Source organism: Neoarius graeffei, chromosome 27, assembly GCF_027579695.1.
Source record: "Neoarius graeffei isolate fNeoGra1 chromosome 27, fNeoGra1.pri, whole genome shotgun sequence".
Taxonomy (NCBI): domain Eukaryota; kingdom Metazoa; phylum Chordata; class Actinopteri; order Siluriformes; family Ariidae; genus Neoarius; species Neoarius graeffei.
The window spans coordinates 44,642,986-44,787,164 of record NC_083595.1 but is presented as its reverse complement, the minus strand read 5'-3'; the positions used below and the strand labels follow the sequence as shown (position 1 = coordinate 44,787,164).

Genomic DNA, 144,179 nt, shown 5'->3' with positions numbered 1-144,179 from the left:
CTGCGTAGAAGAAGGGTCCGGGTACTGAACTGGCCAGCCTGCAGTCCAGATCTTTCACCCACAGAAAACATTTGGCGCATCATAAAATGGAAGATACGACAAAAAAGACCTAAGACAGTTGAGCAACTAGAATCCTACATTAGACAAGAATGGGTTAACATTCCTATCCCTAAACTTGAGCAACTTGTCTCCTCAGTCCCCAGACGTTTACAGACTGTTGTAAAGAGAAAAGGGGATATCTCACAGTAGTAAACATGGCCTTGTCCCAACTTTTTTGAGATGTGTTGTTGTCATGAAATTTAAAATCACCTCATTTTTCTCTTTAAATGATAAATTTTCTCAGTTTAAACATTTGATATGCCATCTATATTCTATTCTGAATAAAATACGGAATTTTGAAACTTCCACATCATTGCATTCCATTTTTATTTACAGTTTGTACTTTGTCCCAACTTTTTTGGAATCGGGGTTGTATATTAACGTGTCATTAGGTTTTCCACTAAGCTGAGCCAAACATGATGGTCACATTTACACTCAATTTCTCAGATAAGAACACTTTTATTTGGAAATTATTCTGCAAATGGGTTATGAGGAATGAACATGGACTTGGGGAGCCATTTGAATATGTTTCTAACAATTCTTCTCAAGCAGGCTGCATTATAAGCACAGAGCTCAATTTCTGTTAAACACACTGTCAGAAATAGGGGTACAGTAGGAGTCCATTTCTGTATCCCAAGGTCCAATCTTTATGAATATACCCCTTTGGGCTCATTATTGGAGCTCAGGTTAACTATGTGTACCTTTTTAGGGCCAAAAAGGTACATATATGTTCCTAAGTGATATATAAAGGGTACAAATAAATACCTTAGAGCAGTGTTTCTCAGCCACTGGGCTGTGGCCCATTAGTGGGCTGCGACACGCCATCTAGTGGGTCACAATTTTTTTTTCAAGTTTGAAGCCAAATACTAAATAGTTCAGGATGTCGTAGTGTCCCGAATCCAGCAGCTGGCTTGACATACACCTTTCAAGTGGAATAAATACATTTGTGGTTAAATTAAGAAGAACAAGTCTTTATTATTGTCACGTTCTTCCTTTGCATTTAGCGTGCACACACACACACACACACACACACACACACACACACTGACAGAGAGCATGCACGTAGAATAAATAAATCCATTTGTGGGTAAATTATATGGATCTGTGATGCCTGCTGGAACAGAAGAGTGGGGGGATTAAGAATTGAGCGGCTGTGGTTTGTTTACACCCGGTATTAAAACTTGTAACATCCTAGCAACCTTCTCAAAGACACATACAAAAGCCCAGAAACTCCTATTTACCTGGGCAAAAATGATGCAGGATTTATCTTGTAGTGTCCTGATCCTCAGATCTTTAACCCAGCCACATATTAAAAGTTGTACTCCTCCATGCGCTTCCAACTTTTCATCTGTTTGTCCGTGTAGAATGATGTCTGCAGCATCAGGTACAGTAGTTTGAGATGTCGGGGAACTCAACGGATGGATAATTTTTACGCTGGGGTCATAACAATAATTTTCCAGTTCATAATGAATGAATGAATGAATGAATGACTTTATTTTAAGACGATAAGTTGATCAGCAGAGCTGGTGGGGTCGTGCATGTACAGATACAAATAATTACAAATACTAAAGACTAAAAATAAACACAATCTTAAAAAAACTTAAAATCTGTTGATTATCTGTTAATTATCTTCACATTAAGTTAATTAATAGTATGCATAACTATTGTCTTTGTATTTGGTTACAGTTACAATATGATCAAAATTTATTCTATTAATGTTAAATTTAGCAAGTAAATGTTCATTTCATAGAAAAAATCATTTTTTGTGAGCATGTAAGGATCTAATCCCATTGAGTGGTTTCTGCATCCACTTCTTTTGAGTGTACTTCTTGGTTTTAATAACTTGCTTGTTTGCTGGACACAAACATGGCAATAAGTTCTTGTGTTAATCAATCAGACTCCACTTTTGGATCATTAATCCCTTTTGACTGAGAATGCCCTGTATGCATGGTTTTATGTTGGCTTCTGGCACATCCATAAAGTTTTAAATACAACACCTACAATTAAAAACAGTTTGATCTTATTGAACTTATTTAATTATTGGACTCCCATCTGTAACAGGGAGTGATGTTGCATCCCGTGAATACACTTTACAATAGATTATTAGATTCTAATAGAATAGATGAGCCAGAATAATTGGTGATCATTTTTAATGGGCCCCAACTCGTTACGAGTATGAATAGGTGGGCCTCGAAACAGAAAAGGTTGATAACCCCTGCCTTAGAGAGTACTGCCCCAGCGACAAGCCATTGTACCCCTAAAGGTACAATAATATACTTTATTTTCTGAGAGTGCAGTAAGTCTATTTTTTTTTAATTCTACGTTTTGGAATATAATATAGTTGTAATATTCCAGCAAACAGAGGGGGAAAACGTCCTGGTGGTTTATTAATATGTAGTTGGATTTATTTGACTTTTGGTTTCTATTTCTTTTACCATTTTCCTATATGCGTTGTTCTATTTATTCAGGTGCATACAGAATGAATGGGGTGTCTCTGGCCTACTTTAGTGCTTCACTTTCTTTTTTCTGTCATGGGCCATTTCATTAAAAGCTGTAGGAACTCTGGACTCTGAATAACTCTCAAGAGGCCATTTTGTATGATGTAACATTATTACTCAAGAGTCAAGAAGAGCTTACTGTAAGTCATCCTATCCCATTATATACACTAAGTAACTTTAAAACCGCACATTGATAAAACTTGCTGAATTCGTGCTGAGTTTATCTCAAGAAGAAAAGAAATATATCACAATGGAAAAATAACTTCGTTCCGCCCGAATAAGTTCCAAATCTGTGCTCAAATCAGAATTTAAGGGAGTTGTACTCAATAACGTACAATATGACTCGGGTAGTCAATGACATGGACAGGCTTTAATTTTCAAACAAATTTTGCATACACTGTACACACACAATCTTGCCTATAAATACCCAGGGGAAATGATGGGAAAATTGTCATTATTGAAGATGCCACGCCTAAGCCAAAATCAACGTGAACAGGCCATTGGGATGTTGCGTGCTGGAAGTACACAGACAGAGGTCGCCCGGCACTTCGGTGTTCATCATTCGGCCATTTCCCGTTTGAGTCAGCGTTACAGACAGACAGGGAGCACCAGGGATCATCCACGCCCTGGTCAGCCTCGAGTCACGACGCCAGTTCAGGATCAGCACATCAGGCTAGCTCACCTCCGTGACAGATTCCTGACACCCTCAGTCACTGCTGCTGAGACCCCTGGACGACACAGACCCAGAATCTCCAGCATGACGGTCTGAACATGGACCAACTGTCACTTTGAATTTTTTTATTGTGAATTAATTCTTGAGTTTGACAATAAATGTCCTTTATCGATGTTTCAAGATGTGTGTGCATTACATACAATATCATAAATTTCAAATATATGCATGGATCTAAAGTGATATCGTGTTGAATTCCATTGTGCGTTTTTAAAGTTACTTAGTATATAACTAAGCAAAACAAGTGGGTGAACACAGGACTAAATATAATACAGGGAAATATTATACTTGTTTATACATAGTTATCATACATGGTTGGACTACTATGGTACAATAAAACATAATACAGAAAATATCCAAGACAGTATGAGAAGAAATATAAAAAGTATCAGTGTGTGGCTAACTCCACAGCACACAAATCAACTCGCAACCTAGCCAGCTAAAATTAGCTAAATAGCTAAAACACAGAAACAAGAACAAAAACAGACACCAAAAAATGAGCAGGATCTGCGATTATACTGTAATCAAAAGCTAGTAGCAGGCTAACACTGTGCAATTTTGTTGATTTTGTTATGCTTTTGCTTTGTTTTGTTGATTTTGTTGTGATTTGCTGTAAAGTGTGAGCACCTGCATCCTGATGTGTGACGTCATTTTTACTATCATGTCAAGACATCAAGCCATGCAGTATGACCAGTTGCCAGATGTCAAGATTTCTCTGATTGTATAATGTAAACCCAGCTTAAAATGAGCCAGACATCCTAGTTACCCCAACAAAAGGGAGTTAAATCTGAGGATATACACTCACCAGCCACTTTATTCAGAACGCCCATCCAAAGCACCTGCTGTTTTATGCAGTTCTCTAATCAGCTGATCCCTTGACAGCAGCACAATGCATAAAATTATGCAGATCCAAATCAAGAGCTTCGGTTAATGTTCACAATGTTCAAACATCAGAACGGGAAAAATTGTCATCTCAAAGTGTGACTTTCTTTCACTGTGGCATGGGTGTTGGTTTGAGCCAGATGGACTGGTTTGAGTATTTCAGAAATTACTGATCTCCTGGGGTTTTCACACACAAACAACAGTCTCTAGAGTTTACACAGAATGGTGCGAGAAAAAAAAACCATTGGCGTGAGCAACAGTTCTGTGGGTGGAAAGAAATGCCTTGTTGATAAGAGAAGTCAGAGGAAAATGGCCAGATTGGTTTGAGCTGCCAGGAAGGATATAATAACTCATAGCAACTCTTTACAACCGTAGTGAGCAGAAAAGCATCTCAGCATGCAACAGCAGAAGACCACACTGGGTTCCACTCCTGCAGCCAAGAACAGGAATCTGAGAACCAAGAACAAGGTTCTATTAAAGTGGCCGGTGAGTGTAATTACAGACATGACCAAACTCTGTAGTCTAGACAGATACACTGTTGACATCTAGAGAAATACTGTTAGCAAACTAGAAGAAGAAGAAGAAACCTTTATTTGTCACATATACATTACAGCACAGTGAAATTCTTTTTTCATATATATAACAGTTCTCTGTGATGAGACAATGAGGAATTAGGAGGCAGGCTTCAGAGTAGGTGTGTTATTCTCGACTTTCACTTTTCAGTGATCTAGCACGTACACTACACACAGACACACACGTGGGGTGACACAGCTCTCTCTCTCTTTCTCTCTCGTTACTGACTATCCCTAAAAACAAATAGAGACACACATTAATAGCAGCCAGTAATTAGACACAGGTGCACCTCATCACATGTTACCTGCTGGTTCAACCTGACTCCTCGCCGTTCACAGTCGACGCTCAACCACACCTTTGTTGCTACAATGTACCTTAGCTACAAATAACACATCATGTGGTGATTATCTCACCAGACATGACCAAGTTCAGGACTCTGAAGCCATCCACACAAGTGCTGTTAGCAAGCTAGCCAGACAATGTTCACTAGCTGGCTAAAAATAACATATGATAAATAAAAGACACAGCACTTAACAGATACAGTGCCTTGAAAAAATATTCATACCCCTTGAACTTTTTCACATTTTTCCACCTTACAACCATGAACTTAAAAGTTTTTTATTGAGATTTTATGTGATAGACCAACACAGAGTAGCACATAATTGTGAAGTGAAACGAATATGATAAATGGTCTTCAAAATTTTAAACAAATAAAAATCTGAAAAATGTGGTGTGCATTAGTATTCAGCCCCCTGTCCTCTGATACCTCTAAATACAATCCAGTGCAATCGATTGCCTTCAGAAGTCATCTAATTAGTTAATAGAGTCCTACTGTGTGTAATTTACTCTCAGCATAAATACACTTGTTCTGTGAAGGCCTCGGTGGTTTGTTAGAGAACACTGAAGAACAAACAGCATCATGAAGACCAAAGAACTCACCAGACAGGTCAGGGATAAAGTTCTGGAGAAGTTTAAAGCAGGGTTAGGTTATAAAAAAAATCCCAAGCTCTGAACATCTCAAGAAGCACTGTTCAATCCATCATTCAAAAATGGAAAAAGTATGGCACAACTGCAAACCTACCAAGACATGGCCGTCCACCTAAACTGACAGAGCGAGCAAGGAGAGCACTGGTCAGAGAAGCAGCCAAGAGGCCCATGATCACTCTGGAGGAGCTGCAGAAATCCACAGCTCAGGTGGGAGAATCTGTGCACAGGACAACTATAAGTCATACACTCCACAAATCTGGCCTTTTTGGAAGAGTGGCAAGAAGAAAGCCATTGTTGAAAGACAGGCATAAGAAGTCCCGTTTGCAGTTTGCCAGAAGCCATGTAGGGGACAGAGCAAACATGTGGAAGAAGGTGCTTTGGTCAGATGAGACCAAAGTTGAACTTTTTGGCCTCAATGTAAAGCGCTATGTGTGGCAGAAAACTAACACTGCTCATCACCCTGCACACACCATCCCCACTGTGAAACATGGTGGTGGCAGCATCATGCTATGGGGATGCTTTTCTTCAGCAGGGACAGGGAAGCTGGTCAGAGTTGATGGGAAGATGGATGGAGCTAAATACAGGGCAATCCTTGAAGAAAACCTGTTGGAGGCTGCAAAAGACATGAGACTGAGAAGGAGATTCACCTTCCAGCAAGACAATGACCCTAAACATACAGCCAGAGCTACAATGGAATGGTTTAGATCAAAGAATATTCATGTGTTAGAATGGCCCAGTCAAAGTCCAGGCCTAAATCCCATTGAGCATCTGTGGCAAGACTTGAAAATTGCTGTTCACAGACGCTCTCCATCCGATCTGGCTGAGCTTGAGCTATTTTGCAAAGAAGAATGGGCAAAAACTTCAGTGTCTAGATGTGCAAAGCTGGTAGAGACATACCACAAAAGACTTGCAGCTGTAATTGCAGCAAAAGGTGGCTCTACAAAGTATTGATGCAGGGGGACTGAATACTAATGTACACCACATGTTTCAGATTTTTATTTGTTTAAAATTTTAAAGACCATTTATCATTTTCATTTCACTTCACAATTATGTGCTACTCTGTGTTGGTCTATCACATAAAATCTCAATAAAAAACTTTTAAGTTCGTGGTTGTAAGGTGGAAAAATGTGAAAAAGTTCAAGGGGTATGAATACTTTTTCAAGGCACTGTATGACCAAGCTTAGGGGTCTAATCCTATTCATACAAGCATGTTTAGCAAAACAGCTGGCTAATTTTAGCTCGCTATTTAACTAAAAAAGAAAGTAAAAAAAAAAAGAAACCAAGCAGAGAACAAAATATACATGCTAAAAGTGGCATGTAATCAATGCATAGCCAGCACACATGACCTAGTTTTAGAAGTCTAAGTACACATTCAGACATCCAATGTTAGCAACCTGGACAGCATGTTAGCTCACTCATGCCTGGCGGACACAACTGAGCTCCTAAAACCACAGCTATCTTTTATATTGGTTCATGACTTTGTCATGCTTTTGTTTTTGCCCTCTTTAAGCACAGGGTGGGTCAAAATTTCCTGTTTCCTCCTACAATTTGGACATACACAGGAAGTCGACTTAAAAATAGAATATCTGTTAATTTCACACAGAAACACTGGAAACCTTGAAACATCAGAAAAATACCTGTCAAAGATGACAAGCAACACTTTTTAACTTAGAAACTCATAGTTACATCAGTGTCTTTCCTGTATTTTTTTCCATTGCTCACATTCCTTGAAATATTTGTGAATTTTGTCAACAAAACGAGGGTTATGTATATAATCGCGGTTCTATGAGTTTCGGATGACCGCCAGAGGCGGTGCTTTCAGCACATGGATATCCATCACACGAACGTGCAGGTCGAGTAATAGTAACAACAAAGTCACGTGTGACCTGGGTGACGTCACCCCGTGACCCCGGCACAAAAGACCGGTGAACCCAGGAAGTGACCTCTTGGCAAATCTTCTCGTGTACACTCCGAGTGACTGCCAAGCTCTGGCGGTCATCCGAAACTCATAGAACCGCGGTTATATACATAACCCTCGTTCTATTTCATTTCTTCTGACCGCCAGAGGCGGTGCTTTCAGCACATGGATGACTAATACCAACCAGGTCATGAGGAGTGCCTACCCGTACTCAGTGCTGCTGCGACGGGCCTGGAATGATGGCCGTCGCCACAGGATTATGTGGGACGACATTAAGACGGTAAAACCTGGTGAAGGTGCAGCTGGACGCCCAGGAGGCTGCGCTGCATATGTCTGAAAGGGGTATGCCCTTCAGTGATGCCCATGAGGCTGCCACGCCCCATGCAGAGTGCGCCCTGACAGCCGGAGGAATCGGGGAGCCACTGTGCCTGTAGGCATGTAATATGGCCTCGACTATCCACTTGGATAGCCTCTGTTTAGAGAGCGCCAGACCCCTCCTCGGCCCTGTGTGGCACAGAAACAGGGCATCACTCCTACGGAAGCCCTCCGTACAGGACACGTACACCCTGAGGGCGCGAACTGGGCACAAAAGTTCCGATCTCTCACCATGGCCCGCCTCAAATGCCGCAAGGCTAAGGGGCTGGTTGACGAAGGTAGCAGAGAGGGTCTTCGGGAGGAAAGAGGGGTTAGGCCACAGAGTGGCCCCACTGTCGCCGGAGTGCCACTGCAGGCACTCCCCACTGACTGACAGCGCGTGTATTTCCCTGACGCGCCTCGTCGATGTAATGGCCAGAAGAAAAGCAGTCTTCAGGGAGAGCCATGAAATGTCTGCCGTGAGCAGGGGCTCAAACGGTGCGTCGCAGAGAGCCTGCAGCACCAAGTGAAGATTCCATGTGGGTACCTGGCTCCATCGGGGGGGTCTCAACCAGAGAGCACCCTTCAAGAAACGTGCCACCAAGGGGTGGGACCCCACGGTCCTTCCCCCAACTCTGGCATGCTGAGCAGAGATGGCAGCTGCATAGACCTTGATGGTGGAAGGAGTAAGACCCTTGTCAAACAGAGACTGGAGGAACAGTAGAATGGTCGGCAGGGGGCAGCATGTAGGCTCCTCCCCCCGAGTCAAGCACCAGTTGGAGAAAAGCCTCCATCTGTTGGCATAGAGGGCATTGGTGGAGGGTGCCCGAGAGCTTGCAATGGTGTTGACCACTGCCGGCTCACAAAGACCTAGCAGGGGGTCCGGCCCTTCAGCGGCCACACCCAGAGCTGCAGACAGGCTGGATCCAGGTGCCAGATCTGCCCTCCCAGCTGTGATAGCAGGTCCGTCCTCACTGGCAGGCACCAGGGGTCGCCGTTCAGAAGTTGCAGCAACTTGGGAAACCACACTCGGCCCGGCCACCGAGGGGCGACAAGCAGCAGCCCGTGGTGGTCCATCGCAACCCTGTGTAGGGTTGGCATGATCAGCAGCAGAGGGGGGAAGGCATACAGCAGTTGCCTCGGCCAAGCATGCGCCAGCGCGTCCTGGCCCAGGGAGCTGGGACCGTGGAGGCTGAACCACAGAGGGCAGTGTGTCGACTCCTGGCAGGCAAAGAGGTCCACCTCTGCCCTGCCAAAACGTTCCCAGATGGCGAGAACCACCGCTGGGTTGAGTCTCCATTCCCCGGGATCGGGGTCCTGGCGGGACAGCAGATCCGCTGCCCTGTTGGCAGTGCCTGGCAAGTACATGGCACGCAGGCTCAAGAGATGTCGATGGGCCCACCGCAGAAGTTGGCCGGCCACTTCCAAGCACTGGAGGGACTTGGTGCCTCCCTGGTGGTTGATGTAGTACACTACCGTAGCGTTGTCCATCCGCACCAGAACGTGTCTGCTGGCCAGGCCTGGGAGGAAGTGCTGTAGGCCGAGGAACACAGCCCATAGCTCCAGCACGTTGATGTGCTGCTGTCGCTGCCCTGGACTCCAGCAGCCTCTGACGGTCTGGCATTGCCAGACTGCACCCCAACCTCCCAGGGAAGCATCCGTGGTGATGACCTCCCTCCGGGAGGGGATAGCCGCCAGCGGAACACCCTGCAGAAGGTAAGCCCTCCTCCTCCATGGACGGAGGACCCTGCAAAAAGTATCCGTCACCTTCACAAGCCTGTGCCCGTGCAGCGCCGGGTGGAGGTGGAGACCGTTGAGCCACCTCTGAAGCGGACGTAAGTCCAGGAGCCCCAGCGGGACCAGAGAGGAGGCTGCCGTAAGCATGCCCAGCAGGCGCTGAAAGGTCTTCAGGGTGAGTGACCTGCCCCGTCCGAAGCGGCCAAGCAGCAGGCGGATGTTGTGGATCCTGGTCTGGGAGGGGGTTGCCATCAACGACCTCGAATCCAGGTGCATGCCCAAGAAAATCGTCTCCTGGCTGGGCACCAGCGAGCTCTTCTTGTAATTCACCCTGAGCCCCAGCTCTGCGGCATGTGAGAGCACAGTCGCGATGTCGGTGTGGGCCTGAGCTGCTGACCGTGAACAGACGAGCCAGTCGTCCAGGTAAGGCAGGACTCGCAAACCCCGTGCCTGAAGTGGTGCCAATGCCGCTGCCACACACCTGGTGAACACACGGGGTGCCAGCGATATCCCAAAGGGCAGAACATTGAACTCGAAAGCCTGGCCCTCGAAGGCAAACCGCAGGAACTGCCTGTGGTGTGGCGCAATGGGAACATGGAAGTAGGCATCTTTCAGGTCAACGGTGGCAAACCAGTCGCCCGCCTGAATGTGGTGTAAGACATCCACTGTACGCAGCATGCGGAATCTCATGGTCTTCAAGTGGGAGTTGAGGGACCTCAGGTCGAGGATCGGGCGGATACCGCCGTCCTTCTTCGGAACCAGAAAATACCTGGAGTAGAACCCACCTTGCTGTCTCTGCCTGTCAACGGGAGAGATTGCTCCTTTCTCCAGGAGGGTGGCAATTTCCTGCCGGAGGATGAGGGACTTCCCCGGATGGCTCACGGTGGTGTGTTTGACCCCATGAAAACACGGCGGTCGGCGGCAGAACTGGATGTGGTAACCCTCGATGAGGGTCACCAGCACCCAGGGGTCTGGGGTCAACGCTCTCCAGCATTGGAGCTGTTCGCTGGAAAAGCGGCCGACCGCCGGCGCGCTGATGTCAGCGCCACCCAGACCGCCCCCGTCGGTCACCAGGGGGGCGACGAGGAGCGGACTGGGTGTAGGGGGCGGCGCCGCGGGTCCGGGAGGTGGTGGGGCGATGAAAGTCATCAACCCGTCTGGTCTCCTGGTGGGTGCGTGGCCGAGACGGAGTTGGTGTGGGCCCCCTGAAGGACTGGGCAGCGTTGCCGTGGTGGTAGACCTGGCGGAGGCCAGTGAACTGCTGTCGCGCCTGGACGACCTGGGCACTCCGGTCCAGGGCTTGTTGAGCGGCCTCGCCAAACAGCTCCCCGGGGACAACAGGGAGAGAGCGCAGCACACGCCGGTCGGGCTCGGCCAGAGGGGACTGTGCCAGCCATATCTGCCAGCGGGCGAGGGTGAGATACGACATCAGCCGGCCCAGTTCCCGCGACGAGTAGGCAAAGGCCTGGAGAGCCGCGTCGCACAGCTCCCGTGATGCCGCGCTCGTCCCCTCCAGTGTCTGGGCGAGGGCCAGCAGCAGGTGAGACATGGAATTGTCGATACGACCCATTCGTGCCGCCATGTCATATCCCCGCACGATGAGGTCGTCGGTCACACGGCATTGAGTGCGGGGGCATCGGGCGTCAGGCCGCAGAGCCTCGTTGGGCGAAAGGACGAGGGCAGCCACAGAGGGCTCAATGTTGGGCATCTGCTGGAGGCCGTAGGTGGGGGCGTCCTGCATTGCTGCCAGGGCCCTGCAGTCACTAGGGAGGTGGGAAAGGCGTCTGGGGTCCACCCAACACCTCTGTAACTCCTCGATGTATGGGGCCGAGGGCGGAACAGACGACGAGGAAGGCTGTGTGGAGCCTCTGAAAAAAGCGCTCTGATGCTGGGCCACCGGGAGCGTGTCCAAACCCAGACGGGCCAATGCAGCCCGCAGCGTTGGCTGGATGGATGAGCGTCCGCCTTCCGATGCTGCCACGGTGCCATGGCTGGTGGCCTGGGAACCGGCCGGAGAGGTGGAGTCATGACCGTCAGACCCACCGCAGTCAAAGCTCTCCGACACCTGGATCGACAGCTCATCCAGCCCGCGTGCATCAACGGCCGGTGGCAGAAGCGGTGGTGATGGCGAACAGTCGGGCTGCCAGGCAGATGGGGTGGCTGCGGGAACACTGCTGCCCTGTGGCGGAGGCTGGAGATTCGCCAGCAGGGCCTTCATCTCCTCCAGCTCGGCGGACATCACCTCCACCTTCCGAGCCAAATCGCCCGAGCGCTTCTTTTTTGCCTTGGAAGCGGAGACACGTGGGGGAGCCCCACGGCGCTTGCTGGGCCCCGCTGCTGCAGCCGGCACCATGTCCTGTCCCCCCGAGGCCCGGGGTATGTCAGACAGAGGATCCATCCAAGCCAGCCTGGTGGTCCGCGCAGCCACGCTCAGGCACATGCAGTCTGCGCAGGCCATGTCCGTCAGCCCCTGCCGCAGGTGATCAATACCCAGGCACAAGGGGGACTCGCGGTGGCCGTCCTCCGGCTCGAGGGGGGCCCGGCAGTTGGCGCAGCAAGAGAATAGGTCCATGACACCTGGCTGGCAGAAGGGAACTTAAAAAATAGGGCGAGAAAACCCCAATAATTAGTAAGTAACACAAAATAAACAATCAGGCGGCAACGAAAAACGACCAGGCAAACACACCCGTGGTCGGAAAAAAATGGTGCAAGGGCCTAAGCGGGAGCACCCGGACCTCGCGAACCGCGAGCCTACTGCCGCGGGTTTAAAAGACAGCCGCGACTAAACAGTCACTCACTAGCATGAGAAGACATCATACACCGCTAAAACACACAAGACAGCCAGCCCATGAACAGGCCGGAGGCAAGGCTACACAAAATAAGGCGGTCGATAATACTAGCAAAAATAGGCGCCGTGCGCCACAGAGCTGATAATAAAACAGTGGCGAGAAACACCGCTTTAATTCAAATGAAATGAAAACCACTTACCTGAACGAAAACAAGCCAGCCTCCAGCGGCGAGGACACCGCCTCGGAGGGCTAGTCAGCTAACTCCACCGAGCGAGAGCACTCAGCTAACGGAGTAACAAAACAATAAGAATACAACGACAAGAGAAAAAAGAATTGATGGACTTAACGCAGTTTCTTGGGGGATGCGTAAGCACAGCCCCAACACCACGGGTAACGAAACTAACACGGCGCTTTGTCCAAAATCCAAATTCCAATCCAACTCGCAACCTGCAAAACGCGAGAAGATGCAAGAGGTCACTTCCTGGGTTCACCGGTCTTTTGTGCCGGGGTCACGGGGTGACGTCACCCAGGTCACACGTGACTTTGTTGTTACTATTACTCGACCTGCACGTTCGTGTGATGGATATCCATGTGCTGAAAGCACCGCCTCTGGTGGTCAGGAGAAACGAAATAGAACCTTTGAGATCTCAGATTACATGGGACCGAGCCCAGACACTGTCAACATCCAGACTCTAATCTGTATGGAAATGCTTTGTTGTGGATGTTAAACAGGTGCAGAGAAAAATCTTGCAAAGCAGTAGTTTTGCTGATTCACTGAAGAAGTATTGCATAATAATCAAATATACCACACTGAAAAAAATTAAACATTGGCTCAAATTAAAAAAATTGAGGTAATCGATCACACCTAATATTGTAGTGTTATACAATATAAATAATTCATTTGATTTGACCTGAAATATTTAACTTCATGTAAACCAATTTCTGATGGTTGAACCAAAGCAATTATTTCAGATTTTCCTAAATTAAAATAAATAATTTTGTTAGGCTTTTTTCACCTTTATTTGATAGGACAGTAAATGAGCTGCAGAGAGACAAGAGGGATCGGGAAATGACCTCAGGTCGGAATCAAACCTGGGTCCCCAGATTTATGGCATGGCACCTTAGTTGACTGAGCCACAGCACCGCCAAATACATTGGTTTTATTACTTAATGTACACTGAAAAAAGTGAAACAAAGCTGTTGTTCATTTAATGTATTTGTTTTCATTCCAGTGAATAAAAAAAAAAATAGTTTGCTCCCATATTCAAAAGTTGTTTAAATGAATTTAAAATATTCAGGTTTAACAAAGATAATTTATAAATAATCTTTGTTAAACCTGAATATTTTAAATTCATTTAAACAACTTTTGAATATGGGAGCAAACTATTTTTTTTTTTTTATTCACTGGAATGAAAACAAATACATTAAATGAACAACAGCTTTGTTTCACTTTTTTCAGTGCATGCACTGAAAGGCTCCGGTTGAAATTATGGATTCTCTGAGGTGACTAACATAGAAAATAGTACTATGTCAGTCACCGAAGAGAATCCATAATTACCGGTGCCTCTCAGTGCACGGTATATTTGATTTATATCCCTCATCAAAAAATTCCAAACTAAAAGTGCTAAGATTGAATCACAGCATAAACTCACTGGAGGCAGCCATGTTTGTTGTTTACGTCGGAGCAGCCTTCAACCTGCACATGTGTAATGTACCATTCTATCACCTGCCTCGCTAGGCATGATCATGATATGTAGATCTACACACACACAAATGCTCACGGAGCCACAGCCATGACTTGAGTCGGCTGTATAGCTTTAAACTGTGACCTCAGTTTATGGTGTATCCAGGACATACCATAACTAACTTACACCATATCCTTTATTTTTTTTTTTTTAATTTTTGACATCCCGAGGTACATTGTTTAATCAATGGTGGAACTATTTTATGTCATGTAAGCCATCCTTGGCCAATCCCTGCAAAGGAATTTTTAATGAGGGTTATAATGTCACATATGCAGTCAATAGCACCTAGCTGAGTCCATGACCAGGACTAGCTGAGATTGAATCAAGACCAAGTCTTAAGAGAGTCAAGACCAAGGCAAGACTGAGTCCAAATTAAAGCAAAACTGAGTCAAGGCCGAGACTGAAAATCAGCAGACTTAAGGTTTTGAGGACCCCTGGGCTTCAATCATTATTGGCACCCTACACACACACACACACACACACCATGACAAGAACTTATAACTGCTCCAACCAGAAGAATCAAGGCTGTTGTAACAGAAAACAGTAGCTAATGGCTACTGCTACATAAAAACAGCAAGGATTCCTTAAAAGAGAAAGGCACAGAGAGGCAAAATCAACCCTGATCAAAGAACCTGAAATACATTAAAAACAGAGAGCGTGAACGTGATACTGAAATCAGGTGGTTGGTAATATCAAACTTTACACACTCTTCTTGTTTGCTGTAATTTAGTGCCGTTCCCAAAGGATTCAGCATCACAGATACTAACAAAGAGAAAATGTTGAACTCTGGATCGAGGGGGAAGGGGGGGTGAGGGTAATTCCATGAAGTGAACAAAGTTGATAAAGCAGGGTTATTTCAACAAGCCCAGTGAATGTCTATCAATTTCAGTTCCACAAACAAAGCTAATCATAAGCCCCACTTGGTTACTATGGCAACATATGCTTTTGGACAAATTTATCCACATGTAGCTGTAGGATATCGGACATATATGATATCTGAAGAGAAATACAGTATTGTAGCTTACATTTTTCCCCAGAATGGCTGGAAACTATGTTTAATGCCATGTTTGATAATCTGGCAGCACAGTGGTGCCATGGTTATCACTGTTGCCTCACAGCAAGAAGGCTCTAGGTTTGAACCTCGTGGCCGACTGGAGCCTTTCTGTGTGGAGTTTGCATGTTTTCCCCACACCTGTGTGGGTTTCCTCCAGGTGCTCTGGTTTCCACAGTCCAAAGACATGTAGATTAGGTCAACTGTCGACTCTAAATTTCCCAAAGGTATGAATGTGATTCTGAATGGTTGTTGATCTTGGTGTTAGCCCTGCAATAGATTGGTGAGCTGCCCAGGGTGTACCCCCCTCTCACTCTAAATCAGCTGGGATTGGCTTCAGTTTCCCCATGACCCTGATGGATAAGAGTTTAGATAATGGATGGATGGATGTTTGGTAATCTGGGATAACAAATTTCATTGGCTTAGGCTTTTGGTTTTATCCTTACTGGCAAGTTCAAAACATGTTTAGTAGCATTCTTATTCATTGCATTAATAAGCCACATTTCTATAACAGATTTTTTTTTAAATGTTCTCCAGATCAATACATCATCAGCATAAGATTGTACTGTATGTAGACACAGTAGACTCAGTAAAATACACTATATATTAAAATGCTGGCCTGAGTAACATTCTATAATTCATTTCTTATGACAATATAAACAATAATGGGGTTTACGAAAATCTTCAATATTTTCCAAAATTAGAACCAATATTTTCTAAAAGTAATTTAACAACAGTTTAACAATGTTCTGCCATGCTGCATCTTGAGCTTTGATAATTGTAGACATGTTGCTTTTTCATTTGCTTCACATCTTCACTCAACTACGGTACTTCCACTGCGTCTTGTGTGCTAGCATGTGAGCCTCCATTGGGAAATCCTGGCTTGAATTAGAGGAAATAAGTTGCACCTGAATTTCGTTGATGAAAGGCACTGAGTCTGGATTGATGTGTTACACTAAATCAAGCAAAGCTATCCCAAATAAGCTCTTCTTTCTTTAGCTTGGTTTGTGGGAACCCCCTCAGGTGTTTCCTGACATAAAGTTGTTATTAAACAGTTGTAGTTGGTTCTCTTTTCGATATCACATTCAAATCATGGAGTCTTACAATAGTTTGGTGTGCCATTCATGTGCTACTGACCAGAAATATATAAATGTCTGAAACTAACTTTAAAAGAGACATAATGCCACGAGCTTAGCATCAAATCTCTACATAGCCATACCACACTCTACTGTCTAACAGAAGGGTTACCATAACTTTAAGACGTTAGAACAGAGGTGACTGCTCGAAGACTACAAGGGAAGCTCATCTTGCTGTAAAATGTCACAAAAAAGTTTGTCTGTTAAATATGTATTTACACTACTTAACTCTCTTATTTCAAATCGATATTTTGTGCGGTGGCATGGTGGTGTAGTGGTTAGCGCTGTCACCTCACAGCAAGAAGGTCCGGGTTCGAGCCCCGTGGCCGGCGAGGGGCTTTCTGTGTGGAGTTTGCATGTTCTCCGGGTGCTCCGGTTTCCCCCACAGTCCAAAGACATGCAGGTTAGGTTAACTGGTGACTCTAAATTGACTGTAGGTGTGAATGTGAGTGTGAATGGTTGTCTGTGTCTATGTGTCAGCCCTGTGATGACCTGGCGACTTGTCCAGGGTGTACCCCGCCTTTCGCCCGTAGTCAGCTGGGATAGGCTCCAGCTTGCCTGCGACCCTGTAGAACAGGATAAAGCGGCTACAGATAATGAGATGAGATGAGATATTTTGTGCTAGAAATGTACTGAGCTTTACGGCTAGTTCATTCAGCAGTTATTTCTTGCTGGTTGTCATAATCTGATAACATGATTTTTCCCCATAGAAGCCTGTGGAAGCATGACCTAATGAAAACCCACTGATGCTCAGCGTCTCTGTAGTGTAATGCCACTATGGGATATGCTTTGATCTTAGTGCAGCAAAGCTAGACATTTATTGGACAATATGCTCTTAAAGCGTAACTTCCGTACAGCCAGCTTCACTGAGGGTCTATGGATAGTTAACAAATAATTGAAAAATTTTATTATGTAGCCCTAAAACTGAGCTTCCCCTATTTCAAACACCACCACCTCCTACTGAGTTACAATATAGAGCAAAATGTGACCATCACAATCAGATGATCCCTTCCACAAACCATGGGCTTTAATATGGAATATTTGGAGAAGTCCAAGCACAAATGCCAGTAATTCCAAAACAAGTCCAAGTCAAAAGAGAACACATCCCTTAATGCATTCAAGCCCTAGTAATCAATCTCTGGCACAAAATCTGACATGTAACCTTGCTTTGTAGTCAGATCACCATCGTAAGTGTAGAATGATGAGATCCACACTTGCAGACCACATCCAAAACCACACACACACACACACACACCTAATACATTTGAAGAATTCAAATAAAATAAATAAACTAAAATATGTGAACATTTTCATTGAAATATATACCACTGAAAATATGGGGCAAAAAAAAATCTGAAAAAAAAAAAAGCTATGAATGGTTCTAAGAAGTTAGAAATATTTTTTAATAGGGCATTTTATTCATTTATTTAAAACATCTGCATTTTTGTTAGTATGAATGTAGAAGTGATAAAGCAGAAAAGTAACATTTGTTAAGTAGCCCAGTATTTTATGTTACCAATCACATTTTTGATTGCTGCATTTTGTCATCAACATCATTAAGGTTAAATTGATTGATGTTCCTTGCTCATAATTAACAATTATTCCATGAAATCGAGTCGTACATGAGCTGATAGCCGACGAGGCGCATAGCACCGAGTTGACTATAAACCATGTACGACGAGATTGACTGTAATAACTGTTTTATTCTATCCACATTCACTGGATTTTGAGAAACAAAACGTTTTTTTTTTTGCAAATTCAATAAATAAAAACTTTACACAAAACTTCTGACAAAATAATTTCCACTTAGGCAGACTTCTTAAAAAAACTATCGATGGCTGCACAAATTTACTTTAGTGTTGTTTTTTTGTAGAAAGTGATGTCTTGCTGTTGTGCCGAGGTATAGAATAGCTTTAGACATTTATTTAATTCTTCCTTGGATATTTCAGTTGTGTAATTTTCATATATCTTTGAGCTTTTGACCCAGTCTAAAAAAATTCAACAAATTTTAATGCTTAAAGATGAAGAATGTAAACAAACTGGTGAAATGACAGCAGCAATTTGTGAAAAATGCTAAAATAATAATTCTTGAAAATAAAAAAGGTACGTTATTACCATCAAATACTTTCATTCCATAATTGGTTGTTTGTTTTTTATTTTTATTTTTTATTTTTTGGGTTTTGTTTTTGAGGAGTTTTTATTTCATCCTCAGTTGGCTCAGCAACACGAGCCGCCATTTTGTTTTTCTCTACTCATGGTATATGAGCTGATAGCCTAGTAGTAGAGTAGCCAATCGGAGCACGTGATTGCTCATATCCAGTGAATGTGAATAGAATGATTAAAAATATCTGTATACATCCAGACTTGCTTGAAACAAAACTTATGCCACTTTTCCACTACAAACGCGGCTGAGCCGTGCCGTGCTGAGTTGGGCTGAAGGCCTCTGCATGCTCTTGCGACAAGGCTTTCGCAGACAGCTTTTCGCAGACAGTTGTAATTTATTGTTGAGCGGGGATAATAGGCGTGCGCGATGTTATTCACCGGCACAATGCAAGGGGGCGCGAAGTCGCTAGGAGTAGTTGGTGGGTGTGGTTAGTGGAGTGTTTATCCTCCGGTTACTTATAATGACTAGAACTTTTTTTTATAATGACTAGAACTGGGGTCGTATAGATGTACGTACTTCCTCACTTCCTCAATCAACCACTTTTCATGCTGCTCCATCTTCGCTCGTGTTTTTAAAAATGCCGGTCGTGAAAACAAAACAAACCGGGAAAGTAGGGAAGCGGAAGTGCGTGTACAGCGGGTAGAGTGGACCAATCAGAGCCCTCTTGTCTGCGGCGCTGTCTGCGAGGCTTCTGCGGTGGTCACAATTTTTGGGAGGTGCGCGCAGAGCGTCTGCGAAGGTGGGGGGGCTACGCAGACACTGTCTGCGACACCGTCTGCGAGGACTGGGTTGTCAGCATAAATTGGCCTTCAGTCGAGCTGAGCGGGGCTGTTGGAGTTGCATTTCGACTATAACCGCGCTAGCTGGAAGTGGGTGGACACATTGGGTGGAGTTAGTGAAAGTGGGTGGACGTCAGGTGATGTCGTTAAGCAGCGCAAACAGTGACATCAGTGAGCTTTTAAGCGGTAGTCTCACAACCCGAATAGTAAACAATAAACATGGAGGACATGGAGTCGTTAGTGTTGCTGGTCTTGGTTCTGTGGCTTGTTGTCACCGACAACGCGAACAGATACTGGCAAGATCGTATAGATGAGGCGAGGCGCATAAGGCTTCAGAAATTCAGAAATTCAGAAATTCGTAATTATTCTTCTTCCGGGTTTGCGGTGTTTACAGATCCCAGCGTGCTCGCGGGGCGTGTGTGGGCATGTGAGGACACTCCTCCTCACCAATCAGTGCACAGGGGAGTGTCTGCTCACGCCCCCAGCCTCACTCGGCTCGGTTTGGCTCGCTTCAGCCCCACTCCAAAACGGTGCGAGTTTTAGGGGCTAAGCAGGGCTGAAGCGAGCTGAGTCGTGCTGTTTTTTGGTAGTCGAAACGCGAGCCGTGTTGGGCTGAAGTGAGCTGAAGCGAGCTGAAGTGAGCTGAAAAAGGGTAGTGGAAAAGGGCCATTAGAGTATTATGCATATGGCATAAGCCATTCATTTTATGAGATGTTAATGACAAACAAAAAAATGTGAGTTATGCATATTATGAGTTTAATAAATTCAGAAACTAAGCCCACAATGATGCTTGTTATAATGTTAGTTGCTGTTCCCACAGTTAGCTACTTCCCCACTGTGCAGTGTTTTCGCTCATTACACAACCGATGGTGAGGGCTTTAAAAATAAAATAAAACAAAGTCAGCTCTATGCTGTACATGTCAACAGTTTTGCTTGTTTTTTGTCCATAGCTTGTAGATGCAAAGATCTCCTTTTGGCTGCTCCTGTTAGGCGTCGCCACAGCGGATCATCATGATCCATATATTTGATTTGGTATAGGTTTTTATACCGGCTATCCTTCCTGATGCAACCCTCCCCAATCTATCCAGGCTTTGGACTGGCACTAAGCATGTACTATGCACTGGCTTGTGCAACCCCAGTGGCTGGGTATTTTTACCTAATCTGCATGTCTTTGAACTGTTGGAGGAAACCCACGCAGACACGGGGAGAACATGCAAACTCTACATAGAAAGGACAAATTGGCTGTTTGATTTGAACCCAGAACCTACTTGCTGTGAGGTGACAGTGCTAATCACTGCACCACCGTGCTGCCGTGTAGATGTAAAGGTGATACGGTGTAATCAAATGCTGAGAAACTGATCTGCACAGAAAAATTCCATGGTGTACTCTGTTCACATCCCATCCAGGGTGAATTCTCCCATCTCACATCCAGTGTTCCAGGGATTCATCACAAACTTGACAAGGATAAAGCAATTAATTAAGAATTAATAATAAATGAATGAATTATATTGTGAGCTTTAAATGCTGAAAGCTATAAGCCCCCCATCATTACATCTGCTACTCCTGAGATACCACTGACCTCTTCTGCTCCTTGGACCTGCCTGATCCATCCTGCTGCCCTACTTCTGGTTGGAGTTCTCATCACCTCACTTCTTCGGAGGATGGCCTCATATGGACAGTCTAAAGATGCACTTAGAAACATGAATTTTGGTCTGCAATTGATCCAAACAGTTTTGCTATGATGACTTAGGATTGCAGTTGCCATTATAACTTTAGGACTGCAATTGCCACAAACAGTCTTAAATTCAAGTCCTCCATCACTGAACAGTTAATAACGTCATCAGAATAGACTTCATGTGAAAACTGTAATTAATTTCCTGGTTACATGATTGCACTTTTTGACCATATAGGACACAGTTATAGAAATTAGTTATTTATAATCACACAAGATGACAATGGGTTCCCTTTTGAGTCTGGTTCCTCTCAAGGTTTCTTTCTCATGTCGTCTCAGGGAGTTTTTCCTTTCCGCAGTTGCCACTGGCTTGCTCGTTAGGGATAAATTTGCAAATTCATATTTATATCCAGAATTTATAGCGGAGTTCCTGCGGAGCCCCATACGCATAGAGTGTGGATACATAAAGAAACCCATCGAGCTGTTTTCTGATGGTTTCGGTCCAGTGCATGTCTGCCACCATACAAGTGTTAGTAATTACCAGACATATACAGCACCTAGTGGGCAGTGTTAGTAATTGCCAGTCATACACACCGCCAAGGTGGCACGGTGGTGTAGTGGTTAGCGCTGTCGCCTCACAGCAAGAAGGTCCGGGTTCAAGCCCCGTGGCCGGCGAGGGCCTTTCTGTGCGGAGTTTGCATGTTCTCCCCGTGTCCACATGGGTTTCCTCTGGGTGCTCCGGTTTCCCCCACAGTCCAAAGACATGCAGGTTAGGTTAACTGGTGACTCTAAATTGACTGTAGGTGTGAATGTGAGTGTGAATGGTTGTCTGTGTCTATGTGTCAGCCCTGTGATGACCTGGTGACTTGTCCAGGGTGTACCCCACCTTTCGCCCGTAGTCAGCTGGGATAGGCTCCAGCTTGCCTGCAACCCTGTAGAACAGGATAAAGCGGCTGGAGATAATGAGATGAGATGAGATGACACACCGCCTAGTGGCCAGTGTTAGGCCCTGTCCACACGGCAACGGATTCAGGTGAATCCGATACAATTGTTTATCGTTTCGGCCTGGCGTCCACATGGCACCGGCATTTTGGGTGCCCCAAAACACAATCTTTTGAGAACGGGTTCCAGAGTGGAAAGATCTGGCAACGTTGCCGTTGCGAAGTCGTCTGGATGAGTAGAACAGATTTGTTTACGATGACGTCACAACCACATGACAGTGAGTGCTTCACGCCGGGTAGAAGTGTAACGAACTCGATGCGAGTTGTCAACAAATCCTATAACTTGGTTCATGAAACGCGCTTACAAAATATTTTCACTGTGAATATTTATTGTGTAATGGTGCAGAGAGAGAGAGAGAGAGAGAATAGCCCTTATGGCAGAGTCAGTCCTGCCAGCAAAAATAGGGAAAAAAAGGAGCGATCTCACCTCTTCAGATGTTGGTTTAAGTCCTACAATACATTCCTCAAAAAGGGCGTAGAAGAACAAATTAATCCATCAACGTGTAGCATTCAATTTATTCCGGACCATTAAAGACGCCGCCTTCCACATAGAATCATACGTCATCCTCGCCGCCATATTGGATGGGTCAAAGCGGAGAAAAAAGATGCCTCATTCATGTGCTGCGTTTAACTGTACCAACAGGTTTACCGTCCAAACGAGATCACATGGGATTACCTTTCACAGGTGAGACTGGAAAAATACTTTTCATTGTATTTGGTCATTATAATGTAATTTTACGAACAGATTTTTCTGACTTTGTGGCTAATATGAAGTCTCGCGCATAATAGTTTATGCGCAAGCGTCCTTACTTCTTCTATTGTTCTGGTGTCTCCGAAGGGACCGTCTTACAGCGCCCCTAGAGGTGTGGCATGTGTATTGCATCATTTTCAGCAAGCGTTGCGTTGCCATATGGACCTGATATTTTACTGATCGTTGCCCATTTGGACGCGATATTTTTTTAAATAACATCTCGTTGCCGTTGTCGTGTGGATGTAGCCTTAGTAATTGCCAGTCATACACACCGCCTAGTGGCCAGTGTTAGCCGGTAAAGAAATAAAACAAAAGAGGCTGTCTTTGACATAAGAAAATTCTAGAACTCAGAAACAGATGGGAGCTCTGATTTTAGGCAGTGCCTCAAGCTATATATTATATTTTTGCAAAGCTGCTTTGTGAGAGTGTCTATTATTAAAAGCGCAATAAAAATAAAATTGAATTGAATTGAGGTGAATTGAAAATATACTTGTCTAAAACAACAGAAACAAACTTCTAATAGTAAGAACTGATGATGTAAAAGGTGCTGGATTTGCTAAATGAAGATGGAAGAAAGAGATTGCGTTTTGATAGAAAGTTCAGTGTCAGAGGTGCACGCACCCACCCATGGCTTGAGTAAGACCTGGAAAACAGTGTGTACATATTTTTTTCTGCCGGGTCTTGGTTATTCCGGCCTTGTGCCTGTTTCCTGTGCAGATGTTTTGTGTGTACACTTTTATGTCTTGTTTTGTCTGCTCTGAGGGTGTGTTGATATATCTCAGGGTTCACAGAGAAGCCAGTGCAATTGTGGCATTTATATGAATCTGAAAGTATCAAAACAGCTTCCAAGGATACCTCTGGCTGAGGTTTAAACAGAGGTAGACCAAAGGTGGCCATTTAGGTTGGATCAGGGTTTTAAATATAGTGTCAGGGGGAAAAAAAAAATAAACAGTTACAGTGACCAATATATATTTTTTCCACTGATGGCTATCAACTTTTACCCCCAGAGCTGATGTGTGCTATCTCATAAAAGAAAATATGTTGGAGTTTTAGACAATAAGAAGGTTTGGGGTAATGAATGTTGGAATATCTTTTTATTTATTTCTCTTTGTGCTCTCCAACATCAACAAATTCTATCCCATCACTGATGATGGAACACAGAACGTTCCCAAGTTTCCTGTGGCATTCTCTTGATGTTCTTCAGATTTCATGAGATGTGTGACATACACAATAGCACTTACTAACCCCACAGAGGCACTATTTGAATAAAGGAGAAGCAAAAGGGTCAGTTACCACTTTAAACATGTTAATGATACCATACTCATACAGTGGTGCTTGAAAGTTTGTGAACCCTTTAGAATTTTCTATATTTCTGCATAAATATGATCTAAAAGATCATCAGATTTTCACACAAGTCCTAAAAGTAGATAAAGAGAACCCAGTAAAACAAATGAGACAAAAACATTATACTTGGTCATTTATTTATTGAGGAAAATGATCCAATATTACATATCTGTGAGTGGCAAAAGTATGTGAACCTTTGCTTTCAGTATCTGGTGTGACCCCCTTGTGCAGCAATAACTGCAACTAAACGTTTGCGGTAACTGTTGATCAGTCCTGCACACCGGCTTGGAAGAATTTTAGCCCATTCCTCCGTACAGAACAGCTTCAACTCTGGGATGTTGGTGGGTTTCCTCACATGAAGTGCTCGATCCAGGTCCTTCCACAACATTTCGATTGGATTAAGGTCAGGACTTTGACTTGGCCATTCCAAAACATTAACTTTATTCTTCTTTAACCATTCTTTGGTAGAATGACTTGTGTGCTTAGGGTCGTTGTCTTGCTGCATGACCCACCCTCTCTTGAGATTCAGTTCATGGACAGATGTCCTGACATTTTCCTTTAGAATTCGCTGGTATAATTCAGAATTCATTGTTCCATCAATGATGGCAAGCCGTCCTGGCCCAGATGCAGCAAAACAGGCCCAAACCATGATATTACCACCACCATGTTTCACAGATGGGATGAGGTTCTTATGCTAGAATGCAGTGTTTTCCTTTCTCCAAACATAACGCTTCTCATTTAAACCAAAAAGTTCTATTTTGGTCTCATCTGTCCACAAAACATTTTTCCAATAGCCTTTTGATTTGTCCATGTGACCTTTAGCAAACTGCAGATGAGCAGCAATGTTCTTTTTGGAGAGCCTTTTTGCCTTTTCCTTGCAACCCTCCCATGCACACCATTGTTGTTCAGTGTTCTCCTGATGGTGGACTCATGAACATTAACATTAGCCAATGAGAGGCCTTCAGTTGCTTAGAAGTTACCCTGGGGTCCTTTGTGACCTCACCGACCATTACACGCCTTGCTCTTGGAGTGATCTTTGTTGGTCGACCACTCCTGGGGAGGGTAACAATGGTCTTGAATTTCCTCCATTTGTACACAATCTGTCTGACTGTGGATTGGAGGAGTCCAAACTCTTTAGAGATGGTTTTGTAACCTTTTCCAGCCTGATGAGCATCAACAAGGCTTTTTCTGAGGTCCTCAGAAACCTCCTATGTTCATGCCATGATACACTTCCACAAACATGTGTTGTGAAGATCAGACTTTGATAGATCCTCGTTCTTTAAATAAAACAGGGTGCTCACTCACACCTGATTGTCATTCCATTGATTGAAAACACCTGACTCTATTTTCACCTTCAAATTAACTGCTAATCCTAGAGGTTCACATATGGCCCTTTTCCACTACCCTTTTTCAGCTCACTTCAGCTTGCTTCAGCTCACTTCAGCCCGACACAGCTCGCGTTTCAACTACCTCAGAGCGGCGCGACTCAGCTCGCTTCAGCCCTGCTTAGCACCCAAAACTCGCACGGTTTTGGAGTAGGGCTGAAGCGAACCAAACCGAGCCGAGTGGGGCTAGGGGCGTGAGCAGACACTCCCCTGTGCACTGATTGGTGAGGAGGAGTGTCCTCACACGCCCCGCGAGCACGCTGTGATCTGTAAACACCGTAAACCCGGAAGAAGAATAATTACGAATTACGAGAATTACGAAGCCTTATGCGCCTCGCCTCATCTATATGCTCTTGCCAGTATCTGTTGGCGTTGTCGGTGACAACAAGCCACAGCACCAAGACCAGCAACACTAACGACTCCATGTCCTCCATGTTTATTGTTTACTATCCGGGTCGTGAGACTACCGCTTAAAAGATCACTGATGTCACTGTTTGCGCCGCCTAACGACATCACGTGGCGTCCACCCACTTTCGCTAACTCCACCCAATGTGTCCACCCACTTCCAGCCAGCACGGTTCAGTGTAGTTGTAGTCGAAATGCAACTCCAACAGCCCCACTCAGCTCGACTCAGCCCGACTCAGCACGGCACGGCTCAGCCCAACTCAGCCGTGTTGGTAGTGGAAAAGCGGCAATACTTTTGCCACTCACAGATATGCAATATTGGATCATTTTCTTCAATAAATAAATGACCAAGTATATTTTGTCTCATTTATTTTCCTGGGTTCTCTTTATCTACTTTTAGGACTTGTGTGAAAATCTGATGATGTTTTAGGTCATATTTATGCAGAAATATAGAAAATTCTAAAGGGTTCACAAACTTTCAAGCACCACTGTATCATATAAAGTCTGGAAGAGACCTAGATGCCAAGTTATTTATTTTGTTATTTCAAACAGAGATGTTGGACATTAGCCATTTAAACACACTTAACAGCCCCCCCAAAAAGTGTCTAGGATTCAAAGGATCACCACACATATGGAACACTTAGGGTGTTTGGTGTAGCTACAAATATCCCATATATATCTAAGCACAGACACTCAATTTGTCATCCATCATATGGCTGTTATGAGCTCAAACCAAAGGCCAACCTAGACAACTCTGTCCCCAGCGACTGATGCCAGCTTCTCCTGGGGGATCCTCAAGCCAGCTGTGAGATATAATCTCATCTCATCTCATCTCATTATCTCTAGCCGCTTTATCCTTCTACAGGGTCGCAGGCAAGCTGGAGCCTATCCCAGCTGACTACGGGCGAAAGGCGGGGTACACCCTGGACAAGTCGCCAGGTCATCACAGGGCTGACACATAGACACAGACAACCATTCACACTCACATTCACACCTACGGTCAATTTAGAGTCACCAGTTAACCTAACCTGCATGTCTTTGGACTGTGGGGGAAACCGGAGCACCCGGAGGAAACCCACGCGGACACGGGGAGAACATGCAAACTCCACACAGAAAGGCCCTCGCCGGCCCCGGGGCTCAAACCCAGGACCTTCTTGCTGTGAGGCGACAGCGCTAACCACTACACCACCGTGCCGCCTGAGATATAATCTCAGTGGGATAATCCCACATCTGCAGTGGGGTGTGCCTGATGAAGCTCTAGTGCACATCAACCAAGAGGCATATCTGTCAGGTGCCCAAACTACTTCAACTGGTTTCTCTCAATTTGGAGGAGCAGCAGCTATGCTTTGAGGTTCTCCTGAACTGTCAAGCTCCTCACCCTGTCGCGTTAGGCAGAAAGATTCCAGTAGGTGGTTCTTCCGGTTAACCTCCAGCAACTTTATTTACCGTAGCTCTCATAAAACAACATAACTCTCAATATAATAATAATGCAGGGACTGAGACTGTAAAACAAATTATATCTCAAGCAAATATAATGAACTCAGTACTTGTTATGCACTTTATGAAATGAACATAATGCACTCTCTAGAACAGTATTTTCACCATTTCTCTTTAACTTCCCAGCCTCTTTATTTTTCCATAAGTCCAGTCTCTGAGGTTTTATCACAAGTCTGCCAGATCTAGTTTTGGTAGGGACAGGTGTAAATGTCTTTCGAGTCAGTTTTGGGGCATCTGGGTGATTTGGTGTGGTTGGAACAGACACAAGTGGCTGAGTTGGTGTACAGGGTGTCTGACTCTGGGGAACAGTCTCTGGCATGGGAACAAGATGGTACCTGTTGTGCCTAAGGATGCCTGTGGGCAGGGCCGTTGACAGCTTTGGCTGGGCCCGGGACAAAATAATCTGAGTGGGCCCCCCCCCCCCCCACACACACACACATACGCGCGCATGCACATCGCCACACAGCAACCACCCACACCCAACCCCTCTTTTCACAGTCTCCATTCACTCCAACCCTTAAATAACAGGTATTCCAAGCCCATTATAACAGTCAACCATTTTATTTCAACGTTTCAACATATTTACAGTTTGAACATTTCCTTAGTCTGCAACTATTCAGGTGCGAAATGCAATGCGCCGGACTTTTGCTGTGGCAAAGTCGTCAATAAGGTAATTGAAGTCCAGCTTCTTTGCAAGTTCGCGCTCTATAGAGAGCATAGCCAGCCCATTGAGCCTCTCCTGTGACATGTTTGAGCGCAGGTAGTTGATAAACCAAAATGATTGTTTACGGGATGGAACTGGGCCTCAATGAGAACGGAGTTATGGCTTTCCCAAAATCTGAACATAGAAGCATCACCACTAGTGATGTGTACAGTGAGTTTTTCAGTGTATTTTTTTGTCTTGTTTTTCATAAACGTCCTTTCCGTACTCGATTTAGAATGTTACAAAAAAATTGACACCCTCCCAACCACGTAACATTAGCCTATCTGACCTGGGGGCTGACACGTTTATTACGGATAAACCAAAAGGATTACAATGTTCCCTGGATATAGAACTGGACCGAGAAGATTTCAAAATCTTAACGTGTAAGCAACAACAATAAAACAGAGGTTGTTTTATTCATTTAGGGCTTATTAGGCTACTTTCATTAATTGCGCTTTTCATACAGGCCTATCATTTTTCACTTGAGCAAGGGAATTGTTTGAAGAGTATCCAGTCTAAGCGAAAGTTTAATGTTTTGCAACAGACTAACCTCAAAACACCCCATTTATAGCCCATTCGTTACATTAAACTCTATCTAGCTAGCAATTTCACATGCCGTCGTATCTACACGGGATGATTTCCAACAAAATAAGGTTTAATTAACAAGAGGCAGCGTTCCACGGGCTTTCAGCTAACCGGAGTCCAGCTCAGCGCAGCTCAGCAAGCGTGCCTAAAACATTTGGATATGATTGCGGGCCAATGTGCTATTCTTTGCTTCATTGAGATATATGCAACACAGTGTTATTAAACCGATATGTTTATGAAATAATTCAATGCCCTGTGCATTTCAGTGTTCACTCAGTGTACCCTGCTATCCCCTACTTTATAATTATGAATGGCGCGTCGCGCGTGCTGGGGTTACATTACGGGGCTGGAAAAAAGTTATCTGTGTCTTACCTGGCGCAGCTGCCCCACTGCCTTCACCACCTGCTGCATCATCTGAATCTTTTCTAAACTATCTATGCAGTGAGCCCCTGAGGCTCTTGGCTTCTTCATCTCTTTTTCTCTTTTCTTTGCTCCTGACTTGTGCATGTTGGCAAACGGGCTCACACGCTTATTGTCGAAGCGTTATGATGGAATAGTGCCGTGTTATTTGGCGCCTTAATCAAAGACCAAACCATTTCTGCATTAGGGGTGGTAGGTGGGTTCTTGAATCTATTTTCGAAGACAATAAAGGCAAAAGAACCAGAAATCATTCATTGAATGCAAATATAGCACATTTTTCTCCCCCAAATCAACACATTTTGAAATGAAACAGAATGATTAATGGCATCTTCATGAGGGACCAGTTCTGGGCCCCCCCTCATGCCTGGGCCCGGGACAAAATACCCGGTTGTCCCCCCCTGTCGATGGCCCTGCCTGTGGGACTGTCCACCACATAGGACCAGGGTGTGGAGTGGGCTGAAACCACAGTGCCTTGAGTCTTGGTATCCGTAATCCACATTGGCTCTCTAGGTGTGAGCCGATATAGGTTCCTCACACGGTGTCTCTTGTTGAATGCTGAAGTGTCTCTTATCTTCCTCTCTCTTTCTTTCAGTGCAACAGTATCTCTATCAGGAAGCTCTGGGCTGAGTAGAGAGGGGTGCTGGGGCACTGGTGACGAAGCCTTTGGCCCATAAGCAGTTGAGCCGGACTGTAGCCATTAGACAATAGAGTAGATCTATAGGCTAAAAGAGCAAGATATGGATCTTGTGCAGTCTTTTCACTGTCTATACATGTCGTTCAGCTTCAGCATTGCTTTGAGCAAATCTTGGGCTGCTAGTGACATGTTTGAATCCATAGGCAGATGAAAAGTCTGTGAACTGTTGACTGGAAAACTGTGGGCCATTGTCACTGAAAAACTGGTCTGGGATGCCATGTCTGGCAAAAATAGATTTCAGGTGTACAATCACGTCCTCTGAGCGTCTTGGCGTTAGTTTAGCAATCTCCACAAATCTTGAGTAATAATCTACAACAAGCAGGTAATTGCTATTGTTTAGGGAGAATAACTCTGCTCCCACTTTTTGCCAAGGCCTCTCTGGGAGCTCAGTCAGCAACAGCGGCTCCACAGGATTGGTACATTCTTTGATGCATGTGGTACAGTTGGTTATCAGTTCATTTAGTTGACTGCTCAGGCCAGGCCACTACCCCATTTCTTTAGCCCACTCTCTGCATCTTGTCATCCCTTGGTGTCTCTCGTGTAGAGCCTTTAGGACAGAACTGCGCATTGCTGTGGGAATGACAAACCTGGAGCCTTTAAGTAACAGTTCATCATGCACCATAAGTACCGCTCTTTCTGACCAGTAGATTTTCATTGGACCTGTGAGTCTACTGTACTCTGGCCAACCTTTCTGGCAAAATGACATAACTTGCAAGCAAATACCTTCTTATTTCAGTTGTTCCCTCAGCTAAGCCATGTATGTTGAGCTGGCTGGCATGTTGTGGATTAGCTCGTCAACATAGATGTTTGTGTCTTCCATTAAATCTTTGTCTGTCAATTTTAAACTTGAGCTCATGGTGACCGGTGCCCATGAGAGAGTGTCTGCTGTATGTAGAGCTTTGCCAGGTGTGTGTGTGTGATAGAGTAACTGTATCTCATGAGCCTCAGTCTAAATCGCTGGATTCTGGGAGGGAGTTCTGTTAGTGTCTGGTGACCTAAAAGGCTAACAAGTGGCTTATGGTGAGTCTCTAGGGAAAAATATCTCCCAATAATAAAGTCCCTGAACCTTTCACATCCCCATGTTAATCCTAGTGCCTCCTTCTCCACCTGTGCATACCTCTGTTCAGTCTCTGTCATTGACAGTGATGCGTATGCAACCGGCCTCCACTGTTCTCCCTCTTTCTGTAGAAGGACTGCACCCAGTCTGTATGAAGATGCATCCGCTGACAGCTTCAGGTCTTTGTTGGGATCATAGAGTGTTAGCATTGGAGGTGAGGTGATATCGTTTTTCAGCTGATCAAATGCATTTTGGCGTGAACTGCTCCATATCCACTGATTTTTCTTGGAGAGAAGGTCTCTCAGTGGCTTGTCTTTCTCTGCCAGTCCTAGAATGAATTTATCTGGTTGGTTAACCATCCCCAGGAAGCTGTGGACTTCACCTATGTTAGATGGCTCTTTCATGTCTTTTACAGCTTTTGTCTTGTCTGGGCCTGGCTGCACACCCTCAGCAGACAGGATGTGGCCAAGGAACTTGACTTCATGCCTGCTCAGCTCACACTTCTCCATGTTTAGTGTGATGCCAGTTTCCTGGAGCTCGTGCAGCACCACATGTAGCCTGGTGTCATGCTCGGCTTGATCTTTACCCCACACCAGTACATCATCCATGTGACAGACTACTCCCTGCAGCCTGTTGAGGACTATGGACATCCTCCACTGAAAATGTTCTGGGGCTGAAGCTATGCCAAAGGGCAATCTGTTAAAATAGAACCGACCAAAGGGAATTATGAATGTTGTGTACTGTGCTGACTCGGGGGATAATGGAATTTGCCCAAACCCTCTATTAGCCTCTAATTTGCTGAAGACTTGTGCTCCTGAGAGAGATCCAAGTGTCTGCTCTACTGAGGGTAGGATGTATTTCTCCCTGCAGAGTGCTTCATTTAGGCAGGTGAGGTCAACACAGATGCACACCGAGCCATTTTTTGATGGCACAGGAACCATCCCAGAGCACCAATCTGTTAGCTCTTCAACCCTTGAGATGACTCCAATACTCTCCATTCTCTCCAGCTCCTCTTTCACCTTACTAAGTAGAGGAATAGGGACACGTCTTGGTGTTGTAAAGGAAAAGGGAATGGCATCTGGCTTGAGTTTGATTGTGTATGGCTGCTGCAACATTCCTAAACCCTGACAAAGTTTTGGATAGGACTCTACCATCATTCTCTTATCTATAATATCCAGCCTGGAAACAAGGATAAGCTTCACACTAGCTGGCCTGCTTTGTAAAGCTATATGTAGGTCTTTTATTACATACACATCCTCCTGAATCACCTGCTCACCCTTACATAGCAACTCTGTGTATTTGCCTATGACAGAGAGTGGAGTATCACCTGGACCAAATAGTGGTCTGTCTGTTTCAATTAAATGGGAGTCTCTATCAGTAATGGTGTAGTATGTCTGGGCTGGAATGGCTGAGCCATCAGCTCCTGTGTCTATCTTAAACCTCACTTTGTGGCTTCTGATAGTCAACTCTGTGTACCAGGGCTCTGTACCTGCATCTACTGAGCCTAGAAACAAAGGTGTATCACTACAACCTGTACTAGATTCCACTACATGTACTGCTTTGACAGACTTACACACTTTCCTGTAGTGTCCTTTTTTTCCACATGTGTGGCATGTCATATCTTTGGCAGGGCACTGCCATTTTCCATGTGCAGGGGCTTTTCCACATCTGTAGCATTGCTGGCGATCAGTTGGTGCTTTTGTTTTTGTTGCCAGGTTTTTATGTTGAAAAGATATCTTTGGTGTGGGCTGCTTTTGTTTCTTGTGTTTAGCCAACACAGCATCTATCTCACCTTTAGCTTCTCCTATGAGATCTGTTTGCTGTCTTTTGATCACTTCAGACTGCTGTGCCATGTTCACTGCCTTTTCCAAGGTCAAATCTCTGTCCAGCTGCATCCTCTCTGCTAGACTTGTGTCTCTGAGTCCCACTACAAGGCAATCTCTTATCAGCTCGTTGTGAAGTGCACCATAGCTACAGTTTTCAGCCAAGGTATACAAAGCAGTGATGAAGGAGTCCACTGTCTCATTAGCCTGCTGTACTCTTTGATTGAATCTCACCCTTTCATATATTAAATTTTTCCTGGGCAGAAAGTATGCTTCAAAGGCGTCTTTTACAGCTCCGTACTGTTGTCTCTGTGCGTCGGATAAAGCTTGGCCCCGCAGTATATCATCTGCTTCATCCCCCATGCAGTATATCAATGTGTTTACCTGGTTAGCTTGAGCGCTAAGATGCAGGTTGCTAGCCTGCCTAAATCTTTCAAACCTCCTAATCCTTCTTTCCCAGTCCTGGGGTTTTGAAAAGTCAAATGCTTCTGGAGGTTGAATCGTGAACGTTGCATTTGGAGGTGCATTAGCAGGGTTAGCTGCAAGCTGGGGAGCCTGTGCAACATCCATATTCACGCCGTCACCATCATTCTCCATATTCCCGATCACAAGCGATGAAAAAAAAAGAACTTTTACTCTCCTGCTGCCTTTCCTCTGCTTCTTACTGCTATCCCACTTCTGACACCATGTCACGTTAGGCGGAAAGATTCCAGCAGACGGTTCTTCCGGTTAACCTCCAGCAACTTTATTTAGCTCTCATAACACAACATAACTCTCTGCTAACTATTCACATCCCACTACTGTTCAAGATCCCCCAACTTCCTGTTTACTCCCGCTAAGTCTCTTCAACATAAAATCACACATAGCTTAGTTTCTACCACAACCCTACCACAAGCAGTAAACTCATCAACCATGCAGAAGAACATCATTTCTACTGCCTGGAGTTGCAACTGTCTTCTTTCAGTCACTACCCACAGCTCATGACCATCGGTGAGGATAGGAATGCAAATTGACCAAAGTAGAAAGATACAGCAACTGTAACAATGCTGCTGTTCATGCAGTCTATTTGTTAATCTCATGCTTGGTTTAAGATGAAAACAACAAGACCCAAAGCCTTCAAGGTTAAAGCCTGTAATGGAGCCACTCAGACCTAAACCAAGACCAGACCCAGACCCAGAAGATCCAGACTACTCCCAAACCCAAGATCCAAACCAGAACAAGACCAGACCCACCAATATTGAGAATCAGAGTCAGACGGATCTTACAAGACTCAGATTAAACCACTCTAGCCCATATTTATTTAAGTCCCAGGTGCAGGCCTTGAGCAAACTCTTCAGGTTCAGACTCAGTCCCAAGTGCAGACTCTAAGACTCCAAGATAGATGCAGACCAGATTCTGCTAAAACCCAGACCCTGACCCAGCTTTTGACATTTTCAAAGGTAAATTGATCCTCAAGACACAAACTGCATCTCCTGCATTTCCAGATAGCTTGCAAACTCAAACAGACCCTCATTTTACAACTTAGTACCACTGTTTGAAAGAATTGGAGGAGTTAATTTAGTCTCAACTCTTTACCACACACAGAATGAGAGAATTACAATTAATCAAGATGTATGTTTACATTTGAGAATATTTCCTAAGATAATTTATTTGAACATGGACGCACTGTTATCAGATGTTCTGGTCATGATTGTATTTCATGACGTACTTGTAAAGCAAATATGGTGGTGGCTCCAGTGAGTGTATTTTTCCATTTCCTATGTGTAAAAAGGACATCAACAGCCGGGACTATATGGTCAACATTAAATGGAAATAAACAGAGGAACAGAGGTAGGCTGGGATTTAGAAGCCCAAGTTGGTGATGACAAACTCAGAGATAATGTGTCTGACTGTGTGTGTGCGTGCATGCATGTGGGTGTGGGTGGTGGTTTTTGGTCGTGTGTTACATGCCTGAAGTTCTTTCTATCTACACATGCATTTAGGATACTCATCTCTTGTCTCTGTTTGGTCCACATGAAGCAGAAATACAGCTCCATCAACAAAAATATAGTGAATTTGAATCTATCTACAACAGCATCAGGGAAATGTAATCAATATGATGATCACATTAATTATTGGGATGTCGCATTTTTTCAAAGGAAAATATGTGCAACAGCGTTTTTGCTTGTTACAATTCATGACAATTTTCTTGGATTCCATATGACTGAAGTCAAAAGAAAATGCAATAAACACCATCCTCACTTTCATCCATAGCATGAATCATTATTCTACCCATGTTCACTGGATATGAGCAATTGCACGCTCTGATTGGCTACTCAACTACAAGGATATCAGCTCATATACCATGAGTAGAAAAAACAAAATGGTGGCGTGTGTTACTGAACCAACCGAGGACGAAATAAAAACTCTACTTGAAAACAAAACCCCCAGAATTGTTATCAAGTATTTAAAAGAAACAGAAATAGCTAAAAGAATATAGGTTTTTTTTGTTTGCTTGTTTTTTTCCCCCAATATCTCCTGTTCCACACTCCAGCCCAGTCGGTGGTGGTAATGCACCTTTAAGGTAGTTTGCCAACCACCAAAAAACCCTAATCCTAAAGATGAAGAAAAAGAACCCCCCCCCCAAAAAAAAATACAAAAAAGCAACAAAATATGGAATTAAAGATATAAATTTTTGTATTGATGGTAAGAACACGTTTTTTGTATTTTCCAAGAATTATTATTATAGCATTTTTCACAAATTGCTACTGTCATTTCTCCAGTTTGTTTACATTCTAAGCAGAAATGATTTTGTTGGACGTTTTGTATAAAGTTTTTATTTATTGAATTTGCAAAAAATAAAAATAAAAATGCTCTGTTTCTCAAAATCCAGTGAATGTGGATATAATAAAACAGTTATTCCACTCAATCTTGTCATACATGGCTTATAGCCAACTTGGTGCGACGTGTCTTGTCGGCTATCATCTCATATACGACTCAATTTTATGGAATAACTGTTAATTAGCCTTTTTCTATATGAATTTGCATTTGTGAGTGGTTTAGCACACTTGGTACAAATTTAATTGGAGAAATTGAAAGCATTTACTTTGCAACATTATAAAATGAGCAATATATATTCTACATTATTGAACAACTTAAACATGGAGCAACTCTCTTGAAATTCACCAAATGCTACCCTCAACAAAGCAACTAATTGTATTGTGATTTCTCACCTGTGTAAGAAACAAACATTAATAATCACTTTCCTTCAATTATTTATTTCCTGTAGGCATAAAAGAGAGCACTACTAACACATTGCTGAATGGAAGAATGACAGTGCTGGTGCGTAATAATCTTTCCACAATCACATTTCACAATAGCTTTCAGGTGCTTTATGATCTCTATGGAAAGCCACAACCCCTGACAAGTCTGGGAACAAAACGGCAAAGGTGTAGTTCAGGTTCTCACCGGCATAAACGCTTTCAAATGCTGAGCTATTGTTTTCATTTGGAAAACATTAATACCGGCTAATAAGGGCTGAAGAATCTGTTGCCTGTAGTGAATATACTATGGTTCATCGTAATGGCTTTAGAAAAGCACTGAAACATTTTTCTTAAAGTGTAGTCTGTCCAAAGGTGATCATGTACAATGTGTGCTGTTATTCTGGCATAACTATATCATGTAAAGAAAATGTGCAAAGTCAATTGATAAATTGGATTTTTCAAAGATGTAATTGCAAGAAATGTTATCAGATGTACTTGTCAGATTGTGCTCCATGATATAAACATAAACTGAATGTGGTAGCAGATCTATTTGTGAAAGTTCATTAACTTTGCATTTATAAGGTCAATCCTAAATGGAAACACATAGAGGCAGAGTAAAATCTGAATGTCCAAGCTGGCACATAGGCCCAGATAGATGGATGGATGGATGGATGGATGAATAAATAAATAAATAAAGTTTATGGGTGGCACGGTGGTGTAGTGGTTAGCACTGTCGCCTCACAGCAAGAAGGTCTGGGTTCGAGCCCCGTGGCTGGCGAGGGCCTTTCTGTGTGGAGTTTGCATGTTCTCCCCGTGTCCGTGTGGGTTTCCTCCGGGTGCTCCGGTTTCCCCCACAGTCCAAAGACATGCAAGTTAGGTTAACTGGTGGCTCTAAACTGACTGTAGGTGTGAGTGTGAATGGTTGTCTGTGTGCCAGCCCTGTGATGACCTGGCGACTTGTCCAGGGTGTACCCTGCCTCTCACCCGTAGTCAGCTGGGATAGGCTCCAGTTTGCCTGCGACCCTGTAGAAGGATAAAGCGGCTAGAGATGATGAAATAGAGTTTATGCTACAGACATTGTACCTCTAGTTATAACTATAGTTTATTAGTAATTGTCCTTTTGAATTTGAAATCCATTGGCTTTATTGTAACTGGTATAAATTCAGTTGGCCGATATTTGTAATAAGCAGATGTGACAATCTCGACATGATCGGTGCCAGTGACAATGAGTGGTGGGTCAGGACCATCACCTATATGTGCCAATTGTTTACTGGGGATCGGAAGTTGCCAACATTGGCGACCTCCTCACTGAGATCAATAGGTGACGCGGACTGGCAGCAGGCATCATGAGAAGCCTTTGGAGACCAATCTGGAGATGACGTGACATCTCCCGACATGTCAAGCTACAGGTCTACAACGCTGCAATTTTGTCTGTGCTTTTTTGGTTTTGTCAGTGTTGAGACCTGGCTTCTCAGCAAGACCTTGGCCACCTGTGTTCTTGCCTTCAAGACCCATGCCCTCAGGACCATTGAGGGGGTGCGTTGGTGCGTCCAAGGAGGAGCTCCGCCAGAAGACTAACCAACCAAATATCCTCCACACCATCGCACAGCACCATGTTCGTTGGCTCGGACATGTCCTGCGCTGCACAGACGGCCACCCCACAAGAGTCATTTACGAGTTTGATCTGCCAGCAGTGGGATGGAGATGCACTCGTGGCTGACCATGCACCCGTTGGAAGAATGTCATTCATCAAGACCTCCAACAGATTAATTTGAGGCAGGAGGATGTCCCGACACTCAGTCAAGACCGTGAGAGATGGCGGAGTTTGGTGGCACTGTGGGCTCAATGCCATGCTGGCATGAGATTTAGGAGGAGGATATTTACCCAAAGTATATCAATAGTATACAAAATTCTTAATTATTATTATAATTATTATTACTACCTGGTTAGCACTGTCGCCTCACAACAAGAAGGTCCGGGTTTGAGCCCCGTGGCCGGCGAGGGCCTTTCTGTGCGGAGTTTGCATGTTCTCCCCGTGTCCGCGTGGGTTTCCTCCGGGTGCTCCGGTTTCCCCCACAGTCCAAAGACATGCAGGTTAGGTTAACTGGTGACTCTAAATTGACCGTAGGTGTGAATGTGAGTGTGAATGGTTGTCTGTGTCTACCGTATGTGTCAGCCCTGTGATGACCTGGCGACTTGACTACGGCCTTTCGCCCGTAGTCAGCTGGGATAGGCTCCAGCTTGCCTGTGACCCTGTAGAACAGGAAAAAGCGGCTACAGATAATGAGATGAGATGAGATTACTACTACCACCTTTACTCCTACTATCAGATTAACTGTAATGAAGCAAGAATCTAATCATATACTACAAAAATTAAATGTTCCAACCCCATTATATTGGCTGACAAAGTCTCTGTAGTATTCAGAACATCAGTATTTTATTGCATTTTAAATAATAAAATAAGTAATAACGATTAAACTATTTTTCAGTTCAAGTCAAGGTATTAGCCTAACTAGCCAGGTTCAGTCTGTCAGTGTGGATAATTTCTATGAAGGTCAAACTTTGTGAATTTGTAGGAAAGAAATGATAGTTGGTCCCACTGTATGGTGCATTATTCACTTATTTTTGTCTACTGATTTAACTTTTTTGAAGACATAGTTCTTAAATCTTTTCTTTTATATTTTATTCAGGTGTGTGAAAATTACATGTGTATTTAATCAGGTCTGATTGATAGAGGTATGATAGTGAATCAGTGTATCTTCAGATTAGCTTTTTTGATTCATTCATCATTAATTGCTTTATCCTGGTCAGGGTGGTGGGAAATCCAGAGTCAATTCTGGGAATACTAAGCACAGATCATCAATGCACCTTATTTTAGGGTGTCCATTGCAAGACATCACAACTTAAATTGCACAAATATTTTGTAATATTTTGAGTTTTAAGTGGCTACAGAAAGTGCAACAGATAGTGTAACAAAGTGTACAAAGCATCAAATACATACAGTAAACTGAATTACTGAGATAAACAATAGTATCTGACACGTTTTGTTTGTTTGTTTGTTTGTTTAACTTTGATAAAAGTCGGGGTCTCTCAATTAACGGGATATCCCTTAACACTGTCATTAAAATGTTAATTCATTTTAGAAACCCACTAAGCCACTTCATGGTTTTGTCTCAGTACAGAGACTGCTATTGTTTCTGCTCAACTTTCTCAAGATGAAAGACCTTCAGTAATCAGATTGATCTGAGTGTCACTGGATTCCCAAAGACTGAATCAAAAGCATGATTGACCAAAGAGGGATCATGAAGTTCAGTTGAGACTTTGGGCCTTTTTAAGTGATTTGAATTAGTGGTTTATGTTAACCCCTTCAATGCCCTTGGATGAGTCACGTACGTCATGAAATCTTTTACCGCTGTGCCTTATGACGTACGCTACTCATCATAAACACCTCCTTTTATGTACCTTACATGGCACATTACTTTTACTTCACAGTGGCCCATATGAATTACAGTCAATGCCTAAAACATTCTTCTGTCATAAGGCACAGCGGTAAAAGATTTCATGATGTATGTGACTCGTCCAAGGGCATTGAAGGCATTGAAGGGGTTAATGTCTCACATAGCTGGAATCACTTCATGGTAGACACCAGTAGATGATTTTGAGCCTTCTAGGGGTCAACTGGTATGCATTTTGGGCCCTTCTGTTGGAATATGTGAGCGCCGGGGAGTTACCTTGGCAACTGGGAGGGCGTGGCTTAAATCCCTGGAAAGTTTGTTCGTATTGAAAATTGCCGCAGGTCAAGTTCCAGATGAATTTATTGATCGCAACTGTGAAGGCATCCATGAGCATTCTTGAGGCATACGTAAGGCTTATGTGAGCTACCAGGGGTAGCATTCCGTCACAACCATTCTGCAGAAAGTGAAAAGTTTGCCTAGGTGGCGTGGCTTATTTCATCTTGCCATGGCTATGCTGTACTGCAGTTGTGAAAGCCGTACACACTGCCATCACTGCCGTAAGGCCATATGTTGCTACACGTCGCTGCCACCATTGGTTTTATCGGCGTCTTCCATCACAACTGTTATGGCTACCATTGCTTCATTTGCATATTTACTCTGCCCAAATTTATGCAATGGATCACCTCCAAAATCTGCTGCAATGGCCACGGTAGTCCCAGTCACGGTCCTCACAGATCAACCGGCTGTCAGTAAACCTGCTGAGAAAGAACAAACTACAAACATGGACACTCTGAACTACAGCTCTCAAGACACACAGCACCCTCTATCTCCAGCCTACTGAAACTCAGCTGTCTCTCATTTCCTTAATCACATGTCCCTTTATTTAAGTTCCCCAAACAAACACTCCAGCACGAAGTTTCGTTCTGCCTGCTCAGTACATACCAAGCCTTGTTTCTGCTGACCCTTTTGCTTTCTCTCTCTTGGTTTCGCTCTTTGTCTCATCTTCCCTGTGTTGTTCGCCAATCGTCCGAACCTAGCTTGTTTGCTAACTCTGATTCTAGTCTCTCGTCTTGGCTTTGATTGCCAGTCTGCACCTGCTTTCCTCTGCACATACATCTGTAAGTGCCGGCATTCTAACACCAGCTATATGTGAACTTAGCATAGCTCATACAATTTCATTTCAGGTCAGAGGTCAATCAGAAAGTCATCTCAAACATATCATATTCAAATTTGTTTCCTATTCAGTTGTGTTTCAAAGTTCAATAATAGTAAAATCTAAATTACATTAAATAAGCAACATTAATGATGACCCAAATGTGGCTTATGAATTTTTCTTATTTCTTTTAGCAATCCCTGGTTTTCCCTTCTAACATCCATCCATCGATTATCTGTAGCCGCTTATCCTGTTCTACAGGGTCGCAGGGAAGCTGGAGCCTATCCCAGCTGACTATGGGTGAGAGGCGGGGTACACCGTGGACAAGTTGCCAGGTTATCGCAGGGCTGACACATAGACACAGACAACCATTCACACTCACATTCACACCTATGGTCAATTTAGAGCCACCAATTAACCTAACCTGCATGTCTTTGGAGGAAACCCACGCAGACACGGGGAGAACATGCAAACTCCACACAGAAAGGCCCTCGCCAGCCACTGGGCTCGAACCCGGACCTTCTTGCTGTGAGGCAACAGTGCTAACCACTACACCACCATGCCGCCCCCCTTCTAACATGTTAAAGTGATATGCAAACTGTGATATACATCCACATAATAGAGGAAAGCATGACTAGGAGGTCACAGATTAAAACAAACCCTTATTAGCACAACTCACATTAATCTACACCAACTCATGAAACACACCCACTGACTGCAGCTGCTTTCAAATGATTCAAGTCAAATGCCTATAAATCACTCCTCCATAATATACGGTACATAGGACAAGGGTAGCTCAGGTTTCTTGTTTTGTTTTTTTTAATTGTTTTTTTACTGCTCTGCGGTGACCAGACTATAACTTTACTGGTAGCTGATGAGGTGGTGTTTACATTAGACCGTATCCGTATCATTTTCGTTGCGGATGCACTGTCCGTGCACATTAAAACGCCGGGAAACAAACCAAGGAAAACACACTTCAGAATTATATATTAGTAGAAAATGTCACTATGTGAACGGTTTTCCCAGGCATTCCCACACATTGTCTGTATCCATTAGTCATTCAGCAAACACTATGTTTGTTGTCTGTTAGCCTGATAATTAGTGTGTTATTGCACTTAGACATTGCTTATAATCCTTACATTCAAGCACAGACAAGCACAATGTCACATCTGAACACACTTGTAATCATGGAAAGCATGACTACGTACGTACAGCAACGCCACGCAGAAACACTGTAATATCAAACACAGTGTATTTATAAAGCTCTTATCAAACTCCACTCTGAAGGATGTTTCCTTCAAGCCACTGCCACTATCACAGATCGACCTGCTATTCCTCAACATACAAGAAAGAAATGCTTCGAGAGTTTTCTCTGCACTAGCACTTAGAGAAACTTTCCCTGAAGGTCTCAACAACAATAAAGACTCAAGACATCACTATGCTTCCCTGAGATTTTAGTCCTAGCATGAGAATTTCTATTAATTAATGAATGAATTATTTTTTTTTAATGTAGCCTACAGGGCACATCTGTAATTTACTCTGGATAAGGATTATTCTGTAAATGCCAGGGTATTAATATAAATTGTACTTAAGAGACTTTGTGTGTAAATTTTCCAGGAAATAAAGTCACACTGGACATGCCATAAACCTTGGGCTGCTTGTTTTTCATTATGTAATCCTGTTACACTATGACATGAGCAGATACTGCCTCCTTGTGGTATTCGGAGGAACATTTGTCTCTAAGTTTCTTGTATTAGTAGAATTTTGGTCATAACTGTTTGATGGGATTATAAGTATCACTTCTTTTTTTTTTTTTGTAAAGTACATTCTATTTGATATAGCCATGGTTCTCAATGTGGTGTCATAAAGCATAGGCAAGGGTTCCTCATGTTTGTTTGTTAATTATTGAGTTTTCACAATCAATAGTCTACAAGCAGGCCTGGACTTAAAATTAATTGGAATTTAATATCACTTTTAATAGAAATGTGTCCTACATGTCTGCGATGACCTGGCGACTTGTCCAGGGTGTACCCCGCCTCTCACCCATAGTCAGCTGGGGTAGGATCCAGCTTGCCTGCGACCCTGTAGAACAGGATAAGTGGCTACAGATAATGGATGGATGGATGAATGTCCTACATGTGTGTGTGGGGGGGGGACCTCTGTGGCTCCAATGCTTAGCCCAAATATTACTGTCCACATTTGAATAATGACATATATGGTATTATAAATATTTTGATAAACACTGCTATACACTACAGTTCAAAAGTTTGGGGTCACTTTGAAATTTCCTTATTTTTGAAAGAAAAGCACTGTTCTTTTCAATGAAGATCACTTTAAACTAATCCGAAATACACTCTATACATTGCTAATGTGGTAAATGACTATTCTAGCTGCAAATGTCTGGTTTTTGGTGCAATATCTCCATAGGTGTATAGAGGCCCATTTCCAGCAACTATCACTCCAGTGTTCTAATGGTACAATGTGTTTGCTCATTGCCTCAGAAGGCTAATGGATGATTAGAAAACCCTTGTACAACCATGTTAGCACAGCTAAAAACAGTTTAGCTCTTTAGAGAAGCTATAAAACTGACCTTCCTTTGAGCAGATTGAGTTTCTGGAGCATCACATTTGTGGGGTCGATTAAATGCTCAAAATGGCCAGAAAAATGTCTTGACTATATTTTCTATTCATTTTACAACTTATGGTGGTAAATAAAAGTGTGACTTTTCATGGAAAACACAAAATTGTCTGGGTGACCCCGAACCTTTGAACGGTAGTGTATAGTCCAAAAAAAAAAGTTTGATGACTTAACAACAAAAGAATCTTTTCTGGTGCTATATTAAATTTATAGAACCTTTATTTAATGAAATATATCATTATCATATTATATTTTATGTCGAAGACTCCATATTATATTTCATGGTTTATTAAAGTATAGTAAATACTAATTTTATTTTGCAACTGTCAGTTTATAATTTGAAGTGGTATATTTACTTATAGAAACATTCACAATGTAGTTACATCTGATCATGTCTTTAATCAGAAGCAGCATGTTTAAACACTGATGTGAAACATTTGTAAATATAAAGTGCCGTTTAGTTTCCGTATCCACCCACAGTACTCACACTCACAATTCTCTATGACATTTTACACTATTATATAACTCATCGGAAGAAACTTTAATCAAAGACGGCTCTTCTTGAGCAGTATGGAAAAAAAAAAGAAAAAACACTGGCTCTAATTCATAGGCTTCAGTCAGACTCCTCCACCCTGAGAGGAAATGTCACACTGCATCTCTAAACATGCATGACCTACAAATCCAAGGGGAAGAAAATACTCACCACTTCCTGTGATACAGCAAAAGAGCTGACCTCAAAGGACCATTCCTCTGCTTCTTGAAACATGTTTTATATTCTTCTTTTAACTCTCTCTCTCGTTATCTCCTCTTCATATATAATTTTTACCTCTGACAAATTGTTGGAGGAGATTATCTTTTCGCCTTACTTTTTTTGTTTGCTTGTTTTTGTTTGTGTGTTCCCAATGTAACTCAAAAAGTATTGAACGGATTTTGATAAAATTTTGAGGAAATGTGGACCATGGGCCAAGCAACAAATTATTAGATTTTAATACAAATCCAGATATGTGGCTTGTCGGCGGTATGCACCCTACCAAATGCCCTTCTATTTACTGTATTTGTGGAATAAAACACTTGTTGTAATGTTATAGGAACATAATCAATGTGTCACCAGTGCAGTGGAATCGACTCCTCTTCCCAGAACACACTGCAGCCTACAAACATGGCCACTGCAGACTACAACACCCATCCACCTTTCTCACAGCTGCCAAACTACTGATTAGACGAACCAGTTTCCAATCATGCTCACAACCTATATAAACAGGCTTCATACAAAGACTCTTTTGCTCAATGTGTTCTAACCTGAACTTATCAAGCCTTTGTATTTTGTCATTGTTCTGAGGGTCCCCCCCCCCCAATAAATCTTACCCCTGTCCCTAGTTTTGGGATTTTGTCTAGTTCATGTTATTTGCTGATCACTTGACTCCTGCCTGTTTGTTGTTCACAATTTTCCCTCACATTTTAGATTTGTCTGCAAGTTTTAATAAAACATTACATTACATTAATGGGATTTAGCAGACGCTGTTATCCAGAGCGACGTACAACATACCCATAGCAGCCTGGGGAGCAGGTGAAGTGCTCAAGGGCACTTCAGCCATTCCTGCTGGTCCAGGGAATTGAATCAGCGACCTTTTGGTCTGAAAGCTGCTTCTTTAACCTTTAGGCCATGGCTTCCCCCCCATGCAAACCTCTAACTCCATTTGCATCCTTCTCCAGTCTCCTTATATGACACAATGATGAACAACAGTGAAACACAATAGCATACTCTGATGTTTTATTCCTCTGACATCACAATGATTTGCCAATATTACAATTTAGAATTTATGAATGAATGTAGCATTATTCTTTTTATATATTTATTATTAGGGCCCGAGCACTGTTCGGTGCAAAGACCCTGTTGTTTTTCAAAGGATTATTATTATTATTATTATTATTATTTTTAGGGCCCGAGCACTGTTCAGTACGAAGACCCTATTGTTTTTCAAAGGATTATTATTATTATTAGGGCCCGAGCACCATTCGGTGCGAAGACCCTATTGTTTTTCGAAGGATTATTAGGGCCCGAACACCGAACGGTGTGAAGACCCTATTGTTTTTCGAAGGATCATTATTATTATTATTATTATTATTATTATTAGGGCACGAGCACCATTCAGTGCGAAGACCCTATTGTTTTTCAAAGGATTATTATTATTATTATTATTAATTTATTTTTTTTTTAGGGCCCGAGCACTGTTCGGTGCGAAGACCCTGTTGTTTTTCAAAGGATTATTATTATTATTATTATTATTAGGGCCCGAGCACCATTCGGTGCGAAGACCCTATTGTTTTTCAAAGGATTATTAAGGCCCGAGCACCGAACGGTGTGAAGACCCTATTGTTTTTCGAAGGATCATTATTATTATTATTCTGCTGCGTTTGGCCTTATTTGAGGCATTTCCCATGCACGAAAATTTATGAAATTTGATACACACATCAGTCATTGTCACCGCTACTCAGCCACAGACTTTTGGCCCCGGGCATGGCCCAGGGACTTCATAGCGCCCCTTTTTCCATTGAAATGGATGGGTAGAACTTTGGAATGATGTCATAAGGCCATTTGGAGTGAAATTACACATGGTCATTTTTAACGTACTCCTCCTAGACGGTTCATCAGATTCATGTCAAACTTGGCAAACATGATGCCAAGATATTGCTGAAGCTGAATTGCTAAGGGATTTTTGATATGTTGTAATATGCTGAAATATTATAACATATAATATGTCAAGATATTGCTGAATGTTGAACTTGATATCTTGTAATACGATTCTGATACTCTTTAGCTGTTATGGGCCTGTCTGGTATAGCGCCACCAATTGGCCAAGGAAAGAATAGAGTTTTGAATATGTGTTTTGACACATGATGAATTTTAACATGCTCCTCCTAGACAGTTCATGAGATTCATGTGAAATTTGTCATACGTGATGCCAAGATGTTGCTGATGTTAAATTGCGACAGGATTTATGATATCTTGTAATATGTTGAAATGGCCTTATGATTTTAATATCTTGCCACATAAACAGGAAACGTGTCAGAAAGCCACAGTGCATTGACTGTATGGTCGGACACTTCTTACTTCAATAGACATTATGATTATTATGATAACCTGATGCCCAATGGGCCTGCCTGTTATAGCGCCACCACCTGGCCAAGCAGGAAATGTGCCAGAAATTGGCAATGCCTTAACTGATTGATCTGACACTTTACAAAATATTGTGTATTATGATTGTGATGATATTCACATGTGTAATTCAGATGCCTAGCACAGCGCCACCATCTGGCCAAGCAGGAAATGGGGAAAAAATGTTCAAGTCATTGTTGGATTGATCTGAAACTTTACAAAATATTGGATATCGTGAGTCTGATGATATACAATTCTGTGCACACTCATACACACACAGTCATATGCATATTTATGCTTACACACACTCTCTCACAAGTATGCACTCACATGCACATGCAACATCTATGAGCACACTCTCTTTCACACACACACTTTCTCTCTCTCTCTCTCTCTCTCTCTCTCTCCCTCTGACAAACAGACAGACACACACACACACACAATAATAGCGGGGCTCCAGCGGAGCATACCTAAGAAAAAATGGTAAACCCATCGAGTCAATTTTTTGTGGTTTGTCCGTGTACGTGTACCACCAGTCATACACACCGCCTAGTGGCCAGTGTTAGTAATTACCAGTCATACGCACCGCCTAGTGGCCAGTGCTAGTAATTACCAGTCATATGCACCGCTTAGTGGCCAGTGTTAGTAATTGTCAGTCATACACACCGCCTAGTGGCCAGTGCTAATAATTACCAGTCATACGCACCGCCTAGTGGCCAGTGTTAGTAATTGCCAGTCATACACACCGCCTAGTGGCCAGTGTTAGTAATTACCAGTCTTACAGACCGCCTAGTGGCCAGTGTTAGTAATTACCAGTCATACACACCGCCTAGTGGCCAGTGTTAGTAATTACCAGTCATACACACTGCCTAGTGGCCAGTGCTAGTAATTACCAGTCATATGCACCACTTAGTGGCCAGTGTTAGTAATTGTCAGTCATACACACCGCCTGGGCGGCACGGTGGTGTAGTGGTTAGCGCTGTCGCCTCACAGCAAGAAGGTCCTGGGTTCGAGCCCCGGGGCCGGCAAGGGCCTTTCTGTGCGGAGTTTGCATGTTCTCCCCGTGTCCGCGTGGGTTTCCTCCGGGTGCTCCGGTTTCCCCCACAGTCCAAAGACATGCAGGTTAGGTTAACTGGTTACTCTAAATTGACCGTAGGTGTGAATGTGAGTGTGAATGGTTGTCTGTGTCTATGTGTCAGCCCTCTGATGACCTGGTGACTTGTCAAGGGTGTACCCCACCTTTCGCCTGTAGTCAGCTGGGATAGGCTCCAGCTTGCCTGCGACCCTGTAGAACAGGATAAAGCGGCTAGAGATAATGAGATGAGACACACCGCCTAGTGGCCAGTGCTAGCCAGTAAAGAAATAAAACAAAAGAGACTTGCTATGATATAAGAAAATTCTACAACCCAGAAACAGATGGGAGCTCTGCTTTTAGGCAGTGCCCAAATCTATATATTAGTGACCTGCCATCATTGTGCATTTTGTTGCAGACATATGAAAACTCTGCATGTACACACACACACACACACACTGCAGACACAGGAAAGCTAAGATGACTTAAGATTACAGCGTGAGATAGAGATAAGGAGGAGACACATGTATAGTTTTGTACATATATAAATGTACATTTTCACACCACAGAAACACACACACACACACACACACACACAGTCTTTGTCTGTCTATCTCTCATCCGTCAAGCAGTCATGGCATTTGCAACATGCACATCACCTTTGAACATTTGATGAATATATGACATGTGACTGTTTTGTTGGGTCATAAGAATATTTATGCATACAATCACATATCACATATTGTAACTTTACAAAATATTGGATATCGTGAGTCTGATGATATAACATATACAATTCTGTGCACACTCATATACACACACAGTCATAAGAATATTTATGCATACACACATACTGGAATGTCCTGGGTTGCGAACCCACACATGCGAGAACCACACGTGCGAGGGCCCGTCAAGGCTGCTAGCGGCTTTAATTATTATTATTATTATTATTATTATTATGGAATGCTCTGAGACAAGTTAGTTATAGCTCTAAACATTTGTTCCCTTAAAATTCTCTTTTTTTTTCTCTCACTTGAAGTTAATAAGACAAAAAATGTAGCTTGTTACTAAAAAACTACAAAGTCCAATGTCCTCTAGCCAGAAAACATTTCCATAGTGGAAGTCTAACTAACTGTTCCAAAGTACTGACACTCTATATACACTCAATAAATGTTAAATACTGTAAGTACCTCCTTACAGAACATTTCTATGTAAAATACTACATTCTTAATGAGTTCTCTTTTTCTGAATTACTGTATATGTGTAGAAAATATCAAAATTTCACACAGTAAAATGTTTTCTAAGGCCTTCACACATACAATCTTTATATTTTAGCCATTCAGGAAATATGGCCATTTGTGTACTCGCAAGCACCTTGTTTACTGTCTGGTAATCTGATAATTACTGTGATATTGCACTTAGACATTGCTCATAACCCTTACAGTCTGTCCCTGTGCAAAAAATAAAATAAAATAAAATAAATAAATAAATAAATAATTGTATTAGACAGCAGCAGTCTAAGCTGGAGCAAGCAGACAGGAAAGTGCTTAATAGTGGCAATAACAACATGACACATGAATGACTCCTGGATCCAGGTAGTTTTATGGCTTCTACAAAAACAGGACAGAGTAGTGTTTAGAATGATGATTAGAAGATGAGATGAAGTGAAAAGGAATGAGTGTATGTCAGTCAGGTTAAAGATTCAAGTGTCTTATAATAGGATGTTTTTAGCTGCCTATGATTCTCGAAAAGGTAAAAAAAAAAACAACAGAGGCAAAAGAAATCACATCCGTTCAAACACAATGAATGAATGAATGAATGAAAAGGAAAAAACTACATTCTGTCTATGCAGCTGAAAAATAATAAAATGGTTTATGTAGGAAGAAAAAAACTTTTTATAAGAACTGGGTGAAGTGCCTTAAAATAGAAAGCCCTACAGTAATTACAGACTACATCTAGAATCTACAGTTACTGCAGTTGACCTGGTTTTTCCAGTCCCTGCAATGAAAATTTCCACTTATGGTTCATTTTTTAAATTATTTTAATGCTTTTTGGAATTTATAAAAAAAATGTGTTACTCAACCAACTTTCCTGTATTAGTGTTGACATTTTATAAGAAGTAAAACAAATCTTGATTCAGAAGACCTATGTCATACAATATGATTTTCAGTAGGGCTCTGGAAAAGATGGAAAAAAAAAAAAAATATATATATATATATATATATATATATATATATATATATATATATATATATATTAAAATTAGTGCTGTCAAAAATGTCGCGTTATTAACGCGTTAACTTGACTCAATTTTAACAGTGATAATTTTTTTATCGCGAGATTAACGCTCTGTGACATGATGTAGGTTTTTCATAAGCTTTTGAAACTGCCAGGAACTTGGAACAGAGACTTTGCTTAGAAAACCGATAGCAGCTAGACTGTAATGCCACGCCCCGCACAGCCAGAGTCCTCTGCCCCTCCCCCCAAAGAACCAGCGCTGGCAGGGCGCGCTACCTGTAGTAGAGATGGGATTTATGGCTCTTTGATGGGATCCGCATCTTTGTGATCCGTTCTTTGAAAAGAGCCGTTCAAAAGACTGGCTCATTTGGCTCTTTTTAAATATTTATTCAGTTTTAAGAAGACAGCGTCTAAAGAAGCCAGATCCCTCTGAACTGTAAACTCGATGCTATCCCAGAAATCCTTCCTGTAATATGCAAATTTGGCCGCCTCTGATTGGACAGCGCGACACATCAACAGGCAGAAAGTGTAAAAGTACAAAATGTGTTAAGTGAGCTGAAACAGTAAAGATCAGATTCAATGCAATATTTATCAACGAACAACTTAATATAATAGTGTACTTTATATTATAATCAAGCATGTCAAGCCTACCGTCACTGTGTAACCTATCTCTCTGATTAAAGTTGTAGACTAACTCAAACAGTAGATCATTTCACTCATGGTTCTCTTGCTAGCCCCGTGCCGGTGCTCGGCTTAGGTTTTACTTTGCAGTGGCTGTGTCAAGACGTGTTATGCTTTGCAATAAAAAAAAAAAACATTGGTACAAAGCAAGCCCATTCACTTTTTTATGCTGATAAGAGAATTACAATGGTCTTTTATGTGACAAAAATGTGCGATTAAATTGCGATTAATCGCGAGTTAACTATGACTGTCGCGACATTTAATCGCGATTAAATATTTTAATCGCTTTACAGCACTAATTAAAATACATATAATTAAAAACTACATTTAAGTAAACAGATAGTAAGACATTTTAATAAATAATATGAAAAAGAACATGATGACAAAAAATAACAATAATGTTGAAAAAATTAATAATAATTATTATTATTATTGTTATTGCCATGGCGGCACGGTGGTGTAGTGGTTATCACTGTCGCCTCACAGCAAGAAGGTCCCGGGTTCGAGCTTCGCGGCTGACAGGGGCCTTTCTGTGTGGAGTTTGCATGTTCTCCCCATGTCTGCGTGGGTTTCCTCCAGGTGCACCGGTTTCCCCCACAGTTCAAAGACATGCAGAATGTACAATGCGACCACTGTAATTGGTGCAAGCTGTAGTGGTTTCCAAGCCATAATATATGTACATATATAGATCTTGCTATGGCAAAAAGCTAATAAATTAATAATAATAATAAAGCCTAATTATTTGCTGTGAAGGCACTTTTCACCGCTCTTTTAAATGTCTGAATAGTTAACAGTGATTGAATGTCATCCGGTAAAGCGTTCCAGCTGTGTTGACATGATATTTGAGATCTTAACAGACCCCAGTTCATGTTGGATTTAATTGTTCTCAGGATATTTTTATTGTGTGTATTGAACTTATGGAAATCTGCACCTTCAGAAAAACTTGATGTATCTTCAGATACCTTGTTATACATTTAGACACAGTGATGGAAGAAAAAAAAAACTAATGTTTTGACTGGAACACTTTTAAATTATTTCATATTACTCCCTGAGATGTTTTTTTTTCAACTCATGCCATTTTATCATGGTATGAAAACCCTATAAGACAGGCTAATTTTGTGACTATGCTTTTATGTAAATATTAAATATGTAATTAGCTATGCTCCAATTGGCTAAAATCTTTAAATGAGAACTCTGTCAGCCACACCCTCACCACCAACATGTGTGGAACTGTCGTTAAACAGGCAACCTCTGGTTGGGAGGCAACGGCTTCTGCACCAGGATTACAGCTTTACATGTGTGAACCTGAGTCAGAAGAGGAAAATGAAGGAGAAGGCACTGAATCATTCCCACAACCAAAACTACAGAGTCTGTTCACCTTGGAAACCTGCTGAGGATTTGGGTACGGCCTGGCGGTTCAAGGACTAGCAAGAGCTCACCGGACGCTTTGGAAGAATATGAAGACCCAGGGTTTTTTGTGCATACTGGATCAGAATGCTTACATTTAATCCCTGACATCTCCACTAGTTCTTTCCAGGCATCATTTGCTGAATAACTAGGCTCCATCTTTTTGATTCAGATTGCTATGGGCAGTCATATGTAAAGGGGGGGGGGGGGGGGGGGGGGGGAAGGGTGTTACCATAAAAAGAGAGGAGCTTCTATGTAAAATGCATGTACTTTTGTAACTGGCCTGTTCTCTGCACCTATTTTCTTTCTATGGTCGTTACAGACTGGGAAAGTAAGAGTCCATTTTGAAAGTATAAATAAACTTTCCTATTTAATATAAAACACAACTACAGTCCCCTTGTACTACTACTACTACTACTACTAAATAATAATAATAATAATAATAATAATAATAATAATAGCAGTTGTCATGAACAGTTTTGCACTCAAGTTTCCATCAATGAAGAGTTATAACATCAACGAAACTGACTTCATGTTAAAACTGTTAATGTTATAATCATGTTGTATGTTATCACCCAAATGAGGATGGGTTCCCTTTTGAGTCTGGTTCCTCTCAAGGTTTCTTCCTCGTGTCGTCTGAGGGAGTTTTTCCTTGCCACCGTCGCCACAGGCGTGCTCATTGGGGATAGATTAGGGATAAAATTAGCTCATGTTTAAAGTCATTCAAATTCTGTAAAGCTGCTTTGCAACAATGTTTATTGTTAAAAGCGCTATAGAAATAGACTTGAATAATAATAATAATAATAATAATAATAATAATAATAATAAAGATCAACTGTCTTGATAAAAATACATACATACTGTACCTACATTTATAATATATACCCATATCTACTGTTAATTTCTAAAAGCTCTCCTAACCCTAAAGCATTCCCAATCTAGCATCTGGTATACTGTGAAAAAGACAATGCATCAGGTGACCAAATTATAAGTTTGCCATTTAGAAATAGCTTCACATGAGCCAAGATAGCATTTAAAATATCCCATCATATTTTAAACAAAGAAAAACTGCCCCACAAAAGACTGGTTGTGAAAAATTTATGTTTCTTGAATAGGATGTGCAAGAATTTAAGTGTAATAACAATTTTAAACAAGCAATTCTTTAAACATATAACCCCAGTTCAAAAAAAAAAAAAGTTGTGAAGCTGTGTAAATCATAAATAAAAACAGAATGCAATGGTTTGCAATTCATGGAAACCTTATATTTTATTGAAAATAGTACAAAGACAACATAGCAAATGTTGGAACTGAGAAATCATGTTGGTTTTTGAAAAATATATGCTCGGTTTATATATGCAGCAACACATTTCAAAAAATTGGCCAACAAAAGATTGGAAAAGTTGTGTAATGTTAAAAAAAACAAAGGTATTAGGTTAACTGGCAACAGATCAGTAACATGATTGGGTATAAAAAGAGCATCCCAGAGAGGCGGAGTCTCTCAGAAATAAAGATGAGGAGGGGTTCACTGTTCTGTGAAAGACTGTGAGGGCGAATAGTGCAACAATTTAAGAATAATGTTCCTCACTGTAAATTGCAAAGAATTTGTGGATAACATCATCCACAGTCCATAATATCATTAAAAAATTTAGAGAATCTGGAGAAACCTCTGTATGCAAGAGACAAGGCCAAAAATCAATATTGGATGCCCGTGATCTTCAGGCCCTCAGGCAACACTGCATGAAAAGCAGACATGATTTTGTAATGGAAATCACTGTATGGGCTCAGGAACACTTCCAAAAGCCATCGTCTGTGAACACAGTTCATCACTACCATGCACAAATGCAAGTTAAAACCAGACATAAACAATATCCAGAAACACTGCCACCTTCTCTGGGCCTGATCTCATTTACATTGGACTAAGACAAACTAGAAAACTGTCCTGTGGTCTGACGAATCAAAATTTGAAATTCTTTTTGAAAATTATGGAGACTGTTTCCTGTTATCAGTGCACAGTTCAAAAGCCAGTATCTGGGTTGTATAGGGGTACCTTAGTGCATATGGCATGGTTAGCTTGTACATTTGGGAAGGCACCATAAATTCTGAATAATATATACAGGTTTTGGAGCAACATGCTACCATCTAGACATCATCTTTTTCAGGGAAGACCTTGCTTATTTCAGTAAGACAATGTCAAACCACATTTTGCACATGCAGCTCATGGCTCTGTAGGAAAAGAGTCTGGATGCTAAACTGGCCTGCCTGCAGTCCAGCCCTATCACCCATTGAAAATATCTGGTGCATTATGAAGCACAAACTATGACAAAAGAGACCCCGAACTGTTGAGCAAATGAAATTGTATATCAGTCAAAAATGGGACAGCATTTCACTTTCAAAACAATTGCAATGTTTTAGTTCCCAAACATTTGCAGAGTGTTGTTAAAAGTAGAAGTGGTAAACATGTCCCTGTCCCAACTTTTTTTTTTAAAAACATATTGCTGGCATCAAATTCAAAATTAGCATATGTTTTTCAAAAAACAATAACATTTCTCAGTTTCAGCATTTGATATATTGCTTTTGTACTATTTTCAATGAAATATAAGGTTTCCATGATTTGCAAATCATCGCATTCTGTTTTTATTTATGTTGGACATCCCAACTTTTTTGGAATTGGGGTTATAAAAGATTACCACAAAACAAAATGTATTTAATAACACTTTAGCTACCATTAGGTAATGCATTTGTTAATGCATACAAACATGTACAAGACATAAGGTATTAACATACCAGTCACATGTTTGGACACACTTTCTAATTCAATATTTTTTTCTTTATTTTTATTAATTAAAAGACACTTCATGTCTGAAAGTAATGATGGACTCTTTACTTAGGCAAAGGCATAAAGCTTCACTATCTTAGCTCTAAGCAAAGACTCTCTTCATTATCCCTTGAATTATTTTTTCCTCTTGTTTAGCATCATAAAAGAACTCAAAACCTTTTCAGTCCCATGTTCAAGTAAGTATAAATTTTAGTAGGAGTTCCACAACAAGCTTTATTTCCATTAAAACATTAATATCAACAGTAGATGCCTTTTCTAATGGTATTTAAACCCTGAAGTTGCTTAAACAACTTGTTTAACATCACTAGAAGTAACTTTAAAGCAGCCAGTGGATGGCATGCACAGATGCTACTCTTGAGTAGCATCTGTGCAGGGGTGAGTAGGGCTATTATATTGTCCTGGCCACGTCATTTGTTCCCAAGGTGTTGCCGGGTCTGAATCATGTTTTAGGAGGCCTCTTTAAAAAGGGGGAAATGAGCTATGGTTGAATGGAGACTCTGCAGTGTGACGGGGGTAGAGCCGGCTCTATTGAATGTCCTTACAGACAGGGGCAGGGCCTGAGGAGCTGAGGGAGGGAATTATGGTAATGGAGTGCAATGGAAGGAAGTGAGCAAAGAGCAGAGGAATGCGCTTGGTATTAGTGCTCACAGCTGAGCGCTGAGATCCCAGCATTATCTTTCCCAAAAGACAAGACAAGCCTTGATAAAGCTGCTGGGTGACTGAGAACATGCCCCATTTTACTGTGGTACCAGTGGACGATAACTCACACTCCAACTATGACAGCCTGGAGGGAATTAACTCTGTGGATTACAGAGACACAGGGCAAGATGGGTACCCTGGACACGCAGACACCGTCAGCTCTGATGGTGAGTTTCAAACAAGCAGGCTTCTGTCTGTAAATCATTTTTATAAGACTCCTATGTTGTGTCTATTCTTCAAACTACAATTAAGTGCTCTTTTCTGACAATTGGGAGTATCTGTGTGGGATTACAGCAATTTTCCAGTCAAGGAAAATATAGGATTTTTTTGACAGCTAACTTTTCCAAGTCTTTCTGAACTTGTCTGTTGAAAGGAAGAGTGATATTTTTCAGCAAGAGATATTCACATCAATGAGCTTCCACACCACACATGACTTGGTGACAAAGAGAAAACAATTGAAGTGGGGGAGAAAAGGATAGGTAGAAGACAGGGTGAGCAGTGTGGTAGGAATCAGACAGGCCTCAAGTGTTCCCACGCAAAAGATGGAGGTCCCAGAGTTTTTCTGTTCCCTAATGCTGCCAAACTTGTCTCTCTTTTCTCATGACAACTGTACAAGTTAGTGTCACACCCTCAATCACTTAATCTACAGCATTTCTCAGCCGCTTTTCATCTGTCTTCTGTGTTTTTTTCCTTCATGTATTTATAAAGTAAGCTAGGGAGGAGTCACTGCTAAAGAAAGAAAGAAAGAAAGAAAGAAAGAAAGAAAGAAAGAAAGAAAGAAAGAAAGAGAAACATTGCTCGAGGGTATAAATCTCAATTCTAGGTCATTAGGGCTGGGATTGAGATCAGTGTTAGTATGCCTTCTGCATTTTTTGAAATGAACCTGCAGGAATGATAGGAAAGGGAAAGCTATTTAAAACGGAATGGCACATCTAAGTCTGGTAAAAGGATTCTAGTTATAAGAAATCTCAATTGTATGACATTTGCTTTTAAAATCATACTGATCCCAAGAGAAATTTGTTCAAATTCAAATAAATCAGGATGATGTGGTTGAAGTTTATGTGATTTCATACTAATAAAGTTAGAACTAAGTTTATATTTCAGTGTAATATGTTAGTATAGGCGGCACGGTGGTGTAGTGGTTAGCGCTGTCGCCTCACAGCAAGAAGGTCCTGGGTTCGAGCCCCATGGCCGGCGAGGGCCTTTCTGTGTGGAGTTTGCATGTTCTCCCCGTGTCCGCGTGGGTTTCCTCCGGGTGCTCCGGTTTCCCCCACAGTCCAAAGACATGCAGGTTAGGTTAACTGGTGACTCTAAATTGACCGTAGGTGTGAATGTGAGTGTGAATGGTTGTCTGTGTCTATGTGTCAGCCCTGTGATGACCTGGCGACTTGTCCAGGGTGTACCCCGCCTTTCGCCCGTAGTCAGCTGGGATAGGCTCCAGCTTGCCTGCGACCCTGTAGAAGGATAAAGCGGCTAGAGATAATGAGATGAGATGAGATGAGATGTTAGTATAATAAATCATTCACTGTAATATTTCAGTATTTCGGTAAATATCAGATGTTAAATTTCAGTATTAAATTTCCAGTGTAAAAATTTTTCCAGGGCAAAGTACAAAGACAGCATATCAAATGTTGAACCTGAGACATTTTATTGTTTTTTGAAAAATATATGCTCCTTTTTAATTTGATGTCAGCAACGCATTTCAAAGAAGTTGGGACAGGGGCATGTTTACCACTATGTTGCATCACCTCTACTTTCAACAGCACTCTGTAAACGTTTGGGAACTGAGGAGACCAACTGCTGTAGTTTTGAAAGTGAAATGTTGTCCCATTCTTAACTGATATACAATTCCAGGTGCTCAACAGTTCGAGGTCTCCTTTGTCATATTTTGCACTTCATAAAATGGCAAATACTTTTAATGGGAGACAGGTGTGGATTGCAGGCAGGCCAGTTTAGCACCTGGACTCTTTTATTTACTACGGAGCCATGTAGTTGTAATACGTGTAGAATGTGGTTTGGCGTTCTCTTACTGAAATAAGCAAAGCCTTCCCTGAAAAATATGTTGTCCAGATTGGCAGCATGTTGCTCCAAAACCTGTATATATCATTCAGAATTAATGATGCCTTCCCAGATGTACAAGCTACCCATGTCATGTGCACTAAGACACCCCCACACATCACAGATGCTGGCTCTTGAACTGTGTGCTGATAAGGATGCAGTGATGAACTGTTGTCACAGATGAGGGTTTTCACAAGTGTTCCTGAGCCCATGCAGTGATTTCCATTACAGAATCATGTCTGTTTTTAATGCAGTGCCACCTGAGGGCCCGAAGATCATGGGCATCCATTGTTGATGTTCGACTTTATCCTTTGTGTACAAAGATTTCTCCAGATTCTCTGAATCTTTTAATGATATTATGTATCATAGATGATGTAATCCCCAAATTATTTGCAATTTTACACTGAGGAATGTTATTCTTAAATTGTTGCACTATAAACAGGTGTCCCCATCTATACTCCTGAGAGAATCAGCCTCTCTGGGATGCTCTTTTTATACTCAATCATGTTACTAACCTGTTGCCAATTAATCTAATTAGGTGTTTTGTTTTGTTTTTAATATTACACAACTTTTCCAGTCTTTTGTTGCCCCTGTCTCACCTTTTTTGAAACGTGTTGCTGGCACTAATTTCAAAATAAGCATATATTTTTCAAAATACAATACAATTTCTCTGTTTCAACATTTGATATGTTGTCTTTGTCCTATTTTCAATGAAATACAGGGTTTCCATGATTTGCAAATCATCATATTCTGTTTTTATTTATGTTTTACCCAGCTTCCCAACTTGTTTGGAATCAGGGTTGTATTTATATCAGGGTTAGCTTCATATATAAATGTTTGAGGTTAATGATTATGGTACGAGTTTTTTATATGAGGGCTGTATTGAAACTGCAGGAATGGGTGGGCACAGTGCTGACTTTGTTCCAGTGTGAGCTGAGTGTTGAGCTGGCCAGCAGTACACAGTGCACACATTGTGTACTATTAAGACTGGAACATCTACAGCAGCAGCAAAGGAGCATTTATATTTTACAAAGCAACAACTCAAGACATATCCATAACATAGAAAGTTTGTGTGCATACATGTACCTATGTCACGCAATGAGATTTTCTCAGAATATGAACTGACACGATTGCAAAATCGTAACAATTAGCACAATCCAATTTGGTCAAGTTGTGGGTAGGGGTGGAATTAACACTCATGTCTTTCTTTACAACTTAAATAGAAAAAAAAATAGAAGTTCCAGCTTCTGAAATAGAAGTTCCACGACACATTCCCCTCAAAATTGTACAAATGTTTCATAATATTTGGTTATCATATAATATCAGCACTTAAAGGTAACGCTGTTCCTTTAAGTTTTCCACCACAGGAACATCTAATAAACATTCTGGCCAGTTTATTAGAAACTGTCCTCTGGACTCCATTGAGGTGGTGGGTGAGAGGAGGATGTTAGCCAAGATGACATCAATCATGGATAACCCCTCTCACCCCCTACATGAGGCCGTGGGGGCTTTAAGCAGCTCTTTTAGTAGTAGACTGCTACACCCACAGTGTAATATATTTATAATGTGACTGTCTCTGTGCAATACTTTATATGTGCAATACCTCACTCCATAATGTGTAACACAACACATACACCTCAGACTGTGCACCTTAAACCCCTTACACCCCCCTTTTTTTTGTTCCCCCCCTTCCTCTCTCTCTACACGCTGTTTGCACTGTTATTGGAGATGCTTTAATCTCATTGTACATGTGTATAGTGACAGTAGAGGCATTCTATTCTATTCTATTCTATTCTATTCTATTCTAATCAACTTCATGGTGGAAACAGTAACACTACTTTACCTTGGGTGGCATCACACCACCCTATTGTTGATTATTTTCTTTTAACAACATGCCTCTATGTGTCATATTCTTTACATAGTAATAACTCTCAATATAAAATAAAATACAAATTAAAATAGGAAAAAAAAGATACCATCCATATGGGAACATGCTGACAGAACCTTTTAGAAAGAGCATTTCATTGGGTTTTGTTAATATAACTACTGTATATTGCTGTATGTAATTATCAGAGTCAGCGTAATGCCGAAATTAGCCCATGGTTTCGACCGGCAGCCAGCCACAGTCACTAACAACTCCAGCAGGCCTTGCTAGAGAAGCAGGAGTTTGCCTTAGACCCAGTGGGATGCAACTTTCTAGGAGAAAAAAAAAACCCCAAACAGCTTTTTTATGACTCAGGACTGCCTAGCTGTAGTGAAAACAGATCGTTCTGAGCTTATCACCTCCTTTCTGTCTGAAAGAAAAGCAATATTAATTTCTGCTGAACGACAGCAGTCTTTCCCCATGCCAGAGTAACTTATTCATATTCTTGTGCACTAAGCTGTCTTACTGACTTCTATTAAGAAGTGGAAGAAGGCTAGAAAATTAGTTTTAAAATGCACCTTAATCCCTAAAACACTCTATTACAATCTAACTACTCTGTAATCTTCCACTTATTAATGCCAGGTTGACTTAATCAACAACTTGAGATATTAAGCTCATATTTTATTACATTAATGGCATTTAGCAGATGCTCTTATCCAGAGCGACATACAACATATCAAGACCAGCCTGGGGAGCAGTTAGGGGTTAGGTGCCTTGCTCAAGGGCACTTCAGCTATTCCTGCTGGTCCAGGGAATCAAACCGGCAACCTTATGATCCAAAATCTGCTTCTCTAACCTTTAAGCCATGGCTTCTTTATTTATTTAGGCCATGGGAACTTTATTTTAGTGTTATGAAAAAATAACACATTTGTTGGTACCTTGATAATACCTTTCAGCTACTCCTGTTAGGGGTCGCCACAGTGGATTGAATCCGGTCCGCATATTTGATTTGGCATAGATTTTACACTCTTCCTGATGCAACTCTCCCCCATCTATCTGGGCTTGGGACTGGCACAAAGTACACGCTGGCTTGTGCAACCTCATTGGCTAGGTATGTTACCTAATCTGTGTGTCTTTGGACTGTGAGGGAAAGCGGAGCACCTGGAGGAAACCCATGCAGACACGGGGAGAATATGACCTTCTTGCTGTGAGGCGACAGTGCTAACCACTGCACCACCATGCCCAGTACCTTGAGAATATAAAAACAAGAAATATTAGAGATCAGATTTCAAACTAAACAAACTCCTTGGTGTAATGTAATATTTACTAGTATTATTATTAAAATGTAAAATGATGATAGCTCTAAAATATTTACCTGTGGGTAGTTTCAAGACACAAACATCTTAAAGTGCATATCACGGGTAAATTCAGGAGCAAGATCAATGAAATTCTCCTATTTTATATTAAACTTTGGTCAAATATCTGTAACATTCTGCATTCTCTGCAATTTTTTTTTACCTTGCGCAATACCAGAAAATTCAGTTGAAATCAAGCCATTTGAGGCGAATTCGTCTGCCTCTGAAAAAACTTGGCATTTGAATTTCCCAGGAAACAGTGATTTTCATGACGTCACGTGCGGGACGCCTCCTTCTGAATCCTACGTCAGCGCTGGTTTGTTTATGAGAAAACGACCTGGTGATTTTCTGCAAATTTCTTCAACGTTATCATGTAATTATTAAAATGGTTAACAGATGTATTGTAGGAGGGTGTAGCAACACCAATCATGATGGGATTAGTACTCATCATTTCCCATTAGACCGGACAATGAGAGAGAAATGGGAGCGCTTGGTCTACACAGGCTGTGCACTGAAACTGTGCAAGCTCTCGCAGCTTGCTGGCGCTTCCGCAGGTGATGTCACGAATCTGGCTCCAGACTCCCTTGGGCTTTTTCCCTTGCGTTTTGTTATTTTTTTCTGCTGTAGACAGATGGCCTTGTGCAAAATTACCCTTCTGGATGAGTGTGTAAAGGGACATACTTTCATATTAAAAAAAAACGAAATTGGTCCAGAATATGCCCTTTAAAGTGTATATCCTGGACCAATTTCTTTTTTTTTTTTTAATATGAAAGTATGTCCCTTTACACACTCAACCAGAAGAGTAATTTTGCACAAGGCCATCTGTCTACAGCAGAAAAAAAATAAAATAACAAAACATGTCTGGAAAAATCCCAAGGGAGTCTGGAGCCAGATTCATGACGTCACCTGCGGAAGCGCCAGCAGGCTGTGCGAGCTTGCACGGCTTCAGTGCACAGCCTGTGTAGACCAAGTTTAGCAGCTAGCGATTTTGCATTGAAATATGGAATTGTCACCTGAGCGCAATGTTACTTCACCTTTGGATGAAGAATATAATGAGATGTCAGAATTGGGGCTTCATCTGTTTGGATTTGATAATGATTCAAGTAGTGAAGACGATGGAGACAACACCGGGAATGTAAATAATACGGTAATTTTCTCATAAACAAACCAGCGCTGACGTAGGATTCAGAGGGAGGTGTCCCGCACCTGACGTCACGGAAATCAATGTTTGCCAGGAAATCCAAATGGCAAGTTTTTTCAGAGGCGGACGAATTCGCCTCAAATGGCTCGATTTCAACTGAATTTTTCTGGTATTGCGCAAGGTAAAAAAATTGCACAAAATGCAAAATGTGACAGATATTTGACCAAAGTTTAATATAAAATAGGAGAATTACATTGATCTTGCTCCTGAATTTACCCGTGATACACTCTAAAAAATAATGGGGCCAGTACCGGTTCTTCAGGGCGATGCCATAGAAGAACCTTTTTCAGGGCTTCAAAGAACCGTTCATGCAACAGTTCTTTAAAGAACCATTTAAACCATTTGTTTGAGCAGTGAAGACAGATTTGTGTAAACAGAGCCTATGTGCATTGACCAGCAAATGGTAAGAGAATGCCAGGCTCTGAAGAACCATTTCCAATGTGAAGAACCTTTCGCATAATGTAATGGTTCATCACAGAGTTTTGACTCTCCATGGAACCATCCAGAGATTTGAAGAACCACTGAAGCACCTTTATTTTTTAGAGTGTATGCACTTTAAACTGATTCTGTAAAACAAAAAGATAAAGATAGGATTCTAATGCAATACAATTACGGAGAAAGCAAAAACAACTACAAGTACAAATAAAATCAAGATTAATATATAAAGAGAAATAAATCAATAGCACATCAAGAAAATACAATAATAGGGTAATAATTCTCACTATTAAGGAAAACAATTTCAAGATTCAAAGGATGTACTGGAAGTGCTGTTTTACAGAAATGTACTTATATAGCAGGATTGTCTTCCTATAAAGCTTTAATGTTGTACACATATCTAACCGATACAGATAGTAATATTATTAAAAACATAAATTCAAAATATAAAATGCATATGTACATTTCTGTGCATTTAATAAACAAATAACCAGGTAACCAGCAATAGTGTACAATTTTAAAACTTGCATTATTAGTAATATGTGTATACATAGAAGCCCTAGGAAAAGAAAGTTTAAGTATTAGGACATTATTTTGATATAACCAAGTCATTATTTCAAGATGTTACAGTACGTTGCTATTTTGAGCAACAGCTTATTAAATTGAAATAATGAGTTATTCAGTCACAATAATGAGTTATTAAGTTAAAAAAAATCACAATATTTTTCACACCTTACAATTTGGGGCTTCTGTATGTATAACATATTCACAATTAACAGAACTTTACTAGACCATAAACTTTACAGCAACAAAAAGGTGTCACATTTTTCTAAGCACAACAAACCTAAACATTTAAAATTAAAATTAGGTTTATTATTATTATTATTATTATTATTATTATTATATACATTTTGAACACATTTTTCCTTGATGGTACTCTGTGCTTATCTTATTTTACTCACCATTGTGACCAGAGGACATCTGCCCTCTGTCTCTGAATGATGAATCACTGTTCCACCTGTCGCTTGGGCAGACAGGATTATAAACGTACCCATGAGGTGGCAATTTGCAGTGGTTACTACATTTAGAAAACGCAGACAGCTGGTTTGGTCAGGTGTGCACGACATTATAAACATGAACAAGTAATGGGTTTTGCTTAGCTTAGTCATAAAACCCTACACACCATTGCAGAGAAACCCTTTAGACACAAACACACATATATACAAGAATGTGGTATTCATTATAATGACTCTTACGTCAAGCAATGCAGTGTGCAGCCAAAACACAGACCTTGGGTGACAGACCTCAGTGGATAATCAGCCTAAGCAGCATGACTTCCTGTCCGAATACAATCTTTAAATGTTCATTGAATTAGAACTTTTTGGAAAATAGGATTTCACACAAAATCCCGTAATACGATTGTACAATGTTTTCTGTGGTTAAGCCGTTTTAGTGTTCTCTAACACATACACACAAGATTTTTAACCCCTGGGTAATAAGTAGGGTTGCCACCTGTGTCTGACAAAAATCCTGGACATTTCGACCATCCAATCGACCTTTTTGCTTGTAAGCAACGGCGCCCTTCACACATCTAACCCAAGACAAAAATCGCCCTTCTATGCTGAAATTGTATTGCTCTAATTAGTAAAAATGACGCTTTTGCTAGTTATTTGTTTAGTTAATTGCTTTACATAATATAGCAGGTCTTCATTATTTTGGTTTATTTCCAACACTTTTTGGTTGTGGACACCTGGGGGGCAGTAGTGGGCACAGGTAAAAGGGGAATACATAATTAAATTGTTTGTTTGCTTATGTGGAATAAAAATAATCTAATTTTTCATTGTATCTGAGAATACCTGAATGTAAGGTGTAGTGTCAAACAGCTTACCTGATTGCTTAGGCTACGTTTACACTAGACCGTATCTGTCTCGTTTTCTTCGCGGATGCACTGTCCGTTTACATTAACCCCCCTGGAAAAGCGGGGAAACGGGAATCCGCCAGCGTCCACGTATTCAATCTAGATCGTATCAGCTCCGGTGCTGTGTAAACATTCAGAATACGCGAATACGCTGTGCTGAGCTCTAGCTGGCGTTTCATTGGACAACGTCACTGTGACATCCACCTTCCTGATTCGCTGGCGTTGGTCATGTGACGCGACTGCTGAAAAACGGCGCGGACTTCCGCCTTGTATCACCTTTCATTAAAGAGTATAAAAGTATGAAAATACTGCAAATACTGATGCAAATACTGCCCACTGTGTAGTTATGATTGTCTTTAGGCTTGCCATCCTTCCACTTGCAAGTAATAAGTGATATGCGCTGGGATCACACACACAGCGGCTCAGTCCCGAATCGTGGCTTGTTCACTTCACTCGCGCACTCTGTGAGCTGCGCAGGGCCGGAGTGCGCACCCTCCAGAGGGCACTCGCTGTTCAGGGCGGAGTGATTTGGAGCGCAGGATGCCTGCGGAGCCGAGCGTATCCGCGTATTGGTGTTGCTGTGTGCACGGCTAACGGTTTTAGTGTAAACGCGAATCATTTTAAGAACGTTAATCTGATGATCCGCTGATTCGACGTAATGTAAACGTAGCGTGGTGTGTGCTTTGCTTGTGCTTGCCTGTGCCTCTGCTGCTCTTGGCTAAACAAATACATAGGAGGACATATAACTGGGCACATACAGTACATACAGGAGTAGGCAGATAAGACTATTTGGATTTCATTTAATTCACCAAAACCTTACCTAATCTTCCATTTATATTTGGTGTTTTTCTTTGCTGCTGCTATGAGTCCTGGCTGATTTTCAATGAATGTCTTGAACTTGAAAGTCTTGAAAGTTTAGCCTGACTTGAAGCTCAGCCTTCACCATTGCAACAGAGAGTCTGTTTCTTTTATCAGTCCAAGCATCCTCCATTGCCCCTTTTCCACCAAATCAGTTCCAGGGCTGGTTCGGGGCCAGTGCTTAGTTTGGAACCGGGGTTTTCTGTTTCCACTGACAAAGAACTGGCTCTGGGGCCAGAAAAACCGGTTCCAGGCTAGCACCAACTCTCTGCTGGGCCAGAGGAAAGAACCGTTTACGTCAGCGGGGGGCGGAGTTGTTAAGACCGACAACAATAACAAGACCGCAAAAGATCGCCATTTTTAAGCGACGAGAAGCAGCAGCTGTACAAACGCGAAGTCAGCCATCATCATCATTATTACTGTTGTTGTTGCTGCTGCTTCTTCAGTGTTTTTGCTTTGATATTCGCGCCAAGGTTTATGCAAACGTAGCGCCGTAACTGACGTATACAGCGACGTAACTGACGTATACAGCGATGTAATGACGTGGCTCCGCCTAGCACGGCGAGCTCGGAAAAGCAAACTGGTTCTCAGCTGGCTCGCAAGTTGAAATACACATTTTGCCCATTATGTACAAAAAACCGGGACATTCAGTGTCCCGGATTTTTATTTTTTTTTTCCGGGACAGACCATGAAAATCCGGGACAATCAGGAAAAACCGGGACAGGTGGCAACACTAGTAATAAGAGAATGAGGATAATAATGATATTAATAGAAGTGAATGCATGGGTGATACAGTGGTGCTGTGAGTGTCAGCTGATATCAATACATATCTGATATTTCTTTGAAAAAACTACTAATCTTTAAAATTATGTATTAAAATTGAAGCACTTTAGAATACAGGGAAAATATATCGGTAAAAAAGAGACTTAAAGTCACAGCTGTCCTGCAAAAATCACTTACATTTACTTACATTCACATTTAAGTGAAATCTCTTACACTTACACAAATCTGATTCCAGCCTTTGCCATTTGTCACAGAATTGGATCATTCATTCATTCATTTTCTATACCACTTTAGAAGAAACCTTTATTTGTCACATGCACACTTCAAGCACAGTGAAATTCATCCTCTGCATTTAACCCATCTGAAGCAGTGAATACACGCACACACTCAGAGCAATGGGCAGCCACACCAGAGTGCCCAGGGAGCAGTCAGGGGTTCGGTACCTTGCTCAAGGGCACCTCAGCCCAAGGCTGCCCCATGTTAACCTAACTGCATGTCTTTGGATTGTGGGGGAAACCAGAGCGCCCGGAGGAAACCCACACAGACACGGGGAGAACATGCAAACTCCACACAGAAAGGCCCTCGCTGGCCGCTGGGTTTGAAGCCGGAACCTTCTTGCTGTGAGGCGACCGTGCTAACCACTACACCACCGTGCCGCCGCTTATCCACTGAGGGTCGTGGGTGAGCTGGAGCCAATCCTAGCCGACACTGGGCAAGACACGGGGTACACCCTAGACAGATCACCAATCTATCACAAGACTAACACAGAGAGACTGACAACCATTCACACTCATTTAGAGTAGCCAGTTGACCTAATCCGCATGTGTTTGGACTGCGGAGGAAACTGGAACACCTGGAGGAAACCAATGCAGGAACATAAAGAACATGGAAACTCCACCCAGAAAGGCCTTGGTCAACTGGCAAGTTCAAACCCAGAACCAGCTTGCTGTGAGGCGACAATGCTAACCAGTGCAACACCATGAATCGGATCAAAGCTATCATTTTTTTTCCTCTGATATCCAATCCACCATGTTTTGCTGATATTGGCCCAATACTGATCCTGGGTTTTGGTTTGATGCCATTTCTTTAACATTCACCTTCTCACAAGCACACATACTACATATCACAATGATTAAAAACTATAGACGACTATTACTTTACACATACACACCTAAACTAACACAACAGGTCTGTGTAAGGCCTGTTTTCCATGTGGTGAGGCCAAAACCGTTGCTTTGATCTCCAAAGCTGTGTGGAATTTTTCACGCCGCGTTGTTAATGTGTTCAAACTTGTCAGTGCAGTGTGTTTCTTTCTCTCCTGCAGCTGCACAGTGGGGGACACCATGTGCTCTTAAAACATTTTTGAGGCTTTAATCTCAATAATGAGAATTCCACTACAATACACCATCACAGCACTGTTTCACATTTTCACTTCTCAGGCGAGTCAGTTTAAAATCCAGTGACTTCTGTGGCAGTGGTGGCTCATTAAACAGAACTTACACTGTATTCTACTTTATCGGCTTTTTCTTCTAGAGTTCAGGAATGTATTGAACCTTTCAGTAAACTACACCTTGTTTCAGTTAATCCTGTTAAATATTTTGAAGCAAGATCAGAAGTGTCATTACTGAATTGTCGAATTTAACTGATCAGAAAGTGTTGATAAATTTTAATGTTGTTTCCAAAGTAACAGCTAATCTACAGGGATTTGTATGTTGGATGTTTCAGATAATCTCTGTGATTATTATTATTATTATTATTATTATTATTATTATTAACGTCTGGAGAAAGTAAAAGAATGATTGTATCACTGATAGCAGCTACAAAGGAACTAACTTATTTTGAGAACTTGCATGTTATTTTTAATAAGAACAAATTGCAATCATTGGCAAACTGCTGCAGTAGAAAAATAATAAAAGAATTTCAGGATGTCAGGTTTTATTCCTTATTAACAAACCTTTCAATAGAATGCATGAACATAACTATAAGATCAGGCCAGTGGCAATACTGCCACATATGAAAATGACTATAATATTCCGTTTATTTTCTTCTATTACAATTTTACTTCTACATAAAAATACCTTTGAGTAAAATACAGTATATTGGTCAGAGGTTTGTGGACATGTGACCATAGCACTCATATCCCCCTTTGCTGTTATAATAACCTCCACTCTTCTGGGAAGGCTTTCCATGAGATTTTGGAGCGTGGCTGTGGGGATTTGCTCAGTCAGTGAAGCTGAGATCAGGGCTCTGGGCAGGACACTCAAATTCTTCCATTCCAACTTTGGTAAGCCATGTGTTCATGGACCTCGCTTTGTGCAATATCCTGTTGGAACAGGTTTGGGCTCCTTAGTTCGAGTGAAAGGAAAATGTAGGGAAAATGGAAAATGATCAGGTATTCACAAACTGTTGGCAAAATAGTGTACAGTGCCCTCCACAATTATTGGCACTTTTTTTTTTTAAAACCAATCTTTACAAAGGGTGCCAATAATAATGGAGGGCACTGTATGTCCAAAAAAAAACAGGTTAAATATTTTCATTAAAATAACTTCTATTCAAAACACTTTTTACTTTAACCTCTGTAATGAACCTTTCTGTACAATACACTTGTACAATTACAGCCATGTATTTAAGACAGAGAGACAAACAGATAGATAGATAGATAGATAGATAGATAGATAGATAGATAGATAGATAGATAGATAGATAGATAGATAGATAGAGCACTTGCATGTGACATCACATCCGATCCAGATTGTAAACAGACGCCACCTTGTTGGTCAAACGCCATATTTCCGCCTTCTACTTCTGCTTCTACTTCTACCTTTTCTTCTGGAAAACCCTACTATATACAATTCTACTACAACGTCAACTCCACTGAAAATCAATAAAACATAAGACGAGTGGAATCCTGTGTCCGAGTCCTTCCCTTTCAAGTGTGGGAAACCCATAATGCTCACATACACTTGACAGTAGGCTGTCACGGGACCCTGACAGGCGTGCAAAATGGATTGCTGCTATCAGGTATACCATATATACAGTAATAGTGGTAGACTACTGATACTTGATCTAACATTGGTTTCCAGCAGAAAATGACGGTTTGTAGCGATTTCCATCGCATGCACAACATTCCGGACGAGATAGCGAGACTAGCGGGGTCTCAATACTTAAGTGACTTACCCGTCCAATGAGGATTCTTATTTTCTTGTTTACAAGATGCCACATCTAAGGGGGGCTGACAAATCCTGAATTTCTGCAAAGATAACTGTCCAGAGATTTATAAGCACGCAGTGCTTCACCACTGAACAGCGAGGGAAAGTTAATGAGGTAATTATACACATCTGGGTATTCCACCTCTGGCAGTTCAATATCCACTGACATGGTCGTGAAAACTACGTCCGGTAAGCGATAAGGGTCACTAATCTGTAGGTAATTTATTTTAGACATATATCTAGTTATCTGTTCATTAGAAAAATGAGCCATGTAGTCCGTCGGTTGAAATTGATCCATTTTGTACATGAGTGCAGCAATATTCAGCTGTGTTTTTTACCGACAAGATGGCGGCTGTTTATATTCCGGTCACGTGACTGCAAGAGGTCTATAGATAGATAGATAGATAGATAGATAGATAGATAGATACATACATACATACATACATACATACATACATACATACCAGAGTGGCATATTAACTATTAATCCCAGAGTGAAACTATTTGTGAACTAAATTAAACAATCTGATATAATTTGAGACTTAATCAGGTAAATAAAAACTGTTTACACTTATTTAATTCACTCTTTTAAAACTTTTTAAAGGTAGACTGCCTTTCAGATTTGTCAAGTGTAAGTCATAAAAACAATTTTCCCGACACCCAATTATTTTTGTTTAGTGGACCGAAAGATACCAAATTTGAATCACAGACTTCCAATTTTATTAATTTTTTTAAAAATAGAACAATTAATGAATTCAGGGCCACATGGCCCTAAATTCTGCACTATTTTTGCCTGCTTCACCATGACCCAATTCAAGATACTACGTCATGCATCATATGGTGGGCTTTCCCTGTTCATGCAAGGCATCGTGGGATATAAATTTGAAACAAGACAGAAAAATGGAGGACGTGAGTGTGCGAATGAAACGTGAAATACTGACTACAGTAACGGAAAGCGAGAAGAAAATATGTTATGTTGTGAAGGAAAGGAAACTGGGACCAAACTAATAAATATCAGCAGTCAGCGAGCACCTCGGTGTGATCATCTGTTCATTTAGCAACAGAATGATGGAACTGTCAGTGTACGGTCAAAGGTAAATTACACGGACTTCCTCTGTCTGCTTGATTGCGCAAAGTGGATGATTTCATGCACATTATTTGCTAGGGAATCCCGTCAAATTAAATAACTTCCCAGCCACAGAATGGCCTGATATTTTTGTGAGATATTACAGAAATAAACATATATCACAATGACCAACTTTCAAAGAGAACAAAATTTCACTGATTTTATGAAATCAAAAGGCTGTCTAGCTTTAAGCTATATTTTTTTGTGACTACAATTTTTATATAAGATAAGATAAGATAAGATAAGATAAGATAAGATAAGATAAGATAAGATAAGATAAGATAAGATAAGATAAGATAAGACTTTACTGTCATTGTAGTTATACAACGAAACTTAGGTTGGTTGCACTCAGAGAAAACAGCAGCAATAAAAATAATAAAAATAAAATACAAGATAAAGTAAGTGGGGGAATTGCAGTGTAGGTAGATAAGAATTGAAGCCAAACCCAATGTGAATGAGGTAATCAAGATCAGTGTAAGTAAACATACTGTTGTACACTTTTTTGTAGCTACTGTTTATGATCTGTCCATACGGTTATCACTAACATGATCAAGAGTCCCATCATGCTGCTTGACACTAGGTGGTAGCATTAAACCAGTTTTTACTCATCTTCTACCTCATCAACATATCATTAACCTTCCTACTGGGTGTCTCATGTTCATCTTCCATTTTCCAGTGACTTAGTTTAATGGATTTCATTGTGGCTTGTATGTAAGGATAACGGAGGCTGAAATCTAAGACTCTTAGACTAAATCTCTAGTTAACTCTAAAAGGGCAAGGTCTGTCTAATGGAGAACTGAGCGTAATTAAATAATTAATGAAATTAAAGAAAAGAAAAAAGAAAATATTAAAAGAGAAATAAAAGTTTATTGTGCAAGATTGTTCTTGACAGTGAAAGTATGTATTGCTCATCTAATGAATAATTCTTCAATGTTCATTAATAATAATAATAATAAGAAGAAGAAGAAGCAGAAGAATGTAACAGTGGAGGTACAAGTTCATTTAAATGGCATTTAATTCAGTAGATAGATAGATAGATAGATAGATAGATAGATAGATAGATAGATAGATAGATAGATAGATAGATAGATAGATAGACATGATTGGGTTTTGGATTTAGCTCACTTTCTGATTCACATGTTTGATTCACATAGACATTAGTATGAGGTATAAAGGTGTGTGTGTGTGTGTGTGTGTGTGTGTGTGTGTGTGTGTGTGTGTGTGTGTGTGTGTGTGTGTGGCCATTCTGCTGCATTAGTATTAGCTCTCTTTCTCAATGTGAGGTCACAGTGGCCTGGATCGAGGGTGACTATGGCCAGAGCTTACAACATTTCTCAGATCAGAGAGTCATGCTGACTAACACCAATGCTATCACTAACCCTAGCACAAATGGCACACTAACACAAGACAAAGGTGAGTGTTATTCAGTCTTCAGAATGCAGAATGAACGAGAGACTGAGGTGATAGTATAAAATGAATTTCAGGTAGGATTATTTGTTTGATGAGAGTTAAACTCAGGGACATATTACAGTCAATATTGCATCAGCATCTGTTGCATCAACTGTTGCAAAGGTGAAGCAGTTAGTGATATGCTAGTGATTAGTGTTAAGTTAGTGTTCCTTATATTTCGGTGCTACTTGGGGCTCTGTCCATTCATGTTCATGTTGGATTGAAAATGCAAAAAAACAAGCAAAAAAAAAAAGGTATTTGTTATGCTCCCCCCCCCCCTTTTTTTTTTTACATTTCCTTTTTGTCCTTCTGTTCTGGCAGTTAAATTAGTACGGATGCATTTCTCAAAATATTTATTCTGCCTATAAAAGGATATGCATGTTGTGCTTTTTTAGAGTATAACTGAGTAGGCGCACATTCTTTCACAAATAAGGGAATAAGTGTTGTTTTGACAAGAAGTATGGGATTGAAAAAGAGGAAAGTCTAACTTAGACAATTACATGGCCATGTTTTGTGTATTTTCTGACATAAAATTAATACCTGATATACAGTACATAACGACATAGAGATCCTTATTGTGTACAGTACATGAAATATATGTTTACTGTTTTAATTTAAAATTCCCTGAGCTAATATTATTTACTTTATCCGTTAATATTAACGAACCTGCACAAATAAACTATCAATAAGTAATAACAAACTAACAACATAATTTGGCACGTGTATTAATTAACTGATTATTAATTCAGTGTTAATGAAGCATACCGACAGTGATGGTTTATTTAATTCCACATAATGTAGCTAAAATTAAGTTACAGCATGTTCCTATGTGTTGATAACTTACTGAACTCTGATCTCCAGGTTTAAATATTATCAATTGTTTCAGACTTAGTCCTGAATTTTGCAAGTTAACAAACACAAATATATTCATGTTGTCCGTGTTGTTCACTGATTGGTTAATGCAAATGTTGGTTATTTGGGTTATTCTGTTTATTATTAAAAATACACAGTGCTAATTATATATGTATCAAAGCTGAAGTCCACATTTTTTTTCATAGTACGTGTTAAATAATGTCATTTTGTATAAAACCAGTCATTTTTATATAAAATTGCTTGCTTCATGTCTTTGCTTTACAAACAAGACCATTTCGTTGTTGTGCACTGGTGATTTGAAGAAAATGGCAGAGCTTACAGTGAAAATGATCAAACTGGCATGAAATCAGTGACGTGGGAAAAAAAAAGTGTGTGTGTGTGTGTGTGTGTGTGTGTGTGTGTGTGTGTGTGAGAGAGAGAGAGAGAGAGAGAGAGAGAGAGAGAGAGAGAGAGAGAGAGAGAGAGACCCTTTCACATACAAAATCCGTTAATGTACAAAGTAAAATCAACACAGAAAAGATAAATTTTCATTCCCGCTCAGTCTTCTGTTACAGAAAAGTTACAGAGATCATGTATTCCCACCTCACCTTGTGTATTTAACGGAATGCTACAGAGCCAACCATGCGAGACCAGACATGACATACAGTGGTATGCAAAAATTTGGGCACCCCTGGTCAAAATTGCTGTTACTGTGAACAGTTAAGCAAGTTGAAGATGAAATGATCTCCAAAAGGCATAAAGTTAAAGATGACTCATTCCCTTTATATTTTAAGCAAAAACAATTTTTTATTTTCATCTTTTACATTTTCTAAATGACAAAAAAGGAAAAGGGTGCGAAGCAAAAGTTTGGGCACCCTGCATGGTTAGTACCTAGTAACACCCCCTTTGGCAAGTATCACAGCTTGTAAACACTTTTTGTAGCCAGCTAATAATCTTCCAGTTATTACCTGGGGGATTTTCACACATTCATCCTTGCAAAAGGCTTCCAGTTCTACAAGTTCCTTGGGCTGTCTTGCATGCACTGCTCTTTTGAGATCTATCCACAGATTTTCAATGATGTTTAGGTCAGGGGACTGTGAGGGCCAGGGCAAAACCTTCAGCTTGTGCTTCTTGAGATTAGATTAGATTAGATTAGATTAGATTAGATTAGATTAGATTAGATTAGATTAGATTAGATTAGATTAGATTAGATTAGATTAGATTAGATAAAACTTTATTGATCCCTTTGGGAGGGTTCCCTCAGGGAAATTAAGATTCCAGCAGCATCATTACAGATAAACAGAGAAAAGAAATAGAGAAAACTTCTAGATAAATTAAAATAAATTAAGTATTTACATATACAAATATAAAAGAATAAGATATGGGGAAGAGAGGAAGTGGGGAGGGGGAAAGGGGGGAGAAGTGGGGTTAGGGTAAGTGTTTGTGGGGGGGGGGGGAGCAGGAAAGATTTTGCACTTTATATTGCACATTGTATTGCACATTGTCCGGTATTGCTTATTGTTAGGCTAGGCTACTGCTCCTTCCCATCCTCTGTCCTCCTGTTACCCCTCCTCCCCAGAGAGGAGTTGTACAGTCTGATGGCGTGAGGGACAAAGGAGTTTTTGAGTCTGTTCGTCCTGCACTTGGGAAGGAGCATTCTGTCACTGAACAGGCTCCTCTGGTTGCTGATGACAGTGTGCAGAGGGTGACTGGCATCGTCCATGATGTTCAATAGTTTGTCCATAGACCTCTTCTCTGCCACCGTCACCAGAGAGTCCAGCTTCATGCTGACCATAGAGCTGACCCGCCTGATCAGTTTGTCCAGCCTGGATGTGTCCTTCTTGGATGTGCTGCCCCCCCAGCACACCATGGTGTAATACAGGACACTGGTGACCACAGACTGATAGAACATCCACAGGAGTTTCCTGCAGATGTTAAAGGACCGCAGCCTCCTAAGGAAGTATAGCCTGCTCTGTCCCTTCCTGTATAAGTGATTGGTGTTGCAAGTCCAGTCCAGCTTGCTGTCCAGCCACAGCCCGGGGTACTTGTAAGAATCCACAGCCTCCACCTTGACTCCTCGATCAGAACTGGTCGTGACCTTGGTCTGGACCTCCCAAAGTCAATGACCAGCTCCTTGGTCTTCGAGGTGTTGAGCTGCAGATGGTTCCTGTTGCACCACACAGCAAAGTCCCTCACCGGGCTCCTATACTCCTCCTCTCTGTTGTCACTGATACACCCAACAATGGCTGTGTCATCAGCAAACGTCTGAATGTGACACAGCTCCGAGTTGTAGCAGAAGTCCGCGGTGTACAGGGTGAAGAGAAGAGGGGCCAGCACCATGCCCTCGGGTGTTCCAGTGCTGCAAATTACAGTGGCAGACATGATGTCCTTCAGCCTGATGTACTGCAGCCTGTCAGTGAGGTAGCTGGAGATCCAGGTGACCAGGCAGGGGTCCGCTCGCATCCTGTTCAGTTTGTCCTGAAGCAATAGGGGCTGGATGGTGTTGAAGGCACTCGAGAAGTCCAAGAAGAGGATCCTCACTGTGCCATTTCCCTTATCCAGATGCGAGCGGGTTCGGTGTAGCAGGTAGAGGATGGCGTCTTCCACACCAACACCTGCCCAGTACACAAACTGCAGACAGTCCTGGACATGTTGTACCTGGGGTCTGAGGAGGCTGAGGAAGAGCCACTCCAACGTCTTCATCAGATGTGAAGTGAGTGCCACTGGTTGGAAGTCGTTCAGCTCGCTGGGCCGATTCTTTTTGGGAACTGGAACGATACATGATGTCTTCCAGAGGGTTGGCACTCTCCCCAGCTGCAGGCTGAGGTTGAAGATGCGTTGGAGTGGTTCACCCAGTTCAGCAGCGCAGGTCTTCAGTAGTCGTGGACACACCTTGTCCAGGCCTGCTGCTTTCCTGGGGTGAAGCTTCCTCAGTTGACCTCTGACCTGGTCTGCATTAATGCATAGAGGAGTCTGTGTTGAGGTGGGGGAGGAGGGGGCTGCTGTGATGACTGGGGGGAGGTGTGTTGAGGGAAGGAGAGATGGCTGCAGTGAGGGAGAGGGTGGGGGGGACGTGGGCTGGTTGAACCAATTGAAGAAGTCATTCAACTCGTTCGCCCTCTCCACTGTCCCCTCACTGACTCTGATCTCCACTGTTTCTGTTAACTGCCATTCCTTAATAGCATTACAATCTGAGGAAACAACTACCTGAAAACACTTTGCTACATTCTTGTAGCCTTCTCCTGCTTTGTGAGCATCAATTATTTTATTATTCAGAATGCGAGGGAGTTGCTTAGAGGAGCCCATGGCTGTTGATTTTAGGGACAAGTTTGAGGAGTCACAGAATTTATACAGCTTTGAAATCTGCATCATCTGACCTTTCCTAATGAAGAATTTGAACAAGCCACAGCTCATTAAGCTAAGTAAGGTCTGGAACCTTGGTAAAAGTTACCTGAGAACTCAAATGTATTGAGGTGCCCAAACTTTCGCATGGTGTTCCTTTTCTTTTTTCACTCTCCAATTGTACAAAACAAAAATAATACACAAATCTATTCACAGGAACAGACATTTTCAGTAAGGGTGCCCAAACCTTTGCATGCCACTGTATGATTCACAAAACGAGAAGTCCAATCGTGGTGAAAAGCCCAAGTCAGGAGCCAAGACATTAGTTAGTCAGCAACATGGCAGGAGTCAAGCTACAACCCTGATTCCAAAAAAGTTGGGACAAAGTACAAATTGTAAATAAAAACGGAATGCAATAATTTACAAATCTCAAAAACTGATATTGTATTCACAATAGAACATAGACAACATATCAAATGTCGAAAGTGAGACATTTTGAAATTTCATGCCAAATATTGGCTCATTTGAAATTTCATGACAGCAACACATCTCAAAAAAGTTGGGACGGGGCAATAAGAGGCTGGAAAAGTTAACGGTACAAAAAAAGAACAGCTGGAGGACCAAATTGCAACTCATTAGGTCAATTGGCAATAGGTCATTAACATGACTGGGTATAAAAAAAGCATCTTGGAGTGGCAGCGGCTATCAGAAGTAAAGATGGGAAGAGGATCACCAATCCCTCTAATTCTGCACCGACAAATAGTGGAGCAATATCAGAAAGGAGTTCGACAGTGTAAAATTGCAAAGAGTTTGAACATATCATCATCTACAGTGCATAATATCATCAAAAGATTCAGAGAATCTGGAAGAATCTCTGTGTGTAAGGGTCAAGGCCGGAAAACCATACTGGGTGCCCATGACCTTCGGGCCCTTAGACGGCACTGCATCACATACAGGCATGCTTCTGTATTGGAAATCACAAAATGGGCTCAGGAATATTTCAAGAGAACATTATCTGTGAACACAATTCACAGAATCTGAAGTTCTTTATGGAAATCAGGGACGCCGTGTCATTCGGACTAAAGAGGAGAAGGATGACCCAAGTTGTTATCAGCACTCAGTTCAGAAGCCTGCATCTCTGATGGTATGGGGTTGCATTAGTGCGTGTGGCATGGGCAGCTTACACATCTGGAAAGACACCAACAATGCTGAAAGGTATATCCAGGTTCTAGAGCAACATATGCTCCCATCCAGACGACGTCTCTTTCAGGGAAGACCTTGCATTTTCCAACATGACAATGCTGCATCAATTACAGCATCATGGCTGTGTCGAAGAAGGGTCCGGGTAGTGAACTGGCCAGCCTGCAGTCCAGATCTTTCACCCATAGAAAACATTTGGCGCATCATAAAACGGAAGATACGACAAAAAAGACCTAAGACAGTTGAGCAACTAGAATCCTACATTAGACAAGAATGGGTTAACATTCCTATCCCTAAACTTGAGCAACTTGTCTCCTCAGTCCCCAGACGTTTACAGACTGTTGTAAAGAGAAAAGGGGATGTCTCACAGTAGTAAACATGGCCTTGTCCCAACTTTTTTGAGATGTGTTGTTGTCATGAAATTTAAAATCACCTAATTTTTCTCTTTAAATGATACATTTTCTCAGTTTAAACATTTGATATGTCATCTATGTTCTATTCTGCATAAAATATGGAATTTTGAAACTTCCACATCATTGCATTCCGTTTTTATTTACAATTTGTACTTTGTCCCAACTTTTTTGGAATCAGGGTTGTACATCACATCTCTGTTGAGAGAGTTGTTTTCCTGTTTCACAATATTCAGCATTTGTTTTCAAGTAAAGGCTATTTATAACATTTTTTGCATATACAGTACAGTGGGATTGCTGTATCTGCTGACTTGCTCAAGCATACAAGCATAACCCCTCAAATTACTTATCCAGAACGCAATGCGCCATGATGTACAGTACCTGTGAAAAGTTTGTACACCCCAACTCTTTCATTGTTTTTTCTTTATTGTGACTATTTTTAACATTATAGAACAATACTGAAGACATCACAACTATGAAATAACATCTGGAACATGTTACGTGGTCAACAAAAGTGTTAAAAAACAAAATATGTTTCATAGTTTAGATTTTTCAAAGTAGCCACCATTTACCCTGATGACGCTTTGCACACTACTGGCATTATCTTAACCAGCTTCATGAGGTAGTCACCTAGAATGCCTTGCAATTAACAGGCATGCCTTGTCAAAAGTTAATGGATTAATTTCTTGCCTTCTTAATGCGTTAGACAGCAAACAGTAAATAATAATAAAAAATAAAAAATATAAATAAATAAATAGCCCTATTCCACAACTGTAGTAATCCATATTATATCAAGAACTGCTCAACTAAGTAAAGAGAAACGGCATCCGTCATTACTTTAAGACATGAAGAAGTGTCTTTTTATTAATAAAAATAAAGAAAAACATTAATGAAGCATTAATAGATGTGTCATTTCATTCATTTGACTGGTACTGTACAGTAGTTCTCTACAAACAACATTAACCATGTACACCTACTTTCACCTTTTTTTTTTAAACTTATCACCTATTTAATCCCTGGCTTTGGTTAGTTTGTCTTGCATTTGTTTTTATTTTCCATGCCGATGTGCATTGTTTTCCTCATGTCCTACTATGGTGTTTTCATGCCTGGTGTTTTTTGTTTCATTGACTATCCTGTGTAGATAAAAAGTTTACACACTTGCATCAGTCAGAATCCTGAGAGAGAGAGAGAGAGAGAGAGAGTGAGAGCACATTAATGTAACTTTTATGACAGTATATTGTTTTATTATTAGTTACTGTTGTTGGTGTCATATCATGTGTGTAGTTTATAAAATGAAACTTCATCATATGTATTTATGTACAGTGGTGCTTGAAAGTTTGTGAACCCTTTAGAATTTTCTATATTTCTGCATGACCTAAAACATCATCAGATTTTCACACAAGTCCTAAAAGTAGATAAAGAGAACCCAGTTAAACAAATGAGACAAAAATATTATACTTGGTCATTTATTTATTGAGGAAAAGGATCCAATATTACAGATCTGTGAGTGGCAAAAGTATGTGAACCTTTGCTGTCAGTATCTGGTGTGACCCCCTTGTGCAGCAAGAACTGCAACTAAACGTTTCCGGTAACTGTTGATCAGTCTTGCACACCGGCTTGGAGGAATTTTAGCCCGTTCCTCCATACAGAACAGCTTTAACTCTGGGATGTTGGTGGGTTTCCTCACATGAACTGCTCGCTTCAGGTCCTTCCACAACATTTCCATTGGATTAAGGTCAGGACTTTGACTTGGCCATTCCAAAACATTAAATTTATTCTCCTTTAACCATTCTTTGGTAGAACGACTTGTGTGCTTCGGGTCGTTGTCTTGCTGCATGACCCACCTTCTCTTGAGATTCAATTCATGGACAGATGCCCTGACATTTTTCTTTAGAATTTGCTGGTATAATTCAGAATTCATTGTTCCATCAATGATGGCAAGCCGTCCTGGCCCAGATGCAGCAAAACAGGCCCAAACCATGATACTACCACCACCATGTTTCACAGATGGGATAAGGTTCTTATGCTGGAATGCAGTGTTTTCCTTTCTTCAAACATAATGCTTCTCATTTAAACCAAAAAGTTCTATTTTGGTCTCATCTGTCCACAAAACATTTTTCCAATAGCCTTTTGGCTTGTCCACATGATCTTTAGCAAACTGCAGATGAGCAGCAATGTTGTTTTTGGAGAGTAGTGGCTTTCTACTTGCAACCCTGCCATGCACACCATTGTTGCTCAGTGTTCTCCTGATGGTGGACTCATGAACATTCACATTAGCCAATGTGAGAGAGGCCTTCAGTTGCTTAGAAGTTACCCTGGGGTCCTTTGTGACCTTGCCGACTATTACATGCCTTGCTCTTGGAGTGATCTTTGTTGGTCGACCACTCCTGGGGAGGCTAACAATGATCTTGAATTTCCTCCATTTGTACACAGTCTGTCTGACTGTGGATTGGTGGAGTCCAAACTCTTTAGAGATGGTTTTGTAACCTTTTCCAGCCTGATGAGCATCAACAACGCTTTTTCTGAGGTCCTCAGAAATCTCCTTTGTTCGTGCCATGATACACTTCCACAAACATGTGTTGTGAAGATCAGACTTTGATAGATCCCTGTTCTTTAAATAAAACAGGGTGCCCACTCACACCTGATTGTCATCCCATTGATTGAAAACACCTGACTCTAATTTCACCTTCAAATTAACTGCTAATCCTAGAGGTTCACATACCTTTGCCACTCACAGATATGTAATATTGGATCATTTTCCTCAATAAATAAATGACCAAGTATATAATATTTTTGTCTCATTTGTTTAACTGGGTTCTCTTTATCTACTTTTAGGACTTGTGTGAAAATCTGATAAGGTTTTCGGTCATATTTATGCAGAAATATAGAAAATTCTAAAGGGTTCACAAACTTTCAAGCACTACTGTATGTACACAAAAAACATGCTTTATATATGGTTCGCTCTTTTTAGTGGTTTCAGCTCTGTGTTAGATTTTGAAACGTATCCCCTGTGTATACGGCACTCCCACTGTATCTGCTGATGTTTGATATTTGATTACTGTCTTGAATATGAGTAACACCATCACAATATCACTACATCATTTAAGTCACCACCAGCATGTTCTGACATGACCGGTCACAATATATAAATCTGATGGTTCCAATTCCCACTGGAGCCATAACAAAAAATTTGCATAAATGTTATTAGGTGGATGGGGGAAAGATTAGGGGTGGCATGGTGGTGTAGTCGTGAGCACTGTCTCCTCACAGCAAGAAGGTTCTGGGTTCGAGCCCAGCAGCTGACGAGGGCCTTTCTGTGTGGAGTTTGCATGTTCTCCCCATGTCTGCGTGGGTTTCCTCCGGGTGTTCCGGTTTCCCCAAGAGTCCAAAGACATGCAGGTTAGGCTAACTGTTGGCTCTAAATTGACCTTAGGTGTGAGTGTGAATGTTTGTTTGTCTCTATGTGTCAGCCCTGCGATGACCTGGTGACTTGTCCAGGGTGTACCCCGCCTCTTGCCCATAGTCAGCTGGGATAGGCTCCAGCTTGCCTTTTGACCCTGTACAGGATAAGCGGCTACATATAATGGATGGATGGGGGAAAGATTAGCATTTCGATTTTGCTGTTTTGCTCTCATTCTCACTGGACGCCATTCTTCTTCTCTTCTTCTTCGCCCATCCCTTTCCTAGGGTTTCTTGCCTAAGTAAGTACAGCCGGCTAGCCACTCTTCTGATGTACTGCTTTTGGTCACAGACAATTTAGAGTAGCCAATTAGCTTAACTGCATGGTTTTGGACTGTGGAGGAAACCAGAGCACCCGAGGAAAAAAAAAACAAAACATGCAGAACATGCGAACTCCACACAGAAAGGCCCCTTGTTGGCTGTGAGGTTCAAACCAGGATGCCATTAGTGGAAAATGGAAAATGTATGGTTTTCACTGTGAGTGGGAAAGGCATAAGAGAGACAGAGGTTTAATCTCTTAGCTGCATTTCAGTGTTTGTATCTTTTAGCACATCTTGGAGGATTACCGTACTTCATTTATTTTTCATCGTTGTTCTGGACATTCAGTCTTCCATAATGCTCATAAACACTCATAAATAAATGCTATGCATGGATATAAACTCTCTTTCTTTTTTTTCTTTTAGGGCATGGTAATCACAAAGAAGATGTTCCCTTCCTCAACAACACAGATTCCGCAGGAAAGAGGAATGACTATTACGACAAGAACTTGGCATTGTTTGAGGTTATTTTTTCCATTTTGACCTACACTGGAACCTACAAGGTTCAAGTCCATACCTATAATTCATGTCTTCTATAATTACTAAAGCTGAGTATTAGTGCTGTCAAAAATGTCGCGTTATTAACGCATTAACTTGACTCAATTTTAACGGCGATAATTTTTTTATCGCAAGATTAACGCTCTGTGACATGATGTAGGTTTTTCATAAGCTTTTGAAACTGCCAGGAACTTGCAACAGAGACTTCGCTTAGAAAACCGCTAGCAGCTAGACTGTAATGCCACGCCCCACACAGCCAGAGTCCTCTGCCCTCCTCCCCCAAAGAACCAGCGCGGGCAGGGCGCGCTAGTAGAGATGGGATTTATGGCTCTTTGATGGGATCTGCATCTTTGTGATCCGTTCTTTGAAAAGAGCCATTCAAAAGACTGTCTCATTTGGCTCTTTTTAAATATTTATTCAGTTTTAAGAAGACAGCGTCTAAAGAAGCCAGATAGTGAACTGTAAACTCAATGCTATCCCAGAAATCCTTCCTGTAATATGCAAATTTGGCCGCCTCTGATTGGACAGCGCGACGCATCAACAGGCAGAAAGTGTAAAAGTACAAAATGTATTAAGTGAGCTGAAACAGTAAAGATCAGATTCAATGCAATATTTATCAACGAACAACTTAAAGTTAATATAATAGTGTACTTTATATTATAATCAAGCAAGTCAAGCCTACCGTCACTGTGTAACCTATCTCTCTCAAGCAGTAGATCACTTCACTCATGGTTCTCTTGCTAGCCCAGCGCCGGTGCTCGGCTTAGGTTTCACTTTGCAGTGGCTGTGACAAGACGTGTTATGCTTTGCAATAAAAAAAAAACATTGGTATAAAGCAAGCCCATTCACTTTTTTATGCTGATAAGAGAATTACAATGGTTTTTTATGTGACAAAAATGTGCGATTAAATTGCGATTAATCGCGAGTTAACTATGACAGTCGCAACATTAATCGCGATTAAATATTTTAATCGCTTGACAGCACTACTGAGTATCTATCCCACTATGGCTGGAACACGATGTAGAAATAATTAGACCAGTGTTTTGTAACTGTATCTGTCGGTTTTATCATGAATATTTCCTGTGATGGATTTCTATCTACAGGAGGAACTGGACATCCGGCCCAAGGTCTCTTCCCTCCTCAGCCGCCTGGTGAACTATACAAACATTACTCAAGGGGCGAAGGAGCACGAAGAGGCAGAAAGTGCTGATGTTTCGAAGAAGAAAATGCCAAAGGTTCAAAACACACAACAACAACACATCCTTTATCAGACATTAGAGTATAAAATATAAAAATGTGAATTGATTTGAGCATTTTATACAGTATGTGACTCACAAATAAAGAATGTAATAGTAGTAAGTGGCTACTATGAATTATTTAGTCGCTACAGTGAAACTAATCGGACTATTATCTGCTTATGAGAATCCTGTGTTAGGACTTGGACTGTTTTGGCCTCTAGAGGCCGCTGTTATTTCCTTTTCGTGTCATATTTATTTTGGCCTCTAGAGGCCGCCACTGTTCCTGTGTTTTGTGTTTTTTTTTTGTTAATTGCCTGTTAGTCCTAATTATCTTCACCTGTGTCCTTAATTAGTTTGTGTATTTATACCCCTGAGTTCAGTCCTCTTGTCACGGAGTCTTTGTGCTGTTATGTTTATCTCCAGTTTCCTTTGTACTGTGTTTTGTGGATCTTCTGAGCTTTTGCATTTTTGCCTTTTTCTTTTTGAATTATACTCTTTGTTTTTGTTTTTTTTGTTTTGCCCTGGATTGTATATAGTGTACATAGTATAAATAAACCTTTTGTTACTTTTTCTACTTCCGCCTCACGCCTCTGCATTTGAGTCATTCCCCTGGTGGCCTAGTGGGGGTTTGCTGGATCATCACACCAACGAACCAGGTTCGAATCCCAGCAAAACCCTAACAGAAAGACTCCGTCATGACCGACTCAGCAGAGGCTGCTTCAACTGTCTACCCGGCCAACCTTCAGGGAATTATGGCAGCTTTGACATGCTTCGGAGCGACCATGGACGCTCATGGACGTACGCTCACCAGCCAACGTGAGGCCCTTGCTTGCCACGAGGAACTGCTTCAGCAAATTGGGAAAACCCTGGCACAGCTGACATCTCTGCCTGCATCTCCTGATCCAGCTCCCACTCCTGCTCCAGTGCCTCCTGCCATGCTGCCTTCTTCACCTCGCGAACCCAGCCTTCCTGCACCACAGAGGTATGACGGCAAGCACAGTGAGTGCCGAGAGTTCCTTACCCAGTGTCAACTCACCTTTGAGCTTCAGCCTACCACCTACACTACGGATCGCCGCAAGATTGCCTTTGTGATCACCTTATTAGCTGGTAAGGCGCGAGCCTGGGCTACTGCTATCTGGCAAAGACAGGGACCTGAGTGCTTTGATTTCCAGCTGTTTTCTGAAGAGATGCTTCGGGTCTTCGATCAGGCAGACATCAGTACCGACGCAGCCCGAAAGCTCATGTCCATCCGGCAAGGAGGAAGCGTCGCAGATTACGCCATCTCGTTCCGAACACTCGCAGCAGTAAGTGGATGGAACGAGACTGCCCTGGTGTCAGCCTTCCACCATGGTCTGTCTGACCCCATCAAGGACGGTCTGGCCTCTATTGGATGCCCAAGTGACCTCGAAACCCTCATCTCACATGCTATTCGTCTGGACAACAGGATGAGAGAACGCCACCAAGCCTTGAGCCCCCCCAGCCTCCCTACCTCTACCTGGAGACCGTCTACCTCCTTCAGTGACTGTCCAGAACCCATGCAAGTGGGTCGTACTCGCCTCTCCGCATCTGAGAGGGAGCGCAGAAGGAGGGACAAGTGCTGCATCTACTGTGGCAAGCCTGGTCACTTCCGAGCATCATGTCCCGAACTCTTGGGAAAAGGACCGCCCCGTCCAGCCGAGGGAGGGTTGTGACGGGGCCTACCCTCTCTCCCGGACTCCCTGGCCAAGGAATCTACATCCCGGTCTCCATCTCCTGGGGTGAGTCTGTCCACTCTTGTCAAGCTTTGATAGACTCAGGGGCGGCTGGGAACTTTATGGATATTCACTTCGCCCAAAGCATCAATATACCTACTGCACCTCTTGAAGTCCCTCTGTCTGTGTCTGCCCTCGATGGCCAAGCGTTAGGTGATGGAAGAGTCACTCAAGTTACTTCTCCAGCCTTCCTCCAGTCTCAAGGTCACAAGGAAGAAATATCCCTGCACCTGATTCCTTCACCTGAGTTCCCAGTTATTCTAGGCCTTCCTTGGCTTACTCGCCACAACCCTCACATAGACTGGGTAACAAGCCAGGTTGTGGAATGGGGCCCTGCATGCCATGCCTCTTGTCTGCTCTCTAGCTCTCCTGTGTCTCCTGCCGAGCCCCCTGATCTCACCGAGTTATCTCAAGTTCCCACAGAGTACTGGGATCTCAAGGAGGTATTCAGCAAGAGCAGGGCCGCCGTTCTTCCTCCGCACCGGGCCTACGACTGTGCCATCGACTTGCTCCCTGGGACTACCCCTCCTCGTGGCAGACTGTTTTCCCTCTCTCAGCCAGAACGCAAGGCCATGGAGGAATACCTCAAAGACGCCCTGGTCTCTGGGTTCATTCGACCCTCCACCTCACCTGCTGGTGCCGTCTTCTTTTTTGTCGGCAAGAAGGATGGGGGGCTCCGACCATGTATTGACTACAGGGGCCTGAACAAGATCACTGTGCGCAACCGATATCCCCTTCCACTGATGTCCACTGCTTTCGACCTGCTCCAAGGCGCCACCGTCTTCACCAAGTTGGACCTACGGAACGCATACCACCTCATCCGTATCCGACAGGGAGACGAGTGGAAGACTGCCTTTAACACCCCATCTGGGCACTACGAATACCAGGTGATGCCCTTCGGACTCACCAACGCACCAGCTGTTTTTCAGGCCCTAATCAACGACGTCTTAAGGGACATGATTAACCTGTACGTTTTTGTCTACCTCGATGACGTCCTTATCTTTTCCAAGACCGTGCAGGAGCACCGCCACCATGTCCGCCAGGTTCTCCAGAGGCTGCTACAGAACAATCTGTTCGCTAAGGCCCAGAAATGCGAATTTCATGTTCCCGAGGTGTCCTTTCTGGGATTTATTGTACGGACAGGCCAACTCCAAATGGACCCTGCCAAGACCCTGGCCGTCCGGGACTGGCCTACTCCCAAGTCCGTTAAGGAGGTTCAGCGGTTCTTAGGATTCACTAACTTCTACCGCAAGTTCATCAGGAACTTCAGTTCTGTGGCAGCACCCATGTCAGACCTAACCAAAGGGACAGGTGGATCTTATGGCTGGTCTCCTCAGGCAGAAAAGGCGTTCAAAGACCTCAAGGCCCGCTTCTGCACGGCACCCATTCTGGTCCTCCCGGACACCTCCCAACCATTCATCGTGGAGGTGGACGCCTCGGACAGTGGTGTCGGCGCGGTACTCTCTCAACGTTCGGAAGGAAAGCTGCACCCCTGCGCTTACTTCTCCCACCGCCTGAGTCCTGCGGAGTCCCGGTACGATGTGGGGGATCGAGAACTGTTAGCGGTCAAACTGGCCCTTGAGGAGTGGAGGCACTGGCTGGAGGGAGCGCAACATCCATTCCTGGTTTGGACTGACCACAAGAACCTGGAGTACCTCCAGCAAGCCAAGAGACTGAACCCTCGACAGGCTAGGTGGGCCCTGTTTTTCAGTCGGTTTGACTTCACCCTCTCGTACCGTCCCGGCTCCAAGAACACCAAACCTGACGCACTGTCCAGGCTGTTCTCTGCCACTAACAGGGAGAATGAAGTCGGGCCTATTATCCCGGTGTCCCGGATTGTGGCCCCTGTCCGCTGGGGTATTGAGGAGGCTGTTCGACGAGCCCAATGCCAGGACCCCGGTCCTGGGACGGGGCCACCGGGCCTCTTGTACGTCCCACATCAAGCCCGGGCCAAGGTTCTCCAGTGGGGTCACTCTTCCCCTCTCACCGCCCACCCGGGAGCTCGGAGGACCCTGGACTTCCTGAAAAGACGCTTCTGGTGGCCTAACATGGAGCAGGAAGTAAGGTCATTTGTCCTGTCCTGTGAGGTTTGCACCAGAACCAAGAACCCACGACAGCGTCCCCAGGGTCTCCTGCATCCTCTGACCATTCCCCGGCGTCCCTGGTCCCACGTGGCAGTCGACTTCATCACGGGTCTCCCTGAGTCACAAGGTAACATGGTCATTTTGGTCATTGTTGACAGATTCTCCAAGGCCTGCCGCTTCATACCTCTGTGCAAACTCCCCTCTGCTCTTGAAACAGCGAAACTTATATTTAATCATGTCTTCCGAGTCTTTGGTCTTCCACAGGACATCGTCTCAGACCGAGGGCCCCAGTTCTCCTCCCGAGTGTGGCACGGGTTCTGCAAGGTCATCGGAGCCACTGCCAGCCTCTCCTCTGGGTTTCACCCACAGTCCAATGGTCAGACGGAGAGGCTCAACCAGGACCTGGAAACCACCCTGCGAGGCCTGGCTATGGATAACCCGACATCGTGGAGCACCTGGCTGCCATGGGCAGAGTACGCCCACAACACCCTGCAGTCATCGGCCACCAAGCTGTCGCCATTCCAGTGCCAATTCGGGTTCCAGCCACCTCTGTTCCCGGACCAGGAGGAGGACGCGGGGGTGCCCTCGGTCAACCAATATGTGAGACGGTGTCGCAAGACCTGGAGCAAGGTCAGGAAGACCCTCATACAGACCTCCAGAACCAACCAGACTCAGGCCAACCGCCACAGAAGACCTGCACACACTTTCCGCCCTGGGCAGCGGGTTTGGCTGTCCACTAAGGACCTTCCGCTGCGGGTGGAGAACCGCAAGCTTGCTCCTCGCTACATTGGCCCCTTCAAGGTGGTGCGCAGGGTGAACCCTGTCTCCTACCGGCTCCAGTTGCCCCGGACTCTGAGGATCAACCCCACTTTCCATGTTTCCCTGTTGCGGCCTGTACTGACGTCTACGTATGCCCCTGCCCCTAGGAACCCCCCACCCCCCCGCATCTTCCAGGGGCAGACTGTGTTCACTGTGCATCGCCTGCTTGACTCCCGCCGGGTCCGCGGCAGGTTGCAATATCTGGTGGACTGGGAGGGCTATGGTCCTGAGGAGCGCTGCTGGGTTCCTGCTCGGGATGTCCTGGATAAAGAACTGTGTCGGGACTTCCATTCGGCCCATCCGGATCGCCCTGGGAACGTCAGGAGACGCTCCTAGAGGGGGGGGTCCTGTTAGGACTTGGACTGTTTTGGCCTCTAGAGGCCGCTGTTATTTCCTTTTCGTGTCATATTTATTTTGGCCTCTAGAGGCCGCCACTGTTCCTGTGTTTTGTGTTTTTTTTTGTTAATTGCCTGTTAGTCCTAATTATCTTCACCTGTGTCCTTAATTAGTTTGTGTATTTATACCCCTGAGTTCAGTCCTCTTGTCACGGAGTCTTTGTGCTGTTATGTTTATCTCCAGTTTCCTTTGTACTGTGTTTTGTGGATCTTCTGAGCTTTTGCATTTTTGCCTTTTTCTTTTTGAATTATACTCTTTGTTTTTGTTTTTTTTTGTTTTGCCCTGGATTGTATATAGTGTACATAGTATAAATAAACCTTTTGTTACTTTTTCTACTTCCGCCTCACGCCTCTGCATTTGAGTCATTCCCCTGGTGGCCTAGTGGGGGTTTGCTGGATCATCACACCAACGAACCAGGTTCGAATCCCAGCAAAACCCTAACATCCTGGGATTAAATTTAAATGGGTTTTACAGCGCTTTTGTTTAAAAAAAAAACACACACGATAAATGAGTCACTGTTATTAGATATTGAATCATCCACTTTTAATTAAACATATGTCTTGTGAAGTGATCAGATTATCTCATGATTGATATGAAGTGAACAATCTTATTCTCAGTGTCTGGTAAAAATCGTGACCCAAATTTCTCTTGTTTTTCCTTTTCCCTCATCATTACAGTCTCCAAACATGGGCACGCTGATGGGAGTTTACCTGCCATGTTTGCAGAATATATTCGGCGTCATCCTTTTCCTGCGCCTCACCTGGATTGTTGGCACAGCCGGAGTCGTGCAGTCTTTCCTCATCGTCTTTATGTGCTGCTCTTGTGTGAGTCGTTGCATATCATACACCTAACATACACACAAAGATCTTAACAGCCTGTATGTATGACAAAATAAGGAATAAAGCAAGCAGGGATGGTGTGATGCAGCCTGATACTGTATATAGTCAATTATTTTCTTATACAGTATAACACGTCTTGAAGTATTTTATTCCTCTTATACTACAATGTTAATCAATTACGTTAACAAATAAAGGCGTGGTTCTCAGAGATAAGTAAGTACTCATATGAAGATGAATTGTGATTGTTTATCTAGTATTTCAGAAAAAAAACAAACTTTGATTTCACATACATTTGGATGTCTTCACAAGCAAATTTAGAAGAAGAAGAAGCCTTTATTTGTCACATGCACACTCAAGCACAGTGAAATTCATCCTCTGCATTTAACCCATCTGAAGCCGTGAACACACACACACACACACACACACAAACACACCTAGAGCAGAGGGCAGCCATACTACAGTGCCCAGGGAGCAGTTAGGGGTTAGGTACCTTGCTCAAGGGCACTTCAGCCCAAGGCCGCCCCAACTGTAGGGGAAACCCGGAGGAAACCCACGCAGACACGGGGAGAACATGCAAACTCCACACAGAAAGGCTGCCGTCGGCCGCTGGGCTCGAACCCAGAACCTTCTTGCTATGAGGCGACAGTGCTAACCACTACACCACCGTGCCGCCCAATTTCATGTGTATGTACAGATTTGGAGATGCAGTTAGTAAAAATATCAATTACATTGAAAAATATAAATTAAAAATGTCATCTCATTATCTTTAGCTGCTTAATCCTGTTCTACAGGGTCGCAGGCAAGCAGGTAAACTCATTAGACTGTTGTGTGTGAAAACCTCAGGAGATCAGCAGTTTCTGAAATACTCAAACCAGTCCATCTGGCTCAAACCAACACCCATGCCACAGTGAAAGAAAGTCACACTTTGAGATCACAATTTTTCCTGTTCTGATGTCTGAAGTGAACATTAACTGAAGGTCTTGATTTATATCTGCATGATTGTATGCATTGTGCTGCTGTCAAGGGATTGGCTGATTAACTGCATAAAATAGCAGGTGTATGGGTGTATCTAATAAAGTGGCTGGTAAGTGTATGGAACAAAAGCCTTTAACTGTATCACAGAGTCCCAACATCTGGAAGCAATAATGATTAACCACTTTCGTACTCATTTACAGACAATGCTCACAGCGATCTCAATGAGTGCCATTGCTACCAACGGCGTTGTTCCAGGTAATGCCTCAAATGACCTACATTATACAAGCATTGCCTTTCCATTGGACGAACAGACAAGAAAATATTTTTGCTCTTTTCTTTTTATTGTTTGTACATCATGCATGTGCACCACAAGCTTTTAAGTTGAGTTTAAAAATTCTACAGCTAGTTTATTTTAATTTAGTGTACCAAAGTGGCTGATTATGATGTCACATTATTGTGTGAATGTGTGTGGTCTGGTTTCCAGCTGGTGGAGCATACTTTATGATTTCACGCTCTCTGGGGCCTGAGTTTGGAGGTGCAGTGGGGCTTTGTTTCTATCTGGGAACAACCTTCGCTGCTGCCATGTACATCCTGGGTGCCATAGAAATATTTATTGTAAGTTAAACTCTTGTTATTCTTATTTGCATTAGGAAAAATTCCAAGCACCTGTCCAGGGTACATCCACACTACATACCGTTCTTTAGGGATACATTGCTGTTATGGAATAATGCATATTACCAGTATTCTGTCCAGATTCACTGGATATGAGCAATCGCATGCTCTGATTGGCTACTCTACTACTAGGTTATCAGCTCATATACTGTGAGTAGAGAAAAACAAAATGGCAGTATCAAGTATTTAAATGAAACAGAAATAGCTAAAAGAATATAGGGTCCCCCCCTCAATAGTCCCTGTTCCACACTCCAGCCCAGTTGGTGGCAGTAACACACCTTTAAGTTGGTTTGGAAACAGACAAAAAAACCCTGAAGAAGAAGAAAATGGTGGCTTGTTTTGCTCAACCAACCGAGGACAAAATAAAAACTCTACTCAAAAACAAAACCCCCCAAAATACAAAAAAGCAACAAGATACGGAATGATTATTGTATTTTTCACAAATTCCTACTGTCATTTCACTGGTTTGTTCACATTCTAAGTGGAAATGATTTTGTCAGACATTTTGTATAAAGTTTTTATTTATCAAATTTGCAAAAAATAAAAATAAACTTGCTCTGTTTCTCAAAATCCAGAGAATGTGGATAGAATAAAACAATTATTCCACTCAATCTCATCATACATGGCTTATAGCCAACTCGGCACTACGCACCTCGTCAGCTATCAGCCCATGTATGACTCGATTTCGTGGAATAACTGTTAATTAGTCAATGAATAGCTAAATACCAAAATAATAAAATGGGCCTTTGTCATTAAGAAATGATCTACTCATCTAGTGTGCTACATTAGGACGCTTAATAATTCTGTTCTAAAATCCACAGAAATACCTGGTGCCGCAAGCAGCTATATTTCATGCTACTGATGCCCATGCGGAGAACAGTGTCATGCTGAACAACATGAGAGTTTATGGCAGCATCTGCCTCAGTCTCATGGCTGTTGTGGTGTTTGTAGGAGTAAAATATGTGAACAAGTTTGCCTCACTCTTCCTCGCCTGTGTCATCATTTCCATTGTTTCTATTTATGCTGGGGCAGTGAAATCCATCTTCCATCCGCCGGAGTTCCCGTAAGTCCAAAGACACTCTAACAACAGGCTATAGCTAGATTTAAGTTGGGATATTTATGACCCCACTCTTAGCAAATTGTCCTAAAATGTTTTAAAGGAAAAGGGTGAATTGGTTTCCATTTGGATTTCTGCTTAAGATGAACAAATTAGTAATGCAGTAACTCATGACAGTCACCGAAACATTTGTGGATCGTCAAATGTAGTAGACACCTAATGCAACGCTTCCTGTTTTTGGTTCTTTGCTGTAAACTCTGATGAACTTGTTTTTATGACCTTTGAGGACAAAATGCTATGTCAAAAATGTTTGCTCTTGTTCAGGATTTGTATGCTGGGGAACAGGACGCTGGTGCGTGATCTTTTCGATGTATGCACAAAAACAGTACTTGTAGGGAATGAAACTGTACCAAGTAAGCTATGGAGGAACTTCTGTAGTTCAGAGAATGGCAGCAGTTTTCACTGCGATGAGTACTTTGCCCAGAACAACGTGACCGAAATTCAGGGAATTCCTGGACTGGCCAGCGGAATTATCCAAGGTAGAAAGGTCTACTATGAAAAGTCTGTAGACATTTGTGCACATATTCAAAAATGAAGGCAATGATTTTTAAAATTGCACAATATTAGTATTTCCCCTGCTATGAAAATGTGTTTCCATGAAGTCAGCCATTTACAGTGAGTGTGTGTTTGACAGAGAACATGTGGGGTGATTACATGGAGAAAGGGCAGATTTTGGAGAAACCTAGTCTGTCCTCTGAAGATGTCCATGGTTCTATGGAGTCCTTTAAATATTATGTATCTGCAGACATTGCCACATCCTTCATGCTCCTTGTGGGAATATTTTTTCCCTCAGCCACAGGTACAGCCACTTCTGAGAAATAACAATGTTCTATATGATGTACCACAGGGCTCCGGATTAGGCCCACTTTGGTTTTTATTGAAAATGCTATTAATCAAACAGATTATTAAATGGCGCATAGCTTTCATAGCTATGCTTTGACGTTTCATACTTTTTATATTTATCTATATTTATTAATCTCTATATAATTATCATTTTCTAATTGCATATATGGTTTATTTTCTTTTTTTGTGGGATGTTATTGACTTTTATCTTCCTTTCACTTTTTAATTGGTAATATAAAAGTAATATTTTACTTTTTTGAAGCACTCTGGTGTACCTTTTTATGCATTAAAGGTGATAGGTTTTTTTATGAATTAACTGACAAGTCTGCAGTTTAGCTCTCACTAAATTGTACTTTCTCTTTCTCAATTTTACTCATTTAGGCATTATGGCTGGATCAAACAGATCAGGAGATTTGAGGGATGCTCAGAAGTCTATTCCTGTAGGGACAATATTGGCCATTACTACCACTTCTCTTGTCTGTATCCTCCCTGCTGTTAATAAATCTATTTATTTTTATTTACCCTGTATTGAATCTCTCTGCATGTGTAGCCAAATAAAAAATGTAATGCTAATCAGAGCCCTGTGATGACCTGGCGACTTGTCCAGGGTGTATCCCGCCTTTCGCCCGTAGTCAGCTGGGATAGGCTCCAGCTTGCCTGTGACCCTGTAGAAGGATAAAGCGGCTACAGATAATGAGATGAGATGAGATTTTTATTTACCCTGTATTGAATCTCTCTGCATGTGTAGCCAAATAAAAAATTTAATGCTAATCAGAGTCCTGTGATGACCTGGCGACTTGTCCAGGGTGTACCCCGCCTTTCGCCCATAGTCAGCTGGGATAGGCTCCAGCTTGCCTGCGACCCTGTAGAAGGATAAAGCAGCTAGAGATAATGAGATGAGATGAGATGCTAATCAGATGAAACATCTTATGCATCCCACTCAACCTAAAACAACCTGAGAAATCTTTTTGTTCCTCAATTATCATTGTCAGATTTCAGTTCAGTGGTCTTGTTTGGGGCCTGTATTGAAGGAGTGGTTCTCAGAGACAAGTAAGTGTTCATATAAAGATGAACTGTAGTTGGTTATCCAGCATTTCAGAAAAAAAAATCAAACAAACAAACTTTGATTTCACATTCATTTGAATGTCTTCACAAGCAAATTTCATATGTGTATGTACAGATTTGGAGATGCAGTTAGTAAAAACCTGGTAGTTGGCACGCTGTCTTGGCCCTCGCCATGGGTCATTGTGATTGGCTCGTTCTTCTCTACAGTAGGGGCGGGGCTGCAGTCACTAACTGGAGCACCACGTCTCCTGCAAGCTATTGCGAAAGATAACATCATTCCCTTCCTCAGAGTAAGATCATGGCTGTTTCTAATCATTCAGTAAACACAAAAAGGCACATGCTTAGAATCGACCTGCATGTTCTGTTCACTACTCTGTTCAGCATTCAGCACATACTGTTGACTCAGGCCATATCTTTTGATTATTGTTAACTGTCCAATTTGGAACAGACTTTTATAACTACATACCATTACAATTAATTTTACTCTAGCTACTGGATAATTCATAGTAGTTTCTGAATAATGTGCTTTAATAACCAAACAATATGTTAGGGCTTTTAGAGGCTATCTGAATAATTATGAAGGTTTGTTGTTCTGGAAAGTAATAAACAAAGATAGATGTATATGCATGTTACTATGTACACACTGCCCTGCTTAAAAAAATAAATTGCACAATCTCATATTTAATTGAACCACCTTTATATTTCACATTCACTGTGGAATTGTTTCACCAACGTTTTGCAACATAACATTTATTTTCATGGAGAGTTGCATTATTTTTTTCCCCAAGATCTTGTAGTTATGATGGGAGAGTTAAATCACTCTGTAAAGTCTTCTCCAGCACATCCCAAAAACTTTCAATGGGGTCTCTGTCTCTCAGGACTCTGTGGTGGCCAATTCACGTGTGAAAATGATTCCTCATGCTTCCTGAACCACAATCTGAGCCCTAATTTTATGGCTGTTCCATCAGAAAAGAAAAGATCCATTGACGTGATAACCTGGTCATTCAGTACATTCATATCTGACTTCATTTTATTGCCGCATAACATTGTTGAACCTAGACCTGGCCAACTGAAGCAACCCAAGACCATAACACTGCCTCTAGAGGCTTGTACAGTGGCCACTATGCATAACAGGTGCATCACTTCATGCTCTTCCCTTCTTACCCTTACACATCCATCGCTCTGGAATAGGGTAAATCTGGACTCATCAGACCACATGACCTTTTTCTATTGCTCTAGAGTCTAATCTTTATGCTTCCTAGCAAACTGAATCAGTTTCTTCTGATGAGCCTCACTAACAAGTGGTTTTCACTAATAAGTGGTTTTCTAAACATAGCCATGAGTTCTACTGTGGATTGCTTCACCAAGCGTTGAAGTGATCGCATTTCTTCCACAAAATTGGCAGGATACCACTATCCTTCCAGGTTCTCATAATGCATTGGACAGTTCTTAACCCAATTCCAGTAATTTCACTAATCTCCTTAGTTGTTTTCTTTGCTTGATCTAGGCCAATAATTTGACCCTTTTGAATCACAGTAGCATCTTTTCCACAACCACAGGATACATCTTCCAACATGGTTGCTTAAGAAATGAGAAGCTACTCACTGCATCAGTTAAGTTTAAAAGAAATGATGGCAGCTGAAACATATTAATCACTGCAGTAATTATCCAATCAAAGGCTCTTAAGTATTTACTTATTTAATTCCAAATGGTGGATTTTTTTTTTTTGGCCAGGCAGTGTATTTTACTCTACTTTGTATAATAAGTATTGTGTGTGTATGTATGTGTAAAATCTAGGTGTTTGGACATGGTAAAGCCAATGGGGAGCCTACATGGGCCCTGCTGCTCACTGGACTCATAGCTGAACTGGGCATTTTAATCGCATCACTGGATATGGTGGCTCCCATTCTCTCTATGTAAGAACATAACACACACTGCCATGCTGTACAATGACACTGTAACTGATATCCTAAACACCAACAGGTCAGGGTGTTTTGAATCCTGATATTTTTGCCTGTTCTTAAGAACAGGCCGTGAGTTCTGTGGCCAAGAATTCTGAGGCCAAGCATTTTTGGCAAAATTGCTCAAACCCTGTCAGATTGGATAAAGCCTTTTGGTGAACAGCAATTTTCAAATCTTGCCACATACTTTGACTGGGTCATTCTAACTAATTCAAGCTGTTGGTTTTCAGTCACTGCATTGTTAACTTAGTATGATGCTTAGGGCTGTTGTCTTGTTGGAAGGTAGATCTCCACCTCAATCTCAAGTCTCTTGCAAACTGGAACAGGGTTTCTTCAAGGATGGCCTTCAAGGATGACTACATCCATCTTGCCCTCCACCCTAACCAGTTTCCCAGTCCCTACTCCAAAAGATGATACTACCACCACCATGATTCACAGTGACAATGGTGTTCTTAGGGACATGATTGGCTTTGAGTTTCCACCAAATTTGCACTTTGTGCCAAATTCAGGGAACCTTTTTCTATGTTTTCTGAGTCTCTTAACATAATGCTACCACCACTATGGTTCACTGTGGCAATTATGTTCTCAGGGTCATGAGCAGTTTTAGGTTTCCACTAAAGAACACTTTGGCCAAAGTCAGGGAGCCTTGTTCCATTCCATTATATTCCATTTAGCAGACACTCTTATCCAGAGCAATGTACAACATTCCCAGAGCAGCCTGGGGAGCAGTTGGGGGTTAGGTGCCTTGCTCAAGGGCACTTCAACCATTCCTGCTGGTCCAGGGAATTGAACCAGCAACCTTTTGGTCCCAAAGCTGCTTCTCTAACCATTAGGCCATGGCTTTCAACTTTTCCAAGGCATTATATGATTCTGCTCAGTGGTAGGTCAATTATCATAAGGCATCATGTATCTGTCTATAGCACTCTGGTCATAAAAGCATGCAGTTGCCACATAATTGCTTCAAACACATGCTATTTCAGATGCTGAGCTTAGGCGAGTCAGTTCATTGTTTTTTGTCTACTGTCCTCACAAGTTCTTGTATTTGTCTTTTTTCTTAAGAATTTGGCCATTTGTTGTCCTCCTAACAGGTTTTTCCTGATGTGTTACCTGTTTGTAAATTTGGCTTGTGCTGTACAAACTCTCCTGAGAACCCCAAACTGGAGGCCACGGTTCAAATACTATCACTGGTGAGTGTGCGTGCAGTGTGGACTTGTTTTCAATCGTGACCATTATTTGAGTTTTGCTTTATCTGGCCACACTAGGGTTTGTGAAATGAAGGGTTTTTTTTGTTTGTTTGATTGCTTTAAATTAAACAATACAGTAATGAACAGCCTTTAAATAGAGCAGATATGTATCCAGTGCCTATCTGTCTATTTCTCAGGACCCTGTCTTTCCTAGGAATGAGTATGTGTCTGGCGCTAATGTTCATTTCATCCTGGTATTATGCCATCGTAGCCATGTGCATTGCTGGCATGATCTACAAATACATTGAATACCAAGGGTGAGTGGTGATTCAAGCACTGGAGTAGCACCAAGGTACATGCTCTTGTATATGTACTTTGTCACACTTTCTCTGTGCCTGTGTCTCAGAGCGGAGAAGGAATGGGGAGATGGGATCCGGGGTCTGTCACTTAGTGCCGCTCGATATGCTCTGCTTCGTTTGGAAGTCGGACCACCTCACACCAAAAACTGGAGGTTTGTTCTGTTATCATCTCAAACACAGCCAATCTGCGTGATCAGTGTATTATAATCCTTTTGTTGCTTGATTTGTTTCTTCATTCTTTATTTACTGAAGAACTGTGGGCTTGGATGTAGGAAGGCATGCAAGGTGAAGGGTGATCATGTTAAGCTGTTTAAAAACATTATTATTATGATTATTAATTTCATTTATATTTGCAAGCACTCCTGACAGTAGGAGGGGCTGTAAGCTGCCTCAACACCCCCCACTTCCTGCATCCCTAAGTACAAGTTTCAGTTACCAAACCACTACGTGTGTGTTAACTAAAGATGTTAATTTCTTCTTCATGTCCTTTTCATCTCATCTCATTATCTCTAGCCGCTTTATCCTGTTCTACAGGGTCACAGGCAAGCTGGAGCCTATCCCAGCTGACTACAGGCGAAAGGCGGGGTTCACCCTGGACAAGTCGCCAGGTCATCACAGGGCTGACACATAGACACAGACAACCATTCACATTCACACCTACGGTCAATTTAGAGTCACCAGTTAACCTAACGTGCATGTCTTTGGACTGTGGGGGAAACCGGAGCACCCGGAGGAAACCCACATGGACACGGGGAGAACATGCAAACTCCACACAGAAAGGCCCTCGTCAGCCATGGGGCTCGAACCCGGACCTTCTTGCTGTGAGGCGACAGCGTTAACCACTACACCACTGTGCTGCCCTTCTTCGTGTCCTTGAAGTCAGATATTTCTGGTTAACCCATAAGAACCTATGTGACATAGGTGTCACACACTCTTTAAATGTTCTAGAAAGTTCCTTATACAGCTTTATCCTTGACTTTAACTCATGAAGTGCCTAAGTGCCATATATTAAACATCCTGGTGTAGTCATGTGACAGTATGTGAATTTGTATTGCCATGTCATTGTTTCCAAAATGGTGGTATACCTAGTTGGCATATTCAAGAATACTAAAGCTTAATAAGTACATAAGTTTAATAGCATGTTTAATATTAAATTTAAGGAGTTTTGGCTACATTTCTTGAACAAATTGATATAAAGCCAGTTATGACAATATCATTATTACATATTATGTCATATCACGCTTATAACCGTAAAATATTCACTGATGTCACGCTGTGACATCTTTGTCACAATAAGAAAAAAGGTAATGAACAAATCCTAGGTGTAGTCCGCCTCTCGGCCATAGTCAGCTGGGATAGGCTCCAGCTTGCCTGTGACCCTGTAGGACAGGATGAGTGGCTACAGATAATGGATGGATGGGTGGATGGATGGATGGATGGATGGAGAAATGGGTCCTGGTTCTTATGGGTTAAAGTATAACATGGTGTTGCTTTGAAATAACAGGTTTGTTTTAACCATATTTATAGACCACAGTTGCTTGTGCTGCTGAAGCTGGATGAAGATTTGCATGTCAAATATCCCAGAATGCTCACCTTTGCTTCACAACTAAAGGCGGGAAAGGGCCTGACAATTGTGGGATCAGTAATCCAGGGCAACTTCCTGGACAGCTATGGGGAAGCTCAGGCCTCAGAACAGGTAATGATATGATGAGTCACTGAATTTGTATGTCATTTCTACATGAAAGACTGGAAACATGATACTGACCTAGTGTTTCATGGTCACAGCAACATTGGTGTGTGTGTGTGTGTGTGTGTGTGTGTGTGTTTCAGGCCATAAAAAACATGATGGAAATAGAGAGAGTAAAGGGATTCTGCCAGGTGGTGGTGGCCTCAAAGGTGCGGGAAGGAATTGCCCATCTTATTCAGTCATGTGGCTTGGGTGGGATGAAGCATAATACAGTAGTTATGGGTTGGCCTTATGGCTGGAGACAAAGCGAGGATCCTCGTGCATGGAAAACGTTCATTAGTAAGTGCCTTTCTGTGTCATTATCCATTGTTTTTCCTTGAGTAGGCTTGATTTTATTAAAGTATAATTGTCATGTACAGTACTGTGCAAAAGTCTTGGCCACCCAACACAGCAAATTCCCCAGTGTTGAATTAACACTTTCAGAGTTTGTGTCCAACTGAACATATATAAACACAGTAGGGTGTTAAATCAACACTGTGGGTGTTAATTCAACACTGGGGATTTTGCTGTGTATTTTTTTTTCATACAACCTTTGTTATAGTTCCTATTTTATGTCTTCTAGTCAGTACAAAGACATTTTAGAGTCCAAACATTTGTTTTCCAGCACAAAATTAGATGTTACAGATTTTTTTTTTATCTGATCAGTATATTACATAAGAGAGCACTTTTCAGATTAAAAAAGAAAACATAATGAAGGCTGCTGGGTTTTGGGGCAAAATGAAGAAGCGAGTGTGACAGTCAAAGTGTCCAGAAGAACTGTGGCTGGTTCTGGAAGATGCTCAGTAAAACCTACAGATCATTTCCGCATAAAACTGCACTCATTGTACCTGAGACTACTATTTTTTATTTATTTTAATCAAAGGGTCGTCTCACACCAAATATTGATTTTGTTTCATTTATTATGGCTTACTGTTTATAGTATTTTTTTTAATGTTGAAACATTTCATTTCATTATTTTAAGCCATATTTTGTCTACAGCACTTCTTTACATGTGCCTAAGACTTTTGCACAGTCCTGTAGATAGTCTTGGAAATGTAAAAGATTATGAACTAATATTTTACAGTGAGTTACAATTTCAGCTAAGAGTAGTGGTAGTGTTCATAAAGCTACATGACTGTTACATAAGCACTTTGAAAACTGATATAAACTCACATAAACAAGTAGAATACAAGTTTCCAATTCTGATAAATGTTACCCGTCATAAAGACTCCTTTTGTGATTCTTGATGTCATGTATTTCTGTTGACATAAGGTCAGTAATACTTTCTATATTGATTTAAGTCATAACACAAGTTCAGGGTACTTCAGGAGTGTTTTTATGAACATGTATGGGAATAAAGTATTTTTTAATTGTAATTTTTATAAGATAGTTATGAAACTTTATGACAATGCTATAAGACCATAATATGTATGGTTATGTATATTTTCTCTTGCACTTAGGTAAACTTAGGTTAAAAACATTTTAATGAAAACTAATGAGCATATTGGCACTAATGTAATAAAATATATCTGGTATCTATGATAAGAAATTGACAAAATGTTTATGTACAGTGGTGCTTGAAAGTTTGTGAACCCTTTAGAATTTTCTATATTTCTGCATAAATATGACCTAAAACATCATCAGATTTTCACACAAGTCCTAAAAGTAGATAAAGAGAATCCAGTTAAACAAATGAGACAAAAATATTATACTTGGTCATTTATTTATTGAGGAAAATGATCCAATATTTCATATCTGTGAGTGGCAAAAGTATGTGAACCTGTGCTTTCAGTATCTGGTGTGACCCCCTTGTGCAGCAATAACTGCAACTAAATGTTTGCGGTAACTGTTGATCAGTCCTGCACACCAGCTTGGGGGAATTTTAGCCCATTCCTTCGTACAGAACAGCTTCAACTCTGTTGGTGGGTTTCCTCACGTGAACTGTTTGCTTCAGGTCCTTCCACAACATTTTGATTGGATTAAGGTCAGGACTTTGACTTGGCCATTCCAAAACATTCACTTTATTCTTCTTTAACCATTCTTTGGTAGAACGACTTGTGTGCTTAGGGTCGTTGTCTTACTGCATGACCCACCTTCTCTTGAGATTCAATTCATGGACAGATGTCCTGACATTTTCCTTTAGAATTCGCTGGTATAATTCAGAATTCATTGTTCCATCAATGATGGCAAGCCGTCCTGGCCCAGATGCAGCAAAACAGGCCCAAACCATGATACTACCACCACCATGTTTCACAGATGGGATAAGGTTCTTATGCTGGAATGCAGTCTTTTCCTTTCTCTAAACATAACGCTTCTCATTTAAACCAAAAAGTTTTATTTTGGTCTCATCCGTCCACAAAAATTTTTCCAATAGCCTTCTGGCTTGTCCACATGATCTTTAGCAAACTGCAGATGAGCAGCAATGTTCTTTTTGGAGAGCAGTGGCTTTCTCCTTGCAAACCTGCCATGCACACCATTGTTGTTCAGTGTTCTCCTGATGGTGGACTCATGAACATTAATATTAGCCAATGTGAGAGAGGCCTTCAGTTGCTTAGAAGTTACCCTGGGGTCCTTTGTGACCTCGCCAACTATTATACGCCTTGCTCTCGGAGTGATCTTTGTTGGTTGACCACTCCTGGGGAGGGTAACAATGGTCTTGAATTTCCTCCATTTGTACACAATCTGTCTGACTGTGGATTGGTGGAGTCCAAACTCTTTAGAGATGGTTTTGTAACCTTTTCCAGCCTGATGAGCATCAACAACGCTTTTTCTGAGGTCCTCAGAAATCTTCTTTGTTTGTGCCATGATACACTTCCACAAACATGTGTTGTGTAGATCAGGCTTTGATAGATCCCTGTTCTTTAAATAAAACAGGGTGCCCACTCACATTTGATTTGTCATCCCATTGATTGAAAACACCTGACTCTAATTTTATCCTTCAAATTAACTGCTAATCCTAGAGGTTCACATACTTTTGCCACTCACAGATATGTAATACTGGATCATTTTCCTCAATAAATAAATGACCAAGTATAATATTTTTGTCTCATTTGTTTAAATGGGTTCTCTTTATCTACTTTTAGGACTTGTGTGAAAATCTGATGATGTTTTAGGTCATATTTATGCAGAAATATAGAAAATTCTAAAGGTTTCACAAACTTTCAAGCACCACTGTAGGTCTAGGCAGGTCATATTGTATCATTTGTCAGGGATTATATATATTATATGCAGTCCTGTGAAAACTATACTTAAAGGAGATATGCAGAGCCTTTATTTTTAAATAAATTTCTGAATGGATAGTATCTCCATCTTTGACTCTTGTATGCTGCATAAAAAAAATATATATTTTTGAGAGTTAAAATCGACCGCAAAGTTGGCATTCGAGTTGCCCCGCTGAGCCAGCCAGCCCTGAGTGCGTGACGTCACAGCGGTAACCAGTTTTAAGGCCGAAGCCTTTGACAGCTACAGACCAAAGTCATATAAATAAAAATTTATGGTGAAAGTAAGAAATACCATTACTGACTTGCTCAACTAAGACTGATTTGACTTCATTGATTGTGGGTTGACTCTCATTAAAACAGGATAGGTGTTATAATTTATGCAACATACAGGTACATGCATGCATTTTCACTGATAAAACGTAAAAGGCTCATTAAATAATCAGATGAACTGAGACAATCACATTCTGAAGCAAATTAAATAATCTTATACAGGTAACTTAAACACACAATACAAGTTACATGTATTAATCTAAATGCAGGTAAACAATGTGTTGTTTTTTTTATCCAAATGAGGGTCGGAGCTTACCCGTCTGTGTTCTCACTTCTTGAAGGCCAATTGTTTTTGAAACAATCTGACTTTTAGTTGTTTGTTCAGTTCTCCATTCATTCACTTCTTCCATGTTAGGGCGAGATGGCAGCAATATCCAGTTTAGAAATAAGACAGCTGCTCCACTCATTCACTTTTCTTCATACTGAGTACTCCGCCATTACTGCTCGGCTCAGGCAATTACTAAAGCCCGGGACAGAGTGGGATGTCACCGGTTTTAGCAACAACTGCGGAGACGTCACTGCCCGAGCGATATGTCCCGCCCCGTTCCGTCCCAGGTTTTAGCAACAACCCTCGGCTCACTCCGGGAGGACTGGCACAACTGAACTCACTTTCCTTTTAAATAAATAAATAAAAGAAATACTTTCTTTTTCTTACAATTTTCTTTTTCTTTAATTGTTGATACTGCACACTCTTTCAGGATGGGCTTATAGCCAACACTCCTCAACAGATCAGAGGTCTCATACGAGTCTTCAGTAAAATGTGCAGAGCAGAGGAGAGACCACTTCATAGGCGCTCAATGTGCCCGTGAACTTCTCACAAAACGTGTCCAAATCTTTGCAGTTTGAACACTCTTGGGCCATGAACGCAACACAAATCCAGCTTCTGTCGTGTTGCTGCACTGGCCAAAAGCACATCTACGTGGCATGGCGATAAATTAGCTCAAAATGGAGGATTGGAGTTGCAGTCAGCTCTGTGTTTTAGTATAGCGGAAATGGCGATGAGACCGATAGACTTCCTGCTGTGATGCTACGGACGTCAAGGTCATTCACTCAGACCGCTACCTGTATAGATCACTTTAATCATAAAAATTACTATATCAGATTTATTGTTAACGCTTAAAACTATTCCTATGCCATTCTTGAGGTTTCAAGGCGTTTATAAATAAAAGTGAGGCCATGGCTCTGCGTATATGCTTTAGGTAAATTTATTAGTCATGAATTTTTATGGACGCTTTTTTAAATGTTTTGTTTAATTTTGTTTTGAAGATACAGTTCGGTGTACTACAGCTGCCCACCTGGCACTGATGGTGCCAAAGAATGTGTCATTCTACCCCAGCAACCATGAGCGCTTTATTGACGGCCACATCGATGTGTGGTGGATTGTCCATGATGGAGGAATGCTCATGCTGCTCCCCTTCCTTCTCAAACAGCACAAGGTTCAAATGTAGTCTTTTAATACAATATGCAAACATTGTACACAAGCTTTAAGTGTAACTAATTAATACTGGCCAACTAATGATAAGACATGGATCATATTCAGTTGCTATACATTCTTTGTTTGCAATCACATGACTTTGTCTCCTGGTTCACATCCTGTTTCCAAGTGACGGGCAACAATCAAAGATGGCATCCAAGCCAAGTACGCATCTGTCGTCATCTTGTGGAAAACATTCTACATCTGACTGTTAACAGACTAGAACCAAAAGCAAAATCAAGATATCAAGAAAAAATATATTTATGCGATGGATTGGCCCCCTACAGCTTAAAAAAGATGGACTTTTCAAGTGATTTCAACAACTTTCCAAACATACAGTTTCTGGACATTTCCAATTATCTGGTCGTCCAAATATCGTTTTACAAGACAAATCAAATGAAAGCTTTCAAAAGTCTTGAAGCCTGTAACTTTTTCATTTGTGGCTGGGTTCAGTGCATTGGAATAAGACTTCTAAAAGGCAATAATGGGGCGGCACGGTGGTGTAGTGGTTAGCGCTGTCGCCTCACACCAAGAAGGTCCGGGTTCGAGCCCCGTGGCTGGTGAGGGCCTTTCTGTGCGGAGTTTGCATGTTGTCTGTGTGGGTTTCCTCTGGGTGCTCCGGTTTCCCCCACAGTCCAAAGACATGCAGGTTAAGTTAACTGGTGACTCTAAATTGACCGTAGGTGTGAATGGTTGTCTGTGTCTATGTGTCAGCCCTGTGATCACCTGGCGACTTGTCCAGGGTGTACCCCGCCTTTCGCCTGTAGTCAGCTGGGATAGGCTCCAGCTTGCCTGCGACCCTGTAGAACAGGATAAAGCGGCTAGAGATAATGAGATGAGATGAAAGGCAATAATCATCATGTTTTTGCGAGGGTAAGTAATGTAAGCTGAAGTGATTCAAGTCAGAGCTGCTGTAGGCATTTTTACAATGATAACTTACATTTTATTTCATGATATTTCAAACATACTGTAGCTCAGACTCATGAATTGACATCATGGGACAACCTAAAAAATACGTAAACAATCGAGTTTCAGTCAGTCAGTGCTGACCTACAACCTAGTTTCATGAACGATTTGTTTTATGACATCCAAAAGGTAACAAAACTCATTTAATGTTAGGAGATTTTATTTTAGATCCATAAAGTTGATGTACGTAGCTTTAACAAAATGATCGCTGCAAGCACGAGCATGTGGACTCTCGATTCCTTTCGAACACCGTGAAAGGTTTGCGAGATATTTTTTGTTGTTTCACCCTTGTGCATGACTTCTTTTTGTATCCTATAATACCTTTTTTCTTTTTCTTGATTTGATTGGTTTGAACATCCAAATACCGTACAGAGCAACAATCTGGCGTATTTGAAGGCGAAACACATAAAACTCCTGCTAAGCAACTGCAAACAAATATGATGGCTGCCCATCAGCTGAAAATCTGAATACATAAGGAAGCGGATCATGACCAGAAGTGACCTCTATTGCAAACAAAGAATTGTTTTATTTTTATCCGCCAGCCTCCATGTTCACTGGAACATTCCATGCTGTTGTACTGTCCATATGGAGTTAATTTTCAGCACTATGGCTCATTATTTGTGCCTTAAATACAATTAAATAAATGTTCTCTTAAATTACTTTGAAATGCTAACTTGTGATCTCTATGTCGTTTAGGTATGGCGCAAGTGTAGGATGCGGATTTTCACTGTGGCCCAGATGGATGATAACAGCATTCAGATGAAGAAGGATCTGGCAACCTTCCTATACCAGCTCAGATTAGAAGCAGAGGTAGAGGTGGTTGAAATGGTAAATAAAACACTTTCAGCTAAATAATTATCTAAACCTGTTTAAAATCATACTGTTCAAATTGCGTTAGCTGGATGTCATGTTTACTGGGCATAATTACATGAAAGCATGCGAGTCCCTGGAGCTATTCTACAACTAAAATCATGTTATTTTGTTGTTATTTGTAGCATGATAGTGACATCTCTGCATACACCTATGAGAGGACATTAATGATGGAGCAGAGGTCTCAAATGCTGAGGCAGATGAGACTATCCACAGCTGAGAAGAACAGAGAAGTGTGTGCATGATATCTATTCACTACACTGCCATCTTAATCTCATCTCATCTCATTATCTGTAGCCGCTTTATCCTGTTCTACAGGGTTGCAGGCGAGCTGGAGCCTATCCCAGCTGACTACGGGCGAAAGGCGGGGTACACCCTGGACAAGTCGCCAGGTCATCACAGGGCTGACACATAGACACAGACAACCATTCACACTCACACCTACGGTCAATTTAGAGTCACCAGTTAACCTAACCTGCATGTCTTTAGACTGTGGGAGAAACCGGAGCACCCGGAGGAAACCCACGCGGACACGGGGAGAACATGCAAACTCTGCACAGAAAGGCCCTCGTTGGCCATGGGGCTCGAACCCAGGACCTTCTTGCTGTGAGGCGACAGCGCTAACCACTACACCACCATGCCGCCCATGCCATCTTAATCGATGTCTGCTATAGAGTGTTGTGATTCCACAAAATGTTCTTGAAGTAATACATAAAACCACAAGAGACTATGGGTTTTTGTTTTTTGCTTTTTTTGTGGAAAAATAATCAATCATTGGGCGCTGAGATGTGGCCTGACATGAAGCGGATGCGGCCTGATTAATCAGATAAATTTATTATTATTAATTATTATATATTTTTTTAGTTACACTAACTTCTAACGTGCTACAAGTTCCGGTTATCACATAGGCCCTCACCAGTCACTCTTTATTCCTTTCTCTTATTGTCAATTATACAACCCCGTTTCCAAAAAAGTTGGGACAAAGTACAAATTGTAAATAAAAACGGAATTCACTGATGTGGAAGTTTCAAAATTCCATATTTTATTCAGAATAGAACATAGATGACATATCAAATGTTTAAACTGAGAAAATGTATCATTTAAAGAGAAAAATTAGGTGATTTTAAATTTCATGACAACAACACATCTCAAAAAAGTTGGGACAAGGCCATGTTTACCACTGTGAGACATCCCCTTTTCTCTTTACAACAGTCTGTAAACGTCTGGGGACTGAGGAGACAAGTTGCTCAAGTTTAGGGATAGGAATGTTAACCCATTCTTGTCTAATGTAGGATTCTAGTTGCTCAACTGTCTTAGGTCTTTTTTGTCGTATCTTCCGTTTTATGATGCGCCAAATGTTTTCTATGGGTGAAAGATCTGGACTGCAGGCTGGCCAGTTCAGTACCTGGACCCTTCTTTTACGCAGCCATGATGCTGTAATTGATGCGGTATGTGGTTTGGCATTGTCATGTTGGAAAATGCAAGGTCTTCCCTGAAAGAGACGTCGTCTGGATGGGAGCATATGTTGCTCTAGAACCTGGATATACCTTTCAGCATTGATGGTGTCTTTCCAGATGTGTAAGCTGCCCATGCCACACGCACTAATGCAACCCCATACCATCAGAGATGCAGGCTTCTGAACTGAGCACTGATGATAACTTGGGTCGTCCTTCTCCTCTTTAGTCCGAATGACACGGCGTCCCTGATTTCCATAAAGAACTTCAAATTTTGATTCGTCTGACCACAGAACAGTTTTCCACTTTGCCACAGTCCATTTTAAATGAGCCTTGGCCCAGAGAAGACGTCTGCGCTTCTGGATCATGTTTAGATACGGCTTCTTCTTTGAACTATAGAGTTTTAGCTGGCAACGGTGGATGGCACGGTGAATTGTGTTCACAGATAATGTTCTCTGGAAATATTTCTGAGCCCATTTTGTGATTTCCAATACAGAAGCATGCCTGTATGTGATGCAGTGCCGTCTAAGGGCCCGAAGATCACGGGCACCCAGTATGGTTTTCCGGCCTTGACCCTTACGCACAGAGATTCTTCCAGATTCTCTGAATCTTTTGATGATATTATGCACTGTAGATGATGATGATATGTTCAAACTCTTTGCAATTTTACACTGTCGAACTCCTTTCTGATATTGCTCCACTATTTGTCGGTGCAGAATTGGGGGATTGGTGATCCTCTTCCCATCTTTACTTCTGAGAGCCGTTGCCACTCCAAGATGCTCTTTTTATACCCAGTCATGTTAATGACCTATTGCCAATTGACCTAATGAGTTGCAATTTGGTCCTCCAGCTGTTCCTTTTTTGTACCTTTAACTTTTCCAGCCTCTTATTGCCCCTGTCCCAACTTTTCTGAGATTTGTTGCTGTCATGAAATTTCAAATGAGCCAATATTTGGCATGAAATTTCAAAATGTCTCACTTTCGACATTTGATATGTTGTCTATGTTCTATTGTGAATACAATATCAGTTTTTGAGATTTGTAAATTATTGCATTCCATTTTTATTTACAATTTGTACTTTGTCCCAACTTTTTTGGAATCGGGGTTGTAATAAAATGCAGCTTGTTATGTTATTAAGAAACCACACAGACCTGAAGATACTGGAGACTCCTTCAATAAATGTTAAAAGTCCTCACAGATTTTATCAATAAGTACACACATTGTTTTGTCTGCGACACAATTCCCTATATAACTTGTTACTGTGTTAGTCGAGTCACTAAACCTTGAGTCCGAGTCAGTCTTGAGTCCCCAGTGTTCAAGTCTGAGTCAAGTCCAAGTCATTAAAGAAAATTTCGAGTCGAGTCCAGTCCACTATTGATCCGAGTCGAGTCCGAGAACAAGACTCCATCTGCACCATTTGACGGTGGCTGTTGCTGCCTTTATGTGAAACCGTCTCTGCTGCTGTGTTGGACTAACGTTACTGCTTGACTGCCCCATTTTAGGCCAAGTTTACATTAGACCGTATCTGTCTCGTTTTCTTCGCGGATGCACTGTCCGTTTACATTAAAACGCCTGGAAACGCCGGGAAACGGGAATCCGCCAGGGTCCACGTATTCAATCCAGATCGTGTCTGGTCCGGTGCTGTGTAAACATTGAGAATACGCGGATACGCTGTGCTGAGCTCTAGCTGGCGTCGTCATTGGACAACGTCACTGTGACATCCACCTTCCTGATTCGCTGGCGTTGGTCATGTGACACGACTGCTGAAAAACGGCGCGGACTTCCGCCTTGTATCACCTTTCATTAAAGAGTATAAAAGTATGAAAATACTGCAAATACTGATGCAAATACTGCCCATTGTATAGTTATGATTGTCTTTAGGCTTGCTATCCTTCCACTTGCAAGTGGTAAGTGACGCGCATGCCCGACATGCACTGAGATCACACACACAGCGGCTCAGTCCCAAATCACTGCTCGTGTGCTTCACTCGCGTGCTCTGTGAGCTGCACAGGGCCGGAGTGCGCACCCTCCAGAGGGCACTCGCTGTTCAGGGCGGAGTGATTTGGAGCGCAGGATGCCTGCGGAGCCGAGCGTATCCATGTATTGGCGTTGCTGTGTGCACGCGAATCGTGTATTGGCGTTGCTGTGTGCACTCTAATCGTTTTAAAAACGTTAATCTGATGATCCGCTGAAACAGTCTAATGTAAACCCCACCTTAGTTAACAGGCTACAGATAAAAAGCTTGTTCATCGCTCAGCAAGCCCCGCCCACTGTCAACAGGGCAAATAACATAAGAGAGGGTTAACACTAGCTAGTTCATCGCTCAGCAAGCAAGCCCTGCTATCAACAGAGCAATGAACATAGTGTGTCACTTCCTTCTCTGGGTGGAGTCTTACCAAATGACGATTGAAGTTTGAGGTTGTCCCCATTGTCTCCTCAATAGTTCTTCTACATATGGAACACATAGCAGTGCATTTTTTCCCACTGCATGAGAAGTCTATATAAGCAAAGCGGACAATCCTAGAGGTGTTCTCTCCAGGCATTTTAGTGCCATTAACGTTAGTTTGTTCCTGAACATGACGTATGAACAGGTGAATGTGCATTCTCTTGCACAAAATTAGTATTAAAATTAATGTAGATATAAATATAAATATCTTATGCCAAGTTACAAGAAATAAAGAAAAAATCCAAGTCTCCATCTCCAATTTACAAGTCCGAATGCAGTTAATGCATGAGTCTGAGCCCAAGTCCGAGTCATCAGTGCTCAAGTCCAAGTCAAGTCACAAGTCCTTAAAATTAGGGCACGAGTTGGACTCGAGTCCCAGCCTGACTTGTTATTAACATATTAGAATGAGGGCATTGCTTTAACCTAGCATGTGTCACTGTTGTACAGAAAATTAATCAACACCATCTGACCAATCAGGATTTATCCATCGCTCACACCACAAATGGCTTTATTTTAAAATAAACCTGTGCAGATGAGACCCTTCTTACCTCAACATAACCTTGATGACGAAAATCTAAAGTAGTGGTTTGGTATTGATGTTCCCAACAGGCCCAGCTAGTAAAGGACAGACATTCATTGGTGCGAATGGGCAGTTTGTACTCTGATGAAGAAGAGGACACTCTAGATATAGTTCCTGAGAAGATCCAGATGACATGGACCAAAGATAAGCTGGACACAGAGAGACAAAACCGCAACAATGCTCCAGAGAACTTCCGAGAACTTGTTAGTCTTAAACCGTGAGTACTAAAGCAAATGTGCATTAGTTTGTTTCCAGTTTACAGTGAATCTCTTGTAGGAAACAGTACACTTAATTTGAGATAGCATTGGTAATTTTAGCTTTTTGACACAATGCTAGCAGAAATGCTGATGCTATTTTTAGCGATCTAATCCAAGGACAAAATGTTAGTCTGGTTTACGTACCACCAGGAAAGTTTCTTTTTTCTCAGTCTCTGATTTGTCTCTTGCTTTATCTTTGGTCCTTACTTATCTGCACAACAGAGATCAGTCTAATGTGAGACGGATGCACACTGCAGTGAAGCTCAACGAAGTCATAGTGAACAAGTCGCATGATGCCAGACTGGTGCTGCTCAACATGCCTGGGCCTCCTCGCAATCCTGACGGTGATGAGAACTGTATCCTTAACATATTACAAAACACTGACTCAGCAATACAGACTAAACGCGCTTACAAATTTATGGGAGAAGACATGAATTTAATTTCAGGTGTAATCAATATCCTGGCTTGAAAAATGGTACACTATAGCAACTACAGTATAATGGTGGGGAAGGCATTTTGGAGAAGTGGCATGTCAGAAATCAAAAGATTGCAATCATGACCAGAAGGTTCCACTTCCCTAATCTGATTTCATGAGAAATTCATACAAACTAGAATGAGCAAGGATGATGTGGGTGCATACAGTGGATATAAAAAGTGTCCACACCCCATTAAAATGATAGGTTTTTCTGATGTTAAAAAAAACAAGACCACAATAAATAATTTCAAAACTTTTCCCACCTTTAATGTGACCTACGTATAACCTGTATAATTCAATTGAAAAACAAACAAATCTGTTAGGGGGGAAAATATATTAAAAAAAGTACAATAAGCTGGCTGCATAAGTTTGCACACCCTTAAACTAATATTTTGTTGACGCACCTTTTGATTTAATTACAGCATTCAGTCTTTTTGGGTTCACACCTGCCATCAATTAAAATGACTGATTAACCCCAAATAAAGTTCGGACATTTACTCAGTTGCATCCTCCAGCAAAAGCCAGGGTTCACAAAGCTTACAACGCATCAAAGCGATCTCATTGTTGAAAGGTATCAGCCAGGAGAAGGGTACAAAAACATTTCCATGGCATTAGATATACCATGGAGCACAGTGAAGACCGTCATCAAGAAGTGGAGAAAATATGGGACAACAGTGACATTACCGAGAACTGGATGTCCCTCCAAAATTGATGAAAAGACAAGATGAAAACTGGTCAGGGAGGCTGCCAAGAGGCCTACAGTAACACTGAAGGAGCTGCAGGAATTTCTGGCAAGTACTGGTTGTGTACTACATGTGACAACAATCTCCTGTATTCTCCATATGTCTGGACTATGAGGTAGGGTCAAAGAAAAACATCTAGGCCCAGCTAAATTTTGCAAAAAAATACATCAACTCTCCCAGAAGCATGTGGGAAAATGTGTTATGGTCTGATGAAACCAAGGTTGAACTTTTTGGCTACAATTCCAAAAGGTATGTTTGGCACAAAAACAACACTGCGCATCACCAAAAGAACACCATACCCACAGTGAAGCATGATGGTGGCAGCATCATGTTTTGGGGTTGTTTTTCTTCAGCTGGAACAGGGGCTTTAGTCAAGGTGGAGGGAATTATGAACAGTTCTAAATACCAGTCAATTTTGGCCCAAAACCTTCAGGTGTCTGCTAGAAAGCTAAAGATGAAGAGGAATTTCATCTTTCAGCAAGACAACGACCCCAAAAAAAGTTTTGGAATGGCCCAGCCAGAGCCCAGACCTAAATCCAATTGAAAATCTGTGGGGTGACCTGAAGAGGGCTGTGCACAAGAGATGCCCTCGCAATCTGACAGATTTGGAATGCTTTTGCAAGGAAGAGTGGGCAAATATTGCCAGGTCCAGATGTGGCAGACCGGCTAGTGGCCTAGTGGTAGCGTGTCTGCCTCTCAATCGGGAGATCGTGAGTTCTATTCACGGTCGGGTCATACCAAAGACCATCGTAAAAATGATACCTACTACCATCTGGCAAGGCACGCTGCAATACAGATGCAAGTGGGGAGTTAAACTCTCGTGCTTACCAGAGGACTACCCCCCCACTGTAACCCTAGCTATGTAATAAGCGAGAGGCCGAGGGCTACAGAAACGGAGATCGGCGCCGCCACATGGCGCGGGAAGAACTTTAACCAGATGTGGCAGGCTGATAGACTCCGACCCAAAAAGACTGAATGCTGTAATTAAATCAAAATGTGCTTCAACAAAGTATTAGTTTAAGGGTGTGCACACTTATGCAACCAGCTTATTGTATGGTTTTTTTTTTTATTTTTTATGTTTTCCCCCCAACAGATTTGTTTTTCAATTGAATTGTACAGGCTAAAGGTCACATTAAAGGTGGGAAAAGTTTGAAATTATTTATCGTAGTCTCATTTTTTTACATCAGAAAAACCTATCATTTTAATGGGGTGTGTACACTTTTTATATCCACTGTATCCATATTAATATCATAAATATATCCATATTAATTCATTAGCATAGGGTGACTGCTACTGGCAATGCCATGATTAGCCCTAACCTTAACTTTCATAAATTTTATATAATTTGAGTTGTGTGAATTGTTACAAATTTGCAAGTCTATGACCACATTGGCTTCCAATATGAAAATTCCTTTTCAAGCAGCAGGAGTTACTTCTTACTTACTACTGACTTTGTCACATATATGGACAGTAATGCTAAGCACAGCTCTAAACAGAGTGTTATTTTATATATTAGCAATAACAACAATCAGAAATACGAGACAGGTAACCTATTATCCAAAACCAGGCAGTTTTTAGAAAGCTACCACATTTGTCATTTACAGCCTTCATAGTGGGTATGAATGAACAGAAACAAGCACCAACTTGCATGAGCACAAGCTACAGGTTGTCCTTAATGGTTATTTAATGAAGATTTATCTGAAATATATTGGTATCAGGCGCTTATTTGCTATTCACTAAGCTTGCTAGCCAAAATTAGAAATCAGCTCATAGGAAATGAAGATATAGCAATGTATTAACTCGCTTTGAAGTGTCATTTCACATTAAAGACATCATAAAGTGGCCATGATAAGTTACTAGCTGGTACTGTCACGGTTTCTGAACACGGAATTAGCTAGTTTACTGATTGATATTTCTAAATTATAAAGGACACCTGGCCATCATATACATATGCGCTTTTTGAATATACTTTTCCATATTAATCCCGTTATGCTGTTATAATAACTTCCATGCTTCTGGGAAGGCTTTCCATTAGATTTTGGAGTGTGGCTGTGGAGATTTGTGCTCATTCAACCACAAGAAAATTAGTGAGGTCAGGCACTGATGTCCAGGTCCAGTGAGAAGGCCTGGCGCGTTCCAGTTTAACCCAAAGGTGTTCGTTGGGGTTGAGGTCAGGGCTCTGTGCAGGACACTCAAGTTCTTTCACACCAAACTTGGCAAACCATGTCTTCATAGACCTCGCTTTATGCACAAGGGGACATTTGTCATGTTGGAGCATGTTTGGGCTTCGTAGTTCCAGTGAAGGGAAATGTTTTAGACACTTTCTCTTTTCAAATTTGTAGGAACAATCTGTAGAAGACCCACATATGGGTGTGATGGTCAGCTGTCCACAAATGTTTCGCCATATTACATTATAGGCATTTAGCAGACGCTCTTATCCAGAGCAGTTGGGGGTTAGATGCCTTGCTCAGCCATTCCTGCTGGTTCAGGGAATCAAACCAGTGACCTTTTGGTCCCAAAGCTGCTTCTCTAACCATTAGGTCATTGTCATGGAAACTCTCTCAAGCAAAAATGGTTCAAAGTCAAAGAGGTTGCAGGAAAGTTTAGACCTTTATTAAATCAGTTAACAAAGGGCGAGTTCGGTCTGCAGAGTGAACTGGTTCCAAATCTCAAATGATCTATTTTTATAGTATTCCACCACTGCCAGACTTACACCGTATAAGGATACATTTCTGCCTCTATCTTCCAACGTCCCCACAGTGAACTGCACTGTTTTCAATCCAAGGAGAGACTTCCCTGATTATTCTTAATATTAAAACAAACCACCTGTGCTACCGGTAAGTGACAAATATATAGCCAAACAAGGCTTTTAAGGTCATTCTAACAATATACAAGGGTAAGTCAAAAAGTTCTAAGACAAACTGAAAAAAAAATTCTTTATTTATAAAAATAATAAAGCTATTTCTCTACATATCCTCCATTTAAGTCTAAACACTTCTGCAAGCGGTGTTTCCATTGGAGAATTCCTTTTTTGTAGAATTCTGGGGGATGTCTTTCACACCTTTTGAAATTATGACATCCGTCTTAGAACTTTTTGACTTACCCTCATACTGTACATCCAAATAAGGCTTGGTTCTAGTTTGAGGTTATTTCTAGTTCAACACATGCTTCAGAGCTCCATTAGCAGTATAAAGCTTTGAAATCTATTTGCAATATCAACTTCATTAACTCTTTACTGAAAATCAATATGACTGTATTTTGATTCAAAGCCAGTCATCATAAACCATATTATTGCTTATGTGATTACATTAAGGTGTGTGTAGTTACATGTGAATCAAAATACAACCATCATAAACCAAATTACTGCTTGTATGAAGACATCAAGGCATGTGCGCATGGTTCCATTAAGAATATAAAATCACCACACCATGGCTTCCCCATGTAACATACATTTCAGGTTAAAGACCTTATAGAGCGAGGGAAAGTATGACTAGCAGGATGAGTTGCTCATCCATTAATACATGCTTCCATCTTTGTTCGGAGACGGGATAAAACCCCTTGATTGATCTCTTGGACAGCACTCTCAGAACCCGTTGTGTCCGAATCCTGTCTCTTCCTTAACTCAAAGTTTTCCAGATATGGAATTCCTGGAGGTATTGACAGAAGGTCTTGAGAGAGTGCTGCTTGTAAGGGGTGGAGGTCGTGAGGTCATTACCATCTACTCATAACTTACCACTTTGTTAGATTTGCCCTAGGAAAGCAAACTGGGGCAGAATAGCATATGATCTGAATATGAATTTAGATATAATTTTTCTTAATGCAGGAAAAACTGAGATACATTTATATCTCACATGCATATGACACTCATTCTCTGGCTGCAGTCTTACAAGTATTCAAACAAACACACAATGCATTAAGCATTAGCAGGCAGAGCACATGCCTGGAGACTATCAAAATCTGCACTAGAGTGTATTTCAGCTGATAAGCAACGAAATTGTGGATGTGAAAGACTGAAGCCAGCTCATTTGCTTCTCATTACACAGAGATACCATCTTAAACCATTTGTGGTTAAATACTGTGGCCAAGAATCCAGACAAAACCGGAAATTTTATCAGTCTGCACAGAGAACTAAAACTGCATTCACAGAAATCTGCTGTTTTGAGAAATGGTACATAATGTTAAGCTAATTCAGAGCAGTTGCAGACATATGTGCTTCTGGAAGATTTTTTACTTTTTTCAAACAAAGAGCTTCAATCCAAACACAAATTGTACTTGGAGTAGTTTAAACGTTGTTTTTATTTTATTTATTTCCTTATTTATTTGCCTTTACTCCCCATTGGCTTGCAAGCACCAAGTTGTAGATAATGATCAAAGAAAGAACACTGAGTTTATTCACGATTTTAGGTGAAAACATGAAATTATTTTATAACTTATGACTTTTTGTACTGGATTTTTAAACATTTCAAAGAAATATAAATGTTAAAAATTTTGTAACTTTAAAAAGAGGACATGTTTTTCATACTTAGGCATCCACACAACTCAGAATGACAGCTGTTACTGATACACATTGATGGTTCTTTTTTTTTTCTTACGGCCGCAATATACGGTATGTACAGACAAATGTGTGTGCAAAAATGAAAAACAAATGAAATGGAAAAAATAAATTACAAATCTAAGATTCAGCTCAGTCAGCATATGCTAATGCTTGATTTGCTTGTGTTTGTGCAAACCAGAAGACTCATGATTCACCAACGGACATATTTATAAAAGACTATCCTGCACAGGTCCTGCTCATTACTGTATTACTCCATCCATTGTCCGTAACCACTTATCCTTTGGTGGGTCACGGGCAAGCTGGAGCCTATCCCAGCTGCCTATGGGTGAGAGGCGGGGTACACCCTGGACAAGTCACCAGGTCATCACAGGGCTGACACATAGAGACAAAACCATTCACACTCACATTCACACCTACAGTCAATTTAGAGCCACCAATTACAGTAGCCCAAGCACAAATCTTTGGACTGTAGGGGAAACCGGAGCACCCGGAGGAAACCCACACAGACACGGGGAGAACATGCAAACTCCACACAGAAAGGCCCTCGCCGGCCGCTGGGCTCGAACCCAGAACCTTCTTGCTGTGAGGCGACAGTGCTAACCACTACGCCGCCCGTTACTGTATTACTCTCAAATCATAATTTATATCCAACTTACAGGTACTATTTTTTAAAAGGAGTTCCCATTTGAAAAATTAAATAAAAACCTGCAACAAAGATACACAATGAAGAACACAGACAGTGTGCAGTCATAAGAAAACGATAAAATGATGCAGCCCAACATGAAGCATAAATCACTGTTACCACCCTGAAGTGGACCATCTTCCTAGAGCAGCACATCCTGTAGTATTTTCTTCTTCTTGTACCACAGAAATTCCTTCATGATTACAATTTTAAATTTATTAATGAATGATATATTGTACATCATTATACATACACTACCGTTCAAAAGTTTGGGGTCACCCAGACAATTTTGTGTTTTCCATGAAAAGTCACACTTTTATTTACCACCATAAGTTTCAATTTCATAAAATCGGTGAAACTTAGTTCCCTCTGAAATTTGGTCACTGTGATATGTTTATTTCTGCAATATCTTCCATCCAGCCATCATCTGTAGCTGCTTATCCTGTCCTACAGGGTCACAGGCAAGCTGGAGCCTATCCCAGCTGACTATGGGTGAAAGGCGGGGAATCCAAAACCTTCTTGCTGTGAGGTGACAGTGCTAACCACTACACCACCACGCTGCCCCTGTAATTGCGCTGGGATGTCCCAAAGAAGCACCTTATTCTCAAATCTTGTACACTAGTAGCTCAATAATTTTTGGATATCAAGTTTATGCATACTATGAATGAGGATATAAAATAAAACTGGATTTCCAAAAATATATGTATAAAAATATTAAAAAATTATTTTCTGGAGCATAAACCATACAAGTATGATGGGATATTACATGGGCTATTGTAGGTTTAAAAAAAAAAAAAACCTTAAAAATTCCAAGAAGTCAGAAATTTACCAAAAAAAAAAAAGTCGAGATCCTGAATCATATAAGCTTATGCTGGGATCAGACTACAAAATATATTTATGTTTCATGATGGTCATCATGTCAGATTAGGTAATCATGGTGGCATAAATTCTTGTTGTGCCTTAGTCAGGAGACTGGCAACATTACAAGTGTGACCCCGACCAATCACTGTTCACATCCTTGCATTGGGGAGGAGGGTCAAGAAGTTGTCAATCATGGTTACAGAATCAACATCAAGGAACACGTTGTATGAATTGACACACTAGGTGAGAAAAATATAAAAATTCTAACATGCTAGATATTTCGTCAGTGTGTCGTGGGGTGTTCCAGATTACCATATCACTGTTCTTTGGTTATGTTACACTACAAGGCTCATTCATTGTTCCTAGCATTCATATCCAGCCCCCCCCCCCAAAAAAAAGTCAAAATCAGGTTGAATTCATGTAGTCTGATCCCTACATTATTACAAAATACTTAGTCTCTAATAAAAAGTACACAAAAAAATTATAAAAAGGTGAAACGCTCAGTTTTTTTCACGACAAAGGCTGTTCAGATAATGACAACAAAACAGAAATTTTAATGGATTCATACATACATACATACATCATAATGGTTAGAGTTATTTGTTTGCTTTGTGTTTGGCCTTTGTCTTGTATTTTGTCTTATGTTGCACCACAGACCTTCGAGAAACATTATTTCAACCTTACTGTATACTTATATATGGAGGAGCTGACAAACAATTCTGGAATTTATTTATACATGAATTTCTACATGTAATGCATCTATAAAATCTGTCCTGAGGTCATTTAAAGAAAAATGCCAGTGGAAGCCAACAGCAAACTGAATCCAAGTATGATACTAAAACCTGAACAAGAGTTTAAAAAGGTAGATAAAAAAGGCAAGATGCCATGAATTGAGGTGACCTCAACTTTGACCTGGTCATTTCATGCATCTTTGTATTGTGATAAGATTTTAAATCACATGCATTTACATTTGCAGTTAAGTGCCTCTCAGGTTATCCATCCATTATACATAACCGCTTATTCTGTACAGTGTCGCGAGCAAGCTGGAGCCTATCCCAGCTGACTATGGGCGAGAGGCGGGGTACACCCTGGACAAGTCGCCAGGTCATCACAGGGCTGACACATAGACACAGACAACCATTCACACTCACATTCACACCTACGCTCAATTTAGAGCCACCACTTAGCCTAACCTGCATGTCTTTGGACTGTGGGGGAAACCGGAGCACCTGGAGGAAACCCACGCGGACACGGGGAGAACATGCAAACTCCGCACAGAAACGGCCCTGCTGGCCACTGAGCTTGAACCCAGAACCTTCTTGCTGTGAGGCAACAGTGCTAACCACTACACCACTGTGCCACCCCTCTCAGGTCAGAGAGCCTGAAATCCGATAGCTGTACTGACACTAACATGCAAATTGCAACACAATACATTCGCACACCATTTGCCCGAGTAGTTCCCTGTTTTACTTCAGGATTTTTAATCTAGCTAACATTTTCAAATGGTGCCAACTTCAGCATTCATGAAGTTCCTTCATCAGGTACTGGGAGGGGTTTGGGCTGTCATATGTGGCTTGAAGCGATTATACAACCCCGATTCCAAAAAAGTTGGGACAAAGAACAAATTGTAAATAAAAACAGAATGCAATAATTTACAAATCTCAAAAACTGATACTGTATTCACAATAGAACATAGACAACATATCAAATGTCGAAAGTGAGACATTTTGAAATTTCATGCCAAATATTGGTTCATTTGAAATTTCATGACAGCAACACATCTTGAGCAACTTGTCTCCTCAGTCCCCAGACGTTTACAGACTGTTGTAAAGAGAAAAGGGGATGTCTCACAGTGGTAAACATGGCCTTGTCCCAACTTTTTTGAGATGTGTTGTTGTCATGAAATTTAAAATCACCTAATTTTTCTCTTTAAATGATACATTTTCTCAGTTTAAACATTTGATATGTCATCTATGTTCTATTCTGAATAAAATATGGAATTTTGAAACTTCCGCATCATTGCATTCCGTTTTTATTTACAATTTGCACTTTGTCCCAACTTTTTTGGAATCAGGGTTGTATAACAAAGCTCAAATGTCAGACCACCTCTTGGGGGGCGGGGGGGGGGGGGGGGGAGTTCGACCATCAACTAGTATCAAGGTTGCTCTGGCTATTAATATAAGCCAAATCAACTGGTCATTTGAAATGAACGGAGTTAATCTGAAACTAAAAACAAAAATATATGGAAATAGCGTGAACCTTTAAATGAATTTTTAAACCAGGAAGTATTGTTAATATCTTCCATGGTGTTTTAAATCCATGTGATTGAAAAGTTCAGGAATAAAAAGCTCAAATCATTAATTTATATGATGGCACATACTGTACACTCACCAGCCACTTTATTAGGAACACCCATCCACCTCCCGTTTTATGCAGTTATCTAAATCAACAGCACAATGCATAAAATCATGCAGCTACAAATCAAGAGCTTCAGTTAATGTTAACATCAAACATCAGAATGGGAAAAATTGTGATCTCAAAGCATGACTTTCACTGTGGCATGGGTGTTGGTTTGAGCCAGATGGACTGGTTTGAGTATTTCAGAAACTGCTGATCTCCTGGGGGTTTCTCTCTCTCTCTCTCACACACACACACACACACCAGTCTCTAGAGTTTACACAGAATGGTGTGGAGAAAAAAAAAAAAACATTGAGTTGAGTGAGTGACAGTTCTGTGGGTGGAAACATCTTGATAAGAGAGGTCAGAGGAAATGAACTGATTGATTTGAGCATTTTCGCCAGGAAGGATATAGCAATTCACAGCAACTCTTTACAACCATGGTGAGCAGAAAAGCATCTCAGCATGCAACAGCAGAAGACCACATTGGGTTCCGCTCCTACAGCCAAGAACAGGAGTCTTTGAATCAAGAACCAGTTCCTATTAATAAGTGGCCAATTAATATAGGTCCCTTATTATTCTTAAGTGAAAATGCATTGTGATCAAAAGTGATTGGGTCCTTGAAAAGCTTTTACTTTGTAAAATGATGCAAAGATGTCCGTGAACCTCTGGTTCAAGTAACAGGATGTAAAGATGTTATAAATGCCAAAAAGCCAAAACCCTTCCCACACCAAGTGGCGCACAGGGCGGCACTGATCTCCGTTTCTGTAGCCCTCAGCCTCTCGCCTATTAACAGGATGCAAAAATGTTATAAATGCACTTACACTTTAATTTCAGTATGTATAATCCTTATTCAGGTGTAATCCTGATACTCAAATGGTAGGATGCAAGTGCATAAACTCCCTATACTCATCTCATTATCTGCAGCCGCTTTATCCTGTTCTACAGGGTCGCAGGCAAGCTGGAGCCTATCCCAGCTGACTACGGGCGGAAGGCAGGGTACACCCTGGACAAGTCACCAGGTCATCAGTGGCAGCTCCAGAGATTTTTCCTTAGGGTGACAAAGGAGGGGCATAGGTTCCAGGAGGGGGGCATAGGTTGTCGATGCAGCAGTTTATGCAAATCGTAGAAATCATTTTTACTTACGCTCAAGAAAGACTCACAATCAAGTCATCTTGTCAAATATGTATTGAGCTATTGTACCATCAAGGAAAACGGATTCAACCATCTAAACCATCTTTTCTGAAAGTATATTCCCAAGCAATGAATGGAACTATTCTGCCCTAGCCATGTATCAAAAAATAGACAGATAGCGAACGGTTTAGATTGTGGATCTTTACTGAAGACTTCAAACTTTTACAGAAATCGAGGATGAACACATCTGTATAACTAAAAGAAACAAATTTGCGAACTATTAGCGTTCATTTCGTTGCCTAGCATACACAGAAAGTAAAACATAACTTACAGGCAGGGCCGTAACCAGGATTTTTCAAATACCGAGGTCAAACATTGCGATACATCTTATTTGCCAAAAAAATGTCCTAATATGGTGACTTTTAATACATTTTGGAAACGAGTCAAAATCACAAGCCCAACAAGATGAACATGTAGCGATCTGAACTGCACGATCACAAAAGTATTTTGTGTGTGTGTGTGTGTGTGTGCGTGAGTGAGTGAGTGAGTGAGAGTTTGAGTGAGTGATGGAGTTTGAGTGAGTGAGTGACAACGCAATCTAGCCGAGCCTGAATGGACTTCAGTTGCTTTTTTAAAAATATATGCCCTTTTCAATAGCAAAATACTAGACGGTTATTGGACAAAACCGACTAAAACGCCACATTCGGAGACTGAGCCTCACTGGAGATGGGAGTCAATAAGAGGGGCGGGACAAGACTTCCCGAGAGGAGGCTCATCTCCAGCTGGTGATCGGAGGAGGAGCTGTGAACGCGGCTGGGCTCTTCATGATTGACAGAAAGCAGTCAGAGGTGGTACATCATGTTGTAAATAAAATGTGAACATAAGTTTGCTACCCGTTTTCATTTCCGTTCGAAAATACAACCAATGATCAAAACAATAGTGTCTTGTGTTCACGTTAGCCTATAGTCTGGTAAGTTAGCAAAATAGCTCAAGTCTCGTCAGTATCCAATAACTTCATAAACAACAGGTCACGACTGTCCAGCCTTTTCTGATCTGAAACGCACCAAATCAAATCGAAAGAGAGAATAAAAGAGTTTGTGCCGCCTGGAAAACAAAAATCCTATCTAGCTAAGTGGCTTCGACTGTTGTTGCTTGAAATGCTAATTAAAATTGCACTGTTAATGATCATAAGCATTCCGGCACATAACTGTCAGTGACTGGCAAAATTAACTCACCTTCTTCCCTCTTTCTTTTTCTCTCACTTGTTGACTTTCCAAAGCTGAGTTTGGTTTGTTTTAGTGTAGTAGACTTCTTCATCTTATGTCAATTTTCAGATTCCACGACTAATTGACAAACTGACTGGCTGCGGAGTCGGACCTTGATGAGAACACTTCTCAGCTCTTGTATATCCCATGGTGCTTAGCTGACTATCGCGAGGCTGCCTAAAATGAAATGTTTCCAATGTCGGATATTTCAGCTTCGTTTAAAAATGATTATGTGGATTTATTTTTAGACAAACAAATGAGAACAGGGGGATGCAAGCTGAATTTAGAATTTTCCCCCGATCAAAGTCAGAACGATTTTCATCATATATTAATTTCACAGGGGCGGCACGGTGGTGTAGTGGTTAGCGCTGTCGCCTCACAGCAAGAAGGTCCTGGGTTCGAGCCCCGGGGCCGGCGAGGGCCTTTCTGTGCGGAGTTTGCATGTTCTCCCCGTGTCCGTGTGGGTTTCCTCCGGGTGCTCCAGTTTCCCCCACAGTCCAAAGACATGCAGGTTAGGTTAACTGGTGACTCTAAATTGACCGTAGGTGTGAATGTGAGTGTGAATGGTTGTTTGTGTCTATGTGTCAGCCCTGTGATGACCTGGTGACTTGTCCAGGGTGTACCCCGCCTTTCGCCCGTAGTCAGCTGGGATAGGCTCCAGCTTGCCTGCGACCCTGTAGAAGGATAAAGTGGCTAGAGATAATGAGATGAGATTAATTTCACATTTCTGAGTGAAAAAAAAAATACCGTGGGGAAAAAATGCCGAGGACATGACCTCGGTGTCCTCAATGGTAGTTACGGCCCTGCTTACAGGTATAGCTACTACCGGAACCTAGCGAGACAGCACTCCATACATCCAACCAATGACTGTATAGCCTACTGTATCCAACAAAAAACTAATGTTTTAGAAAAACTAACGTCTCTGATTGTAATAAAAATATTGATAATAAAGATAGCTGGGCTAAAAGAATAATTGAGTACCAAATTGCATTTAACATAGAAAGGACAAGACTGTGTTCTATCAGGTGAAAACAATTTGACCAAACTCTTTGCTCCAGCACGTTGCCTCATCAGAAGTCGAGCATTCAGAAGAATCACAACAGAAGAACGTCTCTTTCTGGGTGAAACCATTTCAAAATTCCAGGTGTGGGGTGTGAAATAACGTAAATAACGGTAGGTAGAGGTGAGATGAGGGCTTAGTATCTCTATAGATAGATAATTGAATTTCAAACATGTGTTTTAATAAATAATTCTTTTTTAAAATAGGGGGGCAACTGTGGTGGCAAGACATATTTTTACAGTGGCAACTGCCACCTTTTCCCACCCCTTAAAACCACGCCTGCAGGTCATCACAGGGCTGACACATAGACACAGACAACCATTCACACTCACATTCACACCTACGCTCAATTTAGAGTCACCAGTTAACCTAACCTGCATGTCTTTGGACTGTGGGGGAAACTGGAGCACCCGGAGGAAACCCACGCGGACACGGGGAAAACATGCAAACTCCGCACAGAAAGGCCCTCGTCGGCCACAGGGCTCGAACCCGGACCTTCTTGCTATGAGGTGACAGTGCTAACCACTACACCACTGTGCCGCCAACTCCCTATACTCTCTGGTTTATTTGGAATAATCCAAAAAATCATTGTAATAATCTACTGAAGGGGTCAAATCTCATGCAGGCAGCAACAAACTTCAAAAATGTGTAAAAATAAAATAAAAATACATTAAAAAAAATAAATTAATTAAAAAAATAAAATGCGTTCTATCAATGTCAAACCCAAACACAATCAACGAACAAGGCTCAGTAAGGCAGTATTGCATTAAATGAGACTTTGCAATGTGACAAAGGAACATGAGGGCATACAAAAATTATTCATGGGATGCACTAGGAATAGGTGCACACATTAGATAACATAAAACACACAGGTAATCAGACAATGGAAGCAAAAAGAACTCGAAACAAGATAGTGCAGTACTCATCATACTGAGAAACTCCGCACATGCTGAAGATGGGAACTGGTAACAGCATGAAACATCCAGGTCCAAACAAGGTCTTCAATTCTAAAAATGCTTGAATATATACGGCTTCACTATAATCATCTTCAACCTAGCTATGCTCTTTTCACAAAGAAGGTCTTGAGGCTTTTTAATGAATTGTTGTCTGAGCATCAATTCAGATATTTTGGTTTATGTAGCAACATAAAATGGAAAATAAAAAAGAAGAAGAAGCAGTCCAAAACAGAGCACCTGAGCTTAAATTACTCGCTCGCACAGTGGATGACCAGATACCCGGATGCTTCAGCACCAAACGGCATTCGTTTTGGGCCTCTGCAAGGGGGATGACCTCCTCACTGGGATGAATGTTGTTACGCAGTTCATCACGTATCTGTACAGTAGCACAACAAGACAGAAAAAGCAGCAGATTTTAGACATGCAAGCAGTGGCAGCTGGCCCATAGGGGCGCTCGGGCGCCGCCCTCCCAGATGTGGAGGGGAAAAAAATATAAAATATATATACTGATAATAAAAATTTGTAAATTATACACATATATATCAAATTTTATTATCAGTGCCAGTTTTACTTAATAGTGTATGCCTACATGCAATCTGAATTATTTAAACAACATTTCCACCAACTGACCCTCATTCAACAGTGAATTTGCACTGACAGACTCGTATCATTTCTCTTCTTGGGCGCTCGTCAAAGCGGCCCAGAAGTGCAGCGAAATAGCCAATCGTGTATGGTTGCTAGGGAAAAATAAATATTTGGCCAATCAGCATTGCCGAATTTAATGGTTTTGGGACGCTGGAAATTTCACCCCTGCTACAGAAAATGTAGCGTGCTCTCTCTGGTTAGAGATGATGTTCAAAACTAGACTTTTGGTTCATACTGGACAATAATCACATCTTTCTCGTCATAGTTTGTATTCGCAACAAGAGTGTCAACACTCAGTGCGTTTACTGTACATGCACATCCAAATCGAGCTACTGTCAGTAATCGAGCTAAGGGTCCCAGCAGGGGTGCCAGAGAAATCCAATCCTACATGCACACAAGGAAATCGAGCTATTGTGTGAGGTACATTGTGCACCCGAGCCACAGGTGGCGCTACACGCCCCATCGTGTTGGTACACTTCCGGTTGTCATCATGAAGAAGAGCTATTCAAGAGTATAAACAAAGTTATCAGTTCCGTGTTCACAAGAAGAACGACGACGAGGACAGCAACATCGATATATATATATATATTCAACTCCTTAAGCTGAATGAGCATGAACTCTATCTCCTCATTGCTCCAGAAGTGCACGTTTCTACTACTGTTGTCATGCCGACCAAGGCTGTTGTGTTTCCCGCTTGTGGTCTCATCACTCGTCACTTCTGGAAGGGGCAGTGCTGAAGTAAGTAGCTCGACAGGGTTTACATGCACTAAGTAGCTCGGCTACAATCGCATAATCTAGGTCGCGTAGCTTGATTACGAGAAATCCAGTTCAGTTTGATTTCAGCCGAGCTAAGGTGTTTCCATGGCATTTAGAACTTCGATTTCAGTCGAGCTACGGCAGAAATTTGATTTTCTCTATGTGCATGTAAACGCACTGACTGTGTTTCACTACCCCCCTCTCTCTCGTTTCACAGAAATGCACCTAGCTCAGAACACACACACCTCATTTCATAGTCACTCTCTCACACAGAAATCTTACACTCACCATAGAATCAGACACACACACACACACACACACACACACACACACACACACACCACCTCTCTCTCCATTTCTTTTCATACAATCACTCAGTCCCATACTCACCTTAGAAACCTTCCCCCCCTCTCTCTCTCACTCATTCACACACACAGTTGATTTGTATAGATTCAGCTGAAATCATACCCTTGCTGTAAACTTCTCCCAAGAACTTGAATATCATATTGTATTCGATACCGTTCCTTTCCAAAGCATAAATGAAGCCTAATATAGCTGTAAATTGTTAATTTATCTGTGAAACTGCTGATTTTGAGAAGGAAATTAAATTATTATTGTGGAATTGTTGTCATTTTCTGACTGTTCATTTGAATGCTTATACTGGACTAGGCAGGGAAACCTATTGGCACACCAGGCCCACCAAGAATTTTTTTTCCACCAGCCGCCACTGCATGCAAGACTTTGGAAAAACATGCTAGAGAAGGTTGGAGATTGACACAGCCTGGGATTATAATGGAAAAAGACGCAGTAGAAACAGACGGCAATAATGATACATTTCATATAGATGCATGGGAAATATATCGTTATAAGCTTGAGGGCTTAAGCACAATCACATGATGTCCTTCGAATAAGAACTGCTTTGAAATATTGTACAGAAGCAGTTCTGCTTTACATATGAAAAAAAATGTTTATGTGGAGCATTTTGCCATACAAGTCCCTGTGTAAGCTGTTACTGAAGATATAATAATGTATTAGAACAAGTACATTAATATAAACCTGTGAAAATATATTATAATAATATATAAAATATATTATATAATATATAATATATATTATATATTATATATTATATAAAATTTATATAAACCTGCGGCTCTGAAATTTGCAGCTGTGAAGCTCATGCTGGGGGGGGGTCTGCCCCTCCCCAGAACATTTTGAAATGTACATACCCTCTGGTGCATTCTCAGCGAATAAATTACTAACCATTTCCCTGTAAAATGCAAAATCTGGATGAAATTTCTGCCAGATGTGTGTGTGCTTGGCTCTCTCAGTTACCCTCTGTAGTACGCTGTCTGGCTCTGTAACATAACTACATATGCTATGGCGTGGTCATGTGGTCTGGCTCAGCCAATCAGAGCGCGAGAATTTATCAACAAACATGGCATCACTTCCAGTCATGCTAGACCCGAATCGAAGACAATTTCATGGTGGAATAATTGGATTTGCAGCAAATTATGGGTAGTGGAGATGATATAAAAATCGCTTGAACATTGAAAGGCAAGTTTTTTTTTGTTTGTTTTTTTCTGGGACGGAGTAGCTGGTGCAGACCGTCTGTGTAGGCGGAGAAAACCACCAGTCGGCAGCGCTTGTGGACATTTCCTTGTACATATATTTATAAAACTACTTGGTGGTGACATTAGATGTGGATTTTCTGGGAAAGTTTCAGGTTTTTTGTTTCTGGGTCAAATATTCTTTAGCTTACATTCATTTTTATTTCTACACTATGCCCAATTCCTCCTGCAGAGCCAGATTTAGTGCAAATTTGGTGATTTTTTTTTTTTAATTTGGTGATTGAAATTTTTTTTTTTTTTAATTTGGTGATTTTTTTTTTTTTAAAGGCACCTGATTCAGCTCATCTACGGTATATTACCAGGCTTAGTAGATGTGAGCAGGTATAGGTTCTGATGTTTAAATGAAGGCCATCGCTCACCTTCTCCACTTTCTCAAACACTCGGATGAAGTTGAGCCTCAGCACGCCTGCCAGTTCTGCCTCACTCCAGTTCCTACTCAGTAGTTCTTCTATCAGAGCAGGGTATTTCGACACATCCTCCAGACCCTGAGGAAACCTACAAGCACACACACACACCAACACTCAGGACAAATGTTTTAAACGTTTCATGAGATTATGGCCAGATGTTTGCCATTTATACAAGTTTGGAACAGAAGTCAAACGATTGAGAAATGTGAAAAAAAGGAAAAGTTCTCTTACGTGCTGGCTCCATCATAGTCACTTCCGATTCCAATATGTTCTGCTCCAATCACATGCTTAAGATAGTCAAAATGGTCTGCAGGACACAAGATTAAGATAAAACATTTCAGTATAGAGGAATATTATATATAAAAAAAGATGCAATATATATTCTGTATACTGGTTTTCAAACATAAAACCTTGTTATTGATCTTTGGAGTGGATATCAGAACTGATATGTAATGTCTAGCAAGCCCTAAGGAGATCTTTGACCCTAAAGCTCCACACGGAGCTGATCGCAACAAAACACTAATTTTCCACAAGTACTTGTGCCTCACAGCAAGAAGGGTCTGGGTTTGACTCCCACAGCTGACTGGGGCCTTTTCTTAGGCTTTAAATAAAAATAAATTAATAAAAGTTTGCATGTCGTTGAAGGCTTTTGAAGGCTCCAGCTTCCCCACAATCCTGACAGATAAGTGCTATAGATAATGGATGGAAGGCTGGACAAGTTTGAAAAATCCATTTTTGGCCAAGAATTAACCTCCTGGCAGAGGCAAAAAGGTTTTTGAGCTACATTATCCTTAGGATAAGAATAACCAATCCTGTTTAGCTCTTTTGGAACACAAAACACATGGAGCCAAACACCACATGGCTCTGATGGATTAAACTGGACACTAATGTGATAGAAGGCTTCATGATGCAATGAATATTTAACAGTTTTTCCACGAAATCGAGTCGTACATTAGCTGATAGCCGACAAGGCACATAGCACCAAGTTGACTATGAGCCATGTACGGCCAGATTGAGTGGAATAACTGTTTTATTCTATCCACATCCACTGGATTTTGAGAAACAGCATTTTTATTTTTTGCAAATATGATAAATAAAAACTTTATACAAAACGTCCACCAAAATAATTTCTGCTTAGAATGTAAACAAACTGGCAAAGTCACAGTAGCAATTTGTGAAAAATGCTATAATAAATATAGCTGCAAGCAGCAATGCGGGGCCAAGCAGCCACATGCTAAGAGATTGATGTAATGTTGGAGAGATGGTCATAACTTGTGCTGACCTTGAAATTTTTAAATGACCTTCAATGGGGCATCCAACAGTGTGATCAGGCATTGGAATTTTGTTTCTAACCAAAACACATGAGATATGAGCCAAAACACATTTTTACAAATTATAGCGCCCCCTATTGGTCAATTTGCATCAAATTTGGTGTGGACCCTTCGGGAGGGGTGTGGCTTTATGTCGTTAAGTTTGGTTGAGATATGTCAAAGGGCTGGCGAGATATGAGCTCACTTCCTGTTTGGCGTCTTCGCCACTAAATTTGATTGGCTGCTGTGCAGTGACAGTTTTATCAATCGCTCCAAAAAATAGACCCTATATACACCATAGTCTGAAGATGGTCCATGTCAATTTTCATGAAAAACAGTCAAAAAAATGTAGGAGAAGTAGAATTTTATTCAAGTTTAACAAAATCCAAAATGGCGGAAAATCTACCCAGGCGGAAAATGACGTCATAGGGTGCATTGGAATCGGCTTGGCCCAAGGATTCCAGGGATACCAAGTTTTTGAGAATAGGATGTACAGTTCAAAAGTTATGAGCAAAAATGTATGTCAAACTTTGACCAGTTGGTGGCGCTAGCGAGTTTGAGGTGGCAACATGAAATTTACTGAGAAGAATCATGAAACTGTCCAGAATCAGTGTGCTAAATTTCATAACTTTTTACCATACGGTTCTATAGGCTGCCATAGACATCCTATACGGAAGAAAGATGCTTGAAATAAGAAGAAGAAGAAACCATAGAAACACTAGAGGTGCCTGCAGCTCCGCTGCTTGGCCCCTAATAATTCTTGAAAAAAAAATAGATATGTTCTTACCATCAAAATACTTTTAATCCATATTTTGTTGCTTTTTTTTTGTATGTTTTGGGGTTTTGTTTTTGAGTAGAGTTTTTATTTCATCCTCGGTTGGTTCAGCAACACGCTCCGCCATTTTGTTTTTCTCTACTCACAGTATATGAGCCGATAGCCTAGTAGTAGAGTAGCCAGAGCATGTGATTGCTCATATCCAGTGAATGTGGATAGAATAACTGACAGTAGACCTTGAGCCACTAGCTATTATTCAGGAATATTTTATAGTTGGTTTGACTTTTTTCACAAAAAAAAAAAAAACGTTATGCATGGGCATCTACCGGTACATGTAGCTAGATTTTGGTTTCGTCTGGCAACACAATTTTAATTGTAGTTCTATTAATGCTTCAGGTGCTGCATTTTGTGAGCTGTCTTTTGTGTAACTTGTCTAATTTTAACTGTGCTTTATGATAGATATAAAACATTTAAGGTTTTAGATCCATTTCCTTACTAGATTAACCATTGTTTGTTTTCTGCTGAAAGCTTTGCATGTGCGGAACCTCCTATTTATTCCATAAAAGACACAGTTATTAGAGACCAAGATCAATTTTTGATGGTAATTGGTTTGCATATATTTTACATATTCTTTAGTAAAAGGAAGGGGAAAAAAAGTGCTTGAACTCACTAGCGACAAGAGAAACATTTGCTTGAGTACCACAGGCTATAAAAGCACTGCAGAAGTTCACCATGATGAGCCCTCCATTTGCTTTCTAGTGTAGGAATGTAAAGGATTAAATTAATAAAAAGGACACGTTAGTAGTAGCAATAATAACAAATAATAATAAACAACAACAACAATAATAAGCATATTATGGTGTGCATTTTACAGAGAGATGATGCGAGGCACACAACATTTCCAGAAAAACAGGACATTTCAGACAAAAGTCCTACATCTATGCAAGCAAACTGCTCCTGAGGTTGTTTACATCCTTTATTTATTTATTTATTTATGTGTCACATGCACACTTCAAGCACAGTGAACTTCATCCTCTGCATTTAACCCATCTGAAGCAGTGAACACATGCACACACACCCAGATCCTATTGCCTTTTGCTCATTTCTTCAAACTCTATCAGAACACTATACAAGACTCTAAATCTAGTGTAATATACACGCTCTTCTGGCATATACTCTCTCTTCAATATAGTTTGGAGTCACCAGCATGAGAAGCAGGTCATCAGGGACGTTGCGTGTGTTGTTACAGATGGCGTGGGCGGAGGAGTGGCTGAAGATGACTGGAGCTCTGGAAAGTTGCAGCACGCTTCGTGCTGTAGCCCAGGAAGTATGAGACAGATCAATCAACATTCCCAGCCTGTTCATCTCACGCAATACTGCCTGGAGTAATGAGCAGGATGCACACAATAATAGATTAGGTAGCAAATAAGGCCTCACTGTTCAAACAAAGACTTCCTCTTTCTTATGGACAGGCATGACAAGACAATGGGCACACCATCAAGACAAGTTCTCTCATATATAATATATACTGAGAATCCAGCAGAGATATTGCGCCTCTTATTAGCCATGGCCTAATGTTTAGAGAAGCAGCTTTGGGACCAAAAGGTCACTGGTTCGATTCCCTAGACCAGCAGGAATGGCTGAAGTGCCCTTGAGCAAGGCACCCAACCCCCAACTGCTCCCCAGGCTGCTCTGGGTATGTTGTACGTTGCTCTGAATAAGAGCGTCTGCTAAATGCCGTTAATGTAATGTAATGTAATATGTTCATAAATGTGGTACTAGTCCCTTGAGCAGGGTTGTCAGCATTGTGGTTTCATAACACATTCAGGAACAAAGTTGTAAGTGGAAAAAGCAAGTCAAAAGGAAAATGAAAGTACAGACACTGTATCTACAATGTACAGAACAGCTTCAAACTCCGGAAAGCTTTGACAGATAAACAGAAAGCAACTAGTGCAACTCCTATTCATATCCATGTTTGTATTTGCTGCATTCATTGAGAACATAATCTGCTCAATACCAATAATGTATTCATATTCAGTTACATTACACACACACACACACTAAAGCTTTGTGTTAATGTTTTTGTTTATTACCTTGCCGAAATCCGTCAAGGAATTGTTGGCTCTCTTGTAGTAATGGTACAAATGGGAAGAACTTTCTGCCCTACGTTAAAAAAAAAAAATAAATAAATAAATAAATAAATAAAATGAGTGAGAAACATCAGCTCAATTACCTTGCTACACACACACACACACACACGACCACTGAGTAGATGTTATCTAGATGGTGCACATTTCTCAAAACTGCAACACTCAAAAAAGTGACACTGACGCAAGTGTGTTTCATGCGAACTGTACCAGCCACAGCAATGTTGCGACGACTTTTGGAAACATTCATTTAAAAAGATACAGTATCTACAGTATATTGGGCCTTCATGAGACATTAATGAACCATGCCGGATACACGCTACAACACACACAGTACCCTGTTGATATTACTGTTACTACTACTACTACTAATAATAATAATAATAATAATAATAATAATAAAGTGTGCATGTGCTTACCAAGGTGTGTTGCAGGTGTGTGTGAGGGTCAGAGATCTCACTCCCAGTTGGTAGAACATGCGTAAAGCTGGTAGACTGCTATCGATTGCATGGCCTCCTTCTACACTGATCAAACAAGCTATCTTCTTTGAGGCATTCACTTCTTCAAAGCACACACATACACACACCAAAGCAAGTTATGAGTGTAATCTCTCAGGCAATCTTCATTCACTTGAATGTGGGAAGTGCAAAATGTGTGGTGATATGGAAAAAGAGCTCCTGAATGAGCATTATGTTCCTCTAATTGCCCTTTTCCCATGTTTTATAACTTCCATTTATGGGTGTGCCATCATGTCTGTTGCTGATGGATATGGAAAATGAGAAAAAGGTATGTATGAACGCATCTTACGTTATGACTGAAAAATATCACCAAATGTATGGCATGCAAATGTGCAGCGTCTAAAGTATACACAGTATAAGAAAATATACTTCTTATCCATCTGGTAATAGTACATATTATACAATTCAACAGCTTTAAAAGAAATTAAAAATTTACAGGGTTTTTTTTTTAGGTCAGGAAAGTGGGAATAGGTTTGTTTGTTTTTCTCTCCATATACACTGAGTAAATACCTGCAGCAGTGGTAGCCAACTCCAGCTCTGGGTATTCAGTGCACATACGTCGTATCACATCAATCTGCTCCAATGCCAGTCTAACAGCGTCCTTGTCCTGAGCTGTACATAACACATACGCTGCAAATATCTGGCAGAGGAAAAATTAGTCTTGGTTTATTTATATAGGGTTTTGAATCAGTAGGGCATTTATTCACTACAGGATATTGAATCAATATAATGTATTTAATTAGTAGAGTAGTGACCAAAATCGAGCTCTTTGGCATTAACTCAACTCGCCGTGTTTGGAGGAAGAAAAATGCTGACTATGACCCGAAGAACACCATCCACACTGTCAAGCATGGAGGTGGAAACATTATGCTTTGGGGGTGTTTCTCTGCAAAGGGCACAGGACTACTTCACCGCATCAATGGAAGAATGGATGCGGCCATGTACCGTCAAATCCTGAGTGACAACCTCCTTCCCTCTGCCAGGACACTGAAAATGGGTTGGGGATGGGTCTTCCAGCACAATGATGACCCAAAACATACAGCCAAGGCAACAAAGGAGTGGTTCAAGAAGAAGCACATTAAGGTCATGGAGTGGCCTAGCCAGTCTCCAGACCTTAATCCCATAGAAAACCTATGGAGGGAGCTGAAGCTCCGAGTTGCGAAGCGACAGCCTTAAAACCTTAATGATCTAGAGATGATCTGCAAAGAGGAGGACCAAAATTCCTCCTGACATGTGCGCAAACCTGGTCATCAACTACAAGAAACGTCTGACCGCTGTGCTTGCCAACAAGGGTTTTGCCACCAAATACTAAGTCTTGTTTGCTAGAAGGTTCAAATACTTACAGTATTTCACTCAAAGAAATGCAAATCAGTTTATATCTTTTATATGAAGTTATTTTCTGGATTTTATTTTTTTGATGTTTTGTCTCTCATAGTTAAAATAAACCTACCATTAAAATTATAGAATGTTCATTTCTTTGTCAGTGGACAAACTTACAGTACAAAATCAGCAAGGGATCAAATAGTTATTTCCTCCACTGTATGTTGCGTGATGTGTATTTTTAGGTTGTGTACGCACAGATGTAAAAATCTTCTGATCAGTGAACACAAGGAAGCATTTGTTTATGCAAAGTGCATGCTATCGTAATAGAAATGTTAGGCTTTCATGCTGTAAACCCAGCACTTGATACCTGTGCTACCGCTTTACAAACTGGAGCTCTAGATGACTGACTCTTACATGTACAGAAGTTTTCCTAAAAAATGTCATATGCTATGAACGATTTGAACGAAGTCGTAATTGAACTCACAGGCATCTAAACATACACACATGGTATTTTGCAATCTGCACTCACTGCATTTTGGACATAGTGCCAAAAGTAATTTGTATTTATTTATTTATTTATTTATTAAATAAGTATTTATTTTAAAAAAATCCATTTAGGTTCCTTTGTCAAAATTGCATTTGTAAAAATTTACTGCAAGTTCCCCCCTACTAATTATTATTTAAATCCTGGACTCATTATGAGCAGATGATCTGAACCAGCCATGTCAAAAACAGGCACTGGAAGGGCACTCAGTAGAGTGCATACTGCCACCGAGCCACATATCAACCTTAAAATCAAAAATCACTTGAACCTAGGAGAATACTAAAGCTGTCCACCAAATTTCATGTAAATCCATTCACTACTTTTTGATTCATGTTGGGAAAAGACAAAAAGAAAAAAAATCCTGGAGCCACATACACATCCAGATTTCCATCAAAATCTAACCAATTGGACCTGGCGACTTGTCCAGGGTGTACCCCGCCTTTCGCCCGTAGTCAGCTGGGATAGGCTCCAGCTTGCCTGCGACCCTGTAGAAGGATAAAGCGGCTAGAGATAATGAGATGAGATCTAACCAATTATTTCTTGGCCCATGGCTCACCTTTTCTCAGAATTTCATCAAAATCTGTTCACTACTTTATGAGTTACATCGGGGACAAACAGAGGTGAAAACAAAAGTTGGCAGAGGTAAAAATAGCCTCAATTAGGCTGTAGCTCATACCGGTCACTGTTGTTGTGTGTGGGTTTGAAATTTCAGACACCCATAAAATCGTAAATATGACGACAGGTGGCGCTACCATCTTGACAACTTTTACGCACACCCACCTGGGGAATACTGCATGTGAAATTGATCAAAATCTGATCAATCCTATAGGAGGAGTAGTGATTTTTGTAAATTGTGGATGGACGACGACGACGGATGGACGGCGTGTGATCGCATAAGCTCCTCTGGCCTGGTCTGTGACCAGATGAGCTAAAAACTGCTCTGTGGTCACAATGAACACCATCTTTACTCGTTACAGTCATCATAACTTCAAAGCTCTAGCACTGAAATCAGAATGCTGCAAAATTAATTCAATAACTTTATTTAGACACTGCTTTTTAACAATTGACACCAAGCCCCAAAAGCAGCTTTACAGAAATCTGGATGTAGAGTTACATCCTTAATGAACAAGCCGGAGGTGACTGTGGAAAGAGGGGACCCTCCCTGAGACAACATGAGGAAGAAAACTTGTTGTTGTCGATGTCTGCCCTTTATGTTGTGTGTAGTTTATTGCCTGCAATGTTTGCACTCACTACACTCTTGCACTTCATGTTGTATTTGTAGATTTGTAATCCTGTCATGTTTAACATAGCACCATGGTTCTGGGGAAACGTCGTTTCATTTTAACTGTGTACTCTACCAACTGTATATGGCTGAAAGGAAAAAAAAAAAAGCCTTGACTTTGAAAAACTTGAACCAAACTCAAAAAAGAACCAGTCCTTTTCTGTGCAAAACCAGATAGTGGTATACAGTAAATAATGACTCTTCCACAGCTGTATACAATAATATATATATATATATATATATATATATATATATATATATATATATATATATATATATATATATATACATACATACATACATACATACACACACACACACACACTGCAGGACAGATGTTGTAATCTCGGCACTCAGAAATCTTACCCTGGTCCCGTGAGACACCAACACTACCCGCTACCCCAGTCATGCCACCATAATGGCCATATTTAACTCTCAATCTCAGCAAAAATTGAAAATAAATTAAAAATACACCAGAACATTCCCAAGGAACAATGTAAAAGCAGACACTACCTGTCCTCCAACATGGCCCGTTTTGAGTCGGGTAATATCTGTAGCTGTTTTGGGGCTGTGGTACACATTAAACTTGCTGAGTTGGTTATTCCAGCGCATGCGGAGGTGCAAAGGGAGGTCGTTGTGTCTGTAGGCATAAAGGAAAATGATTGTGTATGTAAATGTGAGGAATGGTACACTTTCACACTTAAAAGTAAGTTGAATTCGGTTTCTCAGCTTCGGGTGTATTTGGTATTTTTGATTTTAAGACACCCTCTGTCCGGCCACAGATACTGTACAAACTGCCAACAAACAGATTTAAAAACTAAATTTGTCCTGCTCTCCATTGGCCTTTTAAATAACTTTAGGGTTAGAAAATAGCTCATTGTGATTTTTATGTTGTAGTCATTGTCTCCTTATTATTTGTCTGATGTTTGTGTGGATAATGCTGTCTATAGAACAAAGTACCCCTCAGGGACAGTGAACACATCCTTAATCCTGGATTCTTGTCACCAGGGGTTAAATTGGGCCGGGGCTCTCCGGGGCTGAGCCCCGGCACATAAGCTCGGAGCGGATGGCATATGATCACGCACACATCAAAAGCAACAAACCCTTTTCACGATTTTCAGTTCTGAATAATTAAATATCGTTATATTAATCAATAAACCCATGACTTTTATGAGATAGATCATAGTTTTCCTGATAACAAGATGACCTGTCAAAGCTATTTAGAACAGAACTTGCGATCAGAGATTCTGGTTTCTGGAACACTGCGTGGGTTGCCAATTCCGCTTTTTATAAGGGACTTTGGGGTTTCTTTTTTTGTGAGCTCGCTTTAAAAAAAAAAAAAATCAGAAGTCGTGGTTTGCGGGTTTTTGGGCTTGTGTTTCAGCGTTGTGACTTGTTTATAATTTTCTCCGTACACCGTCTCCCCTTTTACCTGCATACGATCCTAATCCATCAGAGGTGCTTGAACGAACTGTCTGTGCATTTGGCGAGTTCAATTTCCATAGTCCCCAGTTATCGACAGAAATTAGCCAGGGGGAAGGGGGAGATGTCAGTTAAAGTTAGCTACTGAGATTGACCAAAAGTTGAGCCTAACATTGCCTCAAGTTAGCTACCTTTGGCAAACATAAACAAAACACTCGTCTTGTGCTCTAGCCTTAATTAACTGTCGATACAGTCAATTTCACTTTTATACAAGAAGGTTAATAAATTGTTTTGTTGTCTTGGATTTTTAGAGGTCAGCAGCTAAAGGTTAAAAATGAGGAAAGCAAAGAGGAGGAAGCTTACAGATTTCTTCAAAAGGTGGGCAGCATCATATTTTTTATTATTCAAAACAAAATATCAAGGGGCGGCACGGTGGTGTAGTGGTTAGCGCTGTCGCCTCACAGCAAGAAGGTCCTGGGTTCGAGCCCCGGGGCCGGCGAGGGCCTTTCTGTGCGGAGTTTGCATGTTCTCCCCGTGTCCGCGTGGGTTTCCTCCGGGTGCTCCGGTTTCCCCCACAGTCCAAAGACATGCAGGTTAGGTTAACTGGTGACTCTAAATTGACCGTAGGTGTGAATGTGAGTGTGAATGGTTGTCTGTGTCTATGTGTCAGCCCTGTGATGACCTGGCGACTTGTCCAGGGTGTACCCCGCCTTTCGCCCGTAGTCAGCTGGGATAGGCTCCAGCTTGCCTGCGACCATGTAGAAGGATAAAGCGACTAGAGATAATGAGATGAGATGAGACAAAATATCAAATAATACTGAAGAGGGGAAAAAATAATACTGATCTAAATATGTTGTGTTTTTATTTTTAGACAGTATGTGTTTAGCAAAACACATACTGTCTAAAAATAAAAACACAACATATTTAGATCAGTATTATTTTTTCCCCTCTTCAGTATTATTTGATATTTTGTTTTTAATAATAAAAAATATGATAATGATTATGTTCACTGTATTGTTAATATTATTAGTGTTTTATTATTTATTGTTAATATTTAATTTAATGTTAATTTATTATTATTTATTGTTAATATTATTAGTGTATTATTAGTGTAATTATTATTGTTATTATTATGTATTCAATTATTTATTTGGCATGTGGTGCTTTTTGTATTGTCTAGAACATACATAAGATGAGCATATTATAGCAGCAAAATAGAAGCACAATCATTTGAATGCAGCAAAAGTTTTGCTGCATTCAAATGATTGTGCTTCTATTTTGCTGCTATAATATGCTCATCTTATGTTCTAGACAATACAAAAAGCACCACATGCCAAATAAATAATTGAATACATAATAATGACAATAATAATAAATGCTTCCAATGTTATAGTGTTGTTTGTATTTGGTTGCATTCACTGAATGAATATATTTGATTGACAATTTGAATGACAGTGTTTTGGCATATTTAACATTTATCCTCCAAAATAAATCAACTGTTTTGGTTTAAGATTGTGCAAGCCTTCAAATTTTCTCACTGAACATTTCTCCTTCACATTTTTCACCTGTAGGCATGTGACAAGATTTAACATGATATTGCTCAACCTACCTCTGTAAAGTCAGCTAACAACTTATTAAAATGCACCAGAATTCAGCAAATAACATGTATGATAATAAAAAACTTCTGGGGGAGGACCCCCAGACCCCCCACTAATCATTTCCTTCAAACCAATGTACAACAACCTGTACAATCTGTTACATTGGCCAACCAATCTACATTCAAACTGCCATAATGTGTAGGGGGGCACTACAAGACACACATAGGCCTACAACACACAGATAAGGTGTATATCTCTGTGCAATATGATATGGTTATCAAATTAGAGGGTTATTTTCCAAAAAGTATATTGGGGCAGGGCGGCGGGGGCAGGGGCGGGTACGAGGCAGAGCCCCCCCACATAACCAATCCCAATTTAACCCCTGCTTGTCACCGTTTCGCAATGCACAAGCAGCTACTTGTAGCACAGACTTTCTCGTCAAGGCAAACAAGCAAACAAATGGACATCTTACAGGTTCGGTTTCCTTCTAAATATATTTAAAAAAAAAAAAAAGAAAGAGTCGTCTTGGTTTGTTAAATAACAACCCAGCAAAACTGCAACTGCAAATGAATTTCGGTTTTTAGCCAAGAGAGTAAAATTGCAGAAACATTTTGCCATGCCCCAAAAAAACCAAAAAAGGGACCAAGTTTGGCTTCAAGGATTATTCAAGTGCAGTTACATCATCTGTTGCACACAATCCCGGTCGACATGCAAACCATGTTTAGTTTTCAGTTCAGTTTAGCGAAGAAAAATTCTTATGAAAAAGGATCAACTTGGCAACAAAATACTAAAGCAGATTTTCAGTTACCCAGCAATTCATTAATGCTTAATATTTCATTCAGGTATCAGAATTTTCAAAAGTGAAATTAATTACAATTTATCCAACAGAACATCCATCCATCCATTATCTGTAATCGCTTATCCTATGCAGGGTCGCAGGCAAGCTGGAGCCTATCCCAGCTGACTATGGGCAAGAGGCAGGGTACACCTTGGACAAGTCGCCAGGTCTTCGCAGGGCAGACACATAGAGAAACAACCATTCACACTCACATTCACTTTAGAGCCACCAATTAACCTAACCTGCAGGTCTTTGGGGGAAACTGGAGCACTCGGAGGAAACCCACACGGACATAGGAAGAACATACAAACTCCACACAGAAAGGCCCTCGTCGGCCACTGGGCTCGAACCCAGGACCTTCTTGCTGTGAGGCAACTATGCGAACCACTACACCACCATGCCACCCTCCAACAGAACAAAATAATAATAATAATAATAATAATAATAATAATAATAATAAATTAGTAGTAGTAGTAGCAGCAGCAGCTGTGGAAAAAGCCAAGAACATCCATCCATCCATTATCTGTAGCCGCTTATCCTGTACAGGGTCGCAGGCGAGCTGGAGCCTATCCCAGCTGACTACGGGCGAAAGGCGGGGTACACCCTGGACAAGTCGCCAGGTCATCACAGGGCTGACACATAGACGCAGACAACCATTCACACTCTCATTCACACCTACGGTCAATTTAGAGTCACCAGTTAACCTAACCTGCATGTCTTTGGACTGTGGGGGAAACCGGAGCACCCGGAGGAAACCCACGCGGACACGGGGAGAACATGCAAACTCCGCACAGAAAGGCCCTCGCCGGCCACGGGGCTTCAACCCGGACCTTCTTGCTGTGAGGCAACAGTGCTAACCACTACACCACCGTGCCACCAGCCAAGAACATTTCACAGAAAAGGTAAAAAGGGTTTTAGAAAATGAAGATACTAAGATTCTATGGGATTTTTCAATACAGATGGAAAGAAAGATAGAACATAAACCAGATATCATTTTGCTGGACAAAAGAAAGAAAGTCCATTTCGTACTTGATGTAGCCTGTCCGTTTGATACAAGAAACATTAAAAAAAAAAAGTGAGCATTATACTGCTTTGACATATGAAATCCTCAAATGCCATAAACAGGGAGTTGAAAAAGTTGTGATTCTACCTACTGGCATTGAAACTTTAGGCATAGTTACAAGTAATGTAAGAAACCTTGAAAAGACAGGAAGCAGTTTTGGTGTGGCTGTATTACAGGAAACCTATTTGCTTGGAACAGCTCATGTACTTCGAAAAGTCCTGGATATTAAATGAACAAATCAAGAAGAAAAGAATTTTAATATGAAGAAAAAATTGGACTTAAAGACAAGATTAGACTTGGAGAAGAGTAGCTTGTCATCTTAGGTCATGGGTAGAGGCCCAATGAGAAGACTAATGAGCTGGTTATTACATCAAATACCGTGTGTATAATAATAATAATAATGCTGGTTTCTGATTTTACCCTGAGTGCTGTGAATTTTGGCTTCAGGTTCGAGAGTTTTGGGAAACTTTGGAAGGCAATGACATTTCCCAGGACTGCAGCCAAATAAACTTGGAGTAACACTTCCTGTGAATTATCTAAAGTGAGAAAAAGCAGCAGGCATCATTACCCATCTATCAGTCGGTATTTAGACATCAGCTCCAAAGTTTTACTGGTCAAACTGGAACCAGACTGCACTCCATACAGGAAGATGAAGAAAGCCCAGCACAGGCTCAGCTCACATACACTTAGGGCTTTTAGAGCCAACATGGTCTGGTTCTCATGAACAGCTATAAGCACATAAAAGATTACTCACACATAATTGTACTTTATGCTTTTAAAACAAATCTGTACATTATGTGTGTATTTTTATTCATGGTGTTCAGGATACAGCACAACACTAGTCAATATTTAAACATTTCTCGAGTGGACGTGAGCAATGTTATCTTCAGTATTCTTTTGTACAGTATTTTCTTACCTTTTTATATCTGTTAGTTTACGTGTTACAAGTACATTCAGTTACTCTCTAGCCGCTTTATCCTGTTCTACAGGGTCGCAGGCAAGCTGGAGCCTATCCCAGCTGACTACGGGCGAAAGGCGGGGTACATCTGGAAAAAAAAAATTTTCAGATATCGTCAGCTCCATAATTATTGGTACCTTTCAAGATAATGGGGATAAAATGATTCTATAAAACATGGCCGTCAACCATACAGCCCTAGAAAGTGTAACACAACAATTAAATTTACAGTCATCTAGTGGAGTGAAGCTGGAAAATATGACTAAAGAGCTAGTCCCTATTGTTCCACTAAGGGGCAAAACAAAGCATTAGCTCAGAGTGGTAAAGTCAGCTACTGACAAATCGTGCTAATGATATTAAATTCTTCATCAGCAAGTGAAAATTTGACATTTAATCCCAATCAAGTTCCATCTCTTCATCCGTTTAAGTGATACATGCTTAATCTAATTATTCACTAAGAATTTACTTTTTTTCTAGATAAATGAACATACTTAACAGGAATTTGTGCGTTACTGGTCTATTAAACTGATCCACTTGACACTGGAATATATACAGTGCTGTGCAAAAGTCTTAGACCCCCTATTTTTTTTGCATGCAAACTTTGTTATAGATTTCTGTTGTAGGACTTCTACATTATGGAGTCAGGACAAAAATATTTTAGAGTCCAAACGTTCGTTTTCCAGCAAAAAATTAAACGTTATAGAAGAAAAAAAAAAATGTTTGTATCTGAGCAGCATATTACATAAGAGAGCACTTTTCAGATTAAAAAAAGAAAACATAATGAAGGCTACTGGGTTTTGGTGCAAAATTAAAAAGCAAGTGTGACAGTCAAAGTGTCCAGAAGAACTGTGGCTGGTTCTGTAAGATGCTCAGTAAAACCTACAGATCATTTCCGCATAAAACTGCACTCTTTGTACCAACGACTACCTATTTTTTTTTTCTAAGCAAAGGGTCGTCTCACACCAAATACTGACTTTCATTTATTATGGCTTACTGCTTACAATATTTTTTTTAAATATTGAAACATTTAATTTCATTATTTTTTAAGCCATTTTTGGTCAACAGCATTTCTTTACATGTGCCTAAGACTTTTGCCCAGTACTGTATATTATATAGCTTGTAATCTAAGTGTATTTACCAGCCCTGGTATAAACTTTACATGCAATGATACAGTTTAGTCCAACGATCACACCATTTTCAAACTGCACATTTTACAAACACTGTTTAAGTCAAACATCAAAATCAATAATGCATGAAACATGACTGCATGAAAGTTGCTGGAGCTATCGATAGAATCGTCTGTTGTAACTGTACATGTAAGCAACCTCATATTTTCCTGTAAACTCAAAATATCATGCACTTTGTGTTCCTTATATATAATTATATAGACATTGCTCATTTTCATGATTACATAACAATGGCATTTAGCAGACGCTGTTATCCAGAACAACATTCAACATACCCAGAGCATTCTGGGCTCAAGGGCACTTCAGCCATTCCTGCTGGTCCATGTATTCGAACCAGCAACCTTTTGGTCCCAAAGCTGCTTGTGTAACTATTAGGCGACAATCATGAAGGGTGCCAATAATTTTGGAGTGGACTCAATTTTAACTCGTTCCTTTTGCGAAATTGAATAAAAGCACTGTTTAGATATTACACTTCCTCGTGTGTTTCCCAAATGTGCCTTCATTTACACCCATCATTAATTTCTAAGTGAAAGTGGTGGAGTGTTTTGAAATATTTTTATAATAACATGATACAAGAAGATTCATGTCTGCAAGTCTATCCTGTTTTATATTGCATTAGCAGTGAAGTCATATTCTGTTTTTTTTTTTTTTAATACTCAACTCAAGTGAAGTGAAGTGAAATGACTTAAGTGAAATTATTTTACTGGTATTTATCACCACTCATATCCTGTAGTCTAAAAAATTCTGCCAAGTTCAGGCTTAATTATGCATTGCTGAAAACATACCATATAAAAACTGATTTTTAGCATCTTTAGCAAGCTTAGTTTTTATGCATGATTATTTACAAAATACATTTCTCACCATAAAATTACCAAAACATTTTTTTTTTCCAGTACTCACCGTGTTAGGGAAGTCTGACAGCTCTGCTCTGTTGTGAATCCTCATTTCACCACCCAGATGATCTGCTCAACCTTTAATACAGAGTTGAAATGGCGCCCTCTGGTGGACATAGCTGAATATACACAGCTGGAAAAAATGCGCTTTATGCTGCGCTCATTTGCAAGTTATAATAATAGTCTTTCCTCACTTCTGTTTTGAGTAGTAAGAAATTTAAAATAGTAAAAAAAAAACATAATTGGTTCTCCAAAAGCATTTATTTTGTAAATGTTTAAACCTCACTTGTATCCTAGAGTTATAGGCTTGAATGGTTATTAGATCCTGTTTCACTGAGATTTAAAGCTTCGTGCAAAATTTTGGCATGAAATCGCAACATGCAATAGTGAAATCACTTTATCTACCTGGTGAAAAAGTTCTTTCACCAGAGTTAAAGCACT

General features: G+C 41.3%; 2 protein-coding genes across 4 annotated transcripts; one reads left to right on the top strand and one right to left on the bottom strand.

Annotated features, from left to right (window-relative positions):
• The first annotated feature begins 55,271 nt into the window (after positions 1-55,271).
• slc12a4 (solute carrier family 12 member 4) lies at positions 55,272-116,230 on the top strand. Of its 2 annotated transcripts, XM_060911756.1 has the most exons (24): positions 55,272-55,523; positions 81,559-81,656; positions 82,794-82,925; positions 88,656-88,802; positions 89,993-90,047; positions 90,277-90,407; positions 91,286-91,527; positions 91,846-92,060; positions 92,216-92,380; positions 92,806-92,904; positions 93,417-93,474; positions 93,605-93,779; positions 95,287-95,405; positions 96,539-96,637; positions 96,832-96,951; positions 97,041-97,145; positions 98,521-98,689; positions 98,824-99,019; positions 103,537-103,706; positions 105,407-105,538; positions 105,706-105,813; positions 110,089-110,276; positions 110,539-110,672; positions 115,171-116,230. In XM_060911756.1, exons 1-24 carry the CDS (start codon positions 55,385-55,387, stop codon positions 115,260-115,262), a joined length of 3,288 nt encoding a protein of 1,095 aa, XP_060767739.1. In that variant the 5' UTR covers positions 55,272-55,384; the 3' UTR covers positions 115,263-116,230. The 2 variants fall into 2 exon arrangements, with proteins under 2 accessions (XP_060767739.1, XP_060767740.1); XM_060911757.1 differs by lacking the exons at positions 55,272-55,523; positions 81,559-81,656; positions 82,794-82,925 and adding an exon at positions 88,290-88,395.
• Positions 116,231-121,349: 5,119 nt separating this feature from the next.
• On the bottom strand, positions 121,350-143,952 carry dpep2 (dipeptidase 2). 2 transcript variants are annotated; one of them, XM_060911565.1, is made up of 12 exons: positions 143,746-143,951; positions 141,620-141,749; positions 141,272-141,431; positions 136,296-136,422; positions 133,144-133,273; positions 132,535-132,676; positions 132,062-132,131; positions 131,172-131,348; positions 130,639-130,723; positions 128,115-128,190; positions 127,836-127,971; positions 121,350-124,820 (listed from the first exon to the last, which is right to left on the bottom strand). In XM_060911565.1, exons 3-12 carry the CDS (start codon positions 141,409-141,411, stop codon positions 124,608-124,610), a joined length of 1,296 nt encoding a protein of 431 aa, XP_060767548.1. In that variant the 5' UTR covers positions 141,412-141,431; positions 141,620-141,749; positions 143,746-143,951; the 3' UTR covers positions 121,350-124,607. The 2 variants fall into 2 exon arrangements, with proteins under 2 accessions (XP_060767548.1, XP_060767549.1); XM_060911566.1 differs by lacking the exon at positions 141,620-141,749 and having other exon boundaries at positions 143,746-143,952.
• Positions 143,953-144,179: the final 227 nt, after the last annotated feature.

Coding starts and splice junctions, on each gene's coding strand:
- dpep2 (XM_060911566.1), bottom strand. CDS start 141,411: ATGTTGGCTCTAAAAGCCCTAAGTGTATGTGAGCTGAGCCTGTGCTGG. Junction 132,677..133,143: donor GTTGGCTACCACTGCTGCAG/GTATTTACTCAG, acceptor TGTGCTTTGAAG/AAGTGAATGCCTCAAAGAAG. Junction 128,191..130,638: donor AAATGTTTCTCTTGTCGCTA/GTGAGTTCAAGC, acceptor TGTGTCCTGCAG/ACCATTTTGACTATCTTAAG.
- slc12a4 (XM_060911756.1), top strand. CDS start 55,385: ATGCCCCATTTTACTGTGGTACCAGTGGACGATAACTCACACTCCAAC. Junction 97,146..98,520: donor CCTCACACCAAAAACTGGAG/GTTTGTTCTGTT, acceptor CCATATTTATAG/ACCACAGTTGCTTGTGCTGC. Junction 99,020..103,536: donor TGCATGGAAAACGTTCATTA/GTAAGTGCCTTT, acceptor TTTGTTTTGAAG/ATACAGTTCGGTGTACTACA.